Source organism: Gymnogyps californianus, chromosome 4 (genome assembly GCF_018139145.2).
Source record: "Gymnogyps californianus isolate 813 chromosome 4, ASM1813914v2, whole genome shotgun sequence".
NCBI classification, from domain to species: Eukaryota; Metazoa; Chordata; class Aves; order Accipitriformes; family Cathartidae; genus Gymnogyps; species Gymnogyps californianus.
The window spans coordinates 17,755,769-17,863,255 of NC_059474.1; the positions used below are offsets into that span (position 1 = coordinate 17,755,769).

The window sequence follows — 107,487 nt, forward strand, 5'->3', positions numbered from 1 at the left end:
TCTTCTGAAAAGTGGGAAGAACTGAAGGGAGGCTGAACTTCATCTCTTACACTCCTTAAAATAAAAGAGGGATGCAGAGAAGCAGAGGTAACTGGGCAACAATAAGAGACATAACGGGGAGGCTGCTATTATTAAAATAAGCCTGGATATAATGGAGAACATAGAGGGTGGTAGAAGACCGCGGTGGAAAATTGTAGAAGTGGATTTGTCTTCCAGCTCCAGAATGAACCTAGACTTTATCTTCCATTTTCGACATCCCTCCCCACTAGCCAATTAACTTTATAGGTCATGGTGTCCCAGTCTTGGTCGTTATCTTCTCTTTCTCACCCACTTCTTCCACTAAGTCCTCCTTACACCTCTAGTTTCCCCACTGAAATTGTAACTGCTTGGGGTAACAGAAGATGCTGACAGTGAACCACATTTTTAATTTCTGCAGTGATGTTACAGGTGTTCCACCTCCTGGTACAAGCAGAAGGATGTAGAATTCAAACCCATTTGTTTCCCCTGGGTTCAATGAGACCACATTATATGTTTTAATCCAAATCGCAACTTATGCCGCCAATAAGCACCTGATAGTCTTTTAATATTCATTTTGTATGGTTGGAGAAGCTTCCCATCAAAACAGCAGACTGTTTTGCTCACATATGACACACAGATAGTGTGATTCATTACACACATTTGGGAGGTCTGCATTACTACAAGGAGGGTTGGTTTCTGAAGTTAGCAACACAAAATAGCCTTGTTTGTTCAGGAAATACAAATCGGGTTAAAATGTTATCTTTTCTGATTGGAACAGGTACATTGTTTCTATCACCTGGCTGATAATTTCCACTGTATTGGAGATTGACACAGTCAGCTGATTTTTTTCATGACTGCATAAAGAACGCGTGGAGTCTTGGTTCCCTTAACCCAGAAAGAATCAAGCAAGAGAAGAAAATACCTTGTTAATATTCATGCCTGCTTTGGCTAATTCTTAACTCAAAATTCACCTCTCAAGGTTTTTTTCCCCTCCTGGTCATAAATCCACGATTTGTATCTTTACTTAGAATGCTGATCTTTCTGTATGATGTTGACACCCTCACACCAAAACCTGCCAGTTAGTGCTAGTATAGCCCTAGGTTTGCTCTGTTACTCAACAAGAAAACAAGGGTGTTGCACAGCTCTGCTTCCTGCTATATACTGGTGTTCTGGGCTCATATTTTTACCTTCAATTTGAAGAGTAACCCCCCTCTTCCTCATGTCCATGTTTGCTCTTCCCATTTCACTCATCCGTTTTACCCTAGTCTTCAGTATCACCATCATCCTCCAGTACTGTTCCCACTTGTTCTCCATTAGAATAAACTGTGCTCTAAAGCTCTAGCATGAGCTCACCCACACCAGAGACCCTCTCTTGTTAACAGTTCCACTTTGCTCAGCAATCCAAAACAACCTATAATCACAGTGGCTGGAATCATGCCTCACATAAAGTGTTTTTGATTGAGATCTCAAAAAAATTAATAGGACAAAGAAAAATAAGTTTAACAATGAGTAAGTGGAACAAAACTACTTAAGATCAATCCCCCTTTTTTCCTGCTGAACTTCAAAATTACCCTGTAAATGCCACCCTCAGTGAAAAATCATTATAGGAAAAAAACCCCTAAACATTAAGAATTTTCCTAATCATGACATATTTAGCTGCATTCAGAGTCTCTGCATGAAATCCACAGAATGCAGCCATGCACAAAGCAATTGCTCTGTTTTCATCTGTTCCCTGTTGACTATAGTTCAGGTGAAATTAATGCATTAAATGATGGAATGTAACTCAAATTTGCTACAGCTTTTAGAAGGCCTTAATCCTGAAGGTGCTTACCCAAGTAATTTTGTTGTAGCAGATGTAAGTAACAGCAGATGCACCTAGTATCTCTTTCTGAATAAAAAGTATTGACTTAAACCACTTAACTGCAAAACCAGAAGTTAGAAAAACAGGAGGTGTATCCCCTTATCTGAAGTCCAGTGTTTTTGGCAAGTTATTAACTAAAAGCGTAAGAGTTAAGGAGAAGATGTTAATTTGAAAATTCAGCCCCCACTGGAAATGAATAGTGGGCACTTTGAGAGTGACAATTCCTGTTTTGTTCCAATTTTAAACAGTATTTCAAAAGGTATCAGACCCTCATGAGAGAATTACCTATTACCTTGTCTGAAAATTGAACTCTTACTCTCTGAAAGATACTTTTATCCACCCCTGTTGCTTTCAATTTACCTATTTGTTTAACCCTGGTGACCAGCTGCTACAGAAGCCATGTACCCGGGTACGCTGCAGTGCCGCCCGGAAGCCTGCATGCAGTGCCCTGCCTGCGGCCCTGTGCCAGCTGTACCCAGCGCCTGGCGAGCAGCCTACAGCGAGAGCCGGTAAACTGTCCTCATCCCTTCAAACAGCACTTTATACCACCTGATGACTATAAGGGCAAACACTGCTTGGCCCTTCCTAATAAACACCAAGAAAAAAATGTTTTAAGTGAATACATGACTGCACGCCAGCTAAACAGTTCTTACATCATTAATAACATGTCCTTCCCCCCTCCCATGTATCTTCCACATGATCTTCATGCTTTTTTCTACAGCATTCAAGATGTTTGTATGCTAAGCATGGCGTATGCTCTTTTTCTCTACCAGCACAGTGAAGATAAAACCCCTCTGCAGCAGGAACATGGTGCGTGCCTGCAGTCACATCAGAGAAGTCTTTCAACACACCCTGTGGCAAGGTGGCAAAAGCTCAACACAAACTTACCTTTTAAATTCCCTTTCCCTCCCAAGCTGGTCCTTTTCTGACCCTTGCCCACAATATTTTTCCGTGCTTACCCTCATAACGGGTGACAGGGAGCTGTGAGTCACAGGGGCTGCCCGGTGCCCTGCGAGGGAGGCAGCCAGGAACTGTCCTGGGCCAGTCAGAACCGGTTCCATCCAGCCCAGACACCTGTGGAGACAAATGCATGGTGCACCAAAACCACGGCAAGTCGGGGAAGCACAGGGTGCCCTGGCTGAAACTTCTTTAAGAAGGACGCTGGTAGCAGCTTGAGGACATTCTCGGGGAGGGGTTGTTGCTGTGCCAAAAGGGGGTACGTGCATTTATGGAGGGGGCTGCTGCCTGTGGGATGCCCCTGAGGGACTGTGGCCACAGGGGCACCCCTGAGGGGACCGCGGGCACCGCACGCCGGGGCAGCAGCGTCCCCTCAGGGACGCTGCTGCCCCGGCGTGCGGTGCCCGCGGTCCCCTCAGGGACATCCCATGCTGGGGCAAGGACACCAAGGAACAGAGCAGTAGGAAAACCAGTGAGGGAAAGTGGAGCAGAAAACCATTAGGCACACAGCACCTCAGCCTCCTATGCTGCCTGACACCTCTCTGAGCAAATTTGGGCCGAAAGACTGTAATCCACAGGGAAAATAAGGGAAGCTGAAACTGGGGAGGGGGGAGGATACACGTTTTTACGTGTCTGTGTAGCCTCATATTGCTAATAGTGTGGTTTCCCTACATGCTAGCTATACAGATGGTGTAAAGGTTTGCAACGTAACACTTTGGTTGAAGATAGGCCTAAATTTGCAAGCAGGAAGTTTTGGGGGGCGGGTGTTGTAAGGAGAAAGAAAATTTGTTATTCACAAAAATTAGTCAAGTTAAAGCTATTTATCAGGTAATGTGGATAAAGTAGGTCATTAACACCTGCTGGATTAGGGACTGCTTCATTTGATTAGTGCAATACTGTATGCATGAGGCACTTACTTTAGACATGCATAGCTATGCCCTGCTGTCCAGGAGAGTATGCACTGATTTTGATAACTAGCAGCTAGCATTTTAAGAGTCTGATCATTCTTCACATGCAGGATGGAGAAAAATCTGGGAGTCTGAGCATATGAGAAGGATCTTAATAATTCAGAAAAAATACCTTCTTGGGGGTCAAAGAGACTGTTTTCTTCCAGGTGATGTTTGTGTATGGGCTTAAATAAAAAAGCTGTCATGCTAACTCGTGTGGATCCAGAATCTAATATGAGGCCCATTTGTATTATTTCCTCAGCCCTGTCTCACCAAGATGTAAGAATACATTGGTAGAAAGAGTAATTGGTTTGTTCAAAATTAAAAACAGTGTTGTATTTTTAAATTTCAGCTGTGATAGTCACAAAAAATTAATGCCTGTTGTGCTGGATAGAAAATACCACTACCTACTATGAGATACACAGGTAAGTGATGTCCAAATTACCTGGCTGAGGTAATCTTTGGCATAGTACTTCTTTTCCAAATCACCGAATATGACTGGTAGCAAAGTGATATGACTTTGGCTTGTGGCCACAATTTTACATTAATTTCAATGAGACTGATGACAAAAGAGGTATTTTGAGCTTCTATTATTGCACCACAGAGAGATAATTGTATTTCATTCATATGTTCTGATTTTCATCAGTAGATCTCAAAGCACTTTAAAATGGTCTCATATATATTTGGGATACGAGGCACGGATGCAGAGGTATATTCAAAGTCTTCCAGCAGACCAATACCCAAAGCACGAACAGAAACCAGGGACTCCAATCTTAAGGTTTTTCTGTACTTTTCATTTTTAAGAATGTCCTAATACATACTTAATAACAGTATTTAAGAGGAAGTTCATACAAGGAAAATACTGTGATTAGTGGTGTAGTTCATATCTACAGGAGGCACTGGATAATGAATATTGAACTATAGAAATGACAGTCGTGTGGCTTGCTACTTCTTGTTCCCTCCTGAATAATACTTTTTTTAATATTATCTATTCCTTCATTTCACAGGCAAAGGAGTTCAAACTTTCACATTCAAAACCCCATAGTAATTTTTATGTCTCCAAATTCCATCTTTTTGTTAATACCAGTCTAGTCTGAATAGACGCTGGTTCTTTTGGTTGGGTTAGGAAATTCTTATAATCCTTATCTGCAGTACAGAAGCTAAATAATCTGTTTCCCTTCCTATTGTGTCCAAGCCCTTAAAGCTGTGTTACAGAATATTGATTGACAATCCACTTGCTGATAACATGTCAACAGTAATGCTACACCCTGCTGTGGGACTCCCTTCACACCCTTGGCTTCTTTTTTTGTTGCGTTTTTTTTTGTGGTGGTGGTGGTGTTTGTTGTTTTTTGTTGTTTTGTTTGAAACAGATGGAACAGTTTCTGGAAGTGGTATACGTAACAGGCTGCACGTGCTTGGCGTAGGAAAGGCCAGAAAGCTTGGATTGTGGGCAATAAAGCAAGAAAGGAGAATGAGCCTCTCAGTAGAGGCTGTGGCACAATGAAAATCCTCGCTGCCAAAAAGAACATAGTTACATATTCCTAGTAGTAGCGAAATCTCCCCAATGTATTGGAAGTCTCTGCCCTCTACTGGCATTCCTGAAGATCAGCCTCAACTCAGCTGTGGGAGTCTGTGATCATATCCCTGAAGAGTCCTCACAGACAGTGTTGAGACTGGCCGTATTTATAAAGCAAATCCTTTAGAACAAAGTGTTTCAGGAAGTGCAAGAATGACAGTGTCTGACAGGGATCTACATCTCAAGTGACATTTGCTATTGACTTCTGCAATGCTTTTCAGATGTCTGCCTACTTCTCACCTTGTTCAACACTACAAGGGTTAGTCTGAAGCATCGCCGCATGCTATCACAGTCCCCATCTGTTTTCTTCCAGTGAGCCAATACAAGGAAGAAGAAACAAGATAATAAATGTTACTTTTTGTTGTGGTGGTGGTTTTCATTCTGCTACAAAAAAATGGTGCTTGTTTAGCATAATGAATTATTTCAACAAAAGGTTTCAAAGCGCAATTTTGGTTTAATGCAGAACTGCAACTGCTGAATGACTCAGCTACCATCGTATTTGGAAACCATTCCATCTGTTTTCCTTGGGTGCAGAGCGTGATTTTAAACCTTCATTTTGTGGCAATTGTTATTAGCTAATTGGTAGAAAACAGATTTTCCCATAAAAATATAACTTTGAAAAACTAATTAAATCTGTTGGTAAAATATGTGAATTTCATTTCACAGTGAAATCTGAAAACATTTCAGACTCAGTCCTGCACTGAACCAAGGGTTCTGCAAAGCAACAGGACCGTACATGGGTCAGGCTTCGCAGGATGGCAGCCCCAGTCCGAACGGCAGCTCAGGTTCTCACCCACTTACACCTGAAATGCTGAAAACAGCTTCTTGCCCAGTAGTTGGAGGTCTTTGGATTTGTAATGATACTACTGATATTCTACTGTACAACTCTCTTTTATACTTACTTGTGCTTTATTAAAATCTACTTTTTCTAAATCTGTAGGAGAAAAAAATATTACTACAGAACGGACCTGTCCCGGCTGCCATGGCATTCTGACAAAGCCGTATTTTGTCTCTGCACATTTGTATCTGATGCCATGTGTAACAGCCACCCCAGTTTGGGCTAATTGTACCTATGAGTCTATGGATGTACCATGTAATTGCATCATCTTTTCAAAGGCACATTGGCTCAGGTATGGAAACATCCCTTTTCTAAGAACAAGGGGTAGACTGCTACACCTGTAAAAACCAGAATGCTAAGCACAAATGGGTCAGAGTGTAAGAGCAGGACTGATCTGCGTGGCACGATTTGTGTTTTATTTTTCCCCAGACCTCACCGATCTCTTTCTTTAGTAAACAGTAGTATGCATCTTCGAAAGGAAGTTGTACAGAAAAGTGCCTTACTAAATTGGCTCTGTGCATGTGAATTTTTTTAATATGACACCAGTTGTACAGTCCTAAATAAAAAAAATGATAAATTCAGCTGCTTACTATATGTAAGAAATTAATAAATATTGCATTCCTTAAGTTAGAGGAGGATAAACTTCTTACTTCTGCAGTATTACATTGTTGTTGATGGTGCCATATAAATAGTAAAATATGCTGAACAATTCAGGGGTTCTCAACACCACTAGAGTGGAAATTCATGGGGTATTGTGTTTCTGTAAGAAGCACTAAGTTGTCCCTGGCCATGGCAGGGGGGTTGGACTAGGTGATCTTCAAAGGTCCCTTCCAACCCAAATCGTTCTGTGATTCTGTGAAAATCTTCACAACAGACCTGCAGTCTCCAGTTGTGTGTGTGTGTGTTTAGTATGGAGTAACTCCCTGCAGTTCCCACAGGCTACATCTCTCCTCATTGCAGCACCAACAGGACTCTGACCCTGCTGAAGGAGCCAGGCAACCCGGATGTTTGCAGTGTCAGGGTGGCTTTTTTTCCTGGACAATTACTTAACTGCAATAAAGTTTGTAGAGACACAGGATGAAACTGGTCACATAAAGCCTCTTTTACATCAAACTCCCCAGGTTAAATCTCTCACCTCTAGCAGCAAGCTTGACATACACTTGCCAACACCTTCATTCTCACTCTCAAGCTTCAATAACGCTATTTCCATATCTTTCCACTCATACCTGCAACTGATAAAAGTTAATAATCCAGTCAACAGTCTTCCATTCACAATTATGTTTTAACACTATTCACTGTTTCATAGTCAGCATATTGCACCACTCTTACATTGCTACAGTAAACATATTATTGTTTCCAATAGCTATATTACCGCTTCTTATCCAGTAGGCACCAGTACAAGTTGAATGACACTGGAGTAGACATCTTTTATGGAATGGAGAAATTGCTCATGTTTTCTACCATTCTTCCCCCTTCAAGCAAGTGTGGAAGAAGGAAAGCTCTGTTGCGGACAATGTTCCTGGTACTACGTTCACACTCCATTCAACATGGATTTCTTCCATGTCATGAGTTTATACAGCTACTCTGTCTTACAATAACCATAGCCTTTCATTTAATTAGCTGGGTGAGAGCAGCAGTCAGGATACACACAGCAGACCCCTGTGAGGCGTTGAACCGGCACTGGAGCTAGAGCTGCACACGTACAGCAGCACAGCGACTGGTGCCGCTGCTTCATGTTCAACACTGCCCTAACACAGCTGTTCTGCTTCTAGACCTGCGCGGGTGCATTCAGGCAACATGACATGGAGGGAGACAGCTAACCAGGTTAGGTCTCCCACAAGCTTAGCAACCCTCTCCTTAGCACAGTGTAGACACCTCCCTTGTTTTCAAGGGCCTATCTCCGGTTGACACTGGGAGAGCATACCTGAAGCATCTAGGTCAGAACCACAGATTTTCCTACCAGGACCATCAGGTCTTTCTAGTGAAGAAGGAATCAATCTAGCTTCTGAAATGCGTGGATCACACCTCATTGTCTTTTTCTGACCTTTTATTCTCTACGAAAATTTAAATTTGGTTTCCCTCTTTCCTCCTGTATAATCTCAGGGCTGGTTAGTCACAGCCTTTAACTTAATTTCACATGACCAATGACCAGCTATTTGCCTCTTTCACCAGGTTATTAATAACAACATTAAGGTCCAGGTATGTGCGCATTATCTACAGAAGATACCTGAAAAGCCCCTGTAACCCCTAGCAAATAAAAGATTCTCTGCTTGTCTTAGTCCCATTTGCTATGTTATCTTCTGCCACAGTAAGTTCTGCAAAAATATTCATGAGCCATACAGCCTGCTAGGTCCTTGGCCCTATGCTCTTATACAGCTGTATAAATGCACATCTGGAATCCCAGCTGTGCTCCCTTCACCATTCAAGACTTTGATCTGCTCTCCAGGGAGCTTCCGAGACAATTCAATAGATGTTTACAAGACAACACAAACACAGCAACTCGGAAATTCAGGTAGCTTGGCAAAGGGAAGCCTTCAAATCATGTAAGCTTGTAGTAGGATAGCTCTTCCCTTTTCCAGAATAATCAAGGAACACCTTAAGTGTTTCATTCCTTATCAGTGCCTTGCAGGTTTTGTCTGTACTCTTAGCCTGTAGAAATCGCTGGTCAAATAGCATGGCTGCAAGTCTTCCATTTAAAATCAAAAGCAGCTTCATGAATTGACAGTTCTTGACAGGACATAAAAATTCCTCTCTACCCCTTTGCATCCAGCAAAACAAAACAAGTAAAGGGACAGTGATACCACAAAAGGCAATCATGCAGCCACATGACCACATTAAAATGGACATAGGCACATGTGAGCTTTTCCTAGTGGGAAGAGGGGAAAGGTTTCCTGACTCATGGCAGTAAATCCTTTCCCAACACAACCCTGAAGTTAAAAAAAGTGCATAGAGAAAACGTACATACAACTTTGCACATTCAATTGTTTTCAAGACGTTCCAAAAAACGTGACAGTACAGGTTCCATGTAAGTCTATGCTCAGAATAGGCAATACTTTCACTCTGCAACCAAACTGTATTTTCATGTAATTAAATATTACAGCTTTGATCAGCTGGATTAAAGAAAACATTTGCTCCAGCTGAAGGCCTGCCTCTATGCATGGCTAGTAGCTCCTTTGCACCTCTACCACAGAAATATATTTTACACAGTATGATCAGAAGGAAATAAGTAAAAAAATGAAGTCCTTTAACTGAACTTGCAGTTCAGTTAAACTGATTAAAATGTTATCCAGATATTTGGATTACAGTGATGGAGACAGCCCAGTACATAAACAATATACATTTATTTAGCACAAAAAGTTCCATATTCAAATACAAGTGTGTGTATGCTTTTCCCAGTACTTCTTTACAGCACTTTGCTTTTTCAAAAAGTAAAGAAGCATCATGGCTAACACAGAGACATACTAATCATTTGGCAGAACAACTGTTTTATCCTACAACTGTAGGCCTGATAGCAGCTTATAACTGTAAGGCAAATTAGGAACTCCTTCTCAAGTGAGTAATCTCTATACAGGTCCATTAACTCAAGTGGAACATTCACAAGAAAAATGTTACAAGACCAGGACATTATATGACTGCAATGTTTCCTATACTTACAGCCAACATAATATGCAGGGGCAGGGTTATATTCTCAGACAGAAAAAGACAGACTACTGAAAGATTCACAGTAAGTTGCCAGAAACACTTACTGACCAAGAAAAAAATCCAACCATTATGTATGTGATTACACGACATAAGCAAGCACAATTCCCATTTCAGAGAAAGCAGGTAAGTTGACATATAATGCTCAGAATTAGGACATCAGACTTTAAAGCCTGCAACTTTCCTTTAGAGACAAATACTTGATACTTGTTGGTAAACAAATGCTGATAGCTGACAACTGACAGCACATAAATATTACTTGAAATCTGGTTCCATTAATGACATAACTACAATCACTGGCTACAGAAGGCCATCCAAATTATACTGGCAGACAGATTTCCATAGCTTCTCCTTTGCTGAAGCTCCACCGCCTTAAGTGACCGACATCAAAGATGTGCTGCTGCAACTAGTTCAGTCTTCCCTCCTGTAGTTATCACCTGGATTAGACTCCCTGAGTTTGGTCGATTCTTTCCTGTTATCCAGTCGTAAAAGGTTCTGTTTTAAAATAAATGGATAAAACAGAGTGAGGAGGAGGAAAAAAATACATACTACTATCAGGTGTATTGATGGGAAGCATAAAATAAAAGCCTATTACTTTTCCTTCTTTTCCTGTTGCCCTCTCTAGTGATTTCTACATATGTTGTAAACAAGCAATGCGATCACTGGATTCAGACCCTCAGAGCTTGACAGAGGCCCAGAGAAATCCGTAGGGCTTTACAGCACGCACACAGGATTTTCAGAATGTCTCAAAGGAAAAGGCCAGGAGCTTAAAATGCCGAAGTGGCAAGCCAAAGCGGCAAGTTTTTTCCAAGTTAAAAAAAAAATTTTGAAAAGGGGAAGGAGAGGCTACTTAAGTTGCCTTTATAGTATATATCAGAAACACAGATTTATGGCTAAAATAGAGTTGCTAAACCCATTACTCTACCAACAGGCCATTATAACACTTAGACATTTAACTGTGAAAGTGGTCTCAGCAGAAGCACAGAAAGCCTTAAGACGTCCAAAATAGTGCTGAGTAAGACGGACTCACTCTAGGTAGCACACCAGAACACTCCTTATCAAAATGTAATACAAACTCCTTACTCAAAATATAATACAGGAAGTGCCACATATTTTTCAGTAAAAAAACCCCTTCCAATATCACAGAGATAACAACTGCCATGTTGGAACGTCCTGCTATCTGACACAACGGCTTCCAGGGCACAAAATTCAAGTGCCATATAGGAAAAGATTTCCTGCATCCTTCCCAAGATGCAGATGTTACCAACACTTAACGCTGGATGTTTTTCTTCCACAGCCAGTGAGATTTTCAGTTTTCAAAGCTGGATTTAAAGTTTAGGGAAATAGAACCAAAGAAACAAAACAAACCAATCAACCTAATTCTCCCACAAGGAAAAAAAATACTTTAAAGAGTTAAAATTAAAAAAATGAATTTGTAAAACCACAACATCTGGCTAAGCAGTCACTGGAGCACAATAAATTAAAGGTCTTTTTTTGAACATTTTTAGGCCAACTAAATTCAATTGATGGGGCCCTTTTAAAAAGCCACATCAAACAGCTGCATAGGCTTCTCACAACAACCACTTCCCACTCTGATGTCCAACTTAAAAAAAAAAAATCACAAAAAAAAGGAAATCTAATGTCAGAACTAAACTACTCTGAACAATTAGCCATAGGTAAATGCAGTTTCAGTGTCAGTTCTAACAGACTTCAAAAATGTGTAAGAGTAAAGCCCTTTACAATGTATGAACATAGATTCATCTTTGTTCTTCCTCAGAGGCAAGACAGTTGCGTCCTTCCTTTCTTCCTTTTGACAGCTCACCCTCAGCAGAATCTTTGCTGCTCCCCGTCACACCGCAGAAAGCGGTACTTATACTTCTCTAACTGGGAGGAATGAGAAACAGTAAGCCTTACAATCTCAGCCTGCTGTTCCATAAGCTACAGTTGAAGTTTCAGCATGTTGCAACATCATTCAGGACAAGCTTTTGTGGATGATGGAAAACAAAAAATCTTGACCACATTTTCTAAACAAGAGCAGGAATTTTGCCAGCTGAGAGAAGTGAACTAACACACCATAGGCTGGGCAGTAAAGAGTGTTTAAAAGAAAGAAAATCCCACCAAAGTTTACATGCCTATTACCAGTTTACCTTTAAGCCAGACTACTGTCTCCTGCATCTGCTGTCTGCAATTTAATTTGTCTACAGGCTTTACGAGATTCTCTGGCTTCCAACTGCTTAAGGCTATCTCCCTTGTCGGAATAACTGGTGTAGAGACGCTGAAGTTGATGGAGTTGGGCTAATTTTCTCCAGTTATGAAGTCTGTGCAATAAACCCAACGTGATTTAGAAACATACACAATGAGGAGATGACGGAGGAAAAAAGAGCCACCCAAATCCAAGACAGCTATTTAGAAAGAACATGCAATAAGATGCAGCAGCAAGAGGGACAGTGAGGAATTGCTTAGTTACCACACGGATACTCACTCAGCAATGAATTCTAAGGGTGTCCAGGAGCTGAAATCTGCGTCAGGCATTGATTTCCTGTTTGCTGGTGTATCTAAGGTAACTCTGTGATTAAAAGAGATAAGCCTTTTATTTATACATCATGTTTCTGATGAGCACCACCTGTTTCTATTCATTGCTGTAACACATGCTTGACTTTTATACCACGTGGTATGGATTTCCCTTACATCCTCTACATGTGTTAACAGCACAGAGCCATCAGTTTCAATGTATATCAAAGGCTCCAACCTATAACCCCTCACCTTCCTGGCTCGCTGCTAACATCCAGCCCATTAGGGTAATCACTTAGCCCACAGCTCCCTTCCAGTCTCTCTCATGCAGACAGGGAATGGCAGTAATATGCTTGTTCACATGTACTGCACAGCACACGTGCACTACATCCATGCTTTCAAATAGCCTCACGCCAGCTGCAAATGCAGAGATAAAGTGCACAAGCATAGAAGTTTTGACTTTGATGATACATATTTATGCATTTATACATCATATACAATGATATCAAGGAGTGAACTTTTCACAACTCCCTCACTGAAATGCTGTTGACAATCCAAGATATAATTACTCTCTCAAAAATTCACTCAAGAACGCAGTTTTGCATGAGAACTATGCAACTGCAGAATGCCCAAAAGTCCAGTGATCTTCGTGTCTGCCTGTTCTTAAAGCTCTGTAGAAGGTGGTGTCAATTATCCAAACACTTTTAATGCTGTTGCTCTCTGACCTGAAGAAGTGCGCATAAGAGCATGTATATGAGGAAAACAAAGCAGGGAGAATTGAGGTAGTGCTCCAAATCCCTATACAGAACTCTAAGTTTTCAGTCCTGAACTAGATATGCATCTGGCAAGAAATATACTTTTAATTTTTGCAGCAGAATTGAAAAATTTAGACATAGTGAAGACCTACTAGGCCATCCACTTTTTACTAGCTTTCCTCATTGAAAAGAAAGCTGTGACAGGCAAATACAAGCTAAACTTTTTATTTTCACAGATCCTCAAAGTGACCTAATTTTACTGATCAAGCATAGATATGCAGCACCTTATGAAGAAGCATCTTTAACCAAGTCAAAACTTGTCAAGTAATCCTTTGCTTTACTATTATCACATAGCTAAGTCTAAAACTGTGCTGAATAACTCATCTCATTTTCAGAGTTCTGTCTATACTGAAAAAAAATTTAAAAAAAAAATCACACGTTAATGCATGACTACAGTTAAACTGGTTAAAAGTGAATCAAATTTTAATCCCAACATCCACTACTGTTTTGCAAAGGAAAGGAAAAGAACTTGATCATTTTTAGGATGACTTGCATATCATTTTGTTCATACATTCAAGATGCCTCCTTTCTCTGTGAAACTCTAAGTAGGTCTGAGAAGCTGTCTGTGTACTGTGAACAGGACATCGCAAGCATATCCATGTGACTCTAGGTTATAGCAGTAATTAAATAAAACAATGCAGGCAGAGGCAACTATGCAACCACTTACGGTAAAATGGCAACGGCAGCAGAACCAGATGGCAAGCCACTATTGGCACCAGCTAAACTCTGACAAAGCTGATGCACTGCTCCTTTGGCCATGCCATAGCCAATCATCCCTAACAATTAAAAACAGGCAAATTAGAGCACCATCAAAACAGCTCTCAGTATCACCAGTAGTATGACAGAAACTCAGATTGTTTGATGAATAGTAAGACCACTTACCACAGCCAGAACAGAATCAGACTTTTAAAACATATCAAAACATACATATTAAGAGGAAAAAAGAAAAAACAAAAAGCTCTTACTAGACATCCAGGAATTATCACAGAACTCAGTTTACTCAGCACTACAGAAATAAGCAGCTTACCAAGTTAAGTACATTTAGTTAATGTACCCAAATGTACCCTGAAGAATGGGACCTACGGGGCTAACCTTACAAATTTAATAGAGTAAGTGTGAAGATGCTTATAGACCTTAATAAGGCAATCACCCATTAATTTTAATCATATGACTAAGGTATTTGCAGGTTTGGACCCAAACAGATACAGCTCACTTCTCTCCGGAACTGTAACTCACTTGGTCAGCATCCTAAGTCTGACAGGCCCTTTGGAGAAAACTACAAAAAAACCCAAACAAAACCCAACCCTCATGGTAGAAAATTACTAAATAACCTGCAGGTAAAGCAAACTTCTTCCTAAACACTGTTGCTTTCTAGGCAGACAGTATTTAGCAGTGTAAGAGCAACAGGAATGAGAGCATAAGGTACACTGGTCAGGTACAAGATCTGGACAATCAGGGTGCTGTAGGTCTGAGATGTCTCATGGTATATATCTGCCAAGCAGTCCAGACACAGATTAAGCGCATAACAAAACATAAGTTTATTTTGTCTTCTACTACAACTGGATGCCCTTCTACCCATCCATATAACTACACAACCCCTTTCTAATGTTCCTGAGGAAGTATTTTGTATCAAAGTTACAAAGGAAATTTTGCATTGTAGAAGTGCTTCCATTATATTCAATTAGACATATTGTATAACATCCATTTTTATTAGGAGGAATTACAGGCAGCAGTAGCTAACTTATTTTACTGTTACAATAAAGATATTTGCATCACTATCATATTCCCCTTGTCTTGTCTAAACTAAACATTCCAAGTCTTCTCAAACCTTTTCATACTTCTATGTTTCTTAGCCATCACCATCAGACTGCTTCTGTAACTTTTATGTAACTTTCAGTATTCTTCAGTTCATATTATGTGAGTCAACATTTTCACATAGGAAAAGAAAAGTCACTCTAACAGCAAACAAGAAAAAGATTATTCCTTCCATAATGGCTGGTAGTAACAAGCCTAACAAGTCCTATTTGCAAAAGTTGAGTAACAACTCTTTCCCAACTCTTCCCGATGTTAATAAGTTGCACGTGTTTGCCCAAAGCATTGCTGTGTTTTTTGGAAAAATCCAGACTCATTGAAACCAGCTAGTTCAAAACATGAAAGCAAATCACTTTGATTCCTGTGTTGTGGTCCCTACCTCCCAAAACCACCCAAACAAAAAACATGCAAGTTTGCCAGAGTTCACATTTTTTCATTTGTATATGGTCAGTCAGTAGTACACAGTAAATTATTCATCTGCTTATTCTCATAAAATAAGCCTTTTATCTTCAGACTATGCTAGATGCAGCTGTAAACATAGATGATAAGTCATTAACTAGAAAATACAGCATATTTTTCCTGAGCAGTTTTAGACACAGCTTTCAGAAATATTCATAAATTTTATATGTTTTAAAATTTTAGTATCTATGTCTCATCAAAATATTCTTGAAGTCACGCTAATAAAAGATTGGGAAAGAAGGGTATTTGTCTCAAAAAGCTTTCCTCTCCCTGCCTGTGGGCTTGTGTGTCAGTGCTATTTTAAATTGCTCCCAGATTTCTTCCTCCATGCAGACCAACATGGCGAGCAGCAAGATGAAAAAACTCAATAAAGTTTGTATTAAAATAGCTAGTGGAGGGCAAAGCCGAAGGTCAACAAGCTTATCTATGTCTGAAGAAAAGGTAGGCTGGAATCAGAACATGAACAGGACAAGCACAGTTAACAGAATCAGTTGAGTCATCACCAAGGGAAAAATTGGGCAATTAAGGACTCTGCCTTTCAGAACACAAATAGATTTAACTTTTTTTAAGCACTGTACTTACAGCTTGCTGTGTGCTTCTATTCTTCATTATTTTCCAAACTTTTTTTTACTGTATCATACATATTAACCAAGTACATTTCACCACTGCATGCCAAATATTACTTAAATACTGATTCTGTTCGCACTCCAGCTTCAAGAGATTCAGTATTGCTACCTGTAAAATTACACTTTCCTTAAGTGTTTCAGCAGCAATTTTCCATTTGTACTAGATGTCAAGAAATTGGGGAGTGAAACTGCTGCTTCACAAACAAGAATGCTCAGACTAACAGACAGCTATAACTGCGGATGTCCCAGCAGCTATCATGCATTGCATTTTACCTGGGGTTCCAGACAAAGCAGCTTGAGCTCCTGTCAAAGTCAAGAGGCCGCCTTCTTTCAGATGTTTTGTGGCTAGGTGGCTGGAAATAGTTGACGTCCAAACGCTCTGCTTCCACATCAGATCACAGTTTTTGTATAAAGCTGATTAGGAAGAGAATTAGTGAAATCAACTAAAAGATCATAGAATGGTTTGGGTTGGAAGGGACCTTAAAGATCATCTAGTTCCAACCCCCCTGCCATGGGCAGGGACACCTTCCACTAGACCAGGTTGCTCAAAGCCCCATCCAACCTGGCCTTGAACACTTTCAGGGATGGGGCATCCACAGCCTCTCTGGAGAACCTGCTCCAGTGCCTCACCGCTCTCAGTGAAGAACTGCTTCCTCACATCTAATCTAAATCTGCCCTCTTTCAGTTTAAAGCCATTACCCCTTGTCCTATCGCTCCATGCCCTTGTAAAAAGTCCCTCTCCAGCTTTCTTGTAGGCCCCCTTTAGGTACTGGAAGGCTGCTGTAAGGTCTCCCCAGAGCCTTCTCTTCTCCAGGCTGAACAACCTCAACCCTCTCAGCCTGTCTTCATAGGAGAGGTGCTCCAGCCCTCTGACCATCTTTGTGGCCCTCCTCTGGACTCGCTCCAACAGGTCCATGTCCTTCTTATGCTGGGGGCCCCAGAGCTGAACGCAGTACTCCAGCTTTACAGCATATATTCTAGGCAGTTATCTGCTAGACAGAAGACTTCCAACTCCAATTTCCTTACTGTCACACAGAGTGCAACAGCACTATGAAAACATGCCTTCTACCATTTTCTACTTCCACACTGGATAAAACATCAATTTATGTCTTTTGTATCTCCCTTGTCTTTGGGCTCTGAGTCTCAGCTCTACAGCATATATTCTAGGCAATTATCTGCTTTCTCACTACCAGAAATGAAAAAATAAACAAACACAAGAGTTCCATTAGCTCTCCATTAATGGTTCAAAGATTTCCAAGTTCTTGAAACTCCTGTAGGGGTTACTTCAATCTATGTCAAGGATCTCAAGACTCTCACATTAGCCTCATCTCACCTTGTAGTAGCATGATCTGTCTCTTTCCATAACTTCCTCACTGGCTGCAAAAGAGCTACGCTCCATTAGTATGCAGACAGAAGACTCCAAGAGATAAAGGAGTTGAACAAAAAATATTTCTTATCACCAGGTTACTTCATAAACCAAGAAACAATCTGTCTGTCTGACAGTAGTACGCTGGTGTGGAATTTCGAAGATGCATGCATCTGCACTGTATCAAGTGTGCATTCCAGCGCCCCTACATACTGGAGGGCAACCTCTGGTAAGGCAGCCTACCGGGGCAGGTACACTAATAACTTCAAATGAAAGCAAAATCTGAACTCTCATCATTGTTTTTTATTATCAATATCTGCATGGAAAAAAAGAAAAACAACAACTAGCCCTGTCAAAGTTTCAGTACTCAGAAAGAACCATTTCCATAACACAACATGGAATAAGTATAAATAACTCTGTGACGTAAGCTGACCACCTATCCCAAGATATCCTGCTGCCCTACCAATAACATTACTATAAATCATGGTTAGGATAACTCATCTTATTTAAAATATGGTGCACACTAATAACAATCAAATATAATGCAACTGTGGTGTAAGTGTGTATGCCTTTCCATATTGTCTCTCTTTAAAAAGAAATCTTTGCCTGTAATGTCCAAACTGGAAAGGGGGAAGAAAAGGATACAGTTTACCAGATTTACTCCAGGCAGAAAACAAGGCTATTTTTTTCCTTGTATCTCTATACTAGTGGGTAGAGTATAAAATTTCATTCTGACTATTACATGTTTAAAAGGTGTTTTTTTTTTTAAACTGAAGGCTTTTTTCTGTAGCATGATCTCAGGTCATTAGACAGCTCCTTCCAATACTGTATTGCACAGTAATAGCTCAGAGAACTGCAGGAGGCAACTGAGGTTTTATGCATAAAGCAATGAATTAGGAAACACCATCAATGTTTCTATGCAGCCACTGTCTTATGTAACTCGCCTGACACAGGTAACCTCAGTGAAAGTTAGTTCGTGAACTCCTTCATAAAGTGCATCAAGACTTTTCCAATGAAAATTGGTGCATCAAAAAGTATTACTGAGAATACTAAGCGCTGTGCAAATTTAACAGACAGCAAAAATTCAGAGAAGCACTAAGAAGCACTGCGACTGAGCTGTTTTGTACTTTTACACTCATGTCCTCTTCTGGACTCAGGAAGAAAGATGTTCTCAAATATCTTTATTACCATGATTTTTAAGGATTCCTCTCAGATTTTGTTCATGTGTTCACTAGCATGCATGTACCAAAAAGGCTTACATTTAGCTTTGGCGCTGCCTCCAGCCCATCCTCCTGCTACACACAAGATTGCATCCACCTTTTCTTCACCAAGAAGTTTTCCAACCTCTGTTGTCACCTTCAATACACAGAACAAAAACATATTGAAAACACTGGACTGATAAGGTAGAGGAGTAAATATCAACACTGCCTTACTTTTTTCCAGTTATGTAGCCGAGTAACACAACACATAGCAATTTAAACAGCTGCAGAAAATCAACATTTATGATCTATGAACTCAAAACAAAATAATTGTGTTGAAAGGTAACTATAGAAGAAAGTCAGACTGTACAGTGCGTGATGTCACTGGAAATAACTGATTTGAGCAGGACTAAGAGATCTGACCCTTACCTATATCATTAACAGAAATTTTTATTTGTGACTTACTTTTTGACAGGTTCTTCTCTGGGTATGGTGCTGTTTAATATGGGAAATGAAACTCCAGGTCTGACCAGGAGTACTGGTGTCACTTTTGATGACAGTGCAAGAAATGAACTACTAAAGATTAGCCACTTTATTGCTTCTATTTAGACCACAACCATCAGTTCGAGTCTGGCCCCTAAATTTGAGTTTGTATACTTTTAGATATCCAGCACCTTTTTCTCTTTCAAATGTCGGTAATGAATTTGTTGGCTATGAATTTTCTCTGCCAAAGTGAAAAGCAAACAATCCATCTCTCAACAAAAGAAAAAAATCCACTGGTTTTCACAAAGGCTCAGCATTGAAAAATACGTTGCAAACATTCTATATTACTCTTTAAAAGCCTTAAGAGTTCTGTAGATACAAAGAAAAATGTATTGGCTAGTGATTCAGTTCATCAATAAGAGAAATAGGTTCAAAAGTTAAAATTAAAAAAAAATAAATCCTATCTCTTGAGAATAAAGCAAAACAGTTTTTAGGCTAGTTTGGATTCTCCCATATGTACCTTTGTGGAAACCAGTGCATTCTCTAGGGATCCCATCAGGGCTTAGGGTTTGCATGCTTTGAGTATACCATCTATCGACACACAACACATTTAGGAGTTAGAACATTAGAAAGAAGTGCTGCATTTTAAGACGTCCTAATCGATCTTCATTACACTGATCTGATTCAGTCCGCGACTCTTCAAGCCGCCAAGAGAAAAAGAATGCAAAACTGCCCTACGTGCTGAACCTCCAAAATCCCAGATCAAGCTCTTTCTGCATATTCATGCGTGCATGCAGTTAAAAGGAAATTACAAAAAAAAAAAAAAAAAAAAAAAGCAGCGACGAGCAGAAGCTAGGATCTTCGGGTTCACGGTACTGCAGCAGGACCGCCACCGGCCGGGCTCCTTGGCCCCACAGCGGCGGCTTCTTGCCTGAAACCGGACCCATCGCCACAGCCGCCTTCCTCACTGCTGCTACTGCACCAGCGGGCAACGGGCGAATGGAGCAAGACACGTAGGGAGAGAGGCTGGATGCACCACTTCCACGGCCTCGTCCGGAGAGAGCCGCCTCAGGCCTCCCGGGCAGCGGCCGCCCCGCACCCCGACGCTGACCCACCTGCTCGGCCTGCTCGGGGAAGGAGTCGGTCGCCCCCACCACCACGTTGGCACTGGCGTCCTCGTTCTCCGCCAGGTCGATGCTGGCCACCCACTGCCGCGGCGAGAGGAACGGCACGTTAGCGGCCCGCTCTCCGAAACGCCTGACGCTGCCCCGCGGCTCGGGCGCTCTCCCGGCGGCTGGCTCCCCCCGTGGGGAGCGCCGTCCCGCCGGGGTAGCAGCGCTCCCCTCGGCGAGGCTCCCCACCTCGCCGCCGCCGCCACCCCTCGGCCCAGCGCTTACCCAGTTCCTGGACTTGAAGTACCGCACGCACTGGGACCCCAGCGCCCCTCTGCCCCCGTACACCAGCACCCTGCCCGCCGCGGCCATGCTCGCTGCCTGCTCCACTCCGGCTCTACCGCTGCCTCGCCTCGCCGCCCGGCCGGCCCCGCCTGCGCATGCGGGCTGCCGCCCGCGAAGGGCGGGCTCGGGGCGGCAGCGCCCGGCCGTAGGTGGCGGGGGGTGGGAGGAGGGCCCCGCGGCTGCCTTCCCCGGGGCCGGGCCGGAGCCGGGAGGAGCAGAAATCCCGGTGCCTCGGCCGAGCCCCGCCTGCCCCCGAGGGCTCGGGTGGTGCTGCCGCGAGACTTTTACCTCAGGAAATCCCCCACCCGCGGCTCCCCCGGGCCCTCAGCGCCTAGGCCTGGCTCGGGGCGAAAAACGGCGGCGCTCTGCCAGCGTTGGGCGGGCGGGCACCCACCCACCCACGCTACCTGCCTGCCCCGGCGCCCCTCCCCACCCGGCCTGAGCCCCAGGGGCGGACTGCGTTACCTGCCTCGCAGGGATACTGCCAGGATTAATTAATTACTGGTTATAAAGGTCCCTGCAGGTCTTGAGTAGCAGTAACCGTAGAAGTGCAGGCAATTACGGCCGGTTTTCTTTAGTACTGCTGGATCGCACCTGTGGCTTGAATTACGCCCCTTGCTTCAGTCCCCGAGCACCTGGGCTCCGCCGCTGGCACGGCAGGTACGGCCGGGCCTGCCCGGGCTGCAAGGAGCTGTGCGCGCCCCGTTTTAGTTCAGGAGATTCGTACATGAAATCTCGGCATCGTGAAACATCATTTCTGTACCTCAGTTAACAGGCTTAGAGATGGAAGGGCACCGCTCCGAGGCGTATGGACGGTCGCGGTAGCTCTGACAGCGGTGACATTTAGAGGCAGGGTGGGAGTAAGCGCCGAGAGAAGGCAGCTCAACACGGCTGAGATGCCAGCAGAATCCTCAGGCCAAATCATGTGGTTTCAATGCTTTGTCCCTTGCGCACAGCTATTTATCCACGTTTTTAATAATCTAAAAACGTGCATTCTGGTCCTAATTTTCTTCCCATGAGGTTACAGTAAGGAACTTGAGCAGGACAATTAAACCTCTGATGAAACATTAGCCAGGCAATAGATATAGGATTACTTTCTGCAGAAACAAGCATCACCGCACTATAGTGTAATGAAGCTGTTACTTGCAACCATTTCAGGATGTTGTCGCAGTAAAACATATTTTTGGACTTCATTTTTAACTGTACAGATTAATTTCTGCAGCTTCAAAATACAATGAGATGTATTTTGAAATGCCTGCTATTCATTTGTGGATTTCGGAGCGTGAGAAAAAACAGGAAACGTGCCTGATTGCTGCAGAGAGGCCTTGGAGATGATTCCTTGAAACCAGTAGGATGCCTGGCTGTTTTAAAAAGACTTTATTTGCCTTGGCTTCTCTAATAAGTTTTGTGTCTTTTATCTTGATCGTTGTTGCAATGGGGACCCCAAAGTGGATGACTGGAAAGATCCTTTGCAAAACAGGAGCTGATTTGGTCAATGCCACAGATCCAGAGCTGGTCAAGTTCATTGGAGAAATTTACTACGGACTCTTTCGGGGCGGCAAAATACGCCAGTGTGGGTTGGGCGGGCGGCGTTCCAAATTCACAAGTAAGTACAACTTCGGTTGCCTCTTTAGTCTAATGCCTAGTTCAACTTTAAAAGCACTCTATTCTTTTTGTTTACAGAACTTACAGAATGCAAATTATTATTATTAAATTTATATTTGTGGCTGACTTGTGGTCTTTATGGTTTGGGATCTGAGTGTGAATGTAAAATCTCTATCATTTCAGGCTAGCTTTTTTCTTCCAGTTATGTTCTGTAATCCTGGAATCAAGATGGGAAAAAAAACCCCTAGGGCTAGATAGAGGATTTCCTTTTAGTCTTCTGAAGGGAGTGAAAGTCATTTGGAGATGACCCTGTAAATCATACTTTCCCCTTGACTTTTTCGTATGCCAAGTGTTGTTCTGCAGTCTCTCTGTGCCTCTGTCCTTGCCTTCTCTGTTGAACTCCTCCCTTTTTTTTTTATCCTTTAAGAAGTAGAGATTTATTTAGCTGGCTACATTTCTGTATTGCTCTAGCTGTCCTAACACAGATGTCTGCCATAGCAGATACTCCTAACTTTATTAACATGCTGAAGAAATTTTTACCTTCTTTTCTGGGGTCCTGGTTTCGGCTGGGATAGTTAATTTTCGTCTTAGTAGCTGGTACAGTGCTGTGTTTTGGATTTAGTGTGAGAATAATGTTGATAACACGCTGATGTTTTAGTTGTCGCTAAGTAGCGCTTGTCTTAAGTCAAGGATTTTTCAGTTTCCCATGCTCTGCCAGCAAGCAGGTGTGCAAGAAGCTGGGAGGGAGCATAGCCAGGACAGCTGACCCAAACTAGCCAAAGGGATATTCCATACCATAGGACATCACGCCCAGTATATAAACTGGGGGGAGTTGGCCGGGAGGGGCAGATCGCTGCTCGGGCATTGGTCAGTGGGTGGTGAGCAATTGCATTGTGCATCACTGGGGTTTTTTTCTTTTTTTTTCCCTTCTTTTTTCTTTTGTTTTCCTCTTCTTTTTTTTGTTATATTCCTTTTCATTACTATTATTATTATTATTGTTAGTATTATATTTTACTTTGGTTATTAAACTGTTCTTATCTCAACCCACGAGTTTTACCTTTTTTCCCGATTCTCCTCCCCATCCCACTGGGAGCGTGGGGGAGTGAGGGAGCGGCTGCGTGGTGCTTAGCTGCTGGCTGGGGTTAAACCACGACACTGGTAACTTTGGAGAGAAAAAATTGCTGAACTCTTAAAAAATGTAGAAACTCTTATAAATGTATTCCCTTTAACTTAAAAGACTTTCTTGAGATCTCAAAAGCACTCAGATGTTGATCTGCACTTTAGATGATTTCCAGTTTTCACACATGCTGTGGTGTAGTGAAAATGATATTTTGCATTGAAGATTTTTTAGTTCAGTGTGCAGATCTACTGCAACTTAAACCAATATGAGTTGAAGCTGCCACAGTCTCACCCTATCCCTGGCCCACAGCAATGCTGTCCTGCCCCATCCTTTGCAACGGCTCTGGTAGTTGTGGTGGTGAGGTAGTTCAGGAAGTTAAGCTGGCCAAAAAATTAATCTACAAAAAAAAAATTAGTTTCCTATAGGATCATGGCTGACTACACAACTGCACAAGCACCACTATAAAAAATTGAAGGAAGGCAGGACTGTGGGACTTCAGAGGGAATGGAGAAGAGAACCAGAACAACCTCAACTTAGATCAGCATGACCAGTTGTTAAGCTGTGATGAATTTGGCCTAGTCGCTTTTACAATAACCAAGTCTTGCTCAAGCTCTGACTGCAGCTGCAACTTCATGACATGGACATAGCAGTCATGCTCAAATGCTTCGTCTAGTGAGTCTGAATGGCTGGCAGACAGGCCATCAGGTCAAAGCTCTTTTAGCTCTGCTCTGCTCCTTTCAGGGCATTCAGAAATACAGTCCCAGTTCTTTCACCCTATCCTGTCAGAGAGAATGAGGAAAAAAGTAGCCAATCTCCTTTAAATCTCTGTACAACTTTCTGGACTATTCAATAAACTTTCTGATTAATTACTGTGTAACCTGAGAGGAAGGCCTAATGGTCCACCATCACTCTGGACTGCATCGATACCTACTTGGAGGACATGATCCTATACTCCTTAGACAAAGAAAGCTCTCACTGAAGTAAGAATTCTCCCTGTTAGAACTGTACAATCGGGTCATTAAGTGCAGTGGGCACAACCATGCATTTAGGTGAACAAGCGTCCCAGAGATTTTCCCTTTTAAGTATTTTAATAGCTCTGTCGGGTTTGATACTTTCACAATACGGGTTTCAAAATGGTGTCACGATAGTATACAAAGCTGTTAAATACTTTTGCACAATGGTCAGCAGGACTTCTGGGGGTTCTGGGTCTGACTTCACTTTTTTTGCTTTGAATGTCCCCCTTAATCTCCAAGCATTCTGAACTTACTGGGGAGCAAGACACGGGAGACTTTTCTTGGGGAATGTGTTAGCATAAGTGGACTGTGCAGGCAGCACAGAGCAAGACAGAAAGCTAGCACCTCATACGCTGCAGTACTGCAGTAGCTCTGACACTTTGGAATTCCGAATCGCAATCATATACGGTTACTAGTACATCACCTTTCACTGTGTTAACATTCACTAGAGTAGGCTTACAGCTGGCACACTCCCTTTTAGTTGGGACAGTGACAGCATGATTCAATTGCCATAATAGGTGTCCAGTGCTATTTTAGACTCCTCAAGGTGTATCATCTGGCCTCCAGCTGCTGCTTCTGGAGGTGTCCCATACACAGTGTGGCATGTACGTTAGACCCACATGGTTGTTATGGTAGTCCTAAGGCATCTAAATTGGCATAAGATGCTTATGTTTTGACAACGAATCAAGCCCTGAGAACGAGTCGGGGAAGCCAGGCATTTTGCCTGTGCATAGCAAACACAGCTGGAATGTGTCAGGAGCCTCCATGGCAATGTCCTTCCTCAGGATTCTTATTTCTGTGTACTAAGCGAGGCTCACTGGTCATGTCTTTGGGACTTGGCTGAGAGCCTCAGAAAAGAGGCAAGAGAATCCTTACAACCACCCTAAAAACTATGCTGGTTTGTAAGAAGGCTAAATTCCGTGTGCCTTGTTGTTACACTGCCAGTTATTTTCCAGTAAGAAAGCAAGCTAGTTTCTGGCTTCCCATTTCTCATATAAACTTGTAATTCTCATTTACTGCCCTCCTTTCTTCTTGCTGTCAGAGTCTCTTCTGTAGCTCCCATGTACACCAGGCCCAACTACAACCCCAGAACGAGCTACTGAAAAGGCAGAACTGTTGAATCATGAATTTTTGTATGGAATTTGTACAGTATGAAGTTTTCTACATAATCTACTAGAATTCTGTCATGTCATGATGACCAAATTGTATGCCTGATATTCACGGTGACATTTACCAATTATTGCTGCCTAATTTTTATGTGGCTTGTTTGGATTTTTTTTCAGTTATGCAGCATAGGAAGCAATCTATTTATTTGTTTATAATATAATGTACCTTCTTTTTAGTAACTTTTTAGTAATTAGGCAGTTAGTTCTTCAAAACATGTATGAGAGTGCAGTGCTACGCTACCTGAAGGGCTCTTCTAGATCAGCTGGTATTTTAGGGTTCTTCTCAATCAGCTTCTCTCTTTCCTGTCAGTCAGCATGTCGCCTACAGTTCCCTACTCACATTTCTTCTGACTCTGTTACTAAAGGGCTGCAGGATAAACTGAATGCTCAGGTGCTCCACACTTCCCTGCTGCTGGCCAATCTGGCCCTCCAACAAGGTAACTCCGTCTGTGAAGGCAAAAAGAAGAAAGTTACCGTTCTTTAGAGAGAGGCGAGCGACCTGCTGCTCGTGCCTTACAGCAAAACATGTGAGCACTTCACCTAAAGCCCACCCGAGTGCAATACTTTACAAGCTTCCTACAGATGTAACTGAAACGCTGCCAGATACCCAGAAGAGCATAAAGGGGCCATAAACACTAGATGAGAAACCAAGAAGGGAATCTGAAAGTGGAAACCTGTGGGATTAGGAGGTATGAAATCACAGTAGCTCTCACTGGAGCCAGTATTAAAGAGAGGAAGACAGAGAAAGAAGAATAACATGAGACAATAAACACAGAAAAGAGTAATACTATTTTAGGCAGCAAGGGACTGGACAAGGAAACTGGGACTATCAGACTTCAAGGGGATGAGATTAAAAGCATGGGACAGGAACGGGAAGCTCAAAAAAAGGAGTTTGGGATGGAGAGCAGAGGTGAAAAAGAGCCAGAAAAGAATGTAGCAGATGATACAGCAGCAGAGATAAAGACATTAACGCAACTAGATAAATAAAACGGGACTTAAGCCTGACTCCTTATTCACAGACCCTGTGTAAAGGATTATTCCTGTAGTAGAATATCCCTGGTTTGTCTGACGTAGTGACAAATAAAGCATCATGAACTAAGATGTGTGTAACAACTTGAATCGATCGCCTCTGTAAAAAATAGTTGTTTAATTTAAGTTTGTGGCACCAGCACAGTGTGATGTTTACTGTTGTCAAGAAAAAATACACACTGAATAGATGATTTTTTTTCTTGACAGTTTTCCCACACATGGTGAAAAAGCTGAATACAGGCCTGCACGTGATGATTATAATATTCCTCTGTGTGGCCATTTTCTTTTCTCTGGTCAGTTTTGGATTCTGCATTCTTAACACAATAAAAGTTCCTTACCGGGCTATTAAAGGTCCAGCAGGAGTATGCCTTTGGAACTTCCTTGCAGGTAAAATCATTTACCAGTATTTTTCACCAGTCACATTCATACAAAATGTTAAAAGTAAACGTTCCTTCTCTTGCCTTACTAAATATGTCCTCGACCTAAATATTTGTGAATAAAATTAAGTTAGCAGTGAATTCTCATCTATCAAAACAGAACTGTCAGGTGGCATCTCGGCTTATTGTGTCGAGTCAACTTTTTACAGGAGCTATGAATGCCAGTCTTTAGGCTCCGTATCACTGATAAAAGGACTTTATTACAAACACTGGTGTGATGTTTGGCCATACAATAAAGACTAAGCATTCGGAAGATGTTTAAGCCATGCCTAAGTCTATCCCTACTCTGTATAATGCTCACTGTTGTATTCAATAAGCCTTCTGAAGCACAGCCAAAATGTCTGTCTTGTTTTGACAATAACGGTGAATATTTCTTTCATTTTGTTGCAGGTGGATTTATAGTACTTGCAGTCACCAGCTTTATGGCTGCTGTGAAACTTCATCACCTCACAGAAAGAATTGCCAATTTTCGGGAAAATGTCTTTCAATTTGTTATGTTAGAAGAACGGTTTGAAGACTGTTTTTGGCTTTGTGTGGCAAGTGCCACAGCACATGCAGTAAATTTGCTGCTAATAGCCATTAGTGGGATTCATTTCCCTAAAATTAAGACTAAAACAGAAGAAGCAAATGTTACAGCAGAAGATATCATGTACTAATAAATCTACACAAAACTACTTTGGTCAAGTGAACTGTCATGACAGAAGCAGCTTCTTGGCTCTGCAGCTTTTGATTTGGATGGATGATTTTGGTATAAACATGAGTAAAGATGTTAGTCTACAATACCCGCAATTAACATGTGCGGGAAAGTGGGAAAAACAAATGCTACAAATATCATTATTCTCAAAACTGACCAATATCTGCAGTGAATATATGCTATTCGCAGTTTTTAGAAAATTCACATTTTGAGATATTTTAGAAAACTAAGGTGAAGTACGATTTCATCGAAACCCAGTGTCGTCTTTGTTTAGAAAGAAAATGCGTGTGTCACAAATCTTTGATACTATAAGGTTATTTCAAAACAGAAAGAATGGACATTTGCCAATTACCTTCACAGAATTATCCGGAAAATGTTGAGAGGGCCATATAAGACATGTTTGGTGATGTTATACTGCATTGAAAAAGAAAACATCATCTGTGAAGCTAAAGTTAAGGGGAAGCAGAGGCTAAGTATGTGTGAAATGTTTTTAAAACAGAAATTATCAAACCCCACAAAGTAAAGAAGTGAGAAAAGTAAAGTTTATGGGATGCTAGCAGACTACGAAAAAAAATTATTAGCTGCAAGACGAAGGTTTCATTGCAGCTTCAGGAAGTAAAGTAAACAGAATCTAAGTAATAGTGCTTTTAGATAACCTGGAAAATAATAATCTGACAGATTACTTGTCTTCAGAACCCTGTCAATTCTTATATCTATCTGAAATCAAGTAAAAGTGATGTATGATGAAACAGTATTAAAATGAATAAAAATGGTTAAATGGATGGAAAAGTTACTTTGTTAGGGAGTACTGTAATTTTGACAGGCATTCAACCAGTTCTTGGGTCACGAGTAGTGAATATTTCAGAGAAAAGAATATGCCATTAAGCATGTCAGTTTTAGAATCTGACTGCTATAGTGAACACATACTAACCCTTAAGCAACAGAACCTACACATAGCTGGGGAATGACTTTGAATGAATGAAGTTATCATCTAAATTAAACACATTATTTTGCAGTCAGTTACTTTTCATCAGACCACTTGTGTAACACTATTCTTGTGAAAAGCTCATTGAAAAAAACAGTAACTTTTTTAGAAAAGGAATTCAAAGTGTTTTAAGGATATGTCAGGATATACAAAAATTCCTTATTTTTTATTTGAAAAGACCTCTTCACAAAGATAGCATTGTAAGGGTCAAGTATTTTCAGAAGTGCCTAAAACCGTATTTGATGCACCCAAATTACTATTTTTGTCACTGAAGTGTGCAGAACACTCAGTAAAGAAAGTTGCTAGAATAAGCTGATATTCAACATGTTTGCTGATTAGGCCACTTACTTAGATATTTAAATAAGGAATTGTAACTCAGCTTACGCCTACAAGTGTAATTATCTTTGGCCCAAATACTTGTTTTCCATGCTCTTTTTACTTTGTTTTCATCTAAAGACCAATGAAAACAGATGATTTATGGAGTAAATTCTACTTTCATTTGGTATTCCTATCAAATCAGTTTTGCTGTTGTAAAACTCTATTCAAAGTACTCTTAATGTACACAGCCGACTCAAATCACTATGTTCACTAAATGCTTCAGCAGTGTATGTGCAAGCTCTGTGTCAGGTAAGAAATGAAAATTATTTATGTCCTTTTCAGCATATGTGCAGCAAGACCAGCAGACATTTGGCAGTCAGTGGCCTAGTTTCAGAGGAAATGTTATTAGCCAAACTCAACCTACAGATGTAATAAGCAGTGCTTGTTACTGTAGCCTGTACCATCTCTGGTTTTGGCCCTACAAGTTTAGCAGGATTATGAGTGAAGCAGAAATTTGTGAGGGTGCTTCTGCAATAGGCCCTAATAATCTGTCTTCTTCAAGACGGTGTTAGCTGCCTTTTTTTTTAGGAGCACTAAAATTTTTTTTAAAAGTCCCATAAAAATTTAAGAGACAGCTGGAAAGTTTTGATGAGTCTAGAGCACTGTTACGATTTTCGCATAAAGGAGACTCAATAAGGCAGAAAAAGTGACTCCTAATTTATACCACCCACTTACTTCACTGTTCTGGTTTCACTGGTGCTTTCACTCAAGTCTCCACCCTGGGCCCCAACTCCAGGAAGACGGTGCGATACCCAGTACATGGACAGGCAGCAAACGAACCCAGTCTATGAAGGTGCCTTAGATGGTAACAGCACAGTACTGGCCAGAAAACTGTCCACAGAGGCCCCTGTGGTACCACCACCTTCACCTCCCAGAAAATTCTGAGTGGCTCTGAAATAGAAGACCTTAAACTGCAGTATAGTTACATAAGTAGAAAATAAAATATCTGTCATTTGTCATTGTTCTATGAACATGTAATTTAGAAGTAGCTGTTGTACAGAAAGAATTATATTGTAACACATTACTTAGCCTTTACTAAATATAATTCTCTTTAGGAAGTGAGAAGGAAGCAGATTTTAAAACCCTCCATATAGAGTGATTGCTTTGGAAATGCTTTTCAGTAGTACTAATATGCATGCATTACAACACATTTTTCATACTGCTAATGAACTGCTTAATGCCCCCTCAAACCTCCCCCCAAAACTAGTTATTGAGTAAGAGCCATGGGACTACTTAGGTAAGGACAAGATTACAGATTTGTTGGACTGCAATTCTAGACAGGTCACAGTAGCTCTGAAAGAACCATTAGAGTACACTGTATAAATAAAGAGGGAAAGCTGGGCTGATCAGCTTAATTTCTTGGTTTGAATCTGTTCCACAATGAAGCATACTCTGCAGTAACGGTCCAAAAGATTTCTAACAGCAGATGTATGAAGTATTATTGTGGGATATTGTAGCTGCGTAAGTTGAATGACCAAGTGACATTATCACCCAATGACTGTTTTGTGACTTGTGAGAAAACAGTATTTTCAGTTCACTTTAGAGTGAACAGAAGTATTACCATGCATGAATTAAATATATAAGGCTAAACTAACCTTTCAGCTGCACAGGTTGTCTCAGTTTAAGCACTGCTAAGACACACTGATGGGACAATGCATAGAATATTTGCCCTGGGAAATTTTGTCTGGGAAAAAAAGGTTAAATGCAATCACACGTAGTTAAGATGTACAATTACAAAGCACATCTTAGGGTTACCAATAGGTAAGTCTATCACTTAGACCTTTTCAGCTTTCCCTTGTACATCATAAAATGCTTTCAAAAAATGTGGAACTTGATATAAGTGTGATCTACTTTATTTACACATTTTCATTTTAGTTATACTTCACATAATGTATCTGATCATATGCGTGCTCAACATGTGGAAACGAAGACTTCTTTGGGGGTACTTTTTACTTTGGAAGATTCGAAATCCCAAATGAGAACATTTATGAGCAAAATCTGCCCACAACTTTGAAGAGATTATGGGTCAAATCCTATCTTTCCATAAAATTAAAGACAACTTCATATACCCTGAAAATACCCACTTAATTTGTACATGCAGAATATATAGAAGCTCCATGCAGGATGTAGAGAAACTATGGAGCCATTCTTCAAAGAACTAAGAAACTATTCATTGTATCTAAGCGCCTCTCCAAAATAAATGAAGCTAAAAACTAATTACCACTTTGATTCTTTAAATAATGTTATGATTTAATGTTAAAAAATGTAATTTTACAAGGTAAATCAAAATGGATGCAATTTCCCTCAGTCACTGTCTCTGAGCGCCGCTGTCCTTAATAAGACATGTTATTCTCTCTGTACCAGTTAATGGAAAAAGCGGTTAGGTGGGAACTGCAATACACTGTTAGAGAACCAACCCAGCTACCCTTCTTCATCACATTCTGCTGATGTAACAGCGCAAGTTCAGTTACAGATGTATGGAAAAGCAAACTAATTGTTATACATAGTGTCATAAGGTCTCAGATTCTCACATATAAAAGCAAATTACTTACAATCTATGTTTCACATTTTGGGGGGGGGAACCCCAAAAATCTGGATCACTTGACATTAAAATCCAGTGCATGTTCAGTGCCACTGAAACTCTGGTTCTTCATACTGATGATACAATAAATGTCAGCAAACTCCAAACAGCTCTTTTCCATACCGTGCTTTCACTAGAGAAGTGTAAAGCTACTTCTGATATTACAATGATGACCCAGTATTCTGGTGTGAATTTTCCTGATAAAATATAACCATAGTCATTCTCGTTGGCCTTTTATTTTCACTTACCACATTTTGGGTTTGGTTTTTTTTTTCTAATTTCACTCTGGGATTGCCACTGATTTCTCTTAGAACCTAATCAACTCTTCCTAGACAGACATGGTGATAGTATAGAAGCAAACGACCATCCTACATGGAAAATAATGTAAAACTGTTGTCTTTGCATTTGCAATAAAGCTTTGATTATTTTTTCATAAACCATTTACATTTTCATCTTCAGTATGCAAACTGAATATGCCGTACGCATACCAGGACTGGTTTGTTGAAGCCTGTGAAAGGCCCACACGGGAAGCTGTTTCATCCCCAGCAGCGCGTGCGAACACTTATCTAGAGCATACCACAAGAGGCAAAAACCCACTGTGAAACCGAGTCGCCCCCCGTTCCTCGCCGTACGCAGCCTCCCGCACAAGTACACAACGAAGTAACCGCCTGACGGCCCTCCGGGCACCGGCCGCGGAGCTCTGCCGACGTTCCGCCCACCGCCTCCTTCCCGCCCCTCCGCGGGCACCGCCCCGCGCGGCGCCGGCTGATGAGGCCGTCAGCGCGCCGGGCTCGGCTGGCGGCAGGCCGGCCTGCCTGCCTCACTGGCTGCCGGCCATGCTGCTGCCGTGGGTGCGGAGGGTGGCTGCGCGCCGCCTCGGCCGGGATCTCCCCCTGGCCTGCAGCTGCTCGGCGCAGGGGCCCTCGCCGCGGGGCTACAGCCGCGGAGCGGGCGGGAAGGTGAGGGGGCGACGGGGGGCGCCTCCCCATGGCGGGCCCCTCTTGCTCGGGGTCAGCCGAGGCCGGAGGAGGCAGCGCGGGGCGGTCCCTTCCTCCTGCTCGGTTCCTTAGCTCATGGTTGAGCGTGCCCGGCGCCCAGCTCCGGGGTCGCCCTGTGCCCCCGAGGTCCACCCTGGGGCTTGAACTCGCAAGCCCGCCGTGCTGGGGGCCGGGCCGTACTGGGGGCCGCCGTGCCTCTGCCCGGGCCGTGCTGGGGCCGCTGCGAGCCTGCGCCCTGAAGAAGTTCCCTGTCGGTGCGGAGCCGCCTTCCTGCCCCGGCACCTCGCTGCCCTGCCGATGCGCTTCCGTCAGGAGTGGTGCGAGTCCCTGTGCTCCTCCAGGATGCACCTGGCTGGAGACCTGCGTTTTGGAGGGGGGGGTGGGGGTGGGAAAAAGCTCTTTTGTACTTAAAATTACAGCTTGAAAGAGTTTTTTGTTGCTATGTGTTAGGCAAAATGATTATAACTTCAGTTATACTGAATCTAATTTCTTTTTCATGCTTAAAAGTAGTTGTAGTAGTTTATCCTGGTTTACCAAAGCGTTGCTGTGTGCATCATGTTCGATAAATACGTAAACTGAGATGAATATATACAGCAGTAGCTATGGTTTGAACAGTGTGCTTGCTGCCTTTCAGACAGGTCTCTAAATTTCGTGTTGTTTACATTAATGCGTGTCCTTTTTTAGGGTCTTGTTCTGGGAATCTACTCAAGTGAAAAGGATGAAGGTGCTGCCCAGTTCACTAGTGCAGGAGATGCTTTTGATAGACTTGTGTCTGGAAAACTGAGCGAACTTCTGTCTGTGTAAGTGTGTGATAAGCGTCTGAAATGGATTAAAGTACCTGCAAACACCAATAAGGATGATCTGGTTTTATCATTATTAGTATTTGTATCCATACCACTTCTCAGGCTGGTATTTGCTTCTACCAGGCCAAGCAGTTTGGAGGGGAACTCCTGTGGAAAAACCAAGCACTGAGGAAACGGATGCAAAATGTTCATGGGAACTGTCCTTTTCTGTGAATCGGCACTGAGCTGAGTGTCCCAGTACAGTGCTGAGAAGCACTGGGTGGTTGTGGAGTGAACGTAGTACCCTAAGATTTATCACCAGTAAGGACTTCTTTATTGAAAGAATCTTTTTGTGTCCTAGATGTGGGCCACCTTTGAAGAAAGGCAAAACACGCATATTCCATGGTTTGCATCAGGTATGAACTTTGGATTTTCGTGTGCATACTGATTAACATGAGAGGTTTGCCCTTACACCTTATTTTAAGCTGAGTTCACTGCTGTGCTTGTATAAATGCTCTGCTCTTCTTCCCCCCTCTCAACGAAAGATGTGGTTGTTATTGAAACCTCCTGTTCTGCACTCCCCATGTTTGCATGGCCTTTTGCACAATCCTGTACCCCCTCCACTATGCTGCAAATTGAGAAGGTGTAAACAAGTCTGCTCCAAAGGTGGTGTGCTCTGAGGAACTGCCTACTGAATGAGCTGAAGCAGAACACTTTTGGATCAGACTTCTGTGCCTCCTGTGCTCAGGAGGAGTGAGTGCACGAGTGTGTACCAGTATGTGCAGAGACCTTCCAGACATGACAGTCCTAACACAAGGTAGTCCCATCATAGGCTTTAATCAGAGATTTTAAAGTCATGTGCTTGAAACCTCTGAAAACAAGATGTGGGACCAGTCTTCAAGCAAGACTTTTGTCTGCACAGACATGATATATCACAAGGGTATGAGATGTGGATTCATCTGCTTAAAGTTAGGCTTTTGGTGCCATTTGGGAAGCCCTAATATATCTAATGCACCTACATGGAGCTGGCAAATATGGTACGATCTGTGCCTTTTTGGAGTAGTAGCTAGAGGCTAGGCAGATGTGTAATACAACACTAGGTGTCCCTGTCTAAGTAACTGAATCTTACATTACGGCTATTTAAATGATTTTAAATAAATCAATTTGTAGTGAGTGTTGCCTACCGTGTATAAATTCCTGTGCAGAGGCTCCAGACAGGTGACACTGGACTCGGTAGAAAAGCTCTTGGAAATTTAACGGGAGTCCACTGAAGGTCCCATTATCCCAGTGCTGAATTACAGGATGGCCTCTGAAGTGAGTAGCAAATCCCTGCAAGAGAAGGCAGTAGAATTTGGCCTTACGCACTCTTCTAAGTCTGGAAAATAATCATAACTAAAAAAATGTTACCTTGAATCACTGATCTTCTGGAAAGCTACCACTAGTTTCAGCGTCTTGTGGACTAAAAGACTTTATTACAGTGTAGTAGTTTGAAAGCCGGTTGTTAGAATCTGACAGAGCAGCTATTTGTGATGGAAGGGAAAGCCTAAGATTATCTTCAGAGCTATGGGCAATCTGTTCACATATATAGCCTGGAGTTTTATGCAAATTTGACTCGTTCTTAAAAGGCTCCTTTACTCTTCATTATTTCTTCCTTTTTGCCTTCAGCTTGCAGCTTGTAAGGCAAGCATTCAGTCTGCTGTGCCAGATTGCTTTCCCGAGTTCTGGAGCTGTGTACCTCTGTGCAGCTTTGGTTTGTTACCTGGCAAATCGTGCCTGCTCAGCTCCTGAGCTGAGGTAACAGGCTCACCCTTTTAAGGGATTTTCTTTCCTTGAACATAATACTGTGCCAGAAAAGGTGTCTTTAAGGGAGAGGCCACTGCCCGAGCATTCACACACCAATGAAGGAGCTGCACACACACCACCCAAGACTTTTAACTGCTAGGACTGGAGTCCCTTGGCAGCAGGCGACTCCAGTGAGCTGATGGGTGCCCCTTCTGACTCCTCACACACACACTCACCCTTGGGTGCTGCTTCTTCCCTCAGGCTTGACCCTAGGTTCCCCAAAGCAGAATCTCTAATCAAGGCCTTCAAAATAAAAAGCGTAATTTATTCTATCTATGGTGTACAAATTTACACAGCTTGAGCTGTGTGCCTCTGGAGAGGGACCCCAAACACTAAACTCCCTGGGCAATTATACCCTTACAATCTAAATTCCCACCCCTCACACTGTAGCCTGGTCTAATAGTAATACTTGGGTCTGGGGTCGTCTTCTCTCTCATTGGGTCCTTTTTCTCGTCTCCAGGTGGGTTCTTTCTCTTTCCTGTTTTTTTGTTTTGTTTTGTTGTTTTTTTTAGGCTAGTTGTTACTATGTCTCCTTTTCCTGGCTCAAACTGACTCTGGGGCTTTCCAAATCTTACTCCTCCAATCAGGGAATAGGTCAATGTTAAACAAAAGCATTAAGCAAGCTATGAGTTCTGCTTTATCATGAACGACTACTTTTAAGCAGCTAAACAAAGTCCTTAAAGCCCTCCATAACATATTAACAGCCTTTATAACTCACACACATTCCTGTGCTGTTGTAGCCTCACAATCTTACCCCGTTACTACCATGTGCCTTTTATGTCTCGCTTGGGTGTGGTCCACATGCTCATGTAGCTGAGCTTTGCCACCTTCCACAACAAAAGGTTACACTTCTCCAGCTCAGTTCTGGCCTTTGTTGCAGCTGGAAAGCTGGATCTGCTTTCAAAGGATTCTTAGACTTGCCCTTAGAAGTACCAAGTTTGCTATGTGTTGAGCATAAAGCCCTATCTGCTGCAATACACATAACTAACTTTTAACTGGACAAACAGAACAACTGGTTGCATCCCTGTGGCAAATGATTGGGAGTGTAAGACAGTCGCACCATACTGGCACTCTTAACGAAGAAATGTGCGTAACAGAGAAAGTACTGAACGTATTTTAATGCTGTGCTTGGTTTGATTTGGAAAGTAAGGTCTTTTTAACAACTCTCTGCTGTGGCTGTAACAATGAGGAAAGTGAATCCATTTGTGTGTCGGCTTCATCTAGGACTTTCCGAGTGTGGTTGTAGTTGGCTTGGGTAAGAAGAATGCTGGAGTAAATGACCAAGAAAACTGGAATGAAGGCAAAGAAAATATTCGTGCAGCTGTTGCAGGTTAATTATTTTTAACTTTTCTTAAGCATTTTGTCTATAAAACTATTGCAGTGGTGCAGCATGTTCCATTTTTGAAGAGTGAGTCTAGATATGATTTTGTTTCGAAATGCAAAATGTACTGCATGGTTTGCTAAATGCATTTACTTGTCACTGATATTCATGTAAGTTTTTCCTTAGTGAGGAAGGAGTTACAGGGCATGTAAATCAATCTGCAGACAGGTAACTGCAGTTATTTATATCAAATAACTTTCCTAAACAGTGTGATATTGAAAAGGCACTTGTTTAATTACTACTATTTTGGAGCCTGAGAGCATCACCGATTCACTTTATGCTCACGCTGTACTCAAGTATGCACATATATTTATTTTTGCCACTTAGTTTGTAACTATTTGTGTTATAAACTGATATCTTTCACAACATCAGTAGTATGATTCAGTATGTTACCTGTCGTAGGCAGAGGAGGCCTCTCTATCTTAATCAAGGATGACTGCTGCATCTAAGTGTGTACAAAACAAGAATAAAAAGAGTTCTCACTGCACAGTTTATAATCTGAGATTGGAGGTCAGTCACACGTGTATGACAGCTGTATGTCCAAAGTGCTAGCCTGCGTTGTCTTACCAGCTGCCAAAACATTGTTAAATTATTTGGGTACAAAACAGAATTTATGGAATATATTATTATTATTATTGTTTGTTTGTTTATACACACTTTTATAAACTAATTTGGAAGAAAAGAGCAGTCATATATTCTTAGCAAAAAACCTAAATTACAGCAAATTTCTGATACCTGTAGATAGTCATAATCCATAGCACTCCAGAATTATAGAGCTTTTATTTGATACAGAGTGAGTTTAAAGGAATCAGAACAACTGTGGATTTTCCTTTTTATTCTTGTGAAATGGCTTAATCATTACAATTCATCAAGTGATATTTTTAGTCAAAATTTGTCAGTATATGGTCATTGGCATTTTTAGTTATTCTACTGCATGATCTTTTTGATTTACTTATAAACTCAGATATCGAGTTGAAATTATTTTTGTCCTTGAAATGTCATATTGATCACCTCAGACACCTGTTTTGCTGTTTTGTGCAATACTCAGCCTACTACTTCTGTGCTGTATTTTTCAGTTGGCTGTAGACAGATCCAAGATCTGGAGATCCCTTGTGTTGAAGTAGACCCCTGTGGAGATGCTCAAGCGGCTGCAGAAGGTGCTGTCCTTGGATTGCATGAATATAACGAGCTGAAGCAAAAAAAGAAACCTGTAGTTACTCCTCAGCTTCATGCAAGGTGATGGCAAAAGGAAATCTTGCCTATTTATTTATCTGTTTGTTTATTTATAAAACCGCGTGCATGCTTGTGCACGAGAAGAACATAAAACTGAAAGAACAGGGCTAGCAGCAATATCCCTTTTAACTCCTACTCCTTTGAATTTCCTGAAGTATTTTACATCTCAATTATATTTATAGCGTTTGCTCCATATGTTTTGTTAGTATGCCATGTTCTGAGGTTAAGGGTAAATAAATGCTGCTTTGTAGAAAAGGCAGCCCAGGATAAAAATAAAAGTAAAAAATCCCTTGAAGCATAGTTGTGACATAAAAGGACTTCTGTTGGTATTGCATGCTAAAATTGTGGAGCAGAGGTATTTCAGACTCCATAAATGAATAAATCCTTTTGAGAATGAGGAAATGCTAATTGATACCAGTTGTAGTTTAACCCCAACCAGCAGCTCAGCCCCACACAGCTGGTCACTCACTCCCCCACTGGTGGGATGGGGGAGAGAATCAGAAGGGTAGAAGTGAGAAAACTCGTGGGTTGAGATAAAGACAGTTTAATAGGTAAAGCAAAAGCTGCGCACGCAAGCAAAACAAAACAAGGAATTCATTCACTACTTCCCATCGGCAGGTAGGTGTTCAGCCATCTGCAGGAAAGCAGGGCTCCATCATGCATAACGGTTACTTGGGAAGACAAAACGCCATCACTCTGAACATTTCCCCCTTCCTTCTTCTTCCCCCCAGCTTTATATGCTGAGCATGACATCATATGGTATGGAATAGCCCTTTGATCAGTTGGGGTCAGCTGTCCCGGCTGTTTTAGGGGCCCTCCTTTGGACCTTCTCCAGTTTATCAGTATTGTTTTTGTATTCAGGAACTCAAAAGTGGACGTAGCTAGATGCAGCTTCACAAATGCCAAGGAGGTAAATAGTTATTTCCCTTAACATGCTGGCTATGCTCTAATACAACCTAGTATGTGGCTGGCCTTTCTCACTGCAGTAATGCACTGCTTGCTCCTGTTCAACTGGTCCACCAGGATCCCCAGGTTCTTTCCTGCAACATTGCTTTCTGCCTAGTCAGTGACCAGCCTGACTGCTGCATAGAGCTGTCCTGTCCCAGGTACAGGACTTTATGCCAGCCTTTGTTAAACTTCACGGTGCTCCTCTTGGTGCACTCCTCCAGCTTGTCAAGGCCCCTATGAATGGTGGCCCTACCCTCCCCATTTCAGCTGCTCCCCGCAATGCGATGGTGTCCATGAACTTCTGAGGGTATGTTTCGTTGTCCAAGTTGTTGATGCAGGTGTCAGCCTCAGTTTCAACCCTTGAGGAACACCACACGTAACTAACTGCCGGCTAGACTATTCAACTGTTGTCTGCTGTCTTCTGAGCCCAACAGTTCTTCCAGTTTTTCACCCATTTTGTAGTCTACCCCTCCAGTTCATGTTTTCTCAATTTGCAAGGATTCTACGTGAAAACCTTGCTAAAGCCAAGATAAATGACATCCACTGTGGTCCTCTGTGCCAACCCTGTCATCATAAAAGTCAGTCAAGTTGGTCAGGCATGATTTGCACCAAATAAATCTATAATGACTGTTCCCAGTGACCATCTTGTCCTTCATGTACCTGGAAATGGCTTCCAAGATTACTTTCTCCATAAAATTTTAGGGGATTAGTCTAGGATAACGGGCTTGTCGTTTCCTGTATCTTCCTTGCCATTCTTAAAGATGGGGATTTGTCCTTTTCCAGTCATCAGGGACCACATTCAGTTACCATGACCTTTCAAACTGAAAGAGACCAGGCTTGCAATGATGCCAGCCAGCTCCCTCGGCACTCTCAGATATATCCTGCCTGCTACCGAGGACTTGTGTATGTCCAGCTTCCTTAAGCAGTCCTAAGTCTATCTTCCTCTGCCATGAGTAGTACCTGTCTTCCCCAAACTCTGTTACAAAGCACAAAGAACTGGGCAACCTGGAAGCAGACTTTAATAATTATTACGACTGATGCAAAGCAGGCATTGAGAACTTCAGTCTTCTCAGTGTTCACTAGATTGCCTTTCCCATTTAGCAAGGGGACAGCATTGTTCCTGACCTTGCTTTTCCTGATGATGCACCTATTGAAGTCCTCTTGTTGCCTTTCCCACTTCTTGCCAGTTTCAGTGTCAGCTGAGATTTGGCTTCTTAATTCCATCCCTCCATATCCAGGCAATGTTTCTGTATTCCTCCTGGATTCCTTCTTCACTGTGTTGCTCTTTTGAGAGGCAGAATCCAGCTTAATGCTCTGCCTTGCGATATCTTTTAAAGCAAGTAAGTCTTTCAGTTCTGTCTCAGTAAAATGAAAGGTTTTGTACTGGTCGTGTTGCAAAGTAACCAGAGACACATCCCCATTTCCTATGCAGGCAGCTCGTCGAACATTTGCTCTGTCATTTGTTAGTGAAGTGCCTTGAGTGCACTGTGAAATGAGATCCAAATTCCACTCTTATCACATAATCATATTTCAGTAAAGTGAAAAACAGAATTGGAGGCTTTATATGGTAAATAAAAACTTTCAGGGCTGTTATAATTAACATAATTACAAATTTTGGAAGGGGTATTAAACCTTGTGCTTAAGGATATAAGCCAATCTCTGACTAGTAAGGATTAGGACAAGACCTAATGTATTAGACAGATAATTTTACATCTGTCTACTCTAGGATTCTTCTAGCTTTCTGTGAAGCATTTGGCACTGACTAGAACCAGAGATGTGCTACTAAACTAGATGCACCTTGGACTCATACTAAATTCCTTGTAGTGAGATTACTATGACATTCTTAATTGCCCCAAATTAATGATACTGCATTTTCAAACAGGAGAGAACAGATGGATGCTGACATCTTACTTTTGCAAATGTTTATGATCCTGATTATTGTATGGTGTTTTTTAGTGCTGAAAGTGAAGCCTGGCAAAAAGGTGTTATCTATGCTGAGGGTCAGAACCTCGCTCGGTACCTTATGGAGGCTCCAGCTAATTATATAACTCCAATCAAATTTGCCGAACATATTGAACAGAAGCTCAGAAGTTTCAGCAATGTGAATGTCCATATAAGGTAAATTCCATTGAAATGATTCCTCTATACGGTAAGATACCTTCCAGGTTATTCACATCGGCAGTGGGCTCTCATTTTCACTCTGCCACTTCGAATGACAAAAGCAGGGAAAATGTTTGGCAAAAAGGTATGAGGGGTGCCCAGACTGCAAGCTACTCTCAGTATTAGAAGGTGAGCTTCTAGTTTGCAGAGTGAGCAAGATACTGTGACATAGTAAAATGATTAACTGTCAATTAGTCATGCAGTCAATTACTGCTTAATGAACACGTGCTGTGAAAGGAAGCCTGATGAAGACTCGGTGAATAGAGGGCAAATACTAGGTACCTTTTTTTGAATACCTTTTGTTTTCTTCCCAAGTGGGTTTTATACACACCTTTGCTTTTTTGTGTGGATGTGGTAATTAAACATCCTCTAGTTATTGCTGTTACTGTTGGGGGTTTTTTTAGCTTTTAAAAATGTTGAGATGGAGCTGTAAAAGCCCTTGCAATTGCAAGATTGAAATGCTTCTTGCCTCTGAACTTCTAGTTACTGCTTTTCGGTGGAAATGGGCTAACTGGTTGTGCAAGTGTTGGAGGCTGTTTTGTTGAAAAGCAAAAGACTGAGGGAAATCAACTTTGCCTATAGTTAACCATCTCGATAGCAGAAAGCTGAACTGTAACCTGCTTCAATATTGTTACTTCAGATGCCTTCAGAGACTACAGCCTTGTGGGCAAGTGAAAGTTTAATGTTTCTGATGCAGAAAGTGTAGACGAGCTGTTGTTTGTTTTGTTGTTTTGGTTGGTTTTTTTAAACAAGGCAAAACAAAAACCAAGCAGCAACTTTGAGGAAGTATTTTTCTGTTTCACAAAAAAAGTAATAATGGTTGGATTTAAATTACAGTTTCCAAAATAACTAACTAAAATGAAATTAATAGTTTGTGTACGAACCTTCAAGAATTGTGATCTCTTAAACAAACAAAATCACCTTGGTCAAAGTGTCCAATTACAAAAAAAAATTAATATGTATTTCTGTTCCAGACCGGAGTCTTGGATAGCAGCACAACAGATGGGAGCATTCCTGAGTGTAGCTAAGGGTTCGGCTGAACCTCCCATCTTTCTGGAGATTCACTATTTAGGTAGTGCTAATACAAATGACTCCCCGTTGGTATTTGTAGGAAAAGGAGTTACATTTGACAGGTACGTATGCTAATATTTTAATGACTAGAGGGGGTGGGAAATGCCTTCCTGCTATTCACGTTCAATGGGGAGATGCTTTTTCTTTGCTCAGCACATCTTCCAGTGCCATTCCAGTGAACTTGCCTCATATAGTAGATTGTGCTGCCTTTCCTGGGGATAAGACAAGCTTGAGCGGTTGGACAAAGCAGGAATTGATATGCCCTCGTCTTGTAAGGGGAAAATGGAGATTCAGGGGGAAAGAAAACAACGTGCTATTTTTTCTTTTTTGGCCTGAGCAAACCTCTGGATCAATAATTTACATGTTTAGAATTGCAGTCTGTCACTGGACACCTAGATCACGCTTAAGGAAAGAGAAAATAGTTCATTCTTTGCAGCAGCTCCTTATAACTGCTTTTCATGTCACATAACTACTGAAGAATTTATCAGTGTGTTCCCCTTCCATATGCTGATTTTACCAAGTGTACTATTTTGTTCTTGTTTTGTGCTCTTCTGCTATTATGAAGACCATTGAGTTAGTCCGCTGCAGATTACCTGGATTTTTATGGCATCCTAATTATGACGCAATCACTCAGGGACATACTTTATCTGAAATGAAAACCCAGATACCTTGCTTTCAGTATGCTTACTAGGCTGTTGCAGGAATATTTGAAAACACCAAGTCTAGCATTTACTTATATTTGGTGCTAAAACATACTGATGGACAGAATATTATCAGCATATGCAACATCGAACTCCTGCATGCTTGTGCTGTTTGTTCTAGTGGTGGCATTTCACTGAAGCCGTCATCGGGTATGGATGCGATGAGAGCAGATATGGGAGGGGCAGCAACTATCTGTTCAGCCATTGTGACAGCAGCAGCTTTAAATCTACCTCTTAACATAATTGGTAAGTGTGTTTGTGTGAGAATCCAAAAATCTTAATTTTACAAGATTTCGTTTAGACAGTAATTTTCTAGTATCAGCAGTGGTAATGGTCTTATAGAAATGTCATGGACTCTTGGAGACCTACTTCTTTCATTCCCTTGCTCAGCCTCTCTTCCATTTTTACTTGCTTATCAAAAAATTACTAGCTTTGCTTGCAGAAAATATTGCAACACCAAATTAAAATTTTGAAGGCATGATTTTTTGATCTTAGGAGAGAAATGATTGTTAATAAACTTATTTTCAACGAGTTTTTCAGAAGTCCTCATCCTTCATTACAAGAAGGAATGTAGATATCTGTAAAAGCAATAAAAAATGAAAAGGAGTTAGCTGAGCTACCTCCATGAGTGTTTGCCACAGCTGAACAGGAAGAGGGATCAGCTCTTGTTTCCTTAGGTGAATATCTCAGCAGAAATGTAAAACAAACAAACAAAAACAGTCTGCTAGTACTGTTTTTAAGTACAAGCAATGCTTGTTTTCTCTGCAAAAATGTTGCACAGATAAAACTAAATGAGCTGATTCAGGAACCGTGGCAAAACCAGTTGGTGATGACCTACAATCCATTCTAGGATAAGTTTTATGTTTGAGAACCTTGACTTTCAGGTAACTAGTATTTTAGTCACTTTTAGGCTTCAACCAGTAGAGGGCAGCGAAACACACATCCTCACGACATTCCTCACTTGAAAGTATGCAATGGGAAGGGCTGAATCAGTGGAGCAAAAGTGTGTGTACATAATTCCACTGAAAAGTGGTGGTCCACAATTCGCTTATTCCTTGTGCCAGGAGCAGGTTTTCCCTAGGAATGGTGGAGTGCCTTTCATCCCATTATCCTATTCATAGTTGGAGTTTTGACGTTGACCCTCTTTTTTGCTCATCTTTTTGCTGTTCTTATGGTTGGAGTTCTGTGGCGAGTCCTTGGACCCCTCTTGACATTACACAATGTTTATTTACAATCAGCAGAGCTTGAGTGGCTCAGAGCGTTAATTTGAGAAGTTTTTAATTTCAGAAAGAAAGAATTCCCTTTACATGTGACTAATTATTCATATATGGAAGACATAAGATATTTGTTGCTCCTCTGATCTCACTTGTCTGGGCATAAAGTAGAAGTAAATCCTAGTGGTAAAATGGTGTAGGTGAGAGAATGTGGTGGTGCAACATGCAGAGGAATTTCCCTGACTGAAAACTGGACTATATGTCTTTCAGTAACCAGGAACATTTGAATTTTGAGCATAAATTCAAGATGAGAATAGTACTGTTTTCTTAAGGAGGTGTTTGGTTTTTTTCTAAGTGTTTTTTCTACATCTTTTCTGAGAAAGAAACTAGTAATGCACTTTTGTTTTTCTCTCTGAGGTTTGGCACCCCTCTGTGAAAATATGCCCAGTGGTAAGGCAAACAAGCCTGGGGATGTAGTTAGAGCCAAGAATGGAAAAACAATACAGGTATGCATGTGAAACTTGGATTTTGAATACTTTTAGAGAATTGGTTTAATCAATCAAGTTATATGACTGCAGTCAGAGTACATGTTTGAAAAGACCCTTTAAAAAGATAAGCAGTGCAAATGTACTGTTTTTAAAAATGTAAGCAGCATGTTATTAATTAGAAATTGCTATGGTAGGATTCTTTCAAATATAAATACAGATTGAAGAGATTAGACATGTTTTATAAATTGCTAGGAAAAGCTGAAAAGTATGGTCATTGAACATGCTAGAAAATCTTGTTTTAGCACAAGAGGTTGTTACAATGCTGATAAATATAGGTTCTCAGTCAGAATGAATAACATACTAATTGCTTCCAGCAGACCCTTCAAGACACTTCCCTCCTATCTGGAGTAAGGCATAAGAGTATTAGTTTCCTGCTGATGTAACCAAGGTCTTTACACTGCCAATCAGAACTCTGAGTCATAGGGGCTGTTGGTTCAAAGGAGCTTGCCAAATCAGTACCCAAAATACATATTTCATATTTAATCCAAACTGTTCCATGCTCATCTAATAGATTAAATGGTACTGAAAGTCATTGTGCTGTAGACACACTGATTTCCTGCACAAGTAGATGGCTTAATCAGTATTTCTCTCTGTCTGGATTTCTGTGATTCTGCCACCTTTGACTTGCTGAACCGTCCAGTTCCTTGAGGTTCTTCTCCCAAAACTGAGTTCAGTCACCCTCTGCTTTGAGGGAAAAGACTGGGCACATAGTCCCCCACCAAGAAGAAATTTGCAAGAAAGTGCTAGTAGCTCAGAGCACATCATGCAATTAATCTTGCAGAATTCATCATGAATTTTCCCTGAAAGCAGAAAGGAGCAAAGGGGCTATTGATTTTTTTTTTTTTTTTAAGAGGCAAAAAGTTTCAAGATTCAAAGAGAAAGCAGTATAACAAGGAGCTGTTCCCAGGCATGCATCTGTGCTGCTTTGTGGTACCCTCTCCTCCTTTGCGGTTTCCATTGGCCAGATCTCTGCGCTTGCTCGGAAGCAGCCCCTGAGATTCCTGGGGCTTTGCTGGGAATGGCAGCCAGCCCCCTGCACTCCACTGGGGCACCTCTCCAGGCTCCTCTGAGGAGCCAGCAGCACAAAGGCCCAGCACGCAGAGGAGGCTGCAGTGCTGAAAGATGACTTGACCTCAGCTACAGATACGCTTTTATTTTATAAAGAGAACTGTATATCAATACTGTCTTTTTTTTGAGTAAATTTTGATTACCTGAAGTTCCTAGAGCCTGTGACAGTGCATTCACAATCTGACAGCTATTTAAGAAAATATGTAAGAAATAAGTCAGTGAATGGGATGTTTTCAGTAGTTAATCTGTTTTTACTAATTTTGCACCTGAAGGTAGATAACACAGATGCAGAAGGACGACTGCTGTTAGCTGATGCTCTCTGTTACGCCCACAATTTTAATGCGAGGGCTATTGTGAATGCTGCAACATTAACAGGTAAGCGATCTCCCTTCCCTGCTCATTTGCAATTCAGTTCTTTGTTACTCTCATTAATTGGGCTGTGGATTAGTTGCGCTATGTATATAAAGCCAACCTGAATTTGAAAGCATCCGAGATGATTTTACATGTTGTAGGACAACATCTAGCACAGTTCATGCTCTAAAAACTTGCACAGCTGCACAGTGTCTGGACTGGGGAGAGTACTGGCACGCACGGTACATGCTCAGCAGCGTAGGTGAAGTTGGGCCGGCCCAGCTGAGCTGGAACTAAGAAGAGCAGGAAAACCTATGCAGACTTTGATGTTTCTGCACAATGTGTCCCAGTGCTTCCATTTCTCAACTAAGCCCTCCCAGCTCCCGAGGCTGTGTGATGCAGAGATACTGGCATGGTTGTGGAAGAATCCTGCCAAGTCCATATGGCACTGGCCGTGCTGGAGCCAGAATAGCTTCTTTGTGAATGGCTTCCTCAGTGCCTGAGCTCTGACCTAGCCAGCACCAGTTCTTCCATTATGTGAGCTAGCTCAGGTCTCTATGATTCTAGATAATAGAATAGGATAGTCATTATCATCTTCCCAAGAATTCATTTGACTGAAGTATCTCTTATTTTATGTGCAGTTTGCATACTTTCAGGCATAATAAAATGTGCTTTAATTGTTTCATCTCTACAGTTGTATATGAATGAGGTTATAATTTTAAATTTAAAAACAGCATTGTGTATGCATCTCATGAACTGCAGTAACAAGCTGTCATGGGTGAAGTGACTGTAGCTGAAATGAGAGCAAACATACAAGAGTAGTTCAGACAGGAGTCCATTGTGTTGCTTAATGAATATGCTAAGCAAAATAATTATCTTTCTATATATTCTCTACTAGTGCTTTAAATTATGTTCCATCAGTCCTACCAGTTCAAATGCTGTGGAAAATTTCAATAGACAGAAGGGAAGCCAATTTTAAGATCGTTGGCTTGTATAAAAGTATTCCCATAAAAAGGGCATGATAGAAGGAGGAGTTTACTCCCACTATAGAGTATTCTGTGTTTGGGATCCTTGGGCACCAAGCAGGAAGGAGGAGAGGTCCTGTAGAAATTTCTTTGACATACCATTTTGTTAAACTACTTTTTTTCTTTTTTTTAATCTCACTGAGGATTGAGTGTTGGCATTAGAGAAGCAGTTCTGTGGCATCAAATAAATAAATATGTATGTAATCCCTCTGGTTTAGGCATGGTTTAGTATTTTGGTAAGGATTATTTTAATTTAAAGTCAATTCACGTATGCTGTGCAAAAGTCTATGCAAGTGAAGTTCACAAAAGGGAAAGTATCAGGTCGAAAATTGTAGAGGTCTATAAATTGGAAAAAGTCCACTCACTTATATTTTCTATATGGAAACAATACAATTTAGATTTTTTTTTTTTAGAAGACACTCTTATTGCTGAATACATTATATTAGAAATATTGCTAAGAAACATCAAGCTGAAAACAGAAAATCTTGTTTCATGAGATACAGAATATAATTTTTGTGAATTCTTGTCCTATTAGATTATATAAATGTTTTAACAACGCTTAAACGTTTAAAAATGCAAGTGTACTAAAATCTTTAGTTTTTGCAGACTTTAGAAATTGCTGATAATGGGAATTAAAAATGGAAGGTTCTGTGAGGAGTCAGGATGCAGAGGAATAGCTCAGGTCCATCTTTGCCTTTGTTGTATAACCTTGAAGATGTGTTTCTGTAGGTGCCATGGATGTTGCGCTGGGGTCTGCTGCGACTGGAGTGTTCACAAACTCATCTTGGCTTTGGACTCACCTTTATGAGGTAGGCAATCTGCGCTATTATTAAATCATACTAATAATTCAGTAATAGCTGTTATTGAAAAGTTAGTGCATTACTGAAAGTCTTACTTTATGCAAATCTAAAAGGTATGTTACTACATTTTGAAATCTCATAGGAATGGTGTTAGTACTGTATTTAATTGACAATAATTAATTTTTACTATTAATTACTAGCTCTTTAGCGAGGTTTAATATCATACAGCAAACGGCATGCACATCACCTCAAGGATCTGCATGTTCTGATGACTTACTGCATATGCATAAGCTCTGGACTACTGACAGTAATTAGTTCATGTTAAAAAGATAATTCATCTTGCTTAACAACACAGAAATTCAGAGAGGCCTCATGAGTGGCTGAAGTGTGATGGCTAAAGCAAGTCTCTGAAGGGAAGGATTTGTGTTTTCAGGGGAAAAAAAAATGGAAAAAAAAAAGCAGTCTTTAGATTTTGCTTTTTGACTAACACTAAAGTACCTACAAAGTAGGATTCACTGTTTTGTTTTGCAGTGTATTTCCAAATAACTAATATTATATTGGGCTGAAGATTTTTAGACTGATCAAAGCTAAACAAAAATAAGCATGCATGATACCAGGGCTTATAAATGCAGTTTAAAAAAAAAAAAAAAGCCAAAACTATCACTGTTTCTTTTTCAGGCCAGCATTTTGACAGGAGACAGAGTTTGGAGAATGCCTCTTTTTGACCATTACACAAAACAAGTAACAGACTGTCCTCTTGCAGATCTGAGTAACATTGGAAAGTACAGCAGGTAAGATGTACCAGTATCCTTCATGTGCCCCTTTCTTTCAGTGTATTCGTTCAATGTTTGTACTGTTGGTGTTGCTTTAGAAACAATACAATTTTTCTGCTTCCCACAGAGCTGGAGGAGCATGCACAGCTGCTGCATTCCTGAAGGAATTTGTCACTGCCTCTCACTGGGCTCATTTAGATATAGCTGGTGTGATGTCGAATAAAGATGAGGTGCCCTATCTTCGAAAAGGCATGGCAGGGCGGCCTACAAGAACGCTAGTAGAGTTTGCAGCTCGATTAAGTCAAGACAGTCACAATACCAGATAAAATACTTATTCTAAAATCATCCACTCTGCCTTAAGAAAAAAATCTTAAAAAGTATTATTCATAAATGAATGCCCCAAGCATATTTTCACTATGGCAATGAACTACAAATGCATTTTATAAGTCATTACTTGGGTAAGAGTATCTCATCTTTGTCATCCCATATTATGCAGTTTAAAATAAAAAATATTGTTTGAACTATTGAGATATTTAGTACCAAAACATGATGATGGAAAACATCTGAACTCCTATTTTATATGTAAAGTAAGCATAATTATTGCAAACAATAAATCTCTTATTTGAGTGTGTGTTTTGATTGAGAATTAACAATAGATGGAGATCATAGCTGTGCCTCAGTTTTGGGTGAATCATAGGTGGTGTGAAAGGTAACTCTTTGCGGAGTTGTTTATAAAAATGCCATTCTAACATTTTTCCTTAGAAAAACGAAAACTGCTGTTGGTGTGCATTGAGGCAGAAATGATGCACCATCAGACTTTTTAGGCTGTTGCAATTGGTGTGATGAGCATGGCTTCAGCACTAAGTTATGTAGTGAGTCTTAAACAAGTGCCAACAAGGGTGTATCTTGTAACTGTTTTACAAAAACTAATGAATGCAAGTTAGTGTTTCGTTGGTGCGTTTTTTGGGGGTAGCATGCCACCATCTCACATGATTTCTGTCACCCTGCTGCTTCCCCCCTTTACTTGTGTGAGGCTGTCAGGCTCCAAGCAGGGACGGTAGTCCCAGAATCAGTTCAAACGTCAGACTTATCACTTACAACGTGGGGCGATGTTTTCTTGAGAATGTGGGGGATCCAGGCCCCGAGGGTGGGTTTTTTTTGTTAAACGCTGGTGTGTAACAAGTGGTGCTGAACTGGTGCTTACCCAGGCCGGAGTCTGGGAGGTGCCAGGAGGGCACAGGCTGGAGAAGGAAGGCCCCGCTGGGAAGGATGGCTCTGTTTTCTCTGCTTCTTCTGTTTACCATTTAACACGGGGGACGATACCCAGCAGCTCGGGCTGCGCCTGCGTGAGGCGGCGGTGCCGGCTCCGCGCTGCCGCGGCCTGAGGTACCGGCCCACAGGAGGAGGACGGGCGACCCCAGCGCGGCTGACGCTGAGGCGCCGGGCAGCGCCTGCGCTCGCCTTCGGCTCCCGCCCCTCGGCGCATGCGCGGCCGCCGCTCAGCCCGCCGCGGCGCGCCATGGCGGGCGCGCTGAGCGGCATGTTCGCCAACCAGCCGCCGGGGCCGCCGCCGCCGCCGGGGCCTCCCGGTGGGCCCGGCCCGGCCGGCCTCATCCCGCCTCCGACGGGGCCGCGCAATCCCAACAACACGCTCGTGGACGAGCTGGAAGCGTCCTTCGAGGTGTGTGGGCCGGGGCGGGGGAGGCCGCGGGTGGGCGCTGCCCTCACGGCGCCGGCGCCCCGCGGCCCTCTCACCTCCGCGCTTCCCTCTCTCTCAGGCCTGCTTCGCCTCGCTGGTGAGCCAGGACTACGTGAACGGCACGGACCAGGAGGAGATCCGCACCGGTGAGGCCCCGGGGGGGGGGGGGGGGGGGGGGGGCGGCGGCGCCCGGCGTCCCCCGCCTCACGCCCGCCGGACCGGGCTGCCCGCTCGGCAGCTTTCGGGCGCTGCCGAGGTGCTGCCGCTCGGCTCGGCTTCACAAAGGCGCTGGATACGCCACGGGTTTATTCTGCAGGCCTGAAATACTGAGGGGCACGGCTGGGGTTGCAGATCTATGGCTAACTTCCCCTAAAACTTCTTGGGAAGTTTTGCAGCTGGATTTGGGCTTCGCCGGGGGGGTGTGTGCCTCGTCATTTGAGGCCAAAAGAGTTTTAAAAACTATTTCAGGGTCTTTGAACGGTGACTCTGGCATAACTCAGGGTTGCTGGCCCCTTCCCAGGTGGAACGCTGTTCCCAGCAGTGGGACGCTCACACGGAAAGAATCCCACCCAGGAATGATCGGGGTCTTGGGGAAAGGTCTGGGTGCCAGCTGGCTCCTGGGGTTGTGTGGGATTATATTAACATGCAATGAAATAACGTGATTCAAAAACTAGGTAGCTAATGTGACGCATTACAAAGCTATATGAAGCAATAGTAAAAGGTGGGAAAGGAAAGCCTAGATTGCTTAGTAGCAATGCTTTAACAGGCACCTCTGTGGGAGCTGTAATTAATATTGAACTGGTACAAACGTGAATTTAAAAAATGGCCTTTGACTACTGTTTACAAGTGTACTTTTCCCTGAAAAATTTTCGAAGCTTGACTCTCAAGCGCTGTTTCGAAAACAGCATAAATGCTTTTGAAAACTCCTTTCTGGATAGTGGGTCATATTCATATGCTGGAATGGGACAACTTTTATTATCAAAACAGTAGTGCATATTATATGAAGGCGGAATATTCTCCTGAATATGCCCCTATTTTAGAACCTTTGAGCTTGTTGCTTGGGCATGCAGTAAAATGTTTTCTTTATTCAACCAAGTTCCACAAATTATTTTGTCACTGTTTGTCATTGTCAAAAATGTAATAAAACTTGGGAAAAAGAGTTGTTGTCTTGCACCTCTAAAAGAAGTTCTGAAAGTTTGCAAAGCAATGTTTTATACAGAGACTTAATGCACATCCTGGTTTTATAAATATTTTAGTAAATCTGAAGATTTTCTTTCTAGAAAGTACTGTGAAAAGTGTTTTTAATAGCATGCAGACAACTACCAGTGTCATCCTGATAACTTCTTTTTTGGAATCTGTTCTTTCTATTTTGTTGTTTTATGTTTAGGTGTTGATCAGTGCATCCAGAAGTTTCTGGATGTTGCAAGACAAACTGAATGCTTTTTTCTACAAAAAAGACTGCAGCTATCAGTCCAGAAACCAGAGCAAGTAATTAAAGAGGTATGTTTGAATTAATTTACCTGTGTTGTGCTAGATCAGATAAGCTGTGTACCAGTACAGTTAATCACCTCGTCCACATTAATTTTGGATTTCTCAACACGATGCTGTATCTTAAGTTGGTAGAACTTCACTGTTAACATAGCTCTCGCCATGGACCTGGAGAAGCTGGATGCATGCTGCTCTGTGGAGTATTGGAACACAGGTGATAGTTTCATTGGAAGAAACAAACTAGTTAGTCAAATTCTGCTGGAATTCTCTGAAATATGTGACCTAGGGGAATGGAACTAGTGCATTCACAGTGCTTCCCCTCTGTTTCATTAGACACTTTTCCATTATTAGAATCCCTATAAGATCAGCTTGAAAACTCAAGCTAAAAAAATTACATGCTCTTTATGTGAGGTGGTTATTCTTATGAATATGGTCTATTTACTAATACACATATTTTCATCCATAGGATGTTTCAGAATTAAGAAATGAATTGCAGAGAAAAGAAGCATTAATTCAGAAGCATTTGGGTAAACTGCGACACTGGCAACAGGTCCTGGAAGATATCAGTGTACAGCACAAGAAGCCTGCAGAAATGCCTCAAGGGCCATTAGCTTACCTAGAACAAGCATCTGCTAATATTCCTGCTCCAATGAAGCAAACATGATCTTTGTTTTTACATATCTGAATATTTTCAACAATGCAAAGCAGTGGTGTTTTTTTTTGTATGCTTTTTGTATAATGTAATTTGTACTACAAATACAAACAGTTAAGACAATTAAGTGAAATAAATTATCTTTTTTCTTTTTTTGCAAAAATATGGATTGGTTTTATATTTCAATGGAAAATACGCAGAGTTGCTATTCAGGATGCTTTCTGGTAGAAGTGTGTTTTCCAGAATGCATCCTGTTCCTTCTAGAAAGGGTGGCCCTAGCTCTCCCCTAACTATATCTTTGCTGGTATGATGAAAATACTTGCAAAGATCACTGTTTGGTTTTACTGGAACATTTAAATGTTTTGTGATCCAGTAATTATCCATCAGTACCACTGTAGAAGCACCCTTAGAATTGTCTGTATCTAGGTCAGATCAAGAGTGTACTTTTTTTGAAGTGAATTGTCCATCTCCACTGGACTTTTGCTCACCTCATGAAGGGGTCTTGAGACATAGAAATTTGATTCTTATAGGATGAAATGAAACTGCAAAATGCATATGCGTCGGGGAGGGGATGTAATGCAGGCCCAGTGGTACTGGTGTTCTATCTGTCAGGCTAGTGTAGAGGTGGTCAAAAATACCTACCCCCAAAATAAAGACCACTCATTGTGGATGTTAGGTCATCGTCCCTGTCCAGTCTACAGAATTAGCTTCTACTGGGGTGCACTATTTAGTAATGTCAATGTAGCCAAAAAAAGATTTCAGAGGTAGAAATAGCAAAGGAGTCCTGTCTCTATTACTAGGCAACAAGCTTAATTCATATAGCCAGGAAAACCACTTTCTAGGGACACCATTCTGGGGACAGAGTTAATTAATTAGAATATTGTAACCCTGGAAATTAGAATTAGTAATTGTGTATTGAACTTCCTAGTGTGCTTTAAAAGTTTTTGGGGCAGAGTGGATGAAAACAAAAAACAGCCCTATATATTTCTGATCTTCTCGCAGATACCAAGGCACACCTCAGCGTTACTTACTGTGCACCATTTTATCCCCTTCTTGATTGCGTGTATAAAAAGTGTCATCTTGCCAAATCTGATGCCAAAGTCTCCTTCCAAGTTCATTTTGGAAAAAATACTGAACAGCTGGGATCAAAGTATTGGCCTGTAGAAGCATTCTGCCCCTTCTGCCACCTTTTTACCACAGGTGAGGTGCAGTGGCTGTTTTGTAGTAAGTGTTTGCATCTGTTGGTACAGTTCTTCCTGGCTGTTTGGTATAAGAAGAGGTTGGCCTGGAGGTGCCCCTCTTCGCACATGTAAAATTTGTTACACAGCTGGGCCCTGCTGGTTGAAATTAAATGGGGACTCAAATCATACAGCGGTTGAAGATGAACTATCCTATCTTAAACACTAGGCTGCTGGTTGCACAATTCCCTGCCTTTCACATTTGTTGATTAAGTACCTGAGGGTTAATTTCTTCATGGGTCTTTCCTCCCAGTAATGAGTTAGCTAGCATGATCTGTTAAATGTAGTTGTTCACCCACTTTGGATTTTGGTGGGCATAAGATCAATATTGAGATAAAATGTATGCAGTTCCCGTAAATCTGGAACTCAATGTATCAGTCTGACTCGCACTTCAGCATAACATAGCACTATTTTGCAAAACATGGAAATGGATGATTTACAAGCAAGTTTTAATGTTCATACTTACATATTATCCTTATTTATCAGGCTGATTGTTACATGTATTGAAGTGCAACAGGAATATCATATTGCAATGCTGACTATACAAAATAGTTTATTAAGCAAACCAGAAAGTATTTCTGAACCAGCCTGCTATAAACATGCTATTCTTGGAGGTATACCGCATGCTGTACAGCTTAAAATAAGTTTAACAAAAACCTATTAAAAACTTAAAAAATTACACTACTATGTGCAGAAATTATTTTAAACAGCTGATGAAGCAAATGTATAAAACTACAGAAATCACCTACAGAAGTAAGATCTTTTTTCAGCTGGCACCAGATTGACAGGACATATCAGAGACCAAATTGCATATTTAATGTAATTGTGGAGTGGTACAGTCTCTTGATTAAAAAGTCTCTTCGCATAACAGTATCCAGAATTTTGCTTTTTCTTCATTTTTTACAGAGGTTGTTAAAATGTCCTGGTTTCGGCTGGGACAGAGTTAACTCTCTTCTTAGTAGCTGGTACAGTGCTGTGTTTTGGATTTAGTGTGAGAATAATGTTGATAACATGCTGATGTTTTAGTTGTTGCTAAGTAGCGCTTTTAAGTTAAGGACTTTTCAGTTCCCCATGCTCTGCCAGCAAGCAGGTGTGCAAGAAGCTGGGAGGGAGCATAGCCGGGGCAGCTGACCTGAACTAGCCAAAGGGATATTCCATACCATGGAACGTCATGCCCAGTATATAAACTGGGGGGAGTTGGCCGGGGGGGGCGGATCGCGTCTCTGGCATCGGTCAGTGGGTGGTGAGCAATTGCATTGTGCATCACTTTTTTTTTCTTTTTTCCCTCTTCTTTTTTTTTTTGTTATATTCCTTTTCATTACTATTATTATTGTTATATTTCATTATTATTATTATTGATAGTATTATATTTTACTTTAGTTATGAAACTGTTCTTATCTCAACGCACGAGTTTTACCTTCTTTCCCGATTCTCCTCTCCATCCCACTGGGAGCGGGGGCGGGGGCGGGGCGGGGGGGAAGTGGGGGAGCAGCTGTGTGGTGCTTGGCTGCTGACTGGGGTTAAACCACGACATGAAAAAATGCATTTTTCTGAACTCCATGCCTGTAACTCCATAGTAATTAGATGTAAGAGAGTGCAGTTGTTCCTAATTACTTACTTGGAAAGTACATCTTTTTTTTTTTTTCTAAATCATATATTGGATTATCATTCCCTAAAAGAAAACAGGACCAGCTTTTCTAGTAATTCTGAGAAGTATGGAAATAGTTTGCTTTAAAATGAAAAATATTTAGTAAACCATTCTTGATCCTGAGGGTCTTGTTTTGGGTCATCTTTGGTTTGTGGTAGTTCATTGCCATGTGTCCTGTGCAAACAAATAAGCATTATCATCACTTACTTACTTAGAATCTTATCAGTATTTAATACTTTCTTCCTGAAAAAACTCATGATCCTATGAATGAATCTGTGCTTACATGAACTGGATGAGGCCAAAAGGTGCCAGCTACTATTTCTAGTGGGATCTGTGCTAGCCAGGTAACTGGGCTAACAGCACTGGTAGTAACACAAAGGAAAGCGTGAAGGAGAGCTAAACAGCTATGGAGAAATATTTGAACATAATTCTCAACATCTCAAAAAATAAACAAAAAGATGCTTCAAGAATATGAAGTCCTGAAAGTCAGAAAATGGCAGCTGCAATTCACTCTTAAAAATATGAAATACATTTTATGTATTAAAAATGTTGGGTAAAAATTTTATTTGGAAATGAAAGATTTATCTGAATATTGACTGGCTTTTATAATCAATCCTATTACGTAGTCCCTGATTTTTCAGGATTCAGGATGCTTTTTTAACATTTTTGTTAATTTCGGTTAGCTTATAGTAGCAAATATGACTTCACTTATGAGTGATCGATTTGAAAGAGTAAGTAAGTAGCAGCCAAGCTACCCTCAGTCTCCCTATACATTTCCCTTCAAAATACAAATCTGATTTGCCTTGGCAGTCACCTGGCATGACACAGAATGCTTTTATCTTTAAGATGTAGGAATTGCCAAACTGGATCCAAGCCCGTGTCCTGGGTTATTGTCTGTCTTTGGCAGCAGTCAGCACCATCTGCCTTCAAGGAAAGAACTCTATAGCACACAATTTACAGGATAACTAATCTCCACTAGGAGATAGGTGAGAAGGCTGGCTTTTGTCCTGAAGTATAGTGGTAGGGGTTTTTTTTTAAATATTTATCATTATAACTGTATAATGTTAACTACATACATTTTTAACTATTTCTTGAAGAGATGATAGTTCAGTCATGTTTATAAAACACTAAACATTGTTTAAATAACTCATAAATTTGAAAAAAATTCAAGCTTTTCAGAGAAAAACCATCAAACTAAGAAGTTTTTAGTTAAGTATCTGCTAATCAATTTTTAAGTCTCTAAACCCTTTGCCAAATGATTAGCCTAGATTCATTCAAATATCTCCTAAAATAAAAATATGCCATTTACATCTACCAAGTGCAAAGCAAGGAAACAAAAGTAAGAAGGAAAACACATCCTTAACAGAACCACTGATACATGCCCGAAGTTTTAAACAGCCATGTTCACTATTAACTACATTCTTAGTTAAATACTTGCAACTCCTCTCTTTTTTTGTAAAGGAGGGGTTGCAAGCATAAGCTCTGCTGGGCAGTGATTATAGCCTATTTCTGCAGTAAAGTTCTGGGTCTATCTGCAGAGAATTGAACACATGGAGTTCACTGCACGACAGGAACCTTACGTCATTGTTTATTTCCAATGTCTAATGTGTTTGAATTGCCTACAAGATTCTGAATACCAATTCATTTATCATCTTACAAGTCACTGCAAAATGGACAAATACCTTGTGGCAGCACTGCTGTCTGAGGACTGTGCTGATGGAGAGCTCACCCTGAGGCAGCCAGGACTCCGGTCTAAGCTTGGAGATTTTGTTATTTGAGGAGCACTTCTTTTTGATCTCAAGTCACAGCTCAAAAAGCTCTTTGCGTAGGAAGCTAAATTCGGAACACTGACAACACGACTGGGCACCTCAACCGTTTTCTTCTTCTGCTTTTTATTGTAACAGAAAACTTCATTACACACGCATTTTTTTTGCACTTTATACTATAAAACTTCAACAATACCTCATTCCCAGATATCTTGTGAGGAGCACCTAAACATGAAGATTCCCATCTTATTCTATAGGCATTTAAAATAAATTCTCAGGGTATGCTGTGAGGATCCATGGGTTAGATAGTCCAATTAAAACAACTTGTGTATTTGACCTTGAGGTTTTAGATACATCAAAGCCGATAGCTTTGCAGAGCTCAGTTAGGTACTTTCCACCAACTTGACCTCCCTTCATTCCATGACTATTTATGGACAGTATCATACAGAGGGGCTGGAATGACAAAGGGCAAATCCTGAGCAGTCCAAACTCAATTCATAATTTTCCTTGATGCATGCAATATCCCAAATAGCAACTCCCAAATCTGCAAGCAGCTCCCAAATCTGCAAGCAATGGCTGTGCTTATCCCAGTGGAAGACTGATGTCTTAGGAGTTCCAGTGTTTATATTTGCTTAAACACCTGTATCTATGTGCATACATACTTCTACTGAATTTATATTATACTTGGCACTTGACTGTAGGTTGGCTTACTGGAAAGAATTCTACTGAATAACATTACCATAAAAAATTAATAGGACCTTTATTGTCCTGATCATCTGTACTATTCAAACAGCAATAAAACATCACGATTTGCGATTTTAATTGCATTGCCCATCTTACCTTCATGGAAGGGGTCAAGCATCCTGTATTAGGGTTGAAAGAAAATGATCGATTCCTGTAAGATTCAGTGTTGGCTAAAAGTGAATGTTGACATTTTCTTCCTTCCTGAGGGGAAAGAAAGTTATGTGTATGGAAACACCTATTTGTTGGAAGTTGGTATGGAAACATACATTTGTCAAAGTATTCCAGAACAGAAAGAAAGTATCAGTCTGAAGCAATGTGTGAAGCACTGAATAGAGCCTTCCAACAGATTCCAAAATATGTATGTACATATAAAAAGAAATCTTACCGCCAGCTGCTTGATAATCTCTTCTCTCTCACTTAATTTGTCTTGCAGACAGCTTATAAGGTGTGTATCTTCTGATCTGGACTCCCACTTTCTTGATTTTTCTTCTAATTCTTTAAGTCTGTACCAAAGAAAATGCAGACCGGAAAAAACTTCCTCAGACCAGGTTCAAGAGATACCTGGGCTGTACTCTGCCCTAAATTCCATGCCTAAAATACAGGGACATAGTCAGGCCTTTCTGATAAAACAGCATTTTTTAAAAATGGGCATCTGCACATGGATTACGTATAAGTATAGAATGTTGTAGACTTCCAAAATAAATTGCCACCAGCGTTAACCCACAACACCTGTCCAGTGTAAAATCCGGCCCCTGGTGTAAAATACTAACAAGCTTGCACATCATATTGCTAGTCTAGTTTCCTAAAGAAAAAAATCTGTATCACAGTATCTATGCATGTCTCTATTCATCTGTTTGCTCTCTTTTCTGACCCAATAACTTTAGAATCCACAGGCTAATTCCAACCATATTTGATAGAGGCCTCAGAAATACTCAATTCCTTTAATTTACATGAAAAGAGAGGCTTGGATATACATGCTGCCTTAGTCTAATGTCCTCTAAGTCAAAATCTGTAGTGTGAGTTCAGTTCTTTAAATACCTTAATCAGGGGAAAAGATTCAAATGAGAACTTACACTTTCCTAGAGATGGTGTGGAAACATACATTTGATTGACCCATGAGAAAACAAGTCATTTCATCAGCCAAGTTCATGAATTTTGCTGCTTGAGAAACAGTGCTATGAAGTTCACCTGCCATACTGAGAAATGTATTACAGAATACAAACCACCATTTTGTGGGGTTTTTTTGGTGAGGGCAAACATTTTTTAGAGGACACCGCCCCCCCCCCCCCAGTCTTATACTCTTAATTTAGTGTATCTCAGAGTTTAGATAAAAAGATAAATCTTAACATCTGAATGGTTTGAGACCTGCTTACATGCAAGTGGGTCTCTCTTCTGGACCTATGCCGCACAGTTGGGATAAAAGAAAAGGACAAGGGATATATATATAATCACAGGGATTATTTCTGAGGGGCCTCTCCTGCTTCTGAAGCACCACAGAACTACTTAACTCCACAGGGGGCTGCAAAGTGCATTTATTTACATGAGTTAGTGGGGGCTGTCCTGGGAAATTTGCAAGGGAGGGAGAATGAGCAAGAGCTTAACTTCAAAGGTGCTGCTCTGCTGAACAAAATTAAGTACAAGATCAGGGATCAAGGCCTCTGGTATCATCTGTGACAAAGATGATTTTACACTTCATAAAATTCCAAGATGCTAAGTGCAGGTTTTAATTTAGCATTGTAAAACTGTATGTATGGTGCTTTACATTAAACAATATTCAGAGTTTATTACAATATATCTGGGTCTTTTTACGTTTGCAAAGGAAATACCTATACACTTCTATTTCAGTGCTTATAATATTCTACCTATGAGTAATAAAAAAATCATACATAGTAAGAACAGTAATTGCAAACAGAACTCATTGCCAGTATAAGCCAGAGTTTATTTAAATGACTTACTCAGTTTCTAAGGAGCAAATCTTTCCTTGGAGATGTGCCCAAGTGTTGCTGAAATCAGATAGTATGTTTTTGATTTCCTTCCGGTGATCTTGTCTCAGTATGTCCAGTTCTTTTTTATGCTTGATATTGAGGTCTTCTACCAGTAGCCTTTCATTGGTATTAAAATATGTCTGAATTCTCACGTTTCAATAGTAGTTTATTATCATTGATCAAAGCATGCAGGTTTGAGGTCTTTTATTGACTACAAAGGTAGTTAAGTGGGCGCAGCTCTGAGCTTCTGCTTACTGATTTGACTTTGACACTAGGAATAGTAATTTTAAGTAATTGGTTATAAAAATTTGGCACATGCAAATCATAAGCCACTATCAGCTTGCAAATCAGAAACAACTATATAGCATAAGACAAAGTCACTGTTGTTAAAAGTAAAAAAGTTGTTATTTATATGCACTCACCAATTTAACTATTCCCCTACCCAAATTATTGGTCCTGCAAAAGCAAAACAAGAGCTGCAAGTTAATGTTCCGGATCTTTCATGGGTTAATTTCAGAGCAGCCTGTATCAGGTGCCTAGGACCATTTGAGCTCTTTGGTTCTACCTCCTGTTATTTGAAGGATTTCTCCTTACATAACTTCCATTAATGCTTCCTTCTCAAATGTTTATTGTAGTAGAGCTACACCATCTATCTCCTGTAAAGATTATCCTCCAGTCCAGCAGCTTTAGCATTTGAGGCCTTTTAGACCTCATCACTGACATGTGAATAATTCTTCTCTTCATGAACAGAGGCTCTAAATTCCTTCAAGGTAGCTGGAGGGCACTGATGAAACTCTCTGGTTTGCAATTCTTTCTGTTGATCTTGCTTCAAAAGCTTGAAATGAAAGACACTTTCAAGTAACTCTCCAAAGAGTGCAAAAGAAAAAAAAAAAAGTTTCTTTCTTATTCTTTAAATATCCACTGACTGGTAGACAGCAACAGAATTACTCTGGCCACTCTGACAGTCTGCCGAGAGACACTGTATCCCTTGAGTGCTTTTCTCTAGACTATATAGGACATAATTTTAAAGATTCCTTTAAGGGTATACTCTTCAGAAATCCTTTTATATATACAGCTTGAGTAGTTAGGGGCCTACATTCTACACCATTGCAGAAATGAATTGAAAGTTACCCATACACCAGATCCCTCAATCTCTCTGCAAAGAGAATGTGTTAAGTATGACCATCCAGAAATTTCAAAGGATTCAACAGCCATACAAATGCACTGGACAGTGAACCCCAGTCTTGTCTTCCATGTAAAAGGTAAGTCCTGCACTTTTTCTGTACACAAATGGGAAGACTGCTATTACTGCAATGCAACACGTGCTCTGAGCCTGTGGCTACGCTAAGAGGATGCGGTCCACCTTCTACAAAGACAGCCAAGACTACAAGTCAGCTTGCCCTTCCTGTGCCCTGACAGCATATTACAGCTCCAGGCTTCCATCAGCCCAGAGGCACTGTCAGTATCTGCTATCACTGCTCTTACTCCCCCAGTGCAAAGCTGGCTGTTACAGCCAAAGCAGAGTCTCACGGAGTACATACGGCATTCTCAAGTGTCCCCTTTAGAGTTAACAACCCATTGGATTCAGCTACAGAGAGTACGTATAAAAACCTGATATTTATTCTCAGAGACTTCTACATTTTTTTAATAGCTCTTGGGTGAATTTGGGATTTGTTTATGTCTTCCAGTGCCTTTCAAAGGCTGACGTTATGCAGATTTTCTCAGGTCACTCCTGTGGGGCTACACTGGACGTATTTCTCTGTGACATATAATGAACAGTTAGTTCAAATGCTTTTATTGTGGCTGAAGAGAAATGTGAAAAGAACTACTGCTTTTGCAAAACTCCGAACCTCTAAAATTAGTACTTTAGAAAGGAGAGATTCTGACACTCATCACATTTAGGACACCTCTGATGCTGGCATTATTATTGACTCTCTAGATAGGACTATGAAGTGTGAACTTAAGGCAAACCTTCTGTGCTGTTTCTCCCTATCCTGAAGCTGTGCAGCTTCTTGCTTCTGCGACTCCAACTCAGCACTGAGTAGCTCCATTGTGTCCTTCAAAAGTAAATTCTCTTTCTTGAGTTCAGAAATTTCACTCTGACATTTTTCCAGTTCATCATGAAGAGATCTGATCTGGTTCTGGCTGCTTCCTTCCTAAGAAAAAGGCCAAATTTAGTTATTCACAGCCTCTAATTATTTAACGCAAAGAGCTCACTGGAATTGTGTGCATTGAATTTTTGTGAACTGATTTTTCAATTATATGTGCAGTTCTATGTGCAAGACAAAATCTGTGATCAAAACTTCCTGAACATATTTTATAGTCCCCATAAAATTTATTTTATTGTAACATTCATTTATTTACTTGTGTTGTAGATTCTGATCTTTAAATAGAAAAAAAGCCTGCCCATAGGGAAAAGATGATAAACAATACTAATATTTTAAAGTGTGACATAAAGGAAGGAAAACCATTCCATTTCTGTAAGAGATTCTGTACACTTCTATTATCTCTGGAGTGAGAAATCTGATACTATTGCTTTCGCAAAACGTAACATGGCAACGAAGTAGGAACTGGATTCTTGCCTGTTGCTTCTTCAGTGTCCTCACACTCCCCAGCTCCATTTGGAGCTCTTCTATTTGTTTCTTGAGATTAGTGCACAATGTCTGTTGCTCAGAGAGTTCCATCCTTAGAGATCCTAGTAACAATCAGACAGACAATCATAAAGGCAGTCAGAGGCCAGCTGGATGGGGAACATAGATATAGACAATGTAGATGAAAACATGAATACATTACATTTTGCTTTGTTCCTCAACTCCTTCGCCATTACTGATCATGGCCTCCTATTACTAGAGAAGTAACTCAGTTGAGCAATAGTAAGAAGATATGGAGCTACAATAGCAATGACTCAACATTGGAATCAGAGAGGTAATTCTGTGGCAGTTGTTTTGCAGACTAAATCACTATAATTTCTTCTTCTAACCTTGAACTTTACTGGAGCACCCCTGAGCTTCTCTGTTAAGTCCACTGGTGTTTTATAGAGGGCCATAAGGCACACTGAGGAGAGCTCTGGTTGTGTTAGAGAAGTACACCACTTGTGTAAGCAGATCTGTCATATACTGCAACTTTTGTGTATATTGGGTACAAGTTTCAGGACGGATCAAATACAAGGAGAAAGAATTTTTTCTGTCTCTCTATTGTCTCCCTACAATTTTTCTTGAAGTTTTTCTTCAGAATTTATCTATTGAACATATATACCTTAGAGAGCAACAAATCTTTCTATCAAATCTGAATTACCGAAAAAAACCCCAAGAAGAGAATCCAGTTTGTACTTAAAGTACTTTCAGATTATTCTTTCTTTAATTAGAAAACCTTTTATAGATGAGCTTTAATCACCTGAGTTCAAACCCAGAGGTATTACAGGTCCTTCTAATGCAGTGTTCTGTTTAGTTCTGAACAGCTAAGGGAACTTTCTAAACTGACTGAACAATACGTATGGAGCAACTGATCTCCATTGCTGAACTCAATAGAACAGACTTGAACCACATACAATAATTCTTCACATCATAGAAAAAAAGAGGAAAGTCATATACACTAACTACAATATTCTATTTAATATACCTGATAATGCGTACTTGAATGTTGTACACCAGACTACTCTCCCAGCAACATTCTGCTGCTGACAGTTGAGAGCTAGGTTAACAAAGAATATTAAGTCTGTATTGCTGAAATTGCAGGGTATGGAAAAGGAGATTCACAAAGACCTGAGTCCCCAGAAGATGGTAAAGAAAATGAATGGGAGGAAAGTCGGTGCTTCTCAGCATATAATCAAGCAGGAGCTGTGCATGACATGAGACATTATACCTAGCAACAGCGTTTGCTGCTTCTGTATCTGCTCGAGTTCATCATGTAATTCTTTCTTTGCTTTCTCTTCCAAGGTTTGTACTTCCAGCCTATGAGACTGATGTTGGATCTTGAAAGTCTCATTAAATTCCTTTTTCAAACGTTCTTCTGCCTCCTGTAAGCAAAGACACCCACCCCCGAAAACAAAGTAGTTGGAGCCTATTTATCACCTTGTTGTTTTACTTGTAATGCCAGGCTGAATCTGGTCTTTCATTGTAGAACTTTTATTTTTATCACCACTTTACATGACATTTCATCAACACAAGAATAAAAATGAGCTGAAGTTAAAAAATAAAACTTAATAGGGACAAGAGAAATTATCAAGATATCATCTACTAGATTTGTTGTACATCATGAAATAATAACACCGACAGCTTTGCACTATTTGGCATTAGAAAGATGTTTTATTATTCAACATACAAAGCCCCTCAGATTTGACCTGTATGTCATTACTTATCACAGTGTGTCAAACAAAAGCTTCTATCTTTCCTTGTATTGTTCTTGGCTAAAACTTGCACTGTCGTTAGAAGTGCTGCAGATACACTGTAAACGATGGAGCAGTTGCTCTGTAGTGGCTCTGAAAGCAAACTGCTATCCTCAGTTTCATTTTTACCAGCTTACTGTCTTCAGCTTGGTTTTTATTCTGAATATATAGACAAGATATTAAATTCTACTTAGGGTGGTTTTACTACATATGTTTTATAAGCAGGTTTTCCCTAAGGTGTGCGATATCAACAGGGACATCTGAACTCCATGTCACAATCACATGCAGATTTTTTAAGTTGATTTTTTTTTCTCAAACAGCAACATTCTTTAGAACCTCAATATAGTGCATTAACATTTTGTCACTGAAATAAATCCACTTGAACCTTTAAAAGCTTTGGTTATCCACTTACAGTATTGATTTCTTGAAGGTATCTAAGGCAATACACATCATTACACATGTCTATTATACTTCTTTTAAAGTATTTATGTATAAATTAATAATGGATGAAAAAGAATAAAACTGAGTCCTGTTAATAATACACTTAGGAAATCCCTTGTATTTCTGAAGCAAGAGCACAACTAGAGGAGCTTGTATTCAGCCTAACTGTAGAGGGTAGGCTATATTATTTTACGAAACTATTTCATTCACACTGTGGTCTACGCTCACATGTTAAAATTAAAAAAAAAAAACAAAGATGATGAAGTTTCAAAATCACAGAATAATTCATGACGTGCAACAATGGCAACCCATCATTAAGATAACTGGAGATAACCAAGTTTTGATAATCAGCTCTAGCTAATATAGTTTATCCCACAAATACAATTTTTTTTTTTTACACTAGTATGTCATAAACTGACCTTGAGTTCCTGATTTTTGCTTTTCTCCAACATTTTTAAGACTTTTTCATGTGATGTCTCCAGCTGCAGTTTAACATTCTGGTTTTCTTTAATGGTGTTTTGAAGATCCTGCAAAAGCTTCTCTTTTTCTTTGTTGGATTGCAGATTATGTTTCTTCAGTGACTCCTTGAAATTATTTGCTTGTTGATCTAATATTTGCTTCAGCTGAGCCACCTTCCAGAAAAGTAAGTCAGCAGGATAGGATTAATGGCTGCATTCACAGTGGAGAGGAATTATGTAAATTTGAGTACATTTTATGACCTTGTGTCACTCTATGAAAAATAGCAACGTGCTTGTTTCATGCAAGGAGCCCTTTTTTCAGTGAAAAATGACATCCCTTTTGCCTATACTGTCTGTTGCCCATCAAGTACTTTTCTTAAATAATTTCTTTTCAAATCGTCTCCATCTCGTACATACAATCCATAGTTCAACTTGCACAATAATTATGGCACAAACCAGGAGACAGGCCTAAGGCTGTGCTTATTGTCATTCTGGAGATGTAACACTGCAGAGTCCATTTATATAGAGCAGTAGGTTAGAACCAAGGGAAACAAGAATTCTGCACATCACGCTTCAGATTTATTTTCTCCCCTCTCTTAGCTTAATTACCAAATACAGTAGACATGTCTATAATGGCTGACACAAAAGTAACAAAAAAATACCCATTTAGAAGAATAACTTGGTGGGGTTTTTTTTGGTGGGGAAGGAAGGAGTCTGTTCTTTTTCCTATTTGGTAGGTTTTCTAAACTTTCAGCAAAAATTTGTATTTGCCCTTCTTCTTAAATTTGCCATTCCTAACATCATAGCTGTGAAATTCTGAAAAACTACCTTCTGCAGAGAAGGCGCATGCATAATTAGTAAAGCCAATTAGCATTTTTGCTGCTGTATCTGACTTCCAAGTCTGCTTTTTTGCTCTGCCATGCCTCCTGCAAAACCTTTGTGTCTCCTGCCTTTTCTTTTTGGGAGCATGTGAAAGAGGATGGTTTGTTTTCCAATTTTTATATACTTGTACTTTCCAGCCTTAGAAAAACAGAATTCAAACTATGAAAGGAAGAAGTTGGCTTCCTTAGAATTTCATGTAACTCTAAATGACTCAAATGATGTTACACACACCTGCAAATTGGATACAATACAGATTATAACCTGTGACTCCATCCTATTCTTTCCTCTACACTAATACATGTTCTTTTTCTCTTCTTCAGTGTTGCCTTCATGTTTTTCCCGTGTATACTGCAGACAGTTTGTTAGTTGAGGAAGCACTGTGGCTTTAGCTAGCTAAATAGTTGCTTGTAACTTCAACTGCACGCTTGTGGTTCTTCCTGATGCAGCATCACAAAAGCTGGATGAAGATTTACTAAGTGGGCTGAGGTGTCTATATCCTTCCACGTTTCATTCTCATAGCACTTTCTGGTATATTTTGCGTTACATGAGAGAAAAGGAGACATGCTGTGCAAAGCCCTTACTTCTCATTAACTTCATGGCCACAGTCAGCACTGCAGTGTCCAAAGGGAGATACTAATGAGCTATGCCAGATCTCTCCAAATCATAGGAATCCTTTCTCACGATGGTTAAATGTACTCCTGCTAGCTCATGGCTTTGTTCTTTCTCAAATTGGTTAAGCATGCTGGCTTCTCTCCTCCAAAGGACGTGTTCTCTCCTTTCCCTCTCCTGAGGCCCTTCTCCATGCCCAGATGGATCACAGCCCTTACTCAAGTACTCTCTAAGCCTCTACTTTTCTCATAGGTTCCCAGCACAGAACTGTACTCTGAAGGCTCAAAATGGTGCAAACCACAGAGCTTGTATCAGTTCCCAGGGTTTCAACTCCTTTCGGAGAAAGGACTCCCACTTTATGACCACAACCTTCAACTGCATTGTACCTTGACTTGTCTTCACTTCTAGTCTCAATTTCTGCTTTTAGTATTTCCTGGCATCTGCTCCCTTCTCTCTAGAATTTATACAAGTCTTTATGTCCCAGAAATTAATCCTGATATTAAAGAAGAAAAATGAATGTGAACCTTTTTTTTTTTGGAAACATCCACAGCTTAGAATGAATTATTTCTACATGATCAATTTGTCCTATTTTAATTGTTTTTTCTACAGAGCAACTAAATAAGAGCCTGAAAACATTGTAAAAACTTGCTCTGTTTGGTCTGTTGGTAGTTTATAATTTTAAGTAAAAAGTTTGTATTCACAGAATATCAGATGAAGATGTTTTATTTCTATGTAAGCATGATTCACGTGAAACATGAATGTTCATGGACTTCATGTGCTGTGGAGATAACTCAAAACCTGTTACTTGAACACACACACATCTCATGAGAACTACATAACTTCCTTTACTAAATCTGGTTTCTGTACCTCTGTAAGCAGCTACAAGAAAGAATTACTGTTCCATTTTTTTAGTAGGTTTATGGCTACATAACTGCTGTTCCTATACACAAGTCAGTGTACTGTGTTCCTTTCATTTAAATAGAGTTTGTCCTTCACTTCAGATCCACAAGTCAGGTTCCTTTTGTCCAATTAATTACTGGTCATTACTGATCATCACTGATCTTGTACTTCGGTTTCCCTCTGAACCCCTTCCAATGGTTTACTCACAAAGGGCCATACTACTGTTATAATTAATGTGGATTTCCTTTACCAGATGGGGTAGATATTTAGTTTATTACATCAGTTTATTACTGATGTTTCACATGTTCTGAGATCTACAACAGTATCTGTAATTTAGACATGACAGAAGTCTGCAAGCAGAGATGAACCTTGTTAAAAAACTCTTTAGCAAAGCTACCACCTTGGGCAGTTGACTTCCTCCTATTTGGTGGCCAAACTAAGCAATCAATAAAACTTCTAGTCAAATCAATCCAAAGGAAACATTTTTGAGTGTACACATCAAAATGAAAAATTAAAATATTTCCTCCAGACTGAATTCAGTGTTTTTAAAACTTAAATTATTTCATCATTTGCAAGGAGACAAATGGCTTTATTCACAGAACACAGGGGAAGAAGAGATGGCAGTGCTGGTTCTGCTTTGTTTGTGTGTGAGAGAGAAAGGAAGCACGGAGGCACAGAAAAACCGAGAGCAAGAGAGTACGTGCGTGTGCATATGAAGGTAACTGGGACACTTACCCAAGTGATGAAGGCCTAGGTTGTCCAATGACAACTTAATATACAAGTGAAGAAGTGGCAACAGGTGACACACTGTAGCTCACCCTGATTTATCCTATAATCCAGTGACAAGGGAACTCTTTAAATGGTGAGAAAGCTGACAGAGGAAAAAAAACCAACCAAGCCTAGGTCTCCCACACATCATGGGAATGCTAAGTTGGTAGATAAGAAAAAAACCAAACATTCCTTCATCCAGTGTTTTGTGAATCAAGTTTTTTATTTTGTTCTCTTTTAAGTGCCAGAAAATGAAAGATTAGTTTTACCACTTCTTAAACAATTTCAAACCAACATGGTAAATTTGAATTTCACTGAAGCTATCCAACCAAATTGATTTGAGTTAGCAAATTTGAAAGAGCACCTAACTTCAGCTGCCCCAAACTACGAGTTTAAGTTAACTAATCATCCAGTCATTTCTTGGCTTTTTCCTTTGTGTCATCCAATTAAACACAAAGAAAACTATCTGTCTGAACAAACTAGTGAAGAATAATTGCTAAATGTTATTCTTAATGAAAAACATTAATTGTCTTTAATGTGTCTGTGTGATGGGATCTATCTGTGGCCTGGATATACTCCAAGAACAGGCAGATGCCAGAGCCACTTGCCAACCATACCTTTGTTTCCAGAGCTGCTGCAATTTTTGTGGGTTTGTTTTTTTTTTTTTAAATAAGTGGTAAATCATAAGATTTAACTAAACGGGCACTTTGGCTTCTGGTTACAGGTAAAACATTTACTTTGTCTTAATGCCTATTGAACTCAAGCCAATATTTTTCTATATAAAGAAAGGAAACACTGAAATTTTTAGGTACTGCAGTTCCTCATAAAACTAACCTTCGATGTGAAACACTTAATGCTGTATAGTCCTCTGTATCCGCTGATGTAATATGCATTAGCATTACTACGCTCAAGCATGCATTTTTTTTCTGGGCTTCCTGAGAGTAAGCCAATGAGTAAAAAGACGTGCCAGAAGCATAGGCTGCATATTTTCTAATAGAAAAATTGGAAACAGGAAAAATGGTGCTTGGAATATTTATTTTGCAAATTAAATATTCATCTAGGTGGGGAAGATGAAAAGAGGTGTATATAAACTTCAGCTGTGGTCACATTATTAACCTTCCAGACTCTCTTCATAGACAATTATTGGTTCAAAGTACTACTAACATGAAACATAAGATCATACTAACTAGAAATAAGCTAAGCAGTAAATTGGTAGCAACAGAGAACATAATGTAGTAAGAAATCAGATGGAAAAGTATTTCTGAAAGTATTATTTTTCAGTGATTTAGGGGAAAAGACCTACACAAATACATCAGGGATACAAACACGCTCTTTCTTATGAATCCTGCTACTTCTAACAGAGGTTAAGAAACAAACATTTCCATCCTATCAGGTTTCCTCCTCCTGTCTTTCAGTTAAAAAGGCTTTCAAATCACCAGTGCAAATCCTTCTCTGGAATATTTTGCAATGCCCAGGCATTTTATTGTATTTCATTACTTCAAAACAGATAGCCAGATGCTCAACTTGTAAAACTGATAAAGCAATATTTAAGCCAATGAAACTATGCCAACTCACATCAGTCCAGAATCTATTTGGCTCCTTTTACTATTAACAGACCAGCAACATTGTTGTATAACGTCTTCCTGCTGCAAAACAAAACCTCTTGAGAAAACTGTACCTCTAATACCATTATTCATTCACTTCTATCCACCAGAATTGCATAAAGTGCTCTTAAAGATGCAACTAATACCTATTCATAGTATAAACTAGGCAACAGTATTTTTCTAGGCTCTGCTGAATTCTTTTCAAATTTCAGGGTTATGTTTGCACTTGCCCTTTCTTATGACAGCTGATTTTGCCTCCCACTGTCTTCCAAGTGAAGAAAAAAATGAACAACTATTACTAAAAGATGACAGATAAGTTTTGAAATATTTCAAAAGTCTTTCAGGTTTCATTCTTTTCTAGCCATAATTACTGTCCTTCTCCTGGGAAGGATGGCTTGATTCTTTTGAAGAAGTACCTCTCAGGCTTTGACAGCCCATGGGCAAAAATACTGGGCAAGTACAAGGCTGTGCATGCCATCACAGTTGGCTCTCCCGTTTGATTATTTTAATTCACTGTGCTTGCAAGCACTATGAATACTTGAAGTCTATCTTATGTCTGCTCTCCCCTTCTTTTATTTATTGGAAGTAAGAAGTGTGAAATCTCAAAGGCAAGATCTAAAGTTGGAATCAGAGAGAGTATTTTGACTTCCTGTATCTTTTAAGTAGAAAGATCTGAGTTTCTCAATGCATTGCTAGGGGATGAATTTATATAAAAGACTTAAAACTGCCTTTTGATGTATTATAGAAAAGTCACCACAATTGAGAATTTGTTCAGAGAGTTAAAATAAGGCACCCAAATGCTACAGGGTTTTACTCATACTATGATGCTATTACATCAAAACGGTAACATGGCATAAGAAGTAATAACAAAATAATGAAATTATATTTTACTGTTGTCTTTAGTGTTATTTCAGTTACTTCTGTTAAGTTCACAGTTAACTGCCTTCCTAAACTTATGGCAATTCCTGACCGGAGGGACAGATGTGAACACACTAGGCACATCTCTGCTGCTGCTGCTATTTGGTGGTACCTAGACGATCTCTGTCAAGGCTTTGGGCATTTCTGTGCGAGCACTGTTGAAAGATATATCATGACAAGGTGATTCCTGCACTTCCATTTTAGATACTGTCCTGGTTTCAGCTAGGACTATTTTCTTCCTAGTAGCTGGTATAGTGCTGTGTTTTGGGTTTAGTAGGAAAATAATGTTGGTTATACACTGATGTTTTTAGTTGTTGACACTCCTTTTTTAGTGCCCAACGTGGCGCTCAAACCCATAACCCTGAGATTACGAGTCTTACACTCTACCGACTGAGCTAGCCGGGCCCAGTAGTTAGCTTGATTGGTTAGAGCATGGTGCTAATAACGCAAAAAGGTCTGGGTTCGATCCCCAAATTCCAAAAAAGGACTGTCGTGGTTTAACCCCAGCCGGCAGCTAAGCACCACGCAGCTGCTCGCTCACTGCCCCCCCACCCCTGGGATGGGGGAGAGAATCAGGAAAAAAACCTCGTGAGTTGAGATAAAGACAGTTTAATAGGACAGAAAGGAAGGAAAAACAATGATAATGATAATAATAATATGACAATAGTAATACTAAAAGAATTAAACTATACAAAGCAAGTGGTGCACAATGCAATTGCTCACCACTCATTGACCGATGCCCAGTTACTTCCCGAGTGGCGATCCGCCCCTCCCAGCCAGCCCCCCAGTTTATATACTGGGCATGATGTCATATGGTATGGAATAGCTCTTTGGCCAGTTTGGGTCAGCTGTCCTGGCTGTGTCCCCTCCCAACTTCTTGTGCCCCCTCCAGCCTTCTTGCTGGCTGGGCATGAGAAGCTGAAAAATCCTTGACTTAGTATAAACACTACTTAGCTACAACTAAAAACATCAGTGTGTTATCAACATTATTTTCCTACTAAATCCAAAACACAGCACTATACCAGCTACTAGGAAGAAAATTAACTTTGTCCTAGCTGAAACCAGGACAGGTACCTTCTAATTCCAGAACAGCCCTTTTCAATACTTGTTGAAGAGATCCTGTATTGTGCAAAAGCAAGGAACTGGACGACTCCTAATGAATTAGCGTTTGACTCACACAGAATCTCACATCCTTCTTTCCAAAGGAGCAAACAGGTGTGAATCTGATTTCTTTATCCAGAAAAATCTTAGTAATACAGAAATACTGCCACTTTGAAGTGCATCCCCAGAGAGATGAAATTATCATGATTCTGTCTACTCTGCATAGTGTTCTAGCTATGTCAGCCCAACCAAAAATGTGCCTTATGCAGCCAAGGAAGCTATTTTTAGATTTGAAATTGTATTCAGGTTAGAACTGGATTAGTAACAGCACATTGCCTAACCTTTGAGGCGGAAGCTCTGGGCTGAGCCATTGCAAAGGTTCCCAGATGGGAATCATGCCCTCAGTCAAATATAATGTTGTATAGTAAATGGTGGTTTCTTGGCTGTGAATATTCACGTATTTATAGAAGGAAAGAATTGTAAATTGAAATTATTTCAATTCCTTGGCAATACTGCCAAGTAATTGGTTCAGAAAGTAACTTATAGAGTACCAAGAAAAATGTAAAATTTCTCTTCAGAGGGAGCATTTCCTCCCTTTTGGGAGCATTGTTAGATTCTAAGATATTTTTCTATCCTGAATGTGTGACTTCAAGAAAAGTAATTTGATGACTCACTGCCCCACTTTTTCCATCTGCAAAACATGAACAATAATTGCTTCACATCATAAGCCTTTTGATTTCTTTGAGACCTTTCAGTGGAATACACCACCTTCATGCATATACACAATACTATGAGATCAGACAGTGTCCCACTACTCCTCCCTTCACACTTCAAACCAGTATAACTTTCAGGCATTACCCAGGGATGCCAGAATACCATGATAAATTTTCAGCTTTGAATGGACTAAGATATTGTTGTAGAAATATGTACATTTAGGGAAATTTGGAAAAGAATAAAGACGACTGATTTCTGAGAACCCATGTTTTGCATTAGGTGCAAAGAAGTCACTCTGGATAGGTCAACACAGGTTGGATTGACCTGAAATTCTCTCAGAGAAGAACCTGGAGAAAATGGTGGCATGCAGAAATCTGTAATGAAAACTAAAACCAGTATTTACCCAGAACTTTAAGAACATTAAGAACTACACTTAAATTCTGTATTTCTAAGACTGGGAAATGGATAGAATGTCAGAATCCAACTGTGATACCAGAATGTACAAATCTGTTTTACAGGAGAAATGAAAGGGAAAAGACCATGCTGCGCTCAAAACTAGTACAGCTAGTACAGCATGAATGGGAGAAAAAACGAGTGTTACACAGTAAATGACCACAACACATGCCCTGATTGCTGGAATATGCTGCACCAAGCAGGAGTAATGGCATGTGGGAAAGTGGAAGCAGGTAGGAGAGGTGGGCCAATATCTTGCTTAGCTGCCTGATGAGCCTATGTGTCCTTTTTCTCTTTGAACACACAAAAAGAGCTTATTATGGCCACTCAGAGTCTACAAATGCCAGCTGAGAAAGATCTAGGTCTTCAACTTTTGTGGAGCTGTTCCCATGCAAGCTCCCACTGAACTTGCTGGAAGTGAAACTGGTTAGAATCAGTGAAGATATAAAGCAATGGAAATTGTAGACAGCCACTTAGAACAGTGGCTATCTGTAATTCAGTAGTTCCACGGTGTGAACTACCTAATTCCTGTTGTTCATTACTTTTTCTTGAACTAGATTGAAGGAATTTTGTGTATTTGTGAATACCCTCGTTTTGCTTAATAAAATCTTGGAGCCTCAAAACCTGGATTGGCAGGAAAAAAACAACGAAATGGATGACAAATTCTCATGGTGAAAACATGTCCATTCACCCATAATCTCCCAGAATGGACAATCACAAATCATTTCATTGTTCTTCTGAAAAAGGTACCAAATGCAATGATATACTTGGGGTAGAAAAATAAATGCAGCACTGAGCATCATCAGAACTTTTCACTAGGGCACCGATTTCAGTTATGTTAAAGCAGTTGTTTTATAGCTTATGCATGAGATAAAAGTATCAAAATGTTCACAGGCAAAAACTTCACATGATCACACTGAAGAAAAGGAAATATCCTGTACGTAACATTTTAAAGCAGATAGCATTTGCTGAAAAGAACTGAACAACACAAAAGAGGAACACCTGAGAGGGAGAAAATGTGTATTCACAGTTGTCAGAAGTTTTAAAGGTGAACTGTTTACCTGGGTAACTGCCTTGTAGGGGTTCTGCTTTTGTTTTGGCAGAAAATTATTTATCCAACCTGTTATGGCTTTTCAAATAATGACACTTTTCTGTACAAATATTTTAGTAGATGTACTAATCTGGAAAATTTGCATCACTTGGCCTGCAACTGACTATACATTACAGCAGTTACAGGTGGATAATCTAATACTAACACATCTCAGGTATTTACTTCCAGAACAATCCATGTCCGCAGATTTGCATTTTGACTTAGGTGTAACCACAGTGGGAAACAGTACATAAGCTATGACATCCTCAAAGCTACTTTGGGGTCACAATGCTTTCTTTATTTCATTCTTGATCTTGAGAACATAGAGGGAGGCATACCTAACTACTAATAAATACTAAATTATTGCACATTCCAATTCGCTTCAGTCACCACCCTTACCATCAAGCAGGCAGAACAGAAACAATGATCTATTCGACCTTTTTTCCATTCAATTCTCTTGCTCAAGGGAGCAAGTAAGCAGGCCCTTTTACATGTCTACACACAAAAAAACCCACCAGAAAGTCAACAAGAGCTGTAAGGAAGATTTTAATCTCACTTAACTCTGTATACTGATGAACAGTCAGAATCACCATCCAACTCTGATGTAGCCAAACTCCTCACCAAAAAGCCTTAGTATATCTCCAAAGAGTGATATGTGAAATTTATCAAAATAAATAGGCTTATCAAAATCTTCATAGATGTTCAGGAGCAGTAATTTCTGTTATTTCTATCTAGAGTCCTTGCATATTTTCTTGAATGATAGTCACAGCAAATACAATTAAAATCTAATCAAGAATCTCTCAGATGAGAGGAAAAATGAAGAGCCCTTTTATTACTGGGTTACATTTATGCCCAGTTTACCTCAAGTGAAGAGTTTTGAAGTTTCCCAGTTAGGACTTCTTTCTCTTTCTCTAGTTGCTTTAGTTCACACTGAGATTTTCTTTTAAATTCCTCTAGCTGTGTTTGGAGCTCCTAAAGTAAAAAAAAAGAAAAAAGAAAAAAAAGAAAAAAGCGTGCAATAGTTGGGACAAAACATGCAGCATGAAAAAGAAAGAACATTTCTTCTACATTAACCTAGATAACAGAGCAGTTTACACAGTAATACATGCTACTTTTTACACAACAATACATGCTACTGTCTTTTAATTTCACTCATGTATTTTTTCAATCAAAGAAGTATTAACAGTTTGGTTTGGTTCTTTCTAATACTAGTGTTAGACAATACAGCTCACATAATCTTAATCTACTGAAAGCTTCCCCGAGGTGGAAAACTGTACAGCATGAAGAGTCAGACTGTTTTGCCTTGAGTGGTGTTAGTGTTCAAAAATAATTTAGTATGCAAGAGTCACTGACAAGATCTGAAAAAACATAAATATCGTCATGGTCTAACCCCAGTTGGCAACTAAGCACCACACAGCCGCTTGCTCACTCCTCCCACCCAGGGGGATGGGGGAGAGAATCAGAAAACAAAACAAAACAAAACCAAAACAACTCATGGGTTGAGATAAAGACAGTTTAATAGGACAGAAAGGAAGGAAAATAATGATATTGATAATGATAATGATAATAATAATATGACAATAATAATATCAAAAGAATTAGAATATACAAAACAAGTGATGCACAATGCAATTGCTCACCACTCACCAACCGATGCCCAGTTAGTTCCTGAGCAGCGATCTGCCCCTCCCAGCCAACTCCCCCCAGTTTATATACTGGGCGTGACGTCATATGGTATGGAATATTCCTTTGGCCAGTTTGGGTCAGCTGTCCTGGCTGAGTCCCCTCCCAACTTCTTGTGCCCCTCCAGCCTTCTTGCTGGCTGGGCATGAGAAGCTGAAAAATCCTTGACTTAGTATAAACACTACTTAGCAATAACTAAAAATGTCAGTGTGTTATATCAACATTATTCTCATACTAAATCCAAAACATAACACTATACCAGCTACTAGGAAGAAAATTAACTCTATCCAAGCTGAAACCAGGACAAATATACATTGACCATATAAATAACCAGATGACTAACTAATAGGCAATTAGTGGAAAAGGGAATCAAAGGAAGCACTATCTTATAGCATCCATAAAGAAAATCCCAGTGAGGAAGTAAAAATAAAATAAATAAAAAATTGAAGACTATATTATCACCTTATTGCTGGAAATAGTTTTTGAAAAATCAGTGATAATACCACTTGCAAGACAGTGACCAACAGCTTGTAGCAATCGTTTGTAGCAAATGTGAGCAATCATTTATTGTAGAAAGACTGAATGTGCAACTTCTAGAAATGTCCTGAAGTGATATATATTACAAGCTTATTAGTGTGCTTGCTCTTCCCATCTGTGCCGATTTGCTGACTCAAAAAAAAAATTCTACTATATTTTCAGACACCACAAATGGAGGAAACAGAAAAAATAGCAATTTAACACCTCCCCCATCCTGTACAGCCCCTTCTCACAGGCCCCTCCCCACCCTCATTTTTATAGCACTTAAAAATTCAAGATAACACAAAAAGTACCTAAAAACTAAGAAAGTGATAATCATTGGGAGGATGCCATGATATTAGGAAATAGAAGCACAGGCAACAGTGATGTATTCCTTGCAACTCATAATTAAAGGAGAATACATTAGCATTTCACAGTTTAAAAACAGGATAACTGTTAGGTAGCAATTAAAGGATGGAATCAAACACAGATACATGAATATTGCAAGGCAGAAATTAGCTTTAGTTTTGCCTATAAGAAAAGGAGAGGATATGGTCTTTTTGATTAAAACCTGAAGATCAGGTGTTTGCAGCATTCCCACTGCAACTCTGCCAACTGACTTCCTTCTCTATATCTTAATTTTTCTATCTGGAAAATAGATACAATACTTCTCAAACAGCTGTTACAGGCCTTAATTGCATCAGAGGATATAAATAGCATTACTAATGAAAAGTATTGTAATTTTACTTAATTTTTACTAACTCAAGATTTTTCTGATTTATTTAATATGAATCTCTAAGAAGAGATGGTTATAAGCTATAATATTTATTGCCTATAAGCAATAAATGCCTACTATTATGCCTTTTTTACTAAAGTATAAAGTGTTTCATATTTAAGTTTGATCTGACTCACATGAAGAGCTTCAGCCTGGCATCATTTTAAGTATACCTGTACAAACTTATTCATATTAAAGAATACACTATATAAAAGGCAAAGTCCTTTTTATAAGGCTTATACTTGATAGTGTAACTGTGTACCTTGAAAAACTGCATCTTCACATACTGATCAAATGTGAGCACTTCCACAATCAGATAAAATAATTTACTCACACAGGTTCCTTTTTGAGAAATGAGGTTACATAAATGTATAAACTTCAGCCGTTTCATAGGCAGAAATTAAATCTTCTGACAAGCACTTAACACAATTCCTAGTCTCCAAAATCTAGAAGGTACTATGAAGCTCAATATTTAGTGATAGGAGCTGCATGTTTTTTATGACTTCACAACTTGTCAGCAAATTATTTGATTATTCTCAAGTAAATGTTGAACTCAGAAAAGTATAGCAGCCTTAAAACTGCGAAAAATGGGTAGAAATACGTTCTTAGCACCAAGAAGAGTCTAAAGAACACTTGACCAGTAGTCTGATTGTCCAATTCTACAAACTGCTCTAATCAATTTTTTTTCTGTCTAGATGTCTGACAAACACACAAGTACATTAGGAGACAGAAACTAAATTCCTCCTTAGTTTATGCCCAAATTTGGCAAACCACTTGGGCATGCACTGAGTTGTAAACTTCAGTAAGCATTAAAACATGTGCTTAAAACTAAACACGTGTTTCAAGGTTTTCCTCCATTTGAATAGATTTCAGCTCACATTTAGGTTCCTACTGCACAGAAACATTACAGATTGCAAATTTCCTGAAGCCAAAGGATTCAGCCACAGACAGCAGTTCTCATGAAAGTGAAATCCTTTGAAGAATCTCTTGAGCCAATCGCTGCTAATGCACACCGACAACCAAAATTACAGCTCAGCCACTTAAAACATATTGAGAGAAGGTATTGCTCAGGTAACCTATCCGGATCCACGAGAAGATGAGCATTCTTTCTGACTAAAGTTAGATAAGGACACATATATGCAGGTATTTGTTTGTAACTAGTTGTCATTTCATTGGTAACACCTGCACTCTGAATCCTTTTACCAACACTTTGCAGAATTAGATCCTCTGCCTAAACAATGCAAAATTTTGATTAAATCAATGTATTTGAGTATTTCACAGCAGCAATCCATGGAAATTTAAGTCAGAAATTGGAATACACCTACAATACATTTTTTTTCAGGAGGGACCTTATATTAATCACTCCAGCTGTCACATGCAAAGCATGCAAGGATAAGTGTTGCTAAGACGGCAGTTTATCACATCAAGGATAAATTCACCTTCCTGCCTGTGGAGCTTTTCACAGAAATATATCAGCTTGACTTTTTTTTTTCCTTTTTTTTTTCCCAGTAAGACCGTAGCGAGAAAATCCTTGCATTTTATGTTAATTCAAAGCGCCTCCAGTGAGGATAATTCAAATGATGTCACTGTGACCAATAAGATTAAAACCAGATGAATTAGAGCATCTATAAATAGAAGAACATTCCTACCTTCTGCATTTTTTTCTTTCAGCTTCCATGAAGTTTTAGACTGGCTTGATTGCCTTTGTATGCTTCATTACAAGATCTTCCAGCTCTTTTAACAGCTATTCCTTCAGACAAATCTTTTCCTTATGGGACTGATGATTGCCTTTACAAAGCAAGTTCTCTGTGTCTTTTATTCATACCCTCTTTTAAAACAGCTACAGTTTCCATAATCTATAAAACACACTAGCTATATAATATGACAAAACCAGGGTACAATTCTGGGGTTGCAGTAGTCTATTTTGTAGGGAATATGCTATTTAGGTGGATATACCCCATTGAAAAATACTGGCTTTATGTTAGTTAACAATGTAGAACTGTAGTGATTCAGGGCTGTATGCCTCTTCTGCAGTCTAGGGATGGGGTTTTTTTGCTGTTCTGATTTGATTTTGGGTGTGTGACTCACTTCCAACAATGCCAGCTTCCTCAAAGACAACCTTAGTTCTGTGAAAAAGCACAAAGGACAATTTGGTTTTTGTTATGTCTCTGGTGCCAGGTCTAATTTTCCAGAATGCTAGCATAACAATATTTTAGGAGAACTAAAAAAAAAAGAAAAGATTTGGGGCTGGACAACTGTTTAAGGGGAAATATTGCACAGAGGGAACTCTCAGGATACATACATTCCTCATTGTACTGAGTTTATTCCTGGTATTATTTCTGCATAGCTTTTCAGAAGAACTGTTCTCTATATTTAAAAAAAATAAATCAGTATTCCAATTTTACCTCAGTGGAGAAAGTTTGCCTTGGACCTTGTTCTCTTTAAGGTTTTGGTTACAGAAGAAGTTGAACACTGCCCTGGTCTAGCTCAAGGATGTCAGTAGTTTCTTTGCTGTCATTGCAGCAACTCATGTACTTCAGGTTATGAACACGAGAGGTCAGAGATCTGGGAGTCTTACAGGATTGACTGCCGTAGAATAACCCAAAAGCCATTAATCTTAAAAGAAAAATGACATTGATTTCAGTACTTTTGGCATGCCATGCCTTTGAGTATTTGAGAGCAAACCACCTGTTTAAGCTCTTGCACTTCTTCAGAGCCGCTCTTGTTCTGGCTCTGTTTGGTAGAAGTCATTTGCTGCAGCTGTGTTATTTGATGTTTCAGTTCATCTACTTTATTAATAACTTTGCTTTGGGAATTCAATATAGTTTCCATATCTTCTGTGGTATCAAAATTTACATTTCAAATAGCATAAATAACTTGTGGAATTTCCAATGTGAGTGACTACTAACAAGGGAAATACTTCAGAATGACATTAATGAGCATCTTACCTGCCTTTTGCAGGATTTCCTTCTCTTGAAGTGTATTTCTCTCTTTGACTATACTTAGATCTTCTTCCACTTTTTTCACTATACCTTTTGATCCCGGAATTTCTTGTTGTGTTCCCTTAAGCTACACTTTCAAATCCTAAAATATGCATGACATTACTTCTACATTTATTACATATGTTCTTTTTTTGTCATCTGAAATAAATGGTCATTTTCTCTCTTGGCACAGTTCCATGATATAAATCTTTCACCTACAGAGCTGGTTTAAATGCATTTTTTGCGGTTCCATATCCTTAAACTGTCTCTGCTGCCACAATATTTGTAATCTGGAGCCATTCCCTCAGATGTAGGTATCATTGTAAAGTGAACACTTATCAAGAGTTACCATCTGAAAGATGTCTGAGATTATCCTAAACTTGGAACAGGATATACTTCCATTAATTTCACGACAACTTGTGCTAAAAATTAATGAATATTAGTTTGGGTTTTTTTTCCAGCTGCTGAAGTACAAGAGTTTGTAACATAATCCATAATACAGATGCCTAAAAACAGAAAAATTGGCTCCTACAGACTTTACTGGGAATTGTCTGTCCATAACTAAAGGCAAAAATTTGAACCATATTTAATGTTCTGTTTCTGGAGGTTCTAGTCTCAGTTTCCAGATGTCTAACATAATACTGCAATATTCACTCAGACAAAATTGCCATTTGTTCCTATATGAATGTTGAGTAAAACCTCAGTTAGTTAAAACTAACTTGTATTTAACACTCTCTGTAGCTGAAAACCTAAAGGTAAGCTTGTTCCTTTTACCTCTGGCATATGCCAAAATTCTTCCAAAACTAGACTGAACAGATCAGACTTCAGACTTAATGACTTGTCTTCCTTTGTATTCTCTCTTCCACAGTAATAACCATAAACGTGCACTAATGTGATGCCTTTCATCTAAATGTCTCAAACCTCTTGGCATATACTAAGGAGAAAACAGAAAATTCATCTTGCTTAAACACCAGTCCTTTTACCTTTCAAGCCTTATAATAGCTTTTCTTGCTAGTATTTACTAATGATCAGAGGTATTACTGATTAAAGAAATGTTTCTGTTTCCCAGTCTGCCATTGTCCACAGGATTCTGAAACAAATGTAGTATTTAATGGTGGCGTCAGAAATAGCCAATTTAGAAAGGAGAAACTTCTACTTTTTTATTTAAACTGGAAAGGAACAGAAAATAACATTGTGTCTAACTGTTTTCCTTCTTCCAGATTTATCCTAGACTGAGGCTATCTCTTTGAAGATTCAAGGCAATATACTCTGGCGGTATGTAAATCAGCCTCATTCCATAGACTTAGAGGATCTGAAATGTACAAGTTGAGCATATGTCCCTCAGAAAATATTTCAGTTTTATCCAGCTGATACTGAATTTAGAAATTAAATTGCTAATGACACCACCTTCTTATTTCCTATCATGTTTTACATTATTTATTCCTAAAAGACTACATTTCTTATACGATAAATCAGAACAGTAAACCACGTGCATACATTTTCATGTCTCCAGTCTTCATTTCTCCTGAATGTTACTTCAAGTACCCACAAGAAATCAGGATCTTACTTTCCCTCTTCCCCTCTATCGCTTCAAACTTCTACAGAGCCAGGACACTCTTCCTTATTGAAACAGATATTACAGATTTCCCTGACAATTTAAAAAAATGGGTTATCTGCATCTCTGCCATTCATTATATCCTCTCCACTTTTCTGCAGAAGATAGAGGTGGTTCTGCTACAGATTTACACACTGAGAGAATGGAGTCTGAATAATGTTGGGGAAGGCATATTCAATTCACCCTTTGATCTTGCGAAACAAAAAGGCAGTGACTGTATTGAAGGCTGAACTCCCTCAAAGAACATCGTCAAAGAAGAGGCCCAGAACTCTGCACCATCAGCAAAATGATACTGACAGGCAAGATGTGAGGGCAGATGGTGAAAACGGTCAGAGTTGTCTTGGAGGAACACAGCTGACTGAGGTGACCCTGCTCTTTACAGGATTCTGGGGTTCTCTGACTCTAAAGGAGATAAATCTTCTTTCCCACCAGGAAACAATTATTGTTATACTCCAAGTCTAGACCTTCAAAGTGTTTTCTTATCTCATATGCAAGATTGCTGTCATAGGGCTGGGGACAGGTCTGGTAGGTGAGTTCATGTGATGGGAAGGACCAATAGCATTAGAAGGAAGTGGAACTGTTGAGCACAGAGTGCGGCTGGGTTCTTCGGCTTCAGTGCAGTTCATCAGTGTCTCTCCCACACCCTGACCTTATGTACCAAATGCAGCTGGTTGGCAGATTGCCCATGATGTGCCAACCTCTGAAACTGCATCTGACACATGACGCAATTAGGCAGCAAGGGGCTGCAGAGCTGTGCTGCAAATGTATGAGATACACACTAGCTAGGGTAGACAGGCAAAGTGTGAGGTGAGAATAATGGTGAAAGTCTCATGGCTCAGCACATAAAACTTCACAGGTGTAAAGGACACTTCATTAAATGTCACTTGGTACAAGCTACTGTTGCAAGAGTCATACAATACGAAGCACTTGATTCCTAACCTGCCAGCTCAGGTCTCTTACCTAACCCTGTTCATATCCATGCACTGAACTGTTGGCAACCACAAAAGAAAAGGAGAATGTACTCTGTAAATACTCATTGCTTACATTAGCGTCTGCTTGCTGTTCTCTTCACATTTCTGGGCAGGAAAGGTAAAGCTCTGTTCATTCAACAGACAAATTTTACCTCACTCCTCCCTCGGGGAATACAAAGTAGTGTTCAAAGAGTTCTCCTAATGAGTTACTAATCATCTTAACTCATTCTTTAAAACTCCCAGCACTATATCCCTCCTATTTCTCTTCTAAGCCTCTAAAACTGCTTTAGTGTTTACAAAGCATTTGACTCAATATGGTATTTATAAGACCCCTCCTCCCTCAAATTTTGAAGAATTGATAATTCGCACTTTTATAGGCAGAGATAGGGATCACAGTCTCATACTCTACCTGTATTCTCTCCTCCAGCTTCTGGGAATGCTTCTTCCTCTCATTTATCTTCTGGCTTTTCTCCTCTAGGTCTGCCTCCAGCTTCTTTACCTGCTGCAGCAAAAAACCTTCCTCAGCCTCTGAGCTCTTCCTTTGCTCCATTTCTCTTTGCTGACAATTCTTCTTTGTTTCTATCACAGATTGTTGCATAGCATTTTTCAAATCCTCTTTTTCTGTCTCATAAGAGGCTTGCAGTTTGCTTGTTTTCTGAGTGTATTCTTCAGTTGCTCTCTGGTTGTCACTCTTGAGGTTTCCCATCTCATTTATTAGAGCTTGTCCTTCCACACTGTATTTTTCATTTAAAATTACTTTTTTACCTAAATATGCTCTCCTAGATGCTTTGCATTCATTTAGCAGTCCATCAGACTCCTGATTTAAATGTAGAAGCTTGTTTTCAAAGTCTGCATTGGTATCTACTGTGTCTGTAGAAAGGACCATCTGTGCTTGTTTTGCTTCTGTTATCGGCTCCCTCTCTTCCACCTGCTTCTTGCACAATGTTAACTCTGCCAAGGCTTCTTCCTTTAGTCTCTTGTGTTGTTCTACTGCAATTTCAAGGGCCTGAATACGTTTTCTCAGCAATTGTTCCTCTTCAACTTTGCTTTTACACTGGAGAATTGTTTCCCTTGTCTCAGCAAGAATGTGCTGAATTTCTTCTTCATGAGCCTCTCTCAGAGCCTGTATACTAGCCTCATGTTCATCATTCTTAGTGTTCAGGGCATATATCACCTATAGAACAAGAAAAAATAATAGGAAATTGAAGTACCTGGTAAATGGTAGTCATGAATTCAGTCACTACATTTATCAAGTTGTTAAATGCTAAAAGAGAATTACTGCTACAGTTTAATCTTTTTTTGTTGTTGTTTCTTTGTGGTGTTGGTTTTTTTTTTCACTAGGAACAGAAGGGACAATTATAAACTGCAAAACCTTATAGGGAAGGAAGACAATACTGTGAGAAACAATATTATTTTTAACTTTTTGTCAGAAATTTCCTTTTTTATTCTTGGCAAGTTGGCACTTCATGCCCCTAGTTTGATCTCTGATACAAGGAATGAAATAGGGTCCCTTCTCTAGCTAACTGACTCCGTATTTGTAGTCCAGTTCACCTAGCCTTCAGTGCAGGAGGACTACCTGCCATGTTGCCTTTAGCATTAGCAAGTGCTGGGGACCAGCAGTAGCAGATCTGTAGAGTGAAACCTGAAGTCCTGACATCCAGTTCATGTGGACCAAAATCACTCTGTGATGTAAATGAAAGGAAAGTTTGTAAGGAGGATTAAATTTTGCACTCCTGACAAACTAAAACACCACTAAAGATGCACTCCTAGAAGCTGTATGCCTGGCAAGTTAGCTTGGTCAGCATTTCAAGATAAGTACTGCTCAACTGCAAGCACCTTTTGGCTTGATTCTGAGAAGTGTTCAGGCAATGGGGTTTTTTTTCCTCACTTCAGTAACAGCTATAAATCTCAGAAATCAGGTTTTAGCAGATTCGAGCGAGCCTCTGATGACAAGAACAATAATTTTTTTAAACAATTGATTTAAACTTTTTGATGTTTTATTTTCTTCTACAAAATGCAGAATTCTCATGACTATAAGACAAGTTATTACCCCAAGCAGGCTTCGTCCATTACCCATGACATACACGAAAGACCTCTCACAAAAGCTGTCGTACAAGCATGCTACTATTGTTCTGAAAAGAAAATGCTATTAAAAGCCCACAGTAGACTGAAATGAAGAGGTCAGAGTCAAAACTGGTAAATGTGCATGTTAAGCTTACAAGACAGTTATATATAATTGCAAACATAGTAACTGCCTTGAAAAGACACATGCTTGTCTTTTCAGGCCCCCATTAGGACACATGGGGCCTAATCCAGTTTCTACTGGGCATAGTTATCTAACTCAAGGGGAACAACACATTATGTATTAACATATGTGTGGAGGTTTTCCACTTGTTTGGTTCGTTGGGGTTTTTTTTAGAGAGAACTTGCTGCTCTACAAAACTAGGTTTGGAATTTGTATACAAGTTATGACAGATACTTTCAGTCTGGCCTGAGCCCATAGAGCTTAATCAAAAGATTCCTAGACAGTGTTTGAGAAAATAATAGTCTTAAGTACATAAATAAATACAGAAGCAAGGTCACAACTAATTGTTTAATTACACTAGAATTTTAGCCCTGTAATCTTCAATATTTCCTCAGGGAAAGCCTCAATTGAGAGATCAATAGGCGTCCTGACCACAATAAGTGTCACAAGTCTGTAGTCTGTGTTGTATAAGCCCTGAGGATGTCTCCAGAATTACTGATTTTGCTTAGCTATGTCTAACCATTTTTTGTGCTATCTGTATACGAATAACATATTGAATTTCAGTCATCCATAAATGAAAGCAAACACACAAATACATCTTGCGTGTATTCAACTTCCTCCCTGGCAGTAATGAATTAAGTACAGAAATCTTAAAAAGTCACAAATGCAAAACATGGTCTAGATACATTTCTGCATAAATATGTGACAAAAGAGAGTAACAGCATCATATTCCAGAAGATAAGCAGACAAGAAGTAATTATCTACATTTAGATATGTATATTTTTGGGTGCCATGGTTTAGGCCCAGCCAGTAACTAAGCACCACGCAGCCACTCACTCACTCCTTCCCGCCCTGGTGGGATGGGGAGGAGAATTGGAAGAAAAAGGTAGAAAATGCGTGGGTTGAGATGAGGACAGTTTAATAGGACAACACAAGGAGAGAAGAAATAATAATAACAATAATACTAATAAAAGAGTATACAAAGTGAGTGATGCACAATACAATTGCTCACCACGCAGAACCTGATGCCCAGCCCGTTCCCGAGCTGCAATCCCTCCTCCCCCCAGCCAGCTCCCCCAGTTTATGTACTGAGCATGATGTCATATGGTATCGAATATCCCCTTGGCTAGTTCAGGTCAGCTATCCTGGCTGTGTCCCCTTCCAGCTTCTTGTGAAAATTAACCCTGTACCAGCTGAACCCAGGACATTGGGCCTTAGATTACATGCTGTTAATTCTTCTGTTATTTTTAACCATTTTTCCTTTGAAACAGAAATAGTTACAGGATACCAAGCAGATTCCTTCTCCCCACTAACTAAAATCGTTCCATGAACCTTTCTTAACTGTTCAGGAGACAGACATAAAAACGACAAGGAGAAGATTAATTTTGCCCACAGGTTTAGAATGACCAGTAATTAGTTTGGGCAACTCTTCAATTAACTAGGTCAGATGTTGATGATCACATTCCTGTGTTTCATTCCACCAGCAAAACAGAGATTGAACATCCAGCCTTTGTGACTCAAAGACTTCCACTCTTAATGATTAACTTATCTAGTAAATCAGCACTGCCTGTCTCATATTATATTGTGTTCAGGCTGACGGTGGAATTTGGGTTCCTCTAAAGTCTGACTTCATCATAGAGATTTCCCAAATTCCACTGAGCATTAGACCTTCACCAACATCTTGAGTTATCTAAAAGAATGAAAGAAACTGGCCTCCCTGCCTTATCTATTATTCCTACACTTCTGTTCAATAGTGGCTAGAACCACAATGAAGAATTTTGACTTGAAAATGCTTGCCCTTAAATTTAATCTTCAAGCTTGAGTGCTGAAACTGATTCCTCAGTATCTTTACCTTCTTAAGTGATTTAATTTTTAGAGGGCTGCTGCTCTGTACTTCATGAAATTTAAGCCCCTCACACATGCCTTACACTGCCTACCGAATATAGCTACTATATTCCTATTCCAGATACCTCATTTAAGAGACTGGAGTTATGTGAGATGAATCTGGGACTTTATGTGCTGGAAGGAAAAATACTGAAAAATTATTTCAGCATCTGTACTTTGCAAGTGTACATACTGCTGGCTAATGTGGTATAAACTTCTTAACAGTTGTGTTGATAAACAGCTTTTTAAAAGCAGCTCTAAGGTTGACCAGTTTGACAATACAGACAGAATTGCTTTCAAATGAAAAGAGCGCTACATTACTCTTTGAGTTACTAGCATAATACCCATGGCTACTGCCTCCTTACAGTTCTCCAAAACTGAATGTATTGGGAAACATTGTACTGATTTTACAGCAACTGAGAGTTATATGACAGGTTGGTAAAAACACTATTACACACGTGCACTTGAACATTAACAGTGCATTGAACATGAATACATCTTATTAGCTTATTTTATCCTCCAAATGCTGTAAATCTAAATGGCATTTCCTTTCTCCTTTTCTTTATGGTGATGTAAAATAACAAAAAAGAAAACATTCAACTGCACCTCATCAGTGAAGACAAAGCTAAAGCATTCAAACCAAAAAAGACTGTTCTATCTTCCTACAGTAGTGTTAAACACTGCTCTTGTAGGAACCTGACTATCATAATGAAAACAATGGTTCTAGCAGGTTGCTTTACTAGCTGAATAAGAAGTGAGACAGTTTGGTATGGAAGCTGTGGAGTGAGGACAATAAGAAGAATCAAAAAGATCATAAGTATTCTTCCTTCAGGCCCAAGCTAGTGGGCACAAATCCTTCCTAACGGAGAAACGGCTAAAAGAAAAAAAAAGAAACACAAGAATGAGAAAAGGCCCTGAGGGAGGTGCCAAACACAGTACTCCTGGCAGCACCCTAAACAAAGCAGGGAAGGAGACAAGTTTTGATTGCTAATTAGCTTGCTAGAGGCTCACTGAGGCCAGGTGACCGTATCATCTCCTTTTCACTAGTAGCGGTAGTATCTTATCTTCACTAGCAGGTGAACTTGTTTCTATGAATTCTGTCTTTTCTACTTCCCAAGCAGACCACAGCAGAGTGAGGTATCTAAACATGTCAGCCTTAAAAGGGTCTCTTTTAAAGCAAAGGACAGAGAAATTATTAAAAGTTCAGTTACTGAAAGAAATGGCTCTGTATCCCTTAGCCTCTTCTGTCACTGTAACTATACAGGTTAGAAAATAAAACCAACTCCCACAATTTATTAATTAATACAATTATCTTTTGTTCTTTCTAACACTGAATAAGGAATAATGTCTTTTAATTAAGGTAGAGGCCTATGCTATGATTAGCTACAGTGCTGATCCAATTTTACACCTATGCTGATTTCAACTGAATGATACCTCTGTAACATATGATCAGGGACCTCATGAACTAAGTCTCATATCTGTCCTTGTATCCTCTGTGGCTTCCTGAAAGCACAAGAATAATTTTATGTACCCAAATAGTTGCAGCACCTGTTGATAACATTACCCATTTATGTGTTTATATGAGAGAAGCCTTAAAAAAATTGGCACTCCAAACATCTAGAAATGTTTCAGAACCTAAAATTACAAAAATATTTTTAAAATCACAAGGAATTTTGTTTTTTGTTTTTTGGGTTTTTTAATTTGCCTTATGATTTTTTAATCTTCCAGGTATGCCTTCAGCACCTTGCAGAAACACAAGCTAAAGTAATTTATTTTCCTCTGAAATGAAAGCTCAGCTCCAGCTGAAATAAATTTGTTTTCAAAAGCTGGAGTTGTGGGGAGAAATACCAAAAGTTTCTTTTGTGAGCTTTCAGATTACATAGCCTACTACCATCCCATTCATTAGAAAAATGTTACAAAGTACATTTCTTTTTATAAGAAACACATACAGTTCATGGTTCATTTATCCACTCACTGTGACAGTACATTAAAATTACCTTGAATCAACACAGACCAACACACTGTTAACTGTCACTTATAAAACAATAAAAATACCTTATTTCAAGCCTTTCACTGTCCGCAAGTTATTAAAAATATTTTTCCAAAATTTCCCAGCCCTCAAACTTCTATCTATCCATGCATAGTGGGCATGGATAACAAATGAACAAAGTCAGAGACGCAAAGAGTTCAGGGCCAACTTATGTTCAAAGGCGTTCATGAGCTCAAAGTCAGAGCTGAGAATCCAGCTACAGCTCAGAGTGCCAGCTTCTTGCTGAAAACAGCATGTCTGCTTTTAGCTCTGGAAACTATAACCAGAAACTAAGGAGCTTTGAGGATGCAAGTTCTATGAAAAGCCAGATGTTCCAGCATCATGCTGCAAACATGCAACTGGCTTGACATAGCCTTAGCTCAAGTTCAGGAAGCTCTATCAGCTCCCACCTGTGTTGACCACAACAACCCAAGCTGGTTTCTACAGCTCCTCAGGCTTCAGAAGAGCTGCATTGCTTGTGTCCTGCACCAGAATGAATCCTAATTACTGTACTAAAAAAGGATTTTGGTTCAGGAGGTTCTCTTTTAGTGCAGGGTCAATCTAAATCCTTTCATCCGTTGCTCCAACCATGTTAATAAAGCCTTTCAGATCCTGGAGGGGTGGGAGGGGGGTGCAGCACAGAGGTAGCCAATGGCTCTGTATGAAATCTGCTTGTGTTTAGATGATCTGATGTCTCTTGGCCAGAAGCTCACTGTGCAATGTCTCACCCTCCTGAATGACTGTCGTGGTTTAACCCCAGCCAGTAGCTAAACACCATGCAGCTGCTCCCTCACTCCCACCCCGCTCCCAGTGAAACTGGGCTGGGTTTGAAAGAAGGTGAAACTCGTGGGTTGAGATAAGAACAGTTTAATAACTAAAGTAAAATATAATACTAACAATAATAATAATGAAATATAATAATAATAGTTGTAATGAAAAGGAATATAACAAAAAAAAAAGAGGGAAAAAAAGGAAAAAAAAAATCAGTGATGCACAATGCAATTGCTCACCACCCGCTGACTGATGCCCCAGCAGCAATCTGCCCCTCCCAGCCAACTCCCCCCAGTGTATATACTGGGCATGACATTCTATGGTATGGAATATCCCTTTGGCTAGTTCAGGTCAGCTGCCCCAGCTATGCTCCCTCCCAGCTTCTTGTCCACCTGCTTGCTGACAGAGCATGGGAAACTGAAAAATCCTTGGCTTAAGATAAGCGCTACTTAGTGACAACTAAAACATCAGAGGGTTATCAACATTATTCTCACACTAAATCCAAAGCACAGCACTGTACCGGCTACTAAGAAGAGAATTAACTCTACCCCAGCTGAAACCAGGACAATGTCCCACACTATCCATAGTATTTGTGGTTTTCCTTATTTAGAGATTCACACTAGAAGAGGGAAAGTTGATCTTACATTTTTTAAATTTGAACACATTGCCCTTTTTCCTACATGTACCATGTATTACAGTCAGTCCAAAAATATATTGAGATACTAAAATGTATCAAGAAACTATAAGCATAAAATGTCTACAGGTTTCTGATCTCTTTTGGCATGTTTTTTGCCTCTTTCTGCCTCTCCCTTTGTTTTTTTTCCCCTTTTAGTTTAAATTTTGTACAAGGAAATCCCACAGACACATTTATTCAGTCCTATTTTTTACTTTTTTTTTTTTTTGCCTAGTGCAGTGCAATACTGAACATAGAAAACCTTAGTTTACTGGCCTATGTTTTGCACTTGATCTCTCAAGTGCAATCGAACATAAAATTAGCCCTGGCCTAAATTTTACTAAAGAGACATCCAGCTGTCCCTCATTTGTATTTTACAGTTTCTAATAAGCTAAGCAGAGTAATTGCCAGGCAACTTAAGAATTAGGAAAGTAAAACTATATTGCAAGAATGTTTCCACAAGCAGAGGAGGTGCTAAAAAAGGCAGTAATACCGCATCCCAACAATTTCAGCAAAGCAAAAATATACTATAGAATCACAAAAGTTAATTCTAGACAGAGACTCCTCTGCTGGGAAATTCACATGCAGTTTATTACTGAAATTTCTTCTGGAACTGTTCTATAAAATCTACTCAACTTTAATTCCTTCTCTTTACACTGGTCACAAATCTACTTGCTATGACTTTGGTTGTAAGCAGTGCCTCCTCAGCATCTCAAGAAATAGGTCTTCCTAGACAGTCATGGAAATATTAAAGATTCCTCCAATTCTAACATGGAAATTTTGAGCGAAACTGGTTGTTCTGAAACACAGCTACCACAGAAGGAGGTCAGAGGAGGCCATTAGTAATTACTGCAAGGAAATGACAAGAAAAACCCTATGCATTTCGTTCTCAGAAGGATGTTTCCTGCATACAAGAGATGGGATTCATCTCACCTAACATCATCCATTTCATCATTACACATCTAATCTAGGTTAATCAATGGAGAAAGATATGTGCCTTCAAAGGACAATGTTTCCCTTTCCTGTATAGGTATCTAAACCAGGTAATAGAAGTGAAGTGAATTGCTTCAGGTGTTTGACTCGTTTTGTTATTTTCTTCTGCATACCCAACTTCCCAGCTCTTTCTTCTTCTATAGAGCTGAGACAGAGTCCCATACAAAGGGAAGAGACAAGTTTTAATTCTCAGAGGCTGAAACTGATTAATTTTCCTCTGTTTCTCTGTTCTCTGGGGTTTCTCTCCATCCTGCACTAATGTCTCACTTCACATTCTCTTCATTTCTGTATATCCACTTCATGTTGTTTTAACAACACTTTACAAACCTATACAGATATTGGGCATACAGATACCATGCACATCTGCTTTGATGCAGGATTTTGGAAAAACAAGCTTTTTTCCAAACTAAATACAGTTTATTTTGTCTTCCATCTATATTTCTTTTTCCTTTCCATTGTCTTTAGATGTTTATGATTCCCTTTGAATTAATATCACCTGTTATGTTAATACGTTCTTTATTTTTACTTCCAGATCATTAATTAGTATGTGAAATACTGGAAGCTCTAACCCAGATCTTTGTAGCATCTGCCTCCCTACAATATGATGTTATAAACCTTTTGTTTACAGTTCCTGATTCATGTTGTATCTTACCTGTCAAAACCCTTTTCTACATAACTTTGAAATAATTTTGCAAAACTTAAATATCAAAAGCACTATTATTTTTTGTAGATGTTGTATGCAATTAAAAACTAGAATAAATAAAATCAGTCAGCATGACATTTACATGAAATGTATTTCTATTTCTTTGCTCTCCCTGAGGTGAATCAAATTCATCCTGAGCGTATTTATCAGGTTAAGTTGTATTCAAATGCTGTCAGAGAGGATCACATTATTTTTCAGTAAAAGTTAAATTAGGTAAAATTTCTGTCTATTAAAAGCCACAGAACTAGATGAAAACACTTTAAAAGATTATGCTTATTCATTGATAAAGTAAATCAACACACACACATATGTAGACAAGCAGAAAGGCCAAATTGTTTGATTTCAGAGTCCTTTTTGTTCACCTTTTGTAAGCTCTGTCTTGGTGAAATTCTTGCATAACTCCTTAAGATCTCAAATATCCCCATAAATCTTTGGCTTTTACAGTCTTGGATGAGTTCAAATCCATCTTATGAAGCTGTTTCAGACAGATAACATGCAAGAAATAGAAGATTTCTTTGACACAAGCCACATTTATATCTATGCCCTCTGTCTGGCTATGTTAAGGTCATTGTAGTTGTCCTGGTTTCGGCTGGGACAGAGTTAACTGTCTTCCTAGTAGCTGGTACAGTGCTGTGTTTTGGATTTAGTGTGAGAATGATGTTGATAACACGCTGATGTTTTAGTTGTTGCTAAGTAGCACTTATCCTAAGTTAAGGATTTTTCAGTTTCCCATGCTCTGCCAGCAAGCAGGTGGACAAGAAGCTGGGAGGGAACACAGTCAGGACAGCTGACCTGAACTAGCCAAAGGGATATTCCATACCATAAAGCGTCATGCTCAGTATATAAACAGGGGGGAGTTGGCTGGGAGGGGCGGATCGCGGCTCTGGCATTGATCAGCGGGTGGTGAGCAATTGCATTGTACATCACTTGTCTTTTTTTTTGTTGTTGTTGCATTCTTTGTCATTACAATTATTATTATTATTAGTTAGTAGTGTATTTTTATTTTTACTTTAGTTATTAAGCTGTTCTTATCTCAACCCATGAGTTTTACTGTTTTTTCCTTTCCTCCTCCCCACCCCACTAGGAGGGGGGAGGGGGAAGCAGCTGCCTGGTGCTTAGTTGCTGGCTAGGGTTAAACCACAACAGTAGTCTAGGTGAATTTTTAGTGCAGAAGTGAAGTCAACAAATCTGTGTCAATAGAAGGAATAAAAAGGCCTTATTTCCCTGTAATTCACTGATAATTTAGCTGTTTGTTTTTTGTTACCTATCTAAAACTTATAGGAGAGCTTGATAGGTTTATATCCCAGAAGTTTGATCTCTATTATGCTTCAAAAATATGAGCTAATGCATCTCATTAACCAGATCTAAATACAGTGGTGACAGAATTAATTTGTCAAATTAACACTCAATTTGTGAAAATTTTTCATTACATCCCAGATTTTTAAAGATCTTTAAGGAGTCTAAAATTGCAGACATATGTTCAGTGCTTTCAAAGGGTTGGGGTTATTTTTTTTTATGATTCTAGATATTTATCGATCTGAAACTTTATCCTTCCAAAATATCTTTTAAAACCTTGTTACGGATTATGATAAAGCAACATTGTCCAATTTTACAACAAATGCAGTAAACAAACAAATTCATCGAGTAAGTTCTCGATTCCTGTTTTTCAAAGTATTTCCTTACTTTAAATATAGTAGAATTTGGAAGCCTTGCAAATACAAACTGTAGAATCGTTGATTTAATTACAGCCCAGGGTGAAACAGATTCTCCCAACCAAATACATCTTTTTGTGGAGACAAACATTATAATTTATTTAAAACACTGTTTATTGCAGGTTTTGCCTTCAATGTAGATCTGTGATAAGCACAGATAAAATGAGTCTTCCTAATCCAGACTAAAGCATTATACAGATTGGATCAAATTCTTACTCTCCTGTAGTTTGCAGGTGAAATTCTGATAGAGGAATTTTTAAAATTTAAAAAGATTTCCTTATATGTTCTACATACTTTGCTAATTAAGAAAAGAAACCATCAAAACCCTCAGGTATCCATGAATTAATAACAGCAGTTTCTACTACTGCAGGCACCAAAATTTAAGTTCTTTGCTGTTGTAAGCAAATTCAACAGTGGGAATACATGTGAAAGTTTCACAGACCCTCTGCTGCTACTATGTTAACAAAAGGGCTGTCACTTTTTTCTTCCCAGTTTATTATGTATACACTTTTAAAAAAGAAAAGCACAGTATTCTAGGGGCTATGGAGATTTCAGTTGCCTTGCAGTTTTCTCATCCTAATAATATGCAGTTCATACTCTTGTTTTGTCATGACTAAATACATTCTCTACTCAGAGAGAATAGTCAGTTTTCAGAATAGAGATCATGAATAGACTCTCTAGAGCGCTGTACTAGCAGCTATCCTACTGAATACATCCATTAAAATTTTGAAAAATAAATTAATATCAAAAGTGATAGTTGACTACAGGAGTTGCAGAAGAACCTCACAAACACAGTGGTAAAAAGACAGATAAAGTTCAGCATAGATAAATGTACTATAATGTACTTTAAAGGAGTAAATCTAAATTTTCTATACATACTGACAGAATCTGAAATTGCTCAGGAAAGAAATCTTGGAGCTATAAAATATACAATGAAGACAGCAGTCAGACAGCTAGATAATGGGACTTCTAAGCAACAAATGCAGAACAAATAAAAAAAGTCTCTATATCACAACCGTAAGTCTATGATTCACCCACATCTTGTATACAGCATGCAGTTATGGTTCCCCCCCTCCCTTACGCAGAGTCTAATTGAACTGAAAAAAGGTATACTAAAAAGCAACAAGAATAATCAATCATGATAAAAACTTCCATGAAAGTAGTAAGACAATAAAGCATGACTCTCCAACTCTGAAAGAGACACAGCTAAGAAGGGAACATGAGATAACTTTGTTAGAGATTAAAATGCTAGGATTTAGGTGTTCACTGGTGTGACATTTGTGTAAATTCCCATTATAGTCCATCAACAGAGATCCAGTCAGTAAAGCTGACAAAGACCTGAGAGCGATTCAGCTCACTGAGGCAGACACCGAGGTCTCGACTCACTTGCCTAATCTCAGAGATCTGGTGCCATTTAAGATGCCATAGGCACGTGAAACATCCACACAGGAGTCGACAAATATGCCACAGGCTTTGCAGGATAACTATGCTTTTCCGGAACTAGGCAGATTATGCTCAAATCTCAAATGACATTAGTTTTAAATAGTTCATGAAACTGAGTCCAGTCCCGGTTGGTCTACTAAATTACTCTCTAGGCTCTACTGATTACATTGGCAGCTTGGACATACAGCACACATGAAGAACGCTAAGTTAAAGTATCCTAATCTCAAACTGAACCTCATCCATGCCATCCCTACAGTCACAAGTATAATGGAGAAGGTAAATACCAAATGATCACTCATCCTCTTTTTCAATATACGCACTACAAAATAGCTAGGGGGTGGCAGATTAAAATAAACAGAAGACAGTATATCATGTTATATTCAACTAAGTACAGACGTCCTGTCACAGGAGTCTGTAACACTAAAAGGTCACATGGATTCAAGAAGTGATTTGACAAATTTACTGAAGAAAAATCCAGTCAGGGCTATTAAGTACTAAGATACCCTGGCAGTCTCTGGAAAACTCATACAAATCACTGAAGGCAGGGAGAATACTTTACACAAGTGCATTAGAGGCATGCCTTATTCCTGTAACTCTCTGGGCACCATCAGAGACAAGCTACTGGCTCAGATGGACCTCAGTATACAGTGTTTTTAATAAGATATTTTTCTTTCAGTTTCTCTCCTCCCTTTCAAAGTACTATCGTAGGAGCCAGAATCAACATATTATTATGTACTTAAAGGACTACATAATAATACACATCATAATACTACACTGTTACTCATGTAGCCATGTAATTTTTACCCAATGGAGCTAGACTGAATACAGCCACTACTCACATTCCCATTTCAGGAAGACATTCTTATTAAGCATATGCATATTAAGCATATGCTGGACACCTCCTGAGATTGCATCAATGATCACAAAACCAAGAAAATCTAACTACTGTTTATCATCAGAAACAGTGAAAACAGTCTGGGAAATTTAAATTGGTCTGAATAAACTCAGCAGGTCTCTGAGCAACCTGATCTAGTTGAAGATATTCCCGCTCATTGCAGGGGGGTTGGACTAGATGACCTTTAAAGGTCCCTTCAACCCAAACCATTCTATTACTCTACAATAAGGGCCTAGTCCAAATATTAATGCTTACGCTAATTTTTAATTATGCTTTAATTTTTAATTTTTAAGCATTAAAATTTAAAGCTTTAAGCCCCACAACTCTCTGACAGCATCATGTTTATATTGTGAACAATGATTGCACTGGATGACCAAGAGGCACTTGTCACTACTCTGACTTGATGATATTCCCTGGCCACAGTGACTGCATTCACACATCTGGGTGCACAAGTGGGCAGGGAGCTGTACTGTTCTCCAATACACTTTCCTCATCTCGAAAATCAGGGGACAAGGACTGTAAGGTGCATTGCCAAGAGTGCAGTGGCAATGCACTGTAGTTGCGTTGCAATGTCCTGTAATTCTGAGACAATTATTTTTATGAAATACTAAGGTATATCAGCATCTTAGTAAAAACATTTAAACATTGTAAAAACATTTAAAAGTACCAGCTATAGTTCTTAACAGCCCTGTTATCAAATTCTAGTAGTTCTCTCCTTCTGAATGAAAAAAGGAAAATATTCAACTGTAATCTCATATTTGCTTCTAAGGGTAGCTCTTATGTAACCCTCTAAATGTCAGTGCATAGTCACAACCAAATGCTATAGCTTCCAAAGACAATTAAAACAGAAGACTTCTCTGGTAGTAACCTGTTTTAAGTTAAAACTGTTTAAGTGCCTAAAGGCCAAGTCATACAAAGTTCTGAATGACAATTACATTAAAAAGGTACAATCTTACTTCAGATGAATTTCACTGAGTTCATTAACTTAAAAAAATCCCTACTTGAAAACAGTCCATTTATAGTTTCCTTATGAAATAAAGGCAGTAGTTCCTCAGTAATAGGGTTATGTGTGTTCTGCTGCCTCCGAGCCCTTTGGAAGACCAGTGAATATACATTAAGCAAAATGCCAAGTCTGAACCAGCACAGCCAAGCCTAAACTACAGTGCCCCACTGGAAGGCAGGATAAATTAACTCAGTCTTAGTACTGGACTAACTACATTCACACACTTCCTGATGGCTCTAAGCACAAGCAAGAAAAACTTGCATGCCTATCTGTTCCTACTAAAAGCACAGGTTAAGTGGTCTTCAGTACCACATAGACACAGTCTGGTTGTGTACAGGCAGGAAAAACAAAAGTGAATTGTTACACTGAGACAGCTAATGTGTTTAAGATCTGACTGTAGAGGTGGCAACAGAGGTACTTCTACCTCAGTGTAACAGCTGTTTTAATAAAACATAAACACTCTTTTACCTAATGAAGACGTGACTTCAGGGAAAAAATAACAAGATACTTTATGGAAAAAAATATTTCATACACCATACACAATGCTGAGGTGCTCAAAAGCCTAAATACACAGCTTTAGAATATTTAAGTGAGAATGTCTTAAGCTGAGCTGGCATTGACTTCTAACTTGAGTATAATCTTCTCAATTGTAAAATATTGGCATCTACATACTGGTTAAAGAAAATGTTAGGAGACAGGTACAGTTACAGTGTCCCTGAAATGGGTACTTTTATACATTATCCATGAAGAAAAGATAGAACATGAAAAACTATAACCTTGCAATTTTCTTTTGTGCAATTAATGGATCACTAGCTATTTTATTACCTATTGCCTGTAATGCACATAGTAATGAAACACACAACATTTTGTATATAAACATTAACTAGGGTTCCTTGAAAAAGTGACTTGAATTTAGTATATAGTTTCCATTATAAAGTAGCTTTGAGTTGTTGTCCTGGTTTTGGCTGGGATAGAGTTTATTTTCTTCTTAGTAGCTGGTACAGTGTGTTTTGGATTTAGTGTGAGAATACTGTTGATAAAACTCTGATGTTTTAGTTGTTGCTAAGTAGCGCTTATCTTAAGCCAAGGACTTTTCAGTTCCCCATGCTCTGCCAGCAAGCAGGTGGACAAGAAGCTGGGAGGGAGCACAGCCGGGGCAGCTGACCTGAACTAGCCAAAGGGATATTCCATACCATAAAGCGTCATGCTCAGTATATAAACAGGGGGGAGTTGGCTGGGAGGGGCAGATCACTGCTCGGGCATAGGTCAGCAGGTGGTGAGCAATTGCATTGTGCATCACTTGTCTTTTCTTGGGTTTTATTTATCTTTTTTTTTGTTATATTCCTTTTCATTACAATTATTATTATTATATTTTTATTATTATTAATAGTATTATATTTTATTTTACTTTAGTTCTTAAACTGCTCTTATCTCACGAGTTTTACTTTTTTTTTCCTGATTCTCCTCCCCATCCCACTGGGAGGGGGGAGCAGCTGCGTGGTGCTTAGTTGCTGGCTGAGGTTAAACCATGACAGTTGTCGATTACTAAGGCTGTCAGCTTTTCTGCAAAGTTGGTACAGTCAGTAAAAAAATTGTATAGTAAGAAGGTAATTCCAATACATAGATGTCATTCTTATACCTTGAATTAATTTCAATGACAATTTCTAGCCATCCAAATAATAAGATTCTGGGTTACTTCCTAATAGAAATAGTGGCTTTAGTACTGCTTTTGAATAGTCAATCAACACAATTATATGACATTGCACATGGATTTTATGATCCAGGAATTCCCTTTTAGTTCCGTAAGGAAACCGTAGCGATGACAAGTTAGAGAAATCTTAGTCTGCATATTTTTGTCAGCTGGTAGGCCAAAATAATGCTAGCTTTGAAATCTTGATAGAAAATTGTACATAAAAATCATGAAAACAAATACATCATCAAGTAAAGTACATGGGGATATTGATAGCTGACTTTGTTAGTCTTGTTAGTACGTAATGTAAGCAGCTTTATAAATGGATTCTTTCTCTTTGCCTACATGGAAACCAGTTTTTATATTCCTTGCCCAAAGGAAAAATATCGTTGCTCCAGAAGTATGATCCTAGTTTTTATGCTGCTCCATTTTGCTTCATTTCTGTAAAATACTGAATACCTCTCTAGAGAGCTGAGATCAAAAAGCCTCAAGCACACAGGAGAGGTCTGATAGCATAACAACTAACTGCACATCAGCTGAGCCACTGTAAGCATTGGTTACTGAGTACTGTTAACATATCACAGTAAATAAGGTCAATAAACTTAGCTTGAACTATGCGAAAAAGGCAACACATTTCAACTAGAAACATGAGTAGACAACAGGAATGCTCCATTACAGTTGCTCAGCTGACAGGTGCTTCCAGAGTAAGCCATTAGAATTTGATCATATTTCATTGCTAAACCTATCAGCCATTTTTTTAAATGGCAAATAAAACAGGAAAGGTTAAAAGATCTAATATACAGCCATGCTGCAAAACACTGAAGTGGTGTAAACAGTCTATGCCCTCACACACATACCAGGCCACTTGCTAATTCTTCTGTAAATTTTCACCTGTAGAGTACAGCTAATAGAACTAAATATGAGCATATATCTCATACACTTCTGTGCAAAAGTCAGACATCCTTCCTTAAATAACTAATGAAAGTGGGTTTTGCTTATCTGGCTGATTTTCCACTGAAGCTTGCTAAATAATGTTCATATTTTCTACCCTGCTGACTGAGCTGAGGGGCGATAAACCTCCTGATGACTGGTGGTGATCAGCAGCTGGAGTGTGTAGCATTTTCAGCTGCTCCACACAAAGTCATTAAGGAACATCTGCCTATGCTGCTGCTTCTAGAAGAGGAACACACTTGCTCCCCTTTGACATTTCTTTCCCCTGAAGGAAAAAAGGGTTCTTAATTGTGTTTTACCAGCAATTAACTTTTCCCTGCATCGTCACTCTCTTCCTCTGTTAAGACTCACAGTATCCAACATACATACACAAAATTCTTGCCAGACTGTTTGATTTTTTGACTAACAATCTACTTGACCAGAAATACTGCAATTTAAAATGTGCTTCTTACAAGAAGGCTCCCAAATTCCCAACATAGAGTCAGATGAACCCCTAGGGAAAATGAGTTTGAGGGTAACTATCTACTCTCATTAAAAACATTCCTCCACTGGTATCCAGGAATTTGTCTCCAAGAAGGAAACAGAACCATGTTGTGGCTTAGGTGGCTCTCTGATCACCAGGTAATGTCACCATCCTAGTTATTCATATTAGGCTTGGTTCCAGAACTGCAGTCCAGAACAGCAGGTTTGGTTTGAGCCCCGCTGGCAGAGGTCTGAAAAGATGCCTGAATGACATGGATATCTGCAGTGTATCTAGTTCTTGCCAGCCCTGCCCACACTGCCTTTTCAATGAAAGCTGATCCACTCTCCTCAGCACTCCTCTTCAAGAGTTCATTTGCATTTCTCATCTTATCTCAAGTAAAAAGGACTGTCCTGAGAATCCATTAGCACATGAAAATCCTGTAATAGCCAATGGATGTTAGAAATCCGTAGCTTGAGGCAGCAGGGAGTGACACCCGAAGTGTCTTACGAAAGTCACCATGCATTTTAAATTCCATGTTATTGCTAAACAGATCAGAAATACAAAGAACTGGCAAGCACAAAACAGCATGCCAAGGGTCCAATGTCTGATGGAGAAGTCTAAACTTAATTACTTGTACAAAGTCATGCATCCTGCTACAATCATAAGAATACACTAACTTCAAGTCCCTATTAATTTGAATGCACTAGTGTTGCAGAAAGGTACCTACCAACTAAATGTGTGATTCATATATGTGAATGACAACTACAGATGGACATTCCCATTTGCAAGCAGAATGTTTCTGTTTTAATTTCTGTAAGTTCATAAATCAAACCATAGCTCATCTGGAAATATCCGCAATGTTATCTGATTTTAAGGTCAAAATTCAGAAAGCCTAGGCAGCTCTCATCCAAACTCACTAATATTACCAGGTCTTTTAAACTTTTTATCTGCATCCATGGGAACAAAAAATTTCAGTCTGCACTTTTTAATATAACATTTTTTTAAATATATATGTTTTTCAAACAAAACCTGGTTGTCCCACACATTCATTTAGCATTGTGAGCTGAGGCTTTAAAAGCAAAACCTAGACTGTAGAATTAATAATAAAACCATGCCATATTTTCACTAGTGTACTTCAAATGTGGGCAGACAGATGTCTAATGGTAAACAAGGATCTGTGGCCAGTTCTACCTTGAAATGCAAAGGCCACCTTACTTCTGTGGAAAGAGGGGGGCAAAGCAGAACAGGGAGCCTGACTGAGCTTACAAATATGCTCATTGGTTTTGCTCATTGTGATAGCTTGATGTGGAAAAACAATGTATATTCTACATGTCAACAGTGAAAAAGTCAATCTTTGTGAGAAGGGCCAGGCATCTAAAAATACTGATAAATGGGCTGCAAAAAGCAGTAGCTTGCTACCCAAAGCAAACAAAACATTTCTAAAAGTTTGTATTTTTGCTGTTACAGACAAAATGGTGCAGAACAGAAAAATGCACCCCTGAAGGTATGAAAACTTACTGTATTCTACCTCTCCAAAAGCAGGAATTGCAGGGCAGTAGATTGGGAGCACCTTTCAGGATCTCTGTGTCCTGATTACCTATGGGGATTACCTGTACCAACCCATGTCTTACAAGGTAATCAGCACTTCATGCAACGATGGAAACCTGATCACCTCACCCAGTTTGGTTCTGCTGTTGATGCCTTTGCACCCCCCTCCTTTGCCTTTGATAGTAGGAGGTGGCCACTACTGACTATGTAACAAAGAAACAATGTAAGTCAAGCTCTGTATCCTACACCTAATGTAAACATTTTCTATTCATTTCTCCTGGCACAATGCAGAGTGGATGAGTAATTAGATCATTATGTCCCCATCAATGACAATCTAACTTCACTGGGACAAGAAGTTGCAGCTGTACAACAACAGACAGCAGTATTGCATAGGTTAGAAATGGGAAAGCAAAGCACTACAGGCAATTTGAAGTTAGGAGGGATTTTATTATAATTAGCCCAACTGTAATATAGCCAAGAAAATAGTGATTCAAAAGGGAGCTCTCAAAGTTCCTAGGCCAAAAATTATTATAACAAATTTTCCATATAGCCATTTTTCAGCTAATCTGGTCTCAGATTTTGCTTCTTGGATGTCTGCTGTTGGTACAGCATCAGTCTACCTAGAATTTAGAAGGGAAAGCTTATGATTAAAATTCCAGTTCTGCTATGATTCTCTGTAAGTGTAGTCTCATTGCAGAGAAAAGTGGTTCTTAAGGGCCACATTCCAAAACAGAATGATTTGCTTTTCAGAAGTACTTTTTTGAGCTTCAGGTATAAATCAGCTTTATTTCAGATGGTTGAAAAGTATCCAGAGGGTAAATTCTATTAAAAGTAAATAAATCACCCCACCCACATTTTAACAGTAGAAATTTATCAAAAGCATCTGAAAAAAACACTGCAATAAAATTTTGCCATGATCCTTTGCACTGGGGTGATTTTCCCCACCTTTCGCTGCTAAAACAGCGGAACTTTCTTCCCCAACCCAAAGACAAGCTTTATAAAGCAATATAAGAGTTTTCAGAAAGGAATGAGATATTTTTCCTCAAAATTTAGTTGAGAGCAGAGAGACTTTAAAAATAATCACTTTATATAAAAAGGATATTTCTATGAAAATTTTGAACAAGCGTTTCTTTGCACAGATCTCATCAATATGCTCTAAGTCTGCTGTTGAGAAATGGATCATCCAGAAAGAGGGAGCTGGTGATTCTTCAACTCTTGTTACTGTGAAGTATAAGCTATCAATTAACAGAGACCCAGCTATTGCTTTTCTATTAGAAGAGGCAATACTGTGATTTTTTCGAGTGATGCTTATGGACAAATTTTACTTAGCATGCAAAATTGATGAAGGATAGCAAGTGAGTACGAGACAGAAAACAAGGGAGCAACTCAGGACATCTTAATCTAATTTACAGTCATCTTTCATGTACATTTCACTGTGGTTGAGGAATCGGAATGTTATCAATAAACAGAAAGTGCTTCTCTAAGACTTTTTACAGACTTCATTGCTCAAACATATCTGTGTTCAAAATAATAAAAAAATTTGATGTTTATTTGGATAGTTTTCTTTCAATTACTACAGAATGAAAATGTACCTTGAGGAGTAATGTGTGCATTCGTGGGCAAAAAGTACGGATCAGATTGTATACAAATACTATTATACAAACATACAATCAAAGCACCAGTAAAGTAAGTCTTGGTACAGTACAGTAAGTATAATATAGCAAGTACATGTGTAAATGTAGGTAGCAATTGTGTATGTATTCATACACAATATACATTATCACATACAGTCATCATTAGATGAGAATAACGGCACTGTAACTAGTAAGCCATTCTAACTTGAACGTCTTAATGATTTCCTATTGTTTGACCTGTATTTTTAGTCAGTGTTTTTTCATTGCTAAAGTGTTTTTACCAATTGCAGTGAGGTTACAGAACATGTAAAAACTGGATTAGTAAACAAGGGTAGGAAATAGGTTTTTCTCACTGACAAAGGTGCAGCATAAAAATAGCTTAAAAGATAACTGCCACCTCCTACAGATTTTCTCTTATTTCTTAACATGGTGTGGAAAATGTTCAAAATATTTTGTAGTGTAGCTCGGTATTGACTAGAAGTTTTACTACAATGTACTACATAATTTAGTCCTGCCTCTTTTCCAACTCCTGTCTTTCACGAATGTCATTTAAAGTATCTACTTATGCACATCAGGAACAATTAAGTACAAGACAAGTAATACTGTACTTCAGTACCACAGTTCGGCTGCAGCTTTGCAACAATATTACTCGAGAACCTATAAAACGCAAATTAATTGCCGTCTTCGTAATTCAGGAAAAAAAGCGGATACCATCAATCCCTCCGAGCAGCACACAGACAAACCCTATGTCTTCGCAGAGCTTGAGCTCTTCTCGCTATTGTTGCACGCTAATTAGAGCTGTTAAGTGCGAGATGTCGATCGTCGGCCACAAAGGCAAACCGCTAAGGTTGGTCTGTAGCACCCGCGGGGGAACTGTTTGAAAGGAAGTTTGTGCACACCGATGTTTTCAGCAACCGCCTTACAGGAGAGGACCGGTTTCCCTTCCCTCCTCTCAGACAGGGGCCATCAGAGGAGGCAGCTCCGAGCCAGCCCCGCCGCCCCCGGCCAGGGCAGCCTCACCTCCCTGGGAAGGCTGCAACAGCGAGACTTACCTTAGTGAGCTGGGCAATCTTCTTGCACATTTTCATGTGCATTTCCTGATTGCATTCCTCTGCCGAGCTGCTGCGAGCGGCTTTAGAGCCATTGCAAGTCCCGGGCTGATGATTCTTGTTTATGCCAGAGGCCATTAGGCTTGAAATATTTTAATCAAGTCTGTCTGTGTATGCTCCGGGTAGTGCGATCCTGTCCCTGCTGTTGGCCTCCCCCGGCGCGCTGCACGCACTCAAACCCCCATAGCGCTGCAGGAACTTCAGCCCCAAACAGGGCAAGCTCCAGCCGCCGCCACTCGTCCTTCTGTGGAGATGTCCCAATCCTTCAGCAGAACACCCAGGCGAGGAGGCAGAGAACAGCATGTGCAAACATCCTGACTGGGATTTTTTTTTTTCCCTCCCCTTCTCTTCAAATGGTTGAGCTTCCGCCAGGAGAAGATGCCAGCGGCTGGATGCTACAAATTCCCCACAGGAGACGCTGAGCCAGCCATACAGGCAGCAGCACAGACGTTGCTGAGGATCTGTTATAGGGATTGTCTGCAGATTAAATCATGTTGCCTTCTTGGGCTGCCAAAGGATTGCAGAGGTCAGAGAAGACGGTGTTGGCACCTTTCATAAGCTCTGTTATTTTGGCAGTCCTCTCTAAGTCCGGACGGACCAATAAAGTGATGAAGAAAAGCTTGTTCAATTTTTGCTGCTGTGCTGAAAGCAGAGGCACGCTTGAGCACAGCTGAGCCCGGGAGCGCTGTCCAGGATCCGGTCTGCCTGCCTTATCCAAAGAGGCTGGTCAGTTCCTCTGTTACACTAAAAGCATTGGAAAGGTGCCAGAAGAAAACTAACAATATTACAGGTCATTTTTTTATCATCTGCAAGCCGTTCCCTCTCCTCAAAGAGACGAGGCTTGCACATGTAAAAATAAATAAAAGGACAGAAAAGGCAGAAAACAGGGCACAAAAAAGGCAAGCTATTAAGATAATGGGATTTTTAAAGAAGACTGCTTCAGTAAAGTGTTATGCAAGAAGAAAATGGTTAGTGGACACGTTTAAACAAGTCTAGAAGAGAAAGGGGAACGAAGAAAAAGCAAAGTAGGGTGAAGTCAGAGAGGTAGAAAAGAGGAAAAGGGAGAAAGAGCAGGTAAGAGAAGCTGAGAGCTCCTCCACATCCCTTTGATGTGTCACTACAGCCAGCACAAGAGAGGGACAGCCAGAGGGGACATGAGGCTGCTTCTTACCCCCTGCCCCAAGCAGGTAAGGCAGCCTTCCTGTCTAACAGGTAAGGCAGTACTTTCCATCCTTCTTGGGCAAGAAGCTTCCACTTTGCTAGTGGTGGGTTTGAAAAAGAGCTTCCTCAGGACTATCAGAATTGGGAAGGAGGATTATCCGGTGTCAGCTAAGAGCAGGGCAAAAGGAAAAAGGGAAATCCTTGGTGAGGGCAAAAAGAGATAAAGCACTGTTAAGAATAAACACTCCAAGAGGAAAAAGATCAGGGCAGAAGAAGAATGCCTGCAGGCAGTGGGGAGAAAGAAGCCTGAGAAGATGACCTCAGGACAGAGAAACCAAACCCTTTAACTGCTGGGAGAAAAGGAGGGACCCTCAATCACTTCAGGAGTGAGAGGAAATGAAGACTGACTGAGAAATGCAGCACAGGAGAAGGGAAAGGCCAGGAAGGAAAACAAAGATGGTCACAGTTGCTGGGAGATGCTAAGCAGGGAAGAGAAGTTTAGCCCAGACAGAACATTAATAAGAAAAGGTAAGGAACAGAGCCTTGCACACAGGAATGACCAAGTATAGTTTCTTCATTCACCTGCACTAGCGTCCAAGATGCTGCTGCCTGTGATTGAAACTTTTTCTATGACTAGGGCATAAGGACATGCCATTGTCAATTGTCTGGTATCTGGTAAGACATGTACTCACACTTCAGTTTAACTCAGTTAACATGGTTATAATATCTTCTCTACATGGTCATCAATTTGAGGAAAAAAGTGTAGGAACTTAATTATATGTAAAATTTTGATAAAATTGACAAGTTTATTAGGACAATCAACAGAACACAAAGGGCTAGAGCAATTTCCTAGCACGTTGTTTCCTCAGAAAAGAACAAAACTGAGTGAAAATAGAAAGCAAATTAAGAAAAATGTAAAAGGTTTTAAAAGTACTTACAATAAGTTACCTGTGTTATCACTCTACTAGATGGATAGTAACATTAATGTTTTTTCTACTGAACAGCAGAGGACACACTGGACCTGAATGCATGGCTGGACAGAGACATGAGACATGTACATAGGCATAGACAGAGCAGAGGAGCACAGATCTTCAGGTACACTGGGAAAGGAATAAACCACTGAGATATTTTCAAGCAGGCTATTTATGTATTTTGGGGCGTTAGAGGGAAAAACATGAGGCTTTGGTACAAGATGGCATTTTAGCAGAACATAATTTGTCGCTGGTAAAGTATTCTGAGTCCAGACAAGACTTGTCAGTCAATACTCCAAACACTGGAAAAGCTTCAATCAGATCTCATGCACCATAAAATGCAACTACAGAACATAAATTCATAGGTGACTCAAGTCCATTAGTTCCACTACTCAAAAAACCCCACTTGGTTTCAGTAACAGAATTTTAGCAGATAATGCCAGAGCTTTTAAATGAGAATTTGACCTATTTTTTTTCTTCTAATTGATCTAGGGATCACCTATAGATAAGACGACAAAGCAAGGACATCACAAAGCATAATTTAAGCGTGTACTACACAAATGTGGGTTTTGTGAGAACCACATGGAACACATAAGTAGATTACAGAATGTTCATGAACTTGGGGCAGTATATGGCAAAGACAGTTTAAAGTAAAAATTAAAAGTCTAAACAGAAAACACACACATACATTTCTGCTTGAATTATCATTGCTGTATTAGTTTTAAGTAAATTATGAGAAGGTGGTCATGTCACTATAGTCTTTATAAGTCTATGAGTAACTGTACACAGCTTTATAGCTTTACGGCTCAGATGCATTAACTAATTTCCTTTTATTATAAAAAACAAGTCATATATTAATAAAAGACTATAAGCCTTCCATTTTTGGTAGCTCGTGCTTGTTGAATATGCAGACTATATAGCTTCTGAAATCTTCAGACTAGCTACTATTAAAAGATCCACACACCCCAAATTCCAAGACATAAAGAAGATATTTCTGTT

General features: G+C 39.8%; 5 protein-coding genes and 1 non-coding gene across 7 annotated transcripts; 3 read left to right on the forward strand and 3 right to left on the reverse strand.

The window, feature by feature from the left end:
• Positions 1–9,519: 9,519 nt before the first annotated feature.
• QDPR (quinoid dihydropteridine reductase) lies at positions 9,520–20,742 on the reverse strand. Of its 2 annotated transcripts, XM_050895873.1 has the most exons (7): positions 20,565–20,742; positions 20,283–20,375; positions 18,745–18,841; positions 16,393–16,533; positions 13,890–13,998; positions 12,379–12,462; positions 9,520–10,391 (listed from the first exon to the last, which is right to left on the reverse strand). In XM_050895873.1, exons 1-7 carry the CDS (start codon positions 20,649–20,651, stop codon positions 10,283–10,285), a joined length of 720 nt encoding a protein of 239 aa, XP_050751830.1. In that variant the 5' UTR covers positions 20,652–20,742; the 3' UTR covers positions 9,520–10,282. The 2 variants fall into 2 exon arrangements, with proteins under 2 accessions (XP_050751830.1, XP_050751829.1); XM_050895872.1 differs by lacking the exon at positions 20,283–20,375 and having other exon boundaries at positions 20,565–20,725.
• Positions 20,743–21,977: 1,235 nt separating this feature from the next.
• Positions 21,978–27,650, forward strand: CLRN2 (clarin 2). Its single transcript, XM_050896508.1, has 3 exons — positions 21,978–22,230; positions 26,765–26,944; positions 27,385–27,650. The coding sequence occupies exons 1-3, from the start codon at positions 21,978–21,980 to the stop codon at positions 27,648–27,650; spliced, it is 699 nt and encodes a 232-aa protein (XP_050752465.1).
• A 4,818-nt stretch (positions 27,651–32,468) lies between these two features.
• LAP3 (leucine aminopeptidase 3) lies at positions 32,469–49,153 on the forward strand. The gene is made up of 13 exons (XM_050895774.1): positions 32,469–32,591; positions 33,315–33,430; positions 33,774–33,828; positions 36,479–36,584; positions 37,712–37,871; positions 40,773–40,934; positions 41,951–42,109; positions 42,870–42,994; positions 44,380–44,468; positions 45,851–45,953; positions 47,684–47,763; positions 48,433–48,545; positions 48,655–49,153. The coding sequence occupies exons 1-13, from the start codon at positions 32,469–32,471 to the stop codon at positions 48,851–48,853; spliced, it is 1,590 nt and encodes a 529-aa protein (XP_050751731.1). The 3' UTR covers positions 48,854–49,153.
• An 893-nt stretch (positions 49,154–50,046) lies between these two features.
• MED28 (mediator complex subunit 28) lies at positions 50,047–54,471 on the forward strand. Its single transcript, XM_050896551.1, has 4 exons — positions 50,047–50,208; positions 50,306–50,372; positions 51,614–51,726; positions 52,181–54,471. The coding sequence occupies exons 1-4, from the start codon at positions 50,047–50,049 to the stop codon at positions 52,376–52,378; spliced, it is 540 nt and encodes a 179-aa protein (XP_050752508.1). The 3' UTR covers positions 52,379–54,471.
• Positions 54,472–55,320: 849 nt separating this feature from the next.
• Positions 55,321–104,616, reverse strand: FAM184B (family with sequence similarity 184 member B). Its single transcript, XM_050896177.1, has 12 exons — positions 104,300–104,616; positions 83,020–83,784; positions 74,931–75,041; positions 64,992–65,204; positions 63,609–63,762; positions 62,330–62,442; positions 61,719–61,903; positions 59,718–59,870; positions 58,148–58,265; positions 57,859–57,963; positions 56,935–57,140; positions 55,321–55,426 (listed from the first exon to the last, which is right to left on the reverse strand). Exons 1-12 carry the CDS (start codon positions 104,432–104,434, stop codon positions 55,336–55,338), a joined length of 2,349 nt encoding a protein of 782 aa, XP_050752134.1. The 5' UTR covers positions 104,435–104,616; the 3' UTR covers positions 55,321–55,335.
• On the reverse strand, positions 71,044–71,116 carry TRNAT-CGU (transfer RNA threonine (anticodon CGU)). Its single transcript has one exon. It is a non-coding gene; the product is annotated as a tRNA-Thr (tRNA).
• Positions 104,617–107,487: the final 2,871 nt, after the last annotated feature.

Excerpts from the sequence above, each read along its gene's own strand:
- QDPR (XM_050895873.1), bottom strand. The coding sequence starts at position 20,651 with ATGGCCGCGGCGGGCAGGGTGCTGGTGTACGGGGGCAGAGGGGCGCTG. Across the intron at positions 16,534-18,744 it reads AGGCAGCGCCAAAGCTAAAT|CTTTATACAAAAACTGTGAT; the intron begins GTAAGCCTTTTT and ends CTTCCTAATCAG. Across the intron at positions 10,392-12,378 it reads CCCTTAGAATTCATTGCTGA|AACCTTTTACGACTGGATAA; the intron begins GTGAGTATCCGT and ends ATTTTAAAACAG.
- CLRN2 (XM_050896508.1), top strand. The coding sequence starts at position 21,978 with ATGCCTGGCTGTTTTAAAAAGACTTTATTTGCCTTGGCTTCTCTAATA. Across the intron at positions 22,231-26,764 it reads GCGGCGTTCCAAATTCACAA|TTTTCCCACACATGGTGAAA; the intron begins GTAAGTACAACT and ends TTTTCTTGACAG. Across the intron at positions 26,945-27,384 it reads CCTTTGGAACTTCCTTGCAG|GTGGATTTATAGTACTTGCA; the intron begins GTAAAATCATTT and ends ATTTTGTTGCAG.
- LAP3 (XM_050895774.1), top strand. The coding sequence starts at position 32,469 with ATGCTGCTGCCGTGGGTGCGGAGGGTGGCTGCGCGCCGCCTCGGCCGG. Across the intron at positions 36,585-37,711 it reads TATTCGTGCAGCTGTTGCAG|TTGGCTGTAGACAGATCCAA; the intron begins GTTAATTATTTT and ends TGTATTTTTCAG. Across the intron at positions 47,764-48,432 it reads TTTGGACTCACCTTTATGAG|GCCAGCATTTTGACAGGAGA; the intron begins GTAGGCAATCTG and ends TTTCTTTTTCAG.
- MED28 (XM_050896551.1), top strand. The coding sequence starts at position 50,047 with ATGGCGGGCGCGCTGAGCGGCATGTTCGCCAACCAGCCGCCGGGGCCG. Across the intron at positions 50,209-50,305 it reads AGCTGGAAGCGTCCTTCGAG|GCCTGCTTCGCCTCGCTGGT; the intron begins GTGTGTGGGCCG and ends CCTCTCTCTCAG. Across the intron at positions 51,727-52,180 it reads CAGAGCAAGTAATTAAAGAG|GATGTTTCAGAATTAAGAAA; the intron begins GTATGTTTGAAT and ends TTTCATCCATAG.
- FAM184B (XM_050896177.1), bottom strand. The coding sequence starts at position 104,434 with ATGGCCTCTGGCATAAACAAGAATCATCAGCCCGGGACTTGCAATGGC. Across the intron at positions 75,042-83,019 it reads AGCTGGAGGAGAGAATACAG|GAGCTCCAAACACAGCTAGA; the intron begins GTAGAGTATGAG and ends TTTTTACTTTAG. Across the intron at positions 59,871-61,718 it reads AGGGAGAAACAGCACAGAAG|TGAAAGGCTACTGGTAGAAG; the intron begins GTTTGCCTTAAG and ends TTTTAATACCAA.